Source organism: Arvicanthis niloticus, chromosome 17 (assembly GCF_011762505.2).
Source record: "Arvicanthis niloticus isolate mArvNil1 chromosome 17, mArvNil1.pat.X, whole genome shotgun sequence".
Classification (NCBI taxonomy): Eukaryota; Metazoa; Chordata; class Mammalia; order Rodentia; family Muridae; genus Arvicanthis; species Arvicanthis niloticus.
Genome location: NC_047674.1, coordinates 24932967 through 25077145, shown reverse-complemented (window position 1 = coordinate 25077145; position 144179 = coordinate 24932967). Strand labels below are relative to the sequence as shown.

The window sequence follows — 144179 nt, the reverse complement described above, 5'->3', positions numbered from 1 at the left end:
TTCCATTTCCATTGTATGCATTGTATGCATTGTATACATTTCCATTGTATTCATCCTTCCAACAAGGCCAGGCACCCTGACAAAGACCCCTGAGAGCAACTCACAGAGGCTGACCCCAAAGTACTGAGGCAGTAGTCAGAATTATCTTTGATTTTGTTTTTGCTTCTTCTGCCCCCAAACTCCTACTCTCGGAGACCCATTCCCTCTCCTTCTGGCCAGCATTGTTTTATTTTTTAAAAGGATTCATCATGAGATGTTTGCCATGTGTTTTTCTCCTGGGTGAGGGACTTAGTAAGGCTAAGGTTAACCCACTGATTGACCCCCTTGTCATTGAGAGAAGACAATGAAGTTCTGATTAAACCAAGGAAGAACTGTCTAGCAAGGAAATTAAGGTAAAAAATGTGAGGGTGGGAGATTTTATCTGGTTTTTATTTGGGGTACAAAAGAGCCTCCCTGAGTCCACTTGGATGTGTCAACTACAAAATGCTCTCCTTGTAGACCAAAGAAGTCAGAAGTCTGTTCTCTCTAAAGTCGGGGTTTGGCCTCAGGGACCCAAGAGAGTCTCTGCCAGTGAGCTCATCTGTTTGCTCAACACAGAACCTACAGAATCTACATATAGAACCCTCTGACCAGGGATGAGGATCCAGAGGTGGGAAGAAGGCACAGGCCTAATTCCCATTCTGTGAAACCAGCAGCAGGAAAGCAGATACAAGCTGGTAAATTGCAGGGTAATGAGATATAACTGGTGGACGGTGACCTGCCCCTCCATGTGGGTGGAGAAAGGCTGGGGTTTGATGGTACAAGACAAAGCAAAGGACTTCAAGGAAAGAACAAGAACAATGCATTTAAGGAACAAAGAAACAAAGAGCTGTGTGTTTGAGACATCCCATGTAGCTGGAGAATTCTGCAAATGGGGAGGTGTGAGCCTAGGCCCCGGGCAGATAGCAGTGTTGCTTAAAGTTGTCTTCACTGCATTCTGCAGTAACAAATTCATGTTACATTAAACACGGGGAGCACAGAGGTATGAAACCATAGTTACAAGCACTTCCCTGCAATGCACGGAGGACACTATATCCATTCTATTTTATTTGGGGGAGGGGGGGAAAGAACTGTAGTTTGTTTTTATTGCTTGGTGGAGGTTTTTTTTTTTTTTTTTTTTTTTTTTTCCAGTACTGGAGATGCACCCAGTGTCTCAAAAACATTAGCCAGATGTTCTGCTAACTACATTCCCAATACTGCTTGTTTTGTATCAGCATCTTGCTATGTAGAGCAGGTTGGCCTGGGACTAACATCGTCCACTTCAGCCACAGGAGTGCTGGAGTTACAGCATGCACTATCTTGCCCAGCTTTTATTCTGGTATTCAAATGTCGGTTATGACTGAAAAGCTGACTTCCTCATCTCCTAATGGGTCTCTAATCATCTCTATTTAGAGTCTGAACTTGATCCTGTGGTTGCTAGGGAGCCTCTCATGTAGAAATGACCTGGCCTCTTTTCTTTCACAGAATATTTGATGCTCCAGCTGATGTAGAATGAATGGCAGTGTTTTCCAACCTTCCTAATGCTGTGACCTTTTAATACATTTCCTCATGCCGTGGTGACCCCAACCATAAATTATTTTTGTTGTTACCTCATAACTGTAATTTTGCTACGGTTATACATTGTAATGTAAACGTATGGGATCTGACATGTGATCCTCAAAGGAGTGACAGGCTGAGAACACCTGGGGCTAGGGCTGGGTGGCTACGGTCCAATTGAGAAATGGGCACATGCCAAACAATTGGCAATTGATATGGAATCAAGCAAATTACTTTTTTTTTTAACTTCTTAAGAATAGAAGAGATGATTGGTTGGAAACACAGAGATGGAGTGAGGAGGAAGAGCAAGGTTGACTGTAGGATTCTGCTTTAAGTAATTCTGGTTTCAGCAAAAGCGGGGTGTTCACTGGGATGAATGTGTGGTTCTGCTCGTGAACTGATGGGGGCTGGGTGGGGCTGCCAGAACTGAGTTTGAGCAATGTTCTGGAACACTGGAATAGAAGTGATGGCCTGGGGGACTGTAAGAGAAACGCAGGCACAGCATGGAAGTCTCCCTCTTTCTCTGGAATGATCTTTGAATCCAAGCAAACGTCAGGTCATTATTGCCATATACCACCACACAATGCCTCTTAGAGGAGGTTAACACAGAGCAGGTGTGTATTTGACTTAATGGCCAAACATCATCTCCAGTGACCATGATAGCAAATGACCCTCTTCTGCCTGGATTCAGAGAAGCCCACATGGGAGTGGCTAACCTGGAGGCTGGTTTACCCTGTGGCTTGGCTGTGGACTTCAGATGTTTCCATCTTGGCTCTTTTTGAACTAAATATGTTCCTCATGCTAAGGAGGCACATGTCTGATGTTGTTAGAAGCCCGGACAATTAAAACATGTTGGGAATTATTAGGAATTGAAGCAGCTGGTATTGGAATATTCTAGCCCTAGGTTTAAATTAGTAAGTTGCCTTTCTTGATAAGAAGTGGTATTAGATTCCAGGCCCTGATTTTGCAATGAATTTGGCTGCTGTCCAGAACAGTCTAACACAGCAGGTCACTCTGCCTCCCTCCATTTTTTTTTTTTTTTTTTTTTTTTTTTAGCTACCACTGTTTTCCATTCTTATCCATCACATTCAAGAAACACAAACTCCAAACAGACAGACAAAGTGTTACTTGTTTTGCTTTACTTGGTTGCTTTTATTCCTTATATTTTATTGGGAGAAAAGTGAAATAATTTATCCACTGGGTAAATTTTTACTGAATGGCTACTAAGTTCCAGAAACTGTTAGATGTGCCTGAAATGCAACATGCATGGTAAGTGCCAAGAATCCGTGGGAACGGTGGTGGCTGGGCTGCTCACATCGGCTGCAAATTCTGTCTGAGACCTTGCCGTGGTCCAGCAGGAGCACATGAAGTAGCTATGGTGTAAGTTCATCCTATCCATATTCTGTAGTACTCCACCCAACACCAGTGTAGTCCCGGGACTCTCGTGGTGCCCATTGCTAGATGAGAAAAAACAAAACCGAAAACCCCAAACCAAAAAACAACAAAACAGAGAAAGACTTGCCAATGCCCAAGTCAATAGTCAAGGCTCCCTGCTCCTCTGTTGATCAGAGGTTCGCTGTCACTGGGTTTAGATGGGCTTACAGCTTCCCTCTGTGGAAGCACAAATATCCCTGTGGCTCTGTATGTCAGACCTTGTTTCTCGATAGTAGATTCCTAGAGTGGAATTACTAAGTCATTCTTTTACTTTAGCAATAAAATTATATATATATATATATATCAAATTAAAAAATGAACAAACTTCCAGATGCTTAAAAGAGTACCCCGTAGTGACATCAATCTATTCAAAAGTTCAAAAGCAGTAATTGCCACTAATCTGGCGGGATATATTTGAAGTGAAACGCACCTCCTCATACAGTGTTTTCTGAAGACACATTTGACAACATTAGTACACATTTCTCGGCTCCGTGTACCCAGGAGAAGATTGGTGGCAGCTCTCTACAGTACTACTACACCATGCTGGCCTGTCAGAGACTCTGGTAGGTTCTCCAGTACCTGTGCTATAGCATCAGCTAGTTTGGAAAGAACAAGGGCTGTTTTCTCCTGGAGGCCGAAGGATAAAAGAGATTAGAGCTGGCCTCAGATCCTTCCCAAGCTGCTGTACTGTGGCTATGCAAGCTACACATTCTCTAAATAGAAATAACCCCTCACTCTGGATGAATGAGAAAAGTTAAATCATATGGAAAATTTTAAGCATATTTGGCCCAGGTGTGGCTGTTAGGAACGACCGCCATCACCAGCTTCTTTTAGAGTTACAACCTTGAACCACCCACCCTTCCCTCCTCTTAGGCCTTTGATCCCAGAACGCAGTCAAGCATTACTCTGAGAAATGCGGCATTGGGTGATGCTGGTGCTATGTCAACATTATAGAGTGTGTTCACACAAACTTAGGTGTTGCTGAACACTGCCCATTGGCTAACTGGTGCATCTCATTCCTCCAAAGCACAGGCCTGAACATTGCAGGTAATTGTGAATATGTATGGATTTAAACACGCATAAGCATAGAAAGCACAGAATAAAAACAAGGTATGGAAGGTTAGCAATAGTGACTGGCACAAGGGACTGGATGGAGTTGGAAGGACTGAGCACTGCTCTAGGTGAATCACTGAGGGAGGGATGAGTGAACATGAAGGCTGAGACTGTGAAGACTTTCAGTAAGCCAATGTATTGTTTATAAAACAAACATACTCTATAAACCCGTTGTAAATTAAGTCCATGGTGTTCACAGACCAAAGGAGCATGTTTGTACTGAAACACAGCCTCCATCTTTACTCAAGCATTGAAGCCTCCATGCCCACCTCATCTTTGGTCAGTTACATCATCTGTGGGAGGGCATGCAGTATGTGGCCACAAGGCTCTAGTGCAGTGGTTTTCAACCTTCTTAATGCTTTGACCCTTTAATATAGGTCCTCATGTCGTGGTGGCCACCCAATCACAAAATTATTTTTTTTTTTACTACTTCCTAACTCTAAGTTTGCTGCTGTTATGAAACGTAGTGTAAACACCTAGTATGTGGAATACATGATATACAACCTTGTGAAAGGGTCAAGACCTTGACCAAAGGGGTCAAGACCATAAGTTGAGCACCACAGCTCTTGGGACGTCCCTGTGAATCACTTCTTCATCAAAAGAATCTGTTCTTTCCCGGGGAACAGACTCTTTCCAGAGCCCCCCTTCTCTTGCTTTGCCTCGATCCCCATCACTGTGCTGTGCTGCTCTTTCTGGGAACTGGAGTATCTGGTCCCCAGCAGCAGAGGCTACAGGTTCTCCAGACAGAAGGAATGTGGCAATAACGTAGGCTGGGAGTTCTCTGTCATCCGAACACTTGGAAACAGTATCAGCCAGCCTTCTACGTGACAATAGGTAGTTGGGACAACTTTCCTATAGAGAGGAGCGTTTGATAGCAGCCCGGGTCTTGGAAGTGTCAGACCACAGGTGACTGTTTCTGTTGCTTTTAGGCCTGTGGCTAGACAACACGCAGTGGTAGGAGTGTGTGTAGGATCAGAACCACTCACCTCATGCATGGTAAGCAAAATAAGGAAGAGACAGAGACAAGCACCCAATGATCTCCTTCCAAAGCATGCACCAAATAACTCAAGACTTTCTCCGCTATCTCCTGCCTCTTAAGGGTTCTTCAACCTCTCAATTATACCACTCTGGGGGCCATGTAACACAGGGGCCTTCAGGAGATGCTTAAAACTACACAAGAACCACTTGGGTTGGGCCTACAAGTACAGCCCCTTCGTACTTACCCTCAAGTTTGGAGTGACAGGAAGCTACTGCTATAAAAGGCACCCAGTTTACACAGGCTCCATCCTTTACCATGCTCTGTGATTTCTTCCTGAGAATCAAACTGCCGCAGAAGATTAAAGGTTTCCTAAAAACATAGTAAAACAAAACAAAAAACAACAAAACAAAAAAGCAAAGAAAAAAACCCCAACAACAACAAAAAACATAGCAGTAGAATACATGAAAGCTACACATTCAAGGTACATCCTTAAGACCGATTCGGTTTTTATTTTTATTTTTCAGTGCTAGGGTTCAAACTCGGGGTCTCTACATTCTAGGCAAGTGCCTTACCACTGAGTTACAGTCCCATCACCGAGATGAATCCATTTCTAAATATGTGTTCTTCTTTTCTCTCTTTTATAAAATGCCTTTCAATATTTCTTTGAACTACTGTATTCCTTGATCTTTTCATAGCTATCACAAAATGCCTGGTAGAAGTGACTCCGTGCAGGGAAGATTTATTTTGGCTCATGGTTCTGGCTTCAGGGCATTTCAGTTGGGAAAGTTGGGAAAGAAAGCTTGACAAGGTGGCAGAGCTTGGAGTAGGGGATTGTGTGGTAGGATTCCTCACATCTCAACAGATCCGGGGACACAGTCAGCTCCCCTCTAACTGGAAGGTACCTACCTGCATGGCTGATGAGGACAGAAATCTCAGCGCTAATTCTGTCATTGGCAAGCACACAACTAACTATTATGTCCTCCTTCCCTCCTTTGGACTAATAGGAACACTTACCACTCAGGATGTGAAAGGGGAGTTTGGGAGAGCCTGGGCTATCGCTTTTAATATCTGTTTTATGAACCTGGAAATGCTTTAAGAATTTAGGTCTTAAGAAAAAATGACGGGAACACAGATGAACTGGGCACGAAGGTAGGTCTCAGCACGTGTGAGCCTTGGGACACTAACCCACCCCCACTGCCTCGAATCCCCACCTCCTCCCACCCCCCTCCACCTTGCACCTCACCATCTCGCACCTCCACTGCCTCCTACCCTACCCACCCTCACTGCCTCCCACCCCCTTACCCATGGGCAATCGCAGATGTGACAGCTTTAGCCTAAGTCACATTTTGTCAGGGCTTTGGCACAAATTTTCACCAGAGATAAATCCTCCTTGCACTATGAGGCAGTTTTTTTACTGTTTAGTAGAACCTGGCCTGCCTTTCAATTCTGTAATGATCTCTCACCACCCACTGCTGGCCTCAAGGGTGGAGACACCAAGAATCCCGTGAGCAAACTCTTCCCCCAACCCCCATGAGAGTCTTCATGGGTTCCAGTATTGGCTACTTTTCTGTTGCTGTAATAAAACACCATAACCCAGGCAACCTGTGTTAGAAAGAGCTGGTTCCAGGAGGCTAGAGCCCTTAACAGTGGGGAGCACGTGGCTGCAGGTGGCAGGAGCAGAACTCACATCCTCTCCCACAAGCACAAAGCAGAGAGAGCAAACTGGAAGTGACCTGGCAGCTTTTTGGTCGCAAAGCCCACCCCAGTGACATACTCCTAACACCTAAACCTTCCCAACAGCAACACCAGCAGAGAACCAAGTATTCAGATGTCTGAGATTATGAGGAACATTTTCATTTAAACCACCATAGACCCCACCAATTATTTTTCTTCTTAAGACAAAGTCTCACAACTGTACCCAACCTAGAACTCATTATGCAAACCAGGCTGGCCTCAAACTCACAAAGACCCATTTGTCCCTACCTCTGAGTGCGAGGATTAAAGGCTTATGCTACCTTGTCCTGTTTCAATATTGGTTAAACATTAAGTTAATAAACTAATTTCTCACTTAGAATCTAAGAAACTTAGAACTTAAGTCTAAGTTACTTTCTTCCTTTCTAAAAGTAGTGAAATGCCGGACACAGGAGGGTCTCATCCTCTATAAGAGGAGAGGTACAAAAGTCAACCCTGAAGACCCTTAGGGAGGACCCAGGTGAGGAGGTTCAGTTGCAGTGTGCAAGGTTATTTGTCCACCCAGGGCTTAGGTGCCAAAGGTGAGAGCAAGGAGATAATGAATTTCTATACTATACTGTAGTAAGAAGCACAATGCCACCCCACATTGCAGTAATGTTTTAAAACTGTGGCACCTAATCTGGCTTGTTCTTAATGAGTTGCCATTTTCCCGACTAGACAAGGCCTGTGGCCAGGAGCACGGTGTCGTATTCTCGCTGATGCTTGGCTCAGACTGCCAGCTCAGATTGCCGGCTCAGACCTCAGGCTCAGGCGGCCAGAGACACCAGTCCTGCCACCTACGAGACGCCAGCATGGGAAATGGCTCTGCCACATACATATATATATCCATGGTAGGTACTCCAATCCAACTCTACAAAAGGAGAAAGAAACTGAACAGTTAGGAGTTCCTTTGAGATTACAGGTTGAGATTACAGGTTGAGAAGCAGAGCTAGAACTTGGTAGTTACCTCATTCCCAGGTCCTCATTGCCTCCTGTATTTCATCTCTTCATTGGTGGTTGGTATTTTGGTGACTTTAAGTGAGGAAATAATTTAACCTTGCCTTCCCGCCTGTGCCACAAAACTTACTAGCTCTTGATCATGAATACCGGCACAGGACACAGGCCTCATATGGCCTCAGTGAAAACGGCCCTTTGTCAATTCACTTTCTTGTATCCCAAGTGTGATGGTTTGTATATGCTCGGCCCAGTGAGTGGCACTATTAAAAGGTGTGGCCTTGTTGGAGTAGGTGTGTCACTGTGGGCATGGGCTTTAAGACCCTCATCCTAGCTACCTGGAAGTGAGTCTTCCACTAGCAGCCTTCACATGAAGATGTAGAACTCTCAGCTCCTCCTGCACCATACGTGCCTAGTTGCTGCCATGTTCCCACCTTGATGATAATGGACTGAGCCTTTGAACCTGTAAGCCAGCCCCAATTAAATGTTGTCCTTATAAGAGTTGTCTTGGTCGTGGTGTCTGTTCACGGCAGTAAAACCCTAACTAAGACACCAAGCACAGAAATAACTGTTCAGGGTGGATAGAGAGTGGCTGGGATGACCAGGTCCACCTTCAGAATTGCTAAGTTCCTAGGTTGCAGCAATACCTCTGTTTTGAAAATCAGTTGAAAGCACCATTAAGAACTAAATTTGTGATTGCAAAGAGGAAAAAAGGATCATTCCCGGGGTAGGAGGATTGTTCTCAAAGTTGATCACAGTGACTGACACGTTTCAAATGGTTACAAAGCATCAATTTATAAACAAACAACAGGAAAACCGCTTCATATGCATCATGTGTACAAAGAGCTGATTATGTCTCCGTCCTCATATTACAAGTGGAAAAAAACATTTTTTTTTTCTAAATTAGACTTAGGTGGATAGTTCAGTCTAGTTTTCTTTTCTCCAGAATTATGGGATAAAATGTTAGGAGACTCACATAGGCAGAAATAGAATTTAAAATTAGTTTCTGAGAAAACCAGGTAAAAGAAGAAGGGTGTTGCAGGTGTGATTTTGGAGGAAAAAAAATTTTTTTTCACAAAGCAGCTCTGAGAAGTTTGAGGTGTCAGTATCTGGTTTGTCTCCAGCGTCAGCCTCAGCTGTCCTCTGAGCCCCTGGGCCAGGCTGCTTGGGATGTCATGTGATCTAGCTGGAGAAACTCAACATTGGCAGACCGTAATTTTTTAAAGCATCTTGAAAATGTGCTAATTGTCTCAGATTTTGTTAAAATATCAAGCTACATCCATTTTTAAACTGGTACCATATGCTTTGTGCCTGCAGCAGGATCTTCATACCTGGTTTGTGGACTTAAAAACCCCTTCTTAGCTATAAGACCTCTAAATGAGTTGAGACAGGAGTGAAATCCTTGGCTTTTAATTATGAAATTCACAGAAAGTTTTCTCAGGGTTCCACTTGAAAGCTGATAACCCTTAGGGAATCATGCACTGTCTTCCCCCAAAGAAAGGTGGTAACCGGAAGATGCAGAAAATAGATATTGTGTGAATATCCTCCAGGTTAGTTTGGACTTTTTAGAATCCTTAAAAAACTAGTGGTTCTTTCTCAGATCTAGAGCAAATATGGCCCCCAGTTGATTGACTGCTCACCAGCTGAAACTGTAGGGACACATTTGTCCACATAAAGAAACACATTTTACACTAAGTGGGTGTCGTGACTGGGGCTTTCCCAATAGAATGGTTATGTGAAGTTGGACATGTGGCATATGACTTTAATCCCAGTACTCTGAAGGCTAAGGCAGGAGGGTCAAGAGTTCAAGGCCAGCCTGGGCTACAAAGTAAGACCTCATCTCAACAAAGATGTAACGTGATTTCTCTGCCCTCCACAAGTATCACTTTTTTAAAAGGCTATTGTATGGATCAGGTTCCCTGGGTTTAAATGAGGATACCACACAGTGGGTCACCTGTATCTGCAGATTCTGCCTCGTGGAGGCAACCATGTGTGGACTGGAAATATCCCACAGGGATTGGCAGTGTATCAGTGATAGAAGCCATTCTCAGTGCATGCAAGACTTAGTCTCCAGCACTGGCAAAGAGATACCATTAAAACAATTATCCATACTGACTGACAATGCACATGTTTCTTGAAACTGTTCCTTAAACAATAATGCATAACATTGTTTACACAAACCGACCTTGCATTCAATATCTTAAGTAGTTTGAGTGTATGGGGGATACATGCAGGCTCTTTGCAAAGATGATGGTGCCATTTTAAGGAGACACTTAAACATTCACAGATTCGGTGTCAATGGACACCAAGGGATGGACATCAGGGCAATGGGAAAGAGATAAGAATGTATTTTGGAACATTCTGTGTATTTGAAAGTCTTATACCAATGTGAGATGTTACTGCTGCTTCTGTGGTCACTAAATGTGTATAAGTGGAGACTTGACAAATGATTTCAGCTGGTTATTGAAATGGGTCAGTGTTGCTGAGAAGAGACACCATGACCAAGGTAACTTGTATAAAGGACAACAGTTAATTGGGGCTGGCTTACACGTTCAGAGGTTCAGCCCATTATCTTTATGGCAGGAAGCATAATAATGTGCAGGAAGACACAGTGCTGGAGAAGCTGAGAGTTCTATATCTTGATCCAACTGAACCAGGTCTGGCATCCTCAGGCAGCTAGGAGGAAGCACTCGCAAAGCACAACCCCCACAGTGACACACTGTCTCCAACAAAGCCACACTCACTCCAACAAGGCTCTGCCTCCTAATACTGCCACTCCCTGGACCAAGCATATGGAAAGCATCACAGTTACATCATCTATGGTGTTGGAGCCACACATGCATTATTGATGTGCCTGAGGCATCAGTCCTATCAGCCATGGCAATGTTGTGACAGCCCCTGTGGTCAGTGACTCTGTGATGTAAGACAATATCATCTTCCATATGATCCTTACCCGGAGAAAGTGAAGAATCACCAAGAACTGAACAGAGACACGGTATGGCAGTGAATCCAAGCTCCATCCTGTGTCTCCCATGGTTGCAGCTCAAATCATAAGGGCTTTGTTCTTCTTGTTGTTGCTTTTCTATAGCTAGCAGATTTTACTTTTGAGAGACAATAGGTCTTGCTGTAGTTCAGCTATTAAATGTCTCCCCAGGGCCCATTTAGTGATGTTTTAGTCACAAATTCATGATGCTTTGGGGGAGTTGGAGGAAATTTTCAGAGTTGAAGCCGGATGGGAGATAGTTAGGTTTCTGGGAGTGTATCCTTGAAGCGAACATTGTGACCTGAGTTCTTTCCTCTGAGTTGCTTTACAATAAAATACCACATGCAAAAACATTTTAAGGAAGAGTTTATTTTGGCTTATGGTTCCAGAGGGGTGAAGATTTGTCACGGCAGGGAGGTGGCAGGCACGATGGCAGAAGCAAGAAGCATAGAAAAAACTGGAAGAGGTATGAGGCTTTAAATAGTCAAAGTAAGTTCCTGGTGATTTGTGTCCCTCAGAAAAGATCCACTTTCCAAAGGTTCCACAATCTCCCCAGAGAGTGCCATCAACTGGGAACCAAGTGTTCAAGCATCTGTCCCTACTGGGGATGCTCTCTTTCAAGCCACAACATTACACTCCCTGGCTCCCATAGGCTCACGTACATATCATAATGCAAAATGCATTTAGTCCAACTTCAAAAGTCTCCACGGTCTTTTTCACAGTATCAACACTGTTTGACAGTTCAAAGTCCAAAAATCTCTTTGGAGGCTCAAGGCAATCTCTTAATTGTAATCCCTTGCAAAGTAAAAAAAAAAAAAAAAAAATCAAATTACATACTTCTAACATACAATGGCTGTGTGTGTGTGTGTGTGTGTGTGTGTGTGTGTGTGTGTGTGTGTTAACATTCCAAGAAGAATGGGAGCATGGGGAGGAAATACTGGACTAAAGCAAGACCAAAAACCAACAGGGCAAACTTTAAATCCTGTAGCTTCATGTGTAATGTCTCCACACTTCCAGCCTTTCAGATTTTCTTTCTTCCTTTCTTCCTTCCTTTCTTTCTTTCTTTCTTTCTTTCTTTCTTTCTTTCTTTCTCTCTCTCTTTTCTCTCTCTTGCTCTCTCTCATTCTCTCATTCACTGTGTCTCTGTCTCTGTCTCCCTCTCTTCTCTCTCTCTGTTTCTACTCCTGACATAAAAATCATCTCAGCAGATACTCCATGATTCTGGCATCCCCATCATCTTGGGGAGCTTAGGTTTTACAAAATGGCTTCTCAAGGCCTTCACACCAGGCCCCCTGCCTGCCCTCAGCAGCTCTCTGAAACTATGGGGGGAGAAGCACTTGCTTATTCTTATATTTGAATATTCCTATATGAAAGATATGGCTGCTGATCCAAGTTGGTGATTCACTTCTGGTGTAAAAATCTGGTGTGATTTTCCAATGTGTGATTATTTACATGGCCTCTATGGAGTTCAGGCCTTAAGACTCTGGGTCTTGGAGTCAGGACCATTTGGTTCTGGTGCTGAAGTCCACAGCACCCCTCCACCAGACACTCCTCCCCTTGTGCAGAAGCTCAGTCTCTTATGTAGAATGGCAAACTGATTGCATGATCTGATGCACTGCACATCATCTCTAGGTGACTTGTGGTACTACTGTAAGCACTGTTACCGTGTATCATTCAAGTCTGACCATGTTTAGTACAGATACAGTTTTACCTCAAATATCTTCAACCCACAGTTGATTGAATCAATGAATTTAGAAGCTCTTGATACAGAGGGTCTCCTGTAATAAATGTAACCAGTAAAAATGAGTGAATATAAAAAGGAGTTAGTGTGAGAGTTAAACAAGAGAATTTGTATCAGGCATTTCCTTAGAGTTCTCACTGATAACACCCAACCTCCTGGAAGGCTCTCTGAAGGCCAACTGGTGCCTCACACAGAGTTTCTTATCTAGTAGGGGGGCCCTAAAGATATAGCAAGTGCCTAGGTGGTATGGATGCCTTTGCTACCCATCAAGGGCCAATCTACAGAACTTCTCAACTATGTAAAGACCTTCACCTAGCATGGGAAATGCACAAGAGGAAGTTTAACCATTGCTGAGAATAAGTAATAAAATGTGCTTCATTAAGAACATTGCCAATTCTGTCCTAGTTGAAAATCTTGCTACCCTGCCCAAGAGCCTTGCTTTAGTTGAGGACAAAAAGCAAAAACAAAAACAAAACAACATGCTCCTTTCACCTCACCTTTCTTGGAAGTTGAGACACATGGCCTGTTTCTAAACACAGCTACTTGATGTATTACTTTTGGCAGCCCCGGTGTATTTTTTTTTTAATTGCCGATAAAGTTATTGAGATTGAAACATACCATCTGTTTGAGTTTATATGGAAGAGGCAGGTGACAAGGTTGCAGGTAATGATAGAGTCAAGCTGTTTCCACAGCAAAGGGCTGTTCCTTGCTTTTCCATCTGCCAAAATTGACTTCATTTCCAGATTTGGCATTTGGAAGACAATATGTTCTTCTGGAGAAGGCATTGAAAAGCCCAGTATTCCAAACATCAATGGGTTATATGAAGCAATATTAAATGCTGTGGAGAGAGAGTAGAGCTTATTAATTTTCCCGCCACTAAGCTGAAACAAGATTAGAAAGAAGAAAACAAATTCTTGTGTGTGTGTGTGTGTGTGTGTTTGTGTGTGTGTGTGTGTGTGTACACTTATATGTCCAGTGTATGTGACTTTTCTCCAGGTTTTTGAAATACAGTTTCAAAAGGTTACAAACACTGGGCTAGTGAGATGGCTCAGTGTGTAAAGGTATTTGCCAAGAATGATGACTTTAATTTGATCCTGGAATCCACATAGCAAAGAAAGAAGGCCAACTCTGGCAGATTGTCCTCTGGTCTTCACAAGTAGGCTGTGCACAAGCATGTGTGTGCACATCTGTGCACGTTCATGCACACACACACACACACACACACACACACACACACACACAACACATTTTAAAGCAAATACACCAAGATGCTGGACATGCAAATGGTTTGCTCTCTTATCTGTGGGTGATGGCTCTGCCCTATTGGTTTTTGTCAAGAGTGCTAAGATTCAGAGTATACTTCCTGAAGTTTACAGCTGGGAGAAGAGGCTAATAGAACATTGGACTCAAACTGGAAACCTGACTCTAGCAACAGACACCATTGGCCAGAGTAGGGCCCTGGGCCTGACCCAAGCAGGGCAGTATAGGGAAGTCCAGCAAAGACTGTCAGGGCTGGAGAAATTCACAATGACCCTAGAGAAGCAGCATTGCTCAAATGTGAGAAGTCCAAATGGCTCATGGGAAGTGATTATGACTTATGGAGGAGTCAATGGGGTGATATCTCGTATCCATGCCTTGGTACCCAACAGTGCTCTTTTGATGAAACAACTGTTGTGAGTGATGAGATTATTTTATTAGATTGACTTATATGGATATGAGATCCGTTATCTCATTTTTGGACTCTGTCAATTCTTCTTTTTTAGTGTCTCCTTAGCCATCTGTGGTGGTCTGAATGGCCCCCATAGACTCATAAGAAGTGGTACTATTAGGAATTGTGGCCTTATTGGAGTAGGTGTGACCTCATGGAGAAAGTGTGTCACTGGGGGTGAGCTTTGAGGTTTCAGAAGTTCAAACCAGGCCTAATGACTCACTTTCTCTTCCTGATGCCTGTGGACCCGCTCAGCCTTTCTCCAGCACCATATCTGCCTGAATGTTGCCATGTTCCCCACCATGATGACAATGGACTAAACTTCTGAAACATAAGCCAGCCCCAATTAAATGTTTTCCTTTATAAGAGTTGCTGTAGTCATGGTGTCTCATTCCAGCAATAAAACCCTAACTGAGATACCACCCAAGACCAGTTGGTACTGGCTTAAAGCAGACATCAGTAAGCCCTCAGGAATCCTGCCCACTCTTTGTAAAAGGCCTTATTTATATAGTGCTATCCATCGAGAGCCACCTAGATTAAACTGGGAGGACAGTAAAGACCATCCTAAAGGAATATAAAGGGGTACTCCCAAGAGTGCCAAGATTGTTGGGCAAAAATCTTAGTGCCACACATGTGATTCCCACTATGAGTTGTTGGTTAGGGAGGCCACCGAAACCCCATAAACCCTAAGGTTATTATTGCCACTGTGGGTGGCTGTATGCCAGAACTAGATATTAAGACTCTATTTCTAAAGACAGTGCATGCTTTAGCTTCCAGACATGAAGAAATCAAACCAGGACTCAGCTAGAATTTTCTTCCCTGAAAGGCTACCTTTCACAGTGCTAGAAAGTATCATGAAGGCACTGGGAAAGAAGTGGCACCAATAGTCTGCCTTGGTTACGGACCCTGCATTCTACCATATTAGTATGCCAAGGAAGATGTATTCATTGACAAAACAGCAGTATGACTATTGGGATACAACCAACTGACTTATTATTTTGTCTAAGGCTATTCCACAGAAAAGAACTCCCATCTGGTAAGCCAGGGCAAATTCCTGAGGCTGGGAAGTTCATAGGTCCCAGTGGCAAGGCAACTACTATTAATTTTTTTTATGTATGTGATATGCTTGAGTGAAATCCCCTTCTAAACATTAGTGTTTTCACTGGCACTGTCAGGTAGATTAGCCATGTGTGAAAACTTCTTCATTACAATAGGTGATACACTGCAGAGACTCATACCCAGTCATGTTCCTGAGACTGGGTGAGTTTGTGTGATGTAGTTGTTCATTCTCAGCCACAGATGGAACAAAATTAGATATTTTTATCACTCTCTCTAAGATTCGGCGGTCATCAGGGAAGAAGGACCTGAAAGAATCTAAGAGGAAAGGGTGGGATGCTGTATAGCTGGTTCTTCTGAATTGAAACGTTGTCTTTGGAGGAAGAAGGGATGCTCAGTAAAAAGCAGACAAAACTGAGAAATCTCGGGAAATATATACACTTTAAAGGCTCAGAAAGCTGCTGAAGTCTCTAGGATTCACAAGGTCCTTCCTTAAGATCTTCATTGTTTCTACTCCTGTGAAAAAACACCATGGCCAAATAATAATAATAAATAATAATATTTAATAATATAAAATAATATTAAATAATATAAAATAATATTAAATAATATAAAAAATAATAGAAGAAAGTGTTCAATATTATGATTTCAGACAGAGGTTAATTGACTCTGTTGGTCTTCCTGTGGAGTTCCTATCACATCTGGGGACTGAAATCCTTCATCCTTTTCTTCCATAAGAGTCCCCAAGCTTCATCCACTGTTTAGCTGTAAGTGTATGCCTCTGTCTGAGTCAGTTGATGGGTAGAGCCTCTCAGAGGACAGCCATGCTAGACTTCTATCTGCAAGCATAAAAGAGTATCATTAATGGTGTCAGGGATTGGTGCTTGATCATGGGATGGGTCTCAAGTTGGGCTGGTTATTGGTTGGCTGTTCCCTCAGTCTCTGCTCCATCCCCAGTCCCTGCATTTCTTTAGACAGGATAAATTTGGGGATGAAAGTTTTGTGGATGGGTTGGTGTCCCTATCAGGTCTCAGTTTCTTCCTGGAGATGCCTTCTACCTACTCTTCATCCCCATTGGTTGCAGATTTCTATTCATTCTCATGGCCATCCGGCCATTCTTCCCACCCTTCTCCCCACCTGACCCAGAAGCTCCCCTACTCCTCTCCTGATCCCCTGTCCTACCCAGTTTTCTCCCTCCTTCCACAACCATTCCATTTCCCCTTTCAAGTGAGACTCAAATGTCCTTGCTTTTGCTCTCCTTCTTGTGGAGTATAGCATGGGTATCCTGTATTTTATGGCTAATATGCACTTATAAGTGATACATACCATGCATGTCCTTTAGGGACTGGGTTACCTCACTCAGGATGATATTCTCAAGTTCCATCCATTTGCCTGCAAAATTCATGATGTTTTTGTCTTTGTTTTTATAGCTGAGTAATATTCCACTGTGTTTAGATGTACCACATTTTAAAAATTCCATTCTTCAGTTGAGGGACATCTAGGTTGTTTTCAGTTTCTGGCTATTACAAATAAAGCTGCTATAAACATAGTCAAGCAAGTGTAGTTGTGGGATGTTGGAGCATCTTTTGGGTATAGGCCCAGGAGTAGTATAGCTAGGTCTTGAGATAGAACTATTCCAAGTTTTCCAAGAAAGTTCCAGAGTGGTTTTTACAAGTTTTTACTCCTACTTGCAATGGAGAAGTGTTGGGGAAAGACTTTTTAATGGATAAAAAAATTAAGGCCTGAAAATTGGACCTAGCATTCAAACCAGTGTGTGTTCTACCACAGGATTTGTGGGAAGGCAATACCCAACCTACAAAGGAGGTGACTGTGTGTACCTTTGGATTTAAATGACTCAGTGTGTGTCCCACCTAGTAAAAAATGACCCAGATGCACACCTTTCACCAACATTTTCATTAAAAAATATTAATAAAACTTTGAGAGAAAAAATCTGTCATCAGTGAAGAAAAATAATGGAATCTTCTTTAAACCTAACATCAGCAATGCCGGCTGCTGAAGGGGCTAAGCCTCTTTTTCTGGTAGTAAGTTCTCGGTGCCTCAATAGTCAGCAAGGGTATCCATCTGTGAGAATGTAGAAGAAAAATACTTTTTTTTTTCAGAGATGCAAAGGCTTGGGATGTTTTCTTATTTTGCTGCTTTCTCTGGAACCTTTTCTTATCAGGTAAACTACAGACATTTTCCAGAAAAGAGACAGCTATGGATTTAGGAACAAACGAGTTATAAGCTGCCATGGTACTGACCCAGTGGACAGTGCCCAGATCTGGAACAGAGGCAAACACTCAGCAGGGACAGAAAGCAAGACTGAAAATACTAGACCAAAGCATGACATGCCAGGATTAAAACAGAGGTGACAAGAAACTCAAGGGAAGCACAAACATCTGAACACACCAGCCATGGGCCATATATGAAATAAATATGTGATTCTTTTAGTGTCAAAGTTTTGATTAGTTATTAAAATGTTAAATATCAAAATATTTACACCCGACTTGACCTTTATATTAGGAATGCATTTCTGGTATGTCTGGTCTCTGTAGATCATAGTGTTGAGCCAGTCAGAAATATGTGATACTAGCAGATAAAATGCCCAACTCTGAACAATATTACACCACCATAAGAATGTAAATAGCTCTACTGGGAGTTAAATTTTTTTAAGATTTATTTTATATATGTGAGTACAGTGTCAGTGTCTCCAGACACACTAGAAGAGGGCATCAGATCCCATTACAGATGGTTGTGAGCCACCATGAGGTTGCTGGGAATTGAACTCAGGACCCCTGGAAAAGCAGTCAGTGCTCTTAACCACTGAGCCATCTCTCCAGCTCTGGAAGTTAAATACTTAAATTAACTAGGCAAAAATAGATGTAAAAGACTGAAAGAATGTGGGTAAAGTTAAGTACCTCACTTAACATCATATATGGTAGAGTCAAAATGGACTCTCTTCTAGGTGGAGCATCATGAAGAGATTTGATTATCTTCTAATAGTTACAGTGTTACTCAGATGACTTCAAAACACTAATTCATCAACCATTAGGAGGTTAATAATGTGTCAGTTAGGGTTTTATTGCTGTAAAGAGATACCGTGACCATCTCAACTCTTATAAAGAAGGGCATTTAATTGGGGCTGGCTTACGATTTCAGAGGTTAGTCCATTTTCCATGATGGAAAGCATGGCAGCACATAGGAAGACATGGTGCTGGAGAAGGAGCTGAGAGTTGTACACCCAGTCTTCAGGCAGCAGGGAGAGAGAGAGCCACTGGGCCAAGTTTGAGCTTCTAAAACATCAAAGTCTATCCCTAGAGACACCCTTCTTCTGACAAAGCCACACATACTCCAAAAAAGCCACACCTCCTAGTAGTGCCACCTCCTATGAGCCTATGGGGACCATTTTCCTCCAAACCACCACAGTGAGGAGATGGAACAAGCTCAACCTTGGCACACTGTGGTGAGAACAATAGCATTTAAAGTGAGTAAGCTAAGAACTAAGATGCAAGTTTATTGTCTATCATTGTGAAGGCATCAGCTGCATGACTCAAGCTAGAAACCGCTAGAAGCAGCTGTCTGGGGAGGAGATGGCAAGTGTGCAGATAAGAAAACACACACACACAGACACACACACACACACACAGCCTCTGCCCATTCTCACTACTCACTCTTGACTTTGTTTCCTTATAGATTTTGTTTGGATGACCTTTGGCATGCTGCTGAAAAAGAAATATATGAAGAGTTCTCAGTAGAGAGTAGGTGAAGAAACTCAACGGAGTTTCTCATTGAAGATGAGCTAAGATAAGGGAAGTTATGGAAAAATGCAAGGAGCTAGGAGACACAAGGGGAGCCTGAGAAGAGGGCCAGGCTGTAGGGCACAGCTGTCCCCAGCAGCTGGGGCTTTGCAGGAGGATCAAGCACAACCAGCCAGAAGGATTCTGGGGTAGAATAGACCTAATTCCTCACACCTCTTCACTGACCAGGGTCCATCCTTCTAGGTAAGAACTGGATTGAGAGGGCAGGGAGTCTGGAGGGGACAAGACAGCCTCCAGCACATCTTACGGCCTTGTCCACATACTGCTTTGTCATCTCTCTCAGCAGCTGTAGCTGCTGCAAACTCGATGGTTTCTATTTCCAACTAAGCACCTGGAGTCTGCTTCACCATGCTCGGGCTCTAGAGTAGACTTCCTGGGGGCTACCATCTTGGAACAGTCACCAGCGGGGATCATGGTGGGACTTCAAAACATGCTGACATTTTAGGTCTGTTTCACATGCAAATGTGTGATCCTGAAAGAGTCATTGTAACAATGTGATTGGCTTGCCTGGGGACTTAAATGGTAACAGTACCACTCCAGAAAGCCTTCCACCACATGACTCTGTGATATACACTGCTAATCTGTACCTGGGCCTGATGTGTTGTAGATGAGTGAGGACATTCAGGAAACTGATACACAGGGAAGGATCCGGTTTACCTAGCAGAGACAACAGACTCCAGACCTTGGCGCCTGGATGCCATTCCTGGACACAACATCCTGGAGAAAATCAATACAAATTAACACTGTTTTTAAGAACTGGTCCTCTCTCCTCCTTCTCTGTGTTTCTAAGAAGAGTCTTATTGCATCTACGAACTTGTCAGAGGTGTTGCTGCCAGAGAAACCAGGCAGAGGATAGCCACAAGGTCACTGTTTTCTCATGACATTCTCCATGTGAATGTGAGTTTGACTTCTCTCAAAATTAAACACACATTCTTAAAATTTTTAGTACAAACATATTAAATTTTTAGATCTCAGTACAGAGGGTAGAAGGCTGACTTCCAAGTTGATAGGTATGTTTATGTCCCCGACGGTAGTGTCAATTTCCAGGTATACACTTGTCCCAGGCACAATTGAGATGTAAATGTATACACCTGTTCACATGCCATTCAGGCTTCAAGAAGGTTATAGACTTTGAGTCTGGCTAATTTTGCCATGTGATTTTTTTAAATAATAAAGTTTGTTTTTTTTTAATCTCCACTTTTAATTCTGCAGATAAAAATATCTAAATGTATATAGTCCACAATCTTCTCTTTATAAAGAAGACATATCCGTATTAAGGTGACAGTATACAAAAACTACTCATCTCTTCATCAAGAAGCTAGGTGCTCTCCTAGGTTCTGGGGATAAACAGAATAAAACAGTAGAGATCCCTGTCCTCTTGAAGCTGGCATTCCAAAGCAGGTGGTTTGCTCAAGACCTCGTTGATTTTCATAAAACCCAAGCCAAACTATATAAATAGTAGTTCCAAAGTACCCACAAGGCAGCGCTTCCAGATGCCCAGAGGAGAGCTGGCTGCTTGAGTTTGCTAGGCTGCTTGACAAAACTCAACAATGTAAATACCAACCTTTAACCCGAGTCAGAAATAAATGAGTCGTTTTTCTGGATGCTCTCCAGTCCATGGGAATTCATAAAGAACTGGTTTCAATGTCCCCTTACAGACTAACACCTCTGGGTTCTCACGTCTCTTGCAGAAGATTGTGAGGGGTTTGAATATAATATAATATAATATAATATAATATAATATAATATAATATAATATAACTCATCCCCCAAATTATGGATAACACACTATGATGCAAATGGTGTGCAAATAGTTGTATAGTTTAGAAAACAGTGAGGAGGGGTTGCAGACTCTGCTGGAGTTTCCCGAGTATTTCCTGGGCTGGCTGGTTGAATGCACAGGCACGAAACCCTCACACAAGTTAGACCACTGGTACCTGTAAAAGTTAGATCATTCTCCATCCCACCAGGCTTCCAATGTCTGATTCTTCTCTCTCTGCTCGCTTTAGGCTGTAGTGTTGGATGGAGCTGTGCAAGCACATGGCTGCCACAAAGACAGAACAAGGATATGCCTGATGAAACACGAAACCCAGCTAGCACCGCCAAAGAAAGATTGCTCCCAACGATTCAAGGGCCCTAGAGATCCTACAACATCAAATGAAAAGATGAAGCCAGCCGACAGAAGATGAAAGACACCCGAGCGCTGGAGGGTTCCCTTGTAGCCACTTCTATCCAGGTCCCAAGTTTCTCTTCACCATGGCCTGTAACAGCACACCCATGGGGACTTACGAACATCTGCTGCTGAATGTGAGCAACACTTTGGACCCCGGGGCCACCCCATTGTCTGCACCGCTCAGGATCTCGCTGGCAATAATGATGCTGCTGATGATCGTGGTAGGATTCCTCGGCAACACGGTGGTCTGCATCATTGTGTACCAGAGGCCAGCCATGCGTTCAGCCATCAACCTGCTGCTGGCCACCTTGGCCTTCTCCGACATCATGCTGTCCTTATGCTGCATGCCGTTCACGGCCATCACCCTCATCACTGTTCGTTGGCACTTCGGGGACCACTTTTGTCGGCTTTCAGCTACTCTCTATTGGTTTTTTGTCCTAGAGGGCGTGGCCATCCTGCTCATCATTAGCGTGGACCGATTCCTCATCATCGTGCAGCGTCAGGACAAGCTGAACCCACGAAGGGCTAAGATGATCATCGCGGCCTCCTGGGTGCTGTCTTTCTGCATCTCTGTGCCCTCCTTCACTGGTTGGACGTTCATGGAGGTGCCTGCTCGGGCCCCACAATGTGTGCTGGGCTACACTGAGTTCCCAGCTGAACGCGCCTATGTGGTGACATTGGTGGTGGCAGTGTTCTTTGCGCCCTTCGGCGTCATGCTGTGCTCCTATCTGTGCATCCTCAATACGGTGCGGAAGAACGCTGTCCGGGTGCACAACCAGTCGGACAGTCTGGACCTCAGACACCTGACTGGGGCCGGCCTGAGACGTCTCCGGCGGCAGCAGCAGCAGGCCAGCCTGGACCTGAGCTTCAAAACCAAGGCCTTCACCACCATCCTCATCCTCTTCGTGGGCTTTTCGCTCTGCTGGCTGCCGCATTCAGTCTACAGCCTGCTGTCTGCGTTCAGCCGGCGGTTCTATTACAGCGCCTCCTTCTACACCACCAGCACGTGCGTCCTGTGGCTCAGTTACCTCAAGTCTGTCTTCAACCCCATCGTCTACTGCTGGAGGATCAAGAAATTCCGCGAGGCCTGCATAGAGTTGCTTCCCCAAACTTTCCAAATCCTCCCTAAAGTGCCTGAGCGGATCCAGAGGAAAATCCAGCCAAGCACCATATATGTGTGCAACGAAAACCAATCCGCTGTCTAGGGAGCAGATCAGAGCAGGCCAACAGACCACTCAAATGGTCGCGGCCCAGACTCTGCTCCCTAGCCTTTAGCTGTCTGCGTTTTGTGGTAACTACACAAGCACAAAGGTACTCATTTGTTACCAGGTGATCTGTGGCTTTCAATTTTCCAGTTTCCATAAGATGAATTATTATTTTCTCTTTCTCAGAAAAACCATAGATAGCTCTCATGGGAATAGGGGCTTGCAGAAGTCGGCTAGAAAGTGAGAAGGGATGGGGGGAAGCAAACTGCGAAGCTGGGTGAGGATTTACACTAGAGCACACCATTTTCGTGCAAGCCACGACTCCACATGCTCAGGAGAAGCCCCTGGTGGCAGATTGTGGTATCTGCAGGGCCTGGGTACACCACAGAGGTCTGGATAATGTTCAACTGTGTGTTTCTGATCACATAAAAATTATCTGTTCTAGAAAGAAATCACGTTGGGATTGGGATGTTCTTGAGGTCCCTAGTATGGCAGGTGGTGGTGGTGTCAGTGGCCCAAAGCTCAAAACGTGCTTTGTGACAGCTCAACTGAAATGAGAAGTCCACCTAGACACTCAGGCATGTGCCCACCCCTCACACGTCTGGCTAGCCTGACAGTCTCTGTTCATCTGTTCCTGTCCCCTCTTTGGCCCCTTTCTTTGCATCCTTTCCAGTGTGCTAAGAACATACCTAGTGTCCCTTGTCCACTGGACAAATGTTTGTAGTAACTTGCTCTCAGAAACAGGAGCAGCCAGTGGCCCTGGCTTTGTTTACACATCTCTGGACAACCCAGAGCCTTGTGAGGCACCAAATCCACATTAGCACCAGAATTGCTATAGGGACAGAACAGACCCCTCCCCAAAGTGGGGATTACGCTCATCCACCTCTGTTCCTCCTACCTCACTCATGTCCACTGCTGCCGCCAAATCCTCTTACCCAGAACCTGTTCTCGGGAGTGAAATTACTTAGAGGAAATGTCTTGCTTGTACTCTGCTCTTGGTCACTATGCTTGTGGCCACCCATTATGACAGCTTCCAGTGTAGGAAGGCGAGTCCTGCAAATCTGGGGCACAGCAGTGGGTCCATTGAGCTTTCTTTACAAAGTCAGATCTGAAGAGAGGGAGAAATTCAGGAAATCTGATTCCAGGTCTGACTCTTATCAGGGACCAGTCAGTAATCTTGTTCATTTCATCTCCTTCCGTCAGCCTCAGTTTACCCGTTTGTTAAAGGAGGAAACAGATCTATGTGGCCCCAGCCCCCTTCATTCTACACATATCTTAGCTGGAAGGCTAAGAAGTGGTATATCCCGTGGCTTCTCCACTGGATGTTTCCTGCCTGGGAACATCAGGTCCCATGAATTCATGTATTCATCCTTAGATGGGCATTTATTAAGTACCTATTGGATGAAATGCACTGTGCAAGTGATGATAGTGGGAAAAGCTGGACAGCACCCAAACCTAATTGATTTAGCTCAGGAGTGTGAGAACTTAGCCCACTTTGCTCACTTCTTATTTCTCTCTAAGTCATACTCAGACGCCTGCTCCCTACTCTCCCACTCTCTGTGGTGACAAAGATGGTGAAGGAAGCTGGGGTGTGAAGAGAACATAACTTACCTTAAATTCAGCCCAGGGAAGTGTGTCTGTCAAGAAAACAATTGACCCGTTTCCATCAGAAAAGAGGGAAAGAGAGAGAAGATCGGGCTGGTGTGTGGTTTATCAAAGCTGGTGCCACCAATCCTATGCCTCTCTCAGAGCCTCAGCAAGGATAAAGTTAGCCTCAGCTTCCATGGGTTGGGTTCACAGGGCCCAATGGTGCCCGAGAGAGTTGTCAGACCACTGTAGGGGGCAAGCCTGTAGGCACATCTCCTCCAGTGGTATTTTAAAGAAGTTTTTCAGGAACCTTGAACAAAGAGAAATCACAAAAATGAATGAAGGTACCAAAATTTACATCAATGTATGTTATATGATGTATGTTGGATAGTAATATATATGTTTCAAAGTAATAATTTTGTATATATTTTAAATAAAGTATTATGGCTCTTTCAGTGTATAAAATCATGTTTTGCTTGCTTTTCTTTGTGTGTGTGTATTTAAAGAGAATGTTTAATTGAGAAATAATCACTTGTCTACAAAAGGCAAAGATAGATAGATAGATAGATAGATAGACAGACAGATAAACAGACATAAATGAACCTATGAAGGCCATTCTTTTCAAACCATTTCAAGTTCACAACCCAATTATTGATGGGTTGTTTATGTTTGTAGTTTTTAACTATCTTAGTGCTTTGCATATTCTAGACACCAGCACTTTGATAGATATTAAGGTGGAAATTTTTTCCATTTTGTAGGCTGTAAAAGTCATACTGACTGTAAAACTATGGCCTTATATGTGGATCTTCAATTCTATTCCATTGATTAATTAGGTATATTGGTGTATATGCCAGCACCACACCATTCTTATTACAATAGCTCTATAGTGCTACAGAAATCTGTGGCAGTGAAAGCTCCAGCACAGCTTGTACCTCTCTTTTCTTTTTCTGTTTTTTTTTCCAATCTGCTTTTATACCATTTTAATTACAAGCAAGTATTAAGGTCAGTTCTAGGTTGAGGAACTAGCAATACAATAGATGCAAATAGTTGAGGAACAAGCAAGACGATAAACACAAATAGTCAAAGAACAAGCAAGGCAATAAACAAAATTCTGTTGAACATTCCCTTGATCACTGTTTCTAACAGCTTATCAGGATGACCAAAATATCTGAGCCTACTTCCCTGTCCTAGCCCAAAGTCATTTTCATGCCTGAAGCCTACTTCTTTGTTCTAGCCTAATATTTAGATTCCTGCCTGAAATTACTTCTTTTTTCTAGCCTAATGTCAGATTCCTGACTGAAGCCCATTTCTTTGTGCTTGGCCAATGTCATATTCCTGCCAAGAAGCCCCAAAAGCTCTCCACATCTCCCCATTTTTTATTGCATAAACAAGATTAAGCCTGTCTTAGGTTGTTCTGACAAGAGTACTTTCCTTACTCATCATGGAATATGCATTATCAAAAGCAATGCACTTCTGTCTTAGGTTGGTAAGGCTCTGTGCAGAATCTTACCCATCCTTGGCTTGCCAGCCTGTTAATTTAATATCTCTGTCTAAGGGTCCATTTTCAGTTTCAAGCCATGTATTTTGGCTGCCAACATGTTGATGCTGTTAAAGACAAGCTTTAACATGATGGGCAGGAATAAAAGTATTCCCAGGACAAAAAGGGCTAGCATGATCAAGCTATATATGCCATTCTTGAAGTCTGACCAAAATAGAAATACTGACCTCAGGCCATGGATAATTTTAGCAACAGTATCTGCAGCATCAAAGCTCAGCAGAGCAGCATTCTTTAAATTCATAATCTCACTATGTAAAGTTAAAGTATCCAGAGAGGTGTTAGAATTATGCCAAATACCCTACAAGTGTCTTTAAACTTTTTCTAATTATAATGACTATTATGGTAAAATTTTAGAAGTAACACAAATCCACTGGTGTTTGGCATGACACTGGAGATGGCTCCTTACTCTTAAACTCTGAACCTCCTTCCAATAATTTGAATAGGGTAAAGAGCATCAATCTGTTGTTCCAAATGCCTTTCTAAATCCCCTTGTATACTCAACCCATTAGTAATATTTTTTTGCTAAATAAATTAACAAAAGTAGCTGTCTTAACTTCTTATGTCAAAGCAATTGCAGAAGCAGTGGTGCTAGCAATTAATGTAATTAAAGCTGTTATACCAGCAATAATCAAGCCCACTACCCTCTTGCTTCTGCTTAAAGCCTGACTTACTTCTAGTACTTGCAATCTTTTTTCAGAATACCAAAGTCCTGTAATGCTCAGGACAATAAAACAAAAGCTGGTTGATAGACCCCCATAACAGACATGCCAGGTTTCAACACACTAACACAATTAGAAAGTGTACAATCAATACAGCTTACATTAAATATTGTAGAAGAAACAAAAGTAATTTTAACATGAAGATTAAAAGATCCATAACACATGCACAAACACTTGTCTGGAGATCCAGATCCTGTCCCAACATTATCTCTTGCTAATAACATAACATCATAGAAAACTGCAGCTAACCTGCAAATAGGTCTCTGAAAATGTCTAGATCCAGCCTTCCAAATGAAGACTGTTATTTCCAATATTGAGTTGATTTCTAGACCAGTCCCTGATTGAGTCTGAATAAGTGGTCACCTTTAAGAAAAATATAAGAGTCATTATAACTTCTCTTTTTGATTCTCTGTCCCACAAGGTCTAAAAACTTGAGTCAAGGCAGCTTGTCCCATCTGGGATATAGGCAAGCAAAGGTGGGTCAGGAACATATATCCAATACAACTTCACAGTCACCATTGTCAGGGCACTCAGCAAGCTCACAGGTCAGCATCATTCTTTGTCTCAGCATCAGCATGTCTCACCCATCGCTCTGGCAGCTGCCATGCTCCTTTAGCATCCTGCAGAAAAAACACAAACATGCCCTCTTCCCCATGTTAGATACCTGGTCAGGATCATGCCAAATGCCAGTAAGTGGATCCTTCCTTTTCACCTATGCATAAGTATGCCTGGTTGTAGGGTGCCATAAACACTCAGCAGAAAGTTCCTTGGCATCCAAATTTTTAAAAATTTAAAATAAAAAGAACATGATTTAAATAAATTTGTGGTATATGGGGATATACCTCCCTCTTTTTTATTTTATGAAGATATTGTTTTAAAGTTCCATGGACCCGTTCCACAATACAATATAAGGAATTCCAACAATATGGATAATATTAAATTGTTGACAAAAAGTCTCAAATGCTCAACTGCAATAGCCAGCTGCATTTTCTGTTTTAATCTGATTTGGAGCAGCCAGCATAGAAAAACAATGTAGGCAACAACTAATTACATTTTTAGTTGCTTCTTCTGTTAAAGCAGTTGCAGCTAGAAAGCCTGCGAGGGTGTCAATGGTCAATGTACATATTTTAATTGTCCAAAATCAGAAATATGAGTAACATCCATTCAATATAGTTGATTAGGCATGAGTCCTCGAGGATTAACACCATTATGTGATACAGGTAGAAACTGAGGACATTCAGAACAAGTCTTTACAATTCGATGTGCACATTCTAGTAATACCAAATTGCTGTCTCAAGCTATTACTATTTTGATGATGTAAAGAATGAGATTGTTTGGCTAACTGTTCCCATGTAAGGCCTATAATCTGCCTGGTATACAAATCTGCTGTGGCATTGCCCTAAGGGGTCCAAACAACCCATTATGAGCTCTTTAATGTTTTATAAAGTTAAGGAACAGTATGTTCTCTTAAATTGAGTTGTAGTTGCATAAGTAATTGCAAAATTTGAGAATTAGAAGTATCTAAAAAAAGGAACAGTTTTAAATAATTGTAAACCATGAGCTATATATTGGTTATCAGTATACAAATTAAAAGCTTGGTTTTTCAGCATTTCTTTTTTTAAAAATTGGATATTTTATTCATTTATATTTCAGATGTTATCCCTTTTCCCCATCCCCTCCTGAAACTCCCTATCCCATCTCCCTGCCTCCTGCTTCTATGAGAGTGTGCCCCCACCTGCCCACCCACTCCTGCCTCCCCACCCTCCTATTACCCCACACTGGGGCATCCAGCCTTCAGGGGACCAAGGGCCTCCTGTCCCACTGATGCCCGACAAAGCCATCCTCCCCTACATATATGGCTAGAGCCATATATGATGTGATGAGTTTAATGGTTGGCTGTCAGCATCTGCCTCTGTATAAGTCAGACTTTGGCAGAGCTTCTCAGGAGACAGCTGTATCAGGCTCCTGTCAGCATGCACTTCCTGATATCCACAACAGTGTCTGCATTTGGTGACTGCACATGGATTGAATCCCCATGTGGGGCAGTCTCTGGACAGCCCCTCCTTCAGTCTCTGTATTTCCTCCTGTGAGTATTTTGTTACTCCTTCTAAGAAAAACTGAAGCACCCCCACTTTGCTCCTTCTTCTTCTTGAGTTTCATGTAGTCTGTGAGTTGTATGTTTGGTATTGCGAGTTTTGGGGTTGATATCCACTTATAAGTGAATGCATACCATGTGTGTTCTTTTGTGATTGGGTTACCTCACTCAGGATGATATTTTCTAGTTCCTTCAATTTGCCTAAGCATTTCATGAATTCATTGTTTTTAGTAGCTGAGTAGAACTCCATTGTGTAGATGTACCCCATTTTCTATATACATTCCTCTGTTGAAGGACATCTGGGTTCTTTCCAGCTTCTGGCTATTATAAATGAGGCTGCTATGAACATAGTGGAACATGTGTCCTTGTTATATGTTGGAGCAACTTTTGGGTATATGCCCAGGAGTGGTATAGCTGGGTCCTCAGGTAATAATATGGCCAATTTTCTGAGGAACCACCAGACTGCTTTCCAGAGTGGTTGTCCAGCTTACAATCACACCAGCAATGAAGGAGTGTTCCCCTTTCTCTACATCCTCCCCAGCATCTGCTGTCACCTGAGGTTTTTTTTATCTTAGCCATTCTGACTGGTGTGAGTGAAATCTAAGGGCTCTTTTGATTTGCATTTCCCTGATGACTAAGGATGTTGAATATTAGGTGCTTTTCAACCATTCGAGTTTCCTCAGTTGAGAATTCTTAGTTTTGCTCTGTACCCAATTTTTTAATAGGGTTATTTGGTTGTCTAGAGTCTAATTTCTTGAGTTCTTTGTATACATTGGATATTAGCCCTCTATCAGATGTAGGATTGGTAAAAAATCTTTCCCCAATCTGTTGGTTGCCATTTTATTCTATTGACAATGTCCTTTGCCTTACAGAAGCTTTGCAATTTTGTGAAGTCCCATTTGTCAATTCTTGATCTTAGAGGATAAGCCATTGGTGTTCTGTTCAGAAACATTTCCCCTGTGCCCAAGTATTCGAGGGTCTCCCCACTTTCTCTTCTATTAATTTCAATGTATCTGGTTTTATGTGGAGGTCCTTTATCCACTTGGACTTGAACTTTGTACAAGGAGATAAGAATGGATCAATTTGCATTCTTCTACAAGCTGACTTCCAGTTGAACCAGCACCATTTGTTGAAAATTTGTTGAAAATGTTGTTTTTCCACTGGATGGTTTTAGCTCCTTTGTCAAAGGTCAAATGACCATAAGTATGTGGGTTCATTTCTGGGTATCCAATTATAATCCATTGATCTTCTTGCCTGTCTCTGTACCAATGCCATGCAATTTTTATCACTATTGCTCTGTAGTACAGCTTGAGGTCCAGGATGGTGATTCCCCTAGAAGTTCTTTTATTGTTGAGAATAGCTTTTGCTATCCTGGGTTTTTTTGTTATTACAAATGAATTTGCAAATTGCTCTTTCTAACTCTATGACGAACTGAGTTGGAATTTTGATGGAGATTGCATTAAATCTGTAGATTGCTTTCAGCAAGATGGCCATTTTTACTATATTAATCCTGCCAATCCATGAGCATGGGAGATCTTTCCATCTTCTGAGATCTTCTTCAAATTCTTTCTTCGGGTACTTGAAGTTCTTGTCATACAAATCTTCAGTTGCTTGGTTAGATTCACACCAAGGTGTTTTATATTATTTCTGACTATTGTGGAGGGTATCATTTCCTTAATTTTTTTATCAGCCTGTTTATGAGCTGAGTTTTGAGGTCACTTATGTATAGTATCATATCATTTTCAAATAGTGATATTTGACTTCTTCTTTTCCAATTTGTATGCCTTTGACCCCCTTTTGTTGTCTTATTGTTCTGGCTAGGTCTTCAACTACTATATTGAATATGTAGGAAGAGAGTGAGCAGCCTTGTCTAGTTCCTGATTTTAGTGGGATTGCTTCAAGTTTCTCTCCATTTAGTTTGATGTTAGCTACTGGTCTGCTGTATATTGCTTTTACTATGTTTAGGTATGGGTATGATTAGATTGAATTCCTGATCTTTCCAGGACTTTTACCATGAAGGGATGTTGAATTTTGTCAAATGCTTTCTCAGCATCTAGTGAGATGATCATGTGGTTTTTTTTTTTTCTTTGAGATTGTTTATATAGTGAATTACATTGATGGATTTCTGTATATTGAACCATTGCTTCATTCCTGGGATAAAGCCTACTTGATCATGATGGATGATTTTTTTGATGTGTTCTTAGATTCCGTTTGCAAGAATTTTATTGAGTATTTTTACATCGATATTCATAAGGGAGATTGGTCTGAAGTTCTCTTTCTTTGTTGGGTCTTTGTGTGGTTTAGATATGAGCAAAACTGTGGCTTCTTAGAACAAATCGGGTAGTGTTTAATAGTTTAAAGAGAATTGGTATTAGGTCTTCCTTGAATCTCTGATAGAATTCTGCACTAAAACCATCTGGTCCTGGGCTTTTTTTTTTTTTTTTTTTTTTTTTTTTTTTTTTTTTTTTTTTGTTAGGAGACTTTTAATGACTGCTTCTATGTCTGTAGGGGTTATGGGACTGTTCAGATGGTTTATCTGATCCTGATTTAACTTTGGTACAAGGTATCTGTCTAGAAAATTGTTCATTTCATCCAGATTTTCCAGTTTTGTTGAGTATAGGCTTTTGTAGTATGATTGATGATTTTTTGAATTTCCTTGGTTTCTGTTATTATGTTTCCCTTTTCATTTCTGATTTTATTAATTTGGATATTGTCTCTGTGACCTCTGGTTAGTCTAGCTAAGGGTTTATCTATCTTGTTGATTTTCTCAAGGAACCAGCTCCTGGTTTTGTTGATTCCTTGTATAGTTCTTTTTGTTTCTAGTTGGTTGGTTTCAGCCCTGCATTTGATTATTTCCTGCCGTCTGCTCCTCTTGGGTCTATTTGCTTCTCTTTGTTCTAGAGCTTTCAGGTGTGTCGTCAAGCTGCTAGTGTATGTTCTCTCCAGTTTCTTTTTTTAGGCACTTAGAAATATAAGTTTTTCCTCTTAGCACTGCTTTCATTGTATCTCACAAGGTTTGGTATGATGTATCCTCGTTTTCATTAAATTCTAAAAAGTCTTTAATTTCTTTCTTTATTTCTTCTCTGACCAAGTTATCATTGAGTAGAGTATTGTTCAGTTTCCACATGTATGTGGGTCTTCCATTGTTTTTTTGTTACTGAAGACCAACCTTAGTACATGTGATCTGATAGGATGCATGAGATTATTTCAATTGTCTTGTATCAGTATAGGCCTGCTTTGTGACCAATTATATGGCCAATTTTGGAGAAGGTACCATGAGGTGCTGAGAAGGTACCATGAGGTGCTGAGAAGGTATACTGTGTTGTTTTAGGATGAAATATTCTATAGATGTCTATTAGGTCCATTTGATTTATAACTTCTCTTAGTTTCATTGTGTCTCTGTTTAGTTTCTGTTTCCATGATCTGTCCATTGCTGAGAATGGGAGGTTGACGTCTCCCACTATTATTGTGTGAGGTGCAATGTGTGTTTTGAGCTTTAGTAAAGTTTCTTTTATGAATGTGGGTGCCCTTGCATTTATTTTGGAGCATAGATGTTCAGAATTGAGAGTTCATCTTGGTAGGTTTTTCCTTTGACAAGTATGAAGAGTCTTTTCTTAATTTTTTTTTTTTTGATAACTTTTGGTTGAAAGTCGATTTTATTCTATATTAGAATGGCTACTTCAGCTTGTTTCTTTGGACCATTTGCTTGGAAAATTGTTTTCCAGGCTTTCAGTCTGAGGTAGTATCTGTCTTTGTCACTGAGGTGTGTTTCCTGTATGCAGCAAAATGCTGGGTCCTATTTACATACCCAGTTCGTTAGCCTATGTCTTTTTATTGGGAAATTGAGTCCATTGATGTGAAAAGATGTTAACAAAAAGTGATTGTTACTTCCTGTTATTTTTGCTATTAGAGGTGGAATTATCTTTGTGTGGCTATCTTCTTTTGGATTTGTTGGAAGAAGATTACTTTCTTGCTTTTCCTAAGGTATAATTTCCCTCCTTGTGTTGGAGTTTTCCCTCTGTTATCCTTTGTAGGGCTGGATTTGTGGAAAGATATTGTGTAAATTTGGTTTTGCATTGGAATATCTTGGTTTCTTCATCTATGGTAATTCAGAGTTTTACTGGGTACAGTAGCCTGGGCTGGCATTTTTGTTCTTTTAGGGTTTGCATGACATCTGTCCAGGATCTTCTGGCTTTTGTAGTCTCTGGTGAGAAGTCTGGTGTAATTCTGATAGGTCTGCCTTTATAAGTTACTTGACCTTTTTCCCTTTCTGCTTTTAATATTCTTTCTTTGTTTTGTGTATTTGGTGTTTTGATTATTATGTAACAAGAGGAATTTCTTTTCCTGTCTAGTCTATTTGAAGTTCTGTAGGCTTCTTGTATGTTCATGGACATCTCTTTCTTTAGGTTAGGAAAGTTCTCTTCTATAATTTTTGTTAAAGATATTTATTGGCCCTTTAATTTGCGAATCTTCACTTTCTTTTATACCTATTTTCATTAGGTTTGGTCTTCTCATTGTGTTTTAGATTTCCTGGATGTTTTGGGTTAGGAGCTTTTTGCATTTTGCATTTTATTTGACAGTTGTGTAAATGTTTTCTATGGTATCTTCTGCATCTGAGATTCTCTCTTCTATCTCTTGTATTCTGTTGGTGATGCTTGCATCTATGACTCCTGATCTTTTTCCTAGGTTTTCTATCTCTGGGGTAGTCTCCCTTTGAGATTTCTTTATTGTTTCTACTTCCATTTTTAGATCCTGGATGGTTTTGTTTAATTCCTTCACCTATTTGGTTGTGTTTTCATGTAATTCATTAAGGGATTTTTGTGTTTCCTCTTTAAAAGATTTTACCTGTTTACCTGTCTTTTCCTGTGTTTCTTTAAGGGAGTTATCTATGTCCTTCTTAAAGTCCTCTATCATCATCATGAAAAATAATTTTAAATCAGAATCTTTCTTTTCTGGTGTGATGGATATTCAAGATTTTCTATAGTGGGAGGACTGGGTTCTGATGATGCCAAGTAATCTTGGTATCTGTTGCCTATGTTCGTGTGCTTGCCTTTCGACATCTAGTTATTTCTAGTGCTACCTGCATTCACTGTCTCTGACTGGAGCCTGTCTCTCCTGTTATCTTGGTTGTGTCAGAACTCCTTGGAGTCTAGCTGTCTCTGTGATCCTGTGTTTCTGAGATCCTGGGTGTCAGAGCTCCTGGGAGTCAGGCTGCCTCTGGGATCCTGAAATCCTGTTGTGACCAAGCTCCTCAGATCCTGTGATCTTATGATCCTATGTTCCTGGGTGTGTTAGAGCTGCTGGGAGTTTAGCTTCCTCTAGGTATTATGCAGAGCTATTATCCTGGGAGTCCAGCTTCCTCTGGGTGTGGTGGGATTGGGTGCAGACTTGGCCCCCAAGGTTTGCTCTGGGCACTGGCACCGACTGGAACAAATCCTTCTGCCAATTTTTCTTGTATGATAAGCCTGGAATCTTGTGCTCAAATACCTATTTATCAATCTGTTCAGGCTACATCTTTGACTATGTAATCACAAGCTATACAAATACAGGGTTTGGTTCTAGAATCTGGGAAGTCTAAGATCAAGACACCAGTTGATTTAGTGTCTGGAAAGGAACATTCTCTTGACTCACAGGAGGTGACTTGCTGCTGTGTCTTCACATGACAGAAGCAGAAAGGAGCTTCATTGTGTGTGTGTGTGTGTGTGTGTCCATGATCATGTGTGTTCACTTGTGTATGCACACATGTGCACACACATGTGTGCATGTCAAGGCCAGAGGTTGCCATTGGGTGCCTTTCTGTATTGTCTTCCAAATTAAAATAAATAAAGATGCGAATCCTATTCAGGAGAGTGGAGCCTTCTTCATGACCCCATCTCTTAACACTATCACACTAGTGTAAAGTTGCAACGTCAGAAATTTGGGAAAATCACTTTCTAACTATAGCAATTCCAAAGATGCAATGACCATCCTCCCACCCCTGAGGGTCTGTACAACCTGTAGGTAACTAGCAAGACTGAAGCAGGCTGTGCCACTGAGAACACAGAGACTGTTGGAGCTGGAGGTGTCTCAGTGTCTAGGTTGCTGTTGACAGATATCATGATGGTTCTGCTGAGCCAGCAAGCAGCTTGTCTTGACTCTGAAGCTGCCCACCTCCAGTTTGCTCAGAATTACCCACATTTTAGGAACTTCCATTTCCTGAGATTTGTAGTAAGTGCTGTCACTAAGTGCCTGTCACTGAGGCTTAAAGGGCAAGTGCTGCTTTGGCTTCAGTCATTCATCTGTTTCTCATTCTCTTTGGCCTGGGACTTAACCAGGTCCTAAAATTTCTGGGATCTATGACATCAGAGTAGCTACATACATGATATTTTTTTCTATAACTGCCCAAGGAAGAGAAAGAAACCTTTAAGCTATAGGAGTAACTATAACTAGTCCCCATTCCATGTAGATACGTGGGGCACATGAAAGAGCCACAGCATTTGAGACACAAAGTCATATCCTAAAAGGATCCTGGGACCAATTACCTACAGATGCCCACATTTAGAGCTGTTCTGTCTCTTTCATAAGGGTTGCAGTATTCACAGAACACATGCACACTCTTGTATACTTCAAGGCATTTGTAGGTGACTTAAAACCAAATGATGCACATACTGTTCAAATGCACAGCACACTGTAATACTGTTCAAATCCACAGCACACTGCAATACTGTTCAAATCCATAGCACACTGTAATACTGTTCAAATGCACAGCACACTACACATACTGAACAAATACACAGCACACTGCACATACTGAACAAATACACAGCACACTGCACATACTGTGGATGTAGAACCCAAGGATGTCTTAATTATAATGAATCAAAAAAAAATTGCTGGGCAGTGGTGGCGCACACCTTTAATCCTAGCGCCTGGGAGGCAGAGGCAGGCAGATTTCTGAGTTCGAAGCCAGCCTGGTCTACAGAGTGAGTTCTAGGACAGCCAGGGCTACACAGAGAAACCCTGTCTCGAAAAAACAACAACAACAAAAAGGAAAGACTCAAGGACTGTAGAGATGGTTCAGCTAGCAAGAGTACTTACTCTTCTGGCTGGGGACCCAGCTTTGGATTCCAGTATCCACATGGTGACTTGCATGTGTCCTTAACTCCAGTTCCAGGTGCTCCTATGCCCTCATCTGGTCTCCCCAGGCATCAGGTACACACACAGTGTACATACATACGTGCAGACAAGAAACTCACACACATATAAACATAAAAAAACCAAACCTTTAGTAACGTGGAGGAAGTGCTCTAGACAGAGACAGTCTGTGTCCTGGGGCTTCTCACTTCCTGAATCATTCTGAATAAATCAGAGAGCATCCTGACCTCATGAGAGCCTTTGTCTAGAAATAAAGGGAATCGTCCTGGGCAGAAAGCCTTGGTGAAAAGCAAGCAAAAGTGTCGTACATCTGGTGGAATCATCATTGTCTAGCATTTCAATCCCCGGCAACATAAAGAAGCAAATAGAAATTACATATGTACAGGATAGAGACCAAGGAAGGCCTGGTCCATGGAAGGCACTGGGATTTAGAAGCCATAATTGTTTCAGATGAACCTGGGCAACTGTTCCTTATCAGTTTGTCTTTTTTATGGGCCAGGGTAGAAGGTGGTTAGAGAAACAGGCCGTTGGATTTTCTCTGAACTAAAATAAAAACAGAAACAGATCTCCAATTAGAGTAGCATCTGGTTTGATTCAGTTTGGTACTGTCTACCAGGAGGCGACATCAGATTCCACAGGTTGGGGGCTCAGTTTCTAAGACTAGACAACCCCCTCCACACACTTCAAGTGACGGCACAAATAGTAGGCTGTCAGCTGAAGTGTATAAGGAACTATATGCCAGAGTTCCCATCATGCCCTGCTAGGTGTGATTAATTTGGTACAGCTGCTCACAGAACCCAGGAAGCCATTTTGTTGCCTCCACTTATCCTGCTATTATAGAGGAAACTGCAAAGAGAACAGGTAGGCAGGTAGGTGGAAAAAGTGAATAGGCTTGAGGCCTGAGGGAAGACTGCTGTGCTTCCCACCCTCTCCAAGGTATAACCCTCCACCAAAACTTCACCAGGCTGCTCCTGAAGCCTGTATGCACCATTCTCTGGTTTCTATGAAGGCTTCATTATAGCCATGATCAATGACATCACTGGCCCTCTGTGATCAATTCTCTTCTCATCGAGGCTCGGAGTAGGACTGAAACAGTCCTTTTCTCTAGACTGCATCGACTTCCCTGGTGATCTTTGCCACTCAGAAGCAAGCTGGAGGCCCTAGCCACACAAAGGAGCATACAAAGGAAGCGACTGACCTGAGATTCCCCAAGTTTGTATGTCATAACCAGGGGCAGACCCCACAATGTCTGTTTGTTATGTTACATTGTAGTTCTTGCCCTCACTTAGCCTAAGATTTCAAAGCATTAGTGGATGTCAAGGGGAAAAAGTCTGCCCTATGGCCTCAGTTGCACCCCTTCAGTCCATGTACATCTCTACTTGGGCTGATGGGAAGATTGCACGTCATTCCTTCACCTGGAGAAAGCAGCCACATGTGACACCAGCTCTTCTGAGGGCTGCTCTAAGGTCCACAGAACACACGGGAAAATGTAGAAGCAGTAATAAGATGAGAAGCATCATCTAGGTGAAAGGTAGGGCTGATATAGCAAAGACAGCCACCATTTCAATGTCTTTAGGAAGTAGACATTAATTCTTACTCAAGGGTTAGGTACACTGGTAGTCATTCAGGCTGCTCCTTGCACCTCATTTCCCATTATCCTCTTCACATTTATGGTCTGTGGTGGTTTGACTATGCTTGGCTCAGGGAGTGGTAATATTAGGAGGTGTGGCCTTTTGGGGATGGGCGTGGCCTTGTTGGAGGAAGTGTGTCACTTGTGGGGTGGGCTTTGAGACCCTCCTCCTAGCTGCCTCAGGATGCTCAGTCCACTTCTGGCTTCCTAGCTGCCTGGAAGCCAATCTTCTCCTAGCAGCCTTCAGATGAAGATGTAGAACTCTCAGCTCCTCCAGTACCATGCCTGCCTGGATGCTGCCATGCATCCCACTGCCATGATAACAATGGACTGAATCTCAGAACCTATATGCCAGCCTCGATTAAATGTTGTCCTTTATAAGAGTTGCCTTAGTCATGGTGTCTCTTTACGGCAATGGAAACCCTAAGACAGTCTTCATGGTGTGAGCTGGTCAGGGCTGCAAATACATTGTGCTCCAGCATATGATGGTGGGAAAGGTATGGAGAAGCATGTGTGATAAATCACTTCTCCACATAACCTGTCCTCCACGGTCAGTCACACAATCATGGGCAACTATCAAAAGGCTAAGAACTAGAGTGCTTTGCTGTGGGGCCACATGCTTAGGGATAGTTTGCTATTCCTGGAATAAAAGTCGAGATTTAGTGGACACTTCACAGTATCTGTCAATGAACTCCACAGTGTAAATATAAATAAGAGATCCTAGAACACATAGGGACTTTAAAGTCCTAAGCAAAATTTTATACATGAGCCTTGGCTCTTGAAAAATAAACGTATCTCTGTTACATCAACTGAAGAAAGTGGGCTCTCTTTACTCTAAGCTCCAAAAGACATAATCCTATGTGTAATGGCCTAAACTGCATGCATTTATGCCTACAGTGAGGAGAAAGGGGGACATATTAAAGTTCTCAGACAAACAATAGGATAAATAAAAGTTAAAGTGAAAATTTGATGCTACCTAAGGATGGACTTCACTATCCTAAGAAAAATCACCATCAAATACAAAACCAATTGACAGAACTCTAAGAATCTGACCATGTTGGAAGAAAGGGTTCATTCAATGCTCCAGCTGCTGTGCGGTAGAGACTGGATGTCACTGACAGAGTGCTTGGCCAACTGACCAGATCACCATGGTAGTGTGAACATTTAAGAAAGGGAAAGGTTTGAGAATTCTTGCTTGTGTCTCAGTGACTAGATTTTATGCTAAAAAGAAATGCAGTGTGCATGCAAATGCATGAGGGGTGTGTGTCATTCTGAGCAAGTGGTCCAGGTTCCCTGGTGTTCCCTGCTTTTCATCCTGGGAGAGCTAAGGGCAAGACAATTTGGAAAAAGGAGAGGTGCCAGAGAAAGCCATCATCAAAGAGGGGGCACATGAGGATCACTGCACAGTTCCGTTAACCCTTGCTAGTCTCATGGGAACAGAAAGGGGGTGTGATGGTTTATATACGCTTGGCCCTGGGAGTGGCACTATTGGAAGATGTGGCCTTGTTGGAGTAGGTGTGTCACTGTGAGTGTGAGGTTTAAGACCCTCATCCTAGCTGCCTGGAAGTCAGTATTTGGCTAGCAGCCTTTAGATGAAGGTGTAGAACTCTCAGCTCCTCCTGAACCATGCCTGCCTGGATATTGCCATGTACCCACCTTGGTGATAATAGGTGGAACCACTGAACCTGTAAGCCAGCCCCAATTAAACGTTGTCCTTTATAAGAGTTACCTTGGTCATACAGTCTCTTCATAGAGGTAAAACCCTAAGATAGAGGGCTTTGCTTTTTATGAGGAGATCTCAAATATGATGTCAGCTATAATATTTAATCTTCATTGTCAACTGGACGAGATTCAGAGTCACCTGGGAGTCGCACTTTTTGGTGTGTCTGTGAAACTGATAAACTGAGGCAGGAGAACTCTCCCTGACTGTGGATGGCCCATCCTGCAGGCTGGGCTCAGGATGCATTAAAAAAGGAGAGTCAGCCTAGGGAACACATCTGTCCTGATCCACCCAGATGAGGGCACTCCCATTACCATGCTTCCCCCACCGAGATGGACTACACCCTTAATCCAGAAGCGAAAATAAAACATTTGTCTCTTCTTGTTAGGTTTTTGGTCAAAGCAATGAGAGATGTAGCTAACACAACCTCGATACTCTAGTCCAGCCTTCCCTGGTGTGTAAACAAACACCTGCAGAGCCTCATGGCAGGTTAGGAAGAACAAATTATTTCCCCTATGGCTTCATGTTCCATCTCCATCCTCCTTGCCGCTGCCTCCAGCATCCACTATCCATTTGCCAAACACTCCCTTGGGGGGGGGGGGGGAACCAACCCAGCCCATTTAGCATTTTTATCGGAAAGGCTTGCTGTTCCTTATGCACGGCCCTTGGGGGGATATATTTCCCGTTTCCTCCCTCATTGAAATGCTGCTGCCATGGCTCTCCGTTTCAGGACTTTGCCGTGGTATCAACGAGCCTTTGAATGGTTTATTACACCATGAAGAGAGGTCACTGCTCACCATGAAAGACAGGCAAACCGAATATTTTAGAAAATGCACAAGGAAAAGTGGAAAGCTTGGGAAAAGAAAGAAAGAAAGAAAAACCGCTTTCAACAGTGAACAGAATAAGAGAGAAACATTATCTGAAACTCAAAGCTTTTCTCCCTCAAAGCTTTCAAATTGCCTCTGGGATTTGATGGTTCTCTATAAAAGCAGCCAGCTACTGAGAAAGCACTTTCCCCCATACACGGACCTCGGGGTATCCTCTTGAGACTTGTTCAGGGGATTTTGGTCACTACTGTGTTTCTTCCCACCAGGTAAACAGAAGTGCTCCTGGATGTCTTGCACATTTTCCATATGAGGGTGCACCTCATAGTTTCTAAATCAGTCACACCTCTTTCGAGATTTCTGTTTGTGGGTCCTTTTCTCAATGTCTCGTTATCTGTTGCTACAACCCTCACTCAGCCTGTACAATTCATAAGGAAAGAGATGTATTAAGGCTTGTGGTTCTGAAGACTGGGAAGGCAAAAGGCATTGTTGTACGCATGGATCTGTGTCCCAGAGGGCACCTGCTGGAGTTTCTTGCGGGGTGGGTTGCCTCCCAAGATAAATAATTGCACCAGAGACACACATTTAGAAACAGAAATTGAGACAGAATATGAAAAACACTTTTTAGAATGGGTTTGTGAAATGGGAAAGACATATATACACTCAGAATCACTGAGCCATGAGGCTCATGACCCTTTCTAGGTCATTCCCATGGTATCCACGTCTCTTGTATATTGTGGGAATTCTAATGTCAACCAATATTTAACCACATCTCCCTCTCCACATGCATATAGTAGCTTTATTGGTGCTGTCTTCCCGAGTGATATAATAAGCACCCTGGCAAGACCACAGAGGGCTGGGGACAGCTGACCTCTTCTGCCCATTGTTTATGAAGCAGCTCATTTTCCAGTATTTATGTAAACAGAAAATATCTGAGAATGACAACAGCGGGAGCAAATTAAGCTCACACAGGACAGGCAGTGCCCTGCCTGCTTCTTGTGTTCACTTGCGTGAAATTACAGTGACGGGGCAGAGATAATGATGAGCTTACAGGATGCCCTCACATTCGGCGTGCCCAGCCTCTATAATTAGATAACCTTTGCTTCTGTCTATTCCACGGAGATTACCCAGGACTCGGGCCTGCAAAGCAGGTGTGCAAACATTCCAGGGAATCTGCAGCTTCAGGCTCCCCATGGTGGTAGAAAAAGGAAACAGGCTGACTTTAACTTCCTTGGATACTGTTCCTCAGCTCATACCCATGGGGAAATGGTACATTAGTCCTTCCCATCCCATCCCATCCCATCCCAGACCCCAACCCCTCTATTTGTACTCTTCAAGATGTCAACTTTCTCTCCCAATAAAATGAGGCAGAGAAATTCCCCCACCCCTGTCTGCACCCCTAGATGTCAGTGCCATTTAGTGGTGGTGATCCATTCAAAGATAAAAATGGGGACTCATGGTAGCGTTAGGTATTCTTCAAGGAGGGACATGACTAAGGATCTGAGAATGATGCATGTTTCCCTACCCACAAGACTGAATGGTTGTATACAGAGAGAGGGTGAGGAAATTATGGGAAACGAAACATTCCTTAGAAGACCTTCTTTGAAACACCCCTGCCTGTTTGATCATATACTAGGCCTGCAGACACCGCCCTTACCCCTCTTCCCTACAAGTAAGTCTGGCTCTTGTTTCTGAATAGGCTTTGTAAATAAGCAAGTGTCACATCATAGATGGCTAGTAGGGACTCCTTGTTATCAAACATCTTATGCCGAGTTTGAACCCATTCTGAAGGGTCTATACTAGACCACACAGCAACTTTGCTTTTTGGTGTATTTTAATTACTTTACTCAGACAATAGACAATAGGTGGATGATATTTAGATGGACTGATAGAAAGATATTTTACATGCTTTTCTGGATATAGAAAATAGAAATTCTAATTCTAATATAATCTAATTATTTCTAATATAATAAATTCTAATTAAAATATATACATGTAAATCTGTCTCTCCTCTCTCTCTCTCTCTTCTTCTTGGTAACATGCTGTCTTAGTTAGATTTTTTTTCTATTGTTGCAATGAAACACCAAGACTGAAAAAGCAAGTTTGGGAGAAAAGAGTTTATTTAGCTTATATTTCCACATTGCTGTTCAACACCAAAGGAAGTCAGGACAAGAACTCAGACAGGGCTGGAACCTGGAGGCAGGAGCTGATGCAGAGGCCATGAAAGGGTGCTGCTTACTGGCTTGCTTTCAATGGTTTGCTTACCCTGCTTTTTTATAGCACCTAGGACCACCAGCCCAGGGATGGCACCACTCATAATAAGCTGGGACTTCACCTATTGATGACTAATTAAGAAAATGCCTTACAGCTGGATCTCATGGAGACATTTCCTCACCTGAGGCTCCTTTCTCTCTGATGACTTTAATTTGTATCTAGTTGTTATACAACACCAGCCAAGACACTATTTAAAAACCATAAAATGGACTGTCAATTTGCTTTTAAAAAGGAAATTGTTATGCATTCATGCTACAACAGGCCAAGTGAATTCAGTCATGGAAGAGAACTACACACTTTGACTGAGTTGGGGTACCTGTGCTGTTGGAATCACAGAAACAGGAAGACGAGTGTGGTTGCAGGATTCAGGGGAAGTGAAATGAGAAGTTATTGTACTCCACTGAACACAGAATCTCAGGAATCATAAAAAAGCAGAAATGGATGTTGGTAATGGTTGTGTGACAGACAACTTGCCCCTGAAAGGTACACCTTACAAATGGCTGTAGGGGCTGGAGAGACGGGTCAGCTGTGAAGAGCACCGACTGCTCTTCCAGAGGACCCAGGTTCAATTTACAGTACCACATTGCAGCTCGCAAGCATCTATCACTCCAGTCCCAGGGGCACTAACACTGTCTTCTGGCCTCTGTGGGCACTGCATGGATATGGTGCTCAGACATATGGGCAGGCAAAATATTCATACACATAAATTAAAAATAAAATGGAAGAAGAAAGTGGTTGTAAGGTTGGTCCAGTAGCTCAGGGGTTGAAAGTGACTGCTGCCAAGCACGATGGTCTGATCGTCCAGGACCCACATGATGGAAGGAGAACTGACTCCCTTAAGTTGTCTTCTGATTTCCAGATGTGTGTGGCTGCAAACCTTGTCCTGTTCCATAAATGAAAAAAGTAGTATTTGCAAAATGATCTGATTTACGGGTGTATGCTTACAGTTTGAAAGAGGAGCCCTTTTTAAACATAGTGACATCGATAGTAACAGTCACTGCTTTTCTTTAGGGCAGAATACTGATTTCTTGACGTGATTTATTGATATAAAGTAAATATACTCTGGTAAATGATTTGAAGTCAAAAGAAACTGTTTTCAGGGGTGTGCATTATTATGCAAACAACCAAGAAATGCTTTCTTATCCTCTAATTCCCAAGAAAGCAAAAGTTTAGCAGTTGGTTATACATATGTATAAGCTTCAGTCAATGGTGGTCTGGAACTCAGCAATGTACTGAAATGATTTAGAATGGATTTGGGGGCTTTCCTGTAACATCCTGACTATGGAGGTGGGAGGGAAGGACACTGTGCAGCCTGCCCAATCCCCAATTCTATCATGTGCATCAGCTGATTCAGGTAAATAAAAAATGTTTGTGTGGACCACTGAGGGCAAGTCAGCTTAATTGTAGACAATGAAGACTAGGTCATTCTAGCTCCCACTCCTGAGATCAGGCTGAGATTTGTCTGCTGAGCTTAGGAGAACACACATAGATTCTGAAGGGGAAAAGTTACTATCTCAAGGAAGAAACAGAAAACATTCCGTGGAGAAAGATGACTATGGTAGTGCAGGGCTTGTTGAAGCCAGAGACAAAGCAAAATGCTTCTTAGCACAGACTGGAGGACAGGAGCAACTGAACACCAGACAGCAGAGCTAGAACCCATGTGGGTGGCTATGGGGGTCACTTTCCTGGGCAGTGTGCATGCAATGAGGTGTGGGAGTCCTGACATCCCATAGGGACAGCCACACAGCAGCCACACTGCTGAACCTGATTTGTGTGCTGAGTGCTATTGGGGCCCAGCAAGCCCTGGAGGGCAACACTGAGTGTTGAAGGTTGAGTCATGGCCATTACCTTACCATGATTCCTTTGCTCAGAAAGGAACGCTACCCCGCCCTACCCCATGATCATGGATGAGACCCCAAAGTCCAGGTGGAGTGTCAGAGTGAGCATCTTATTGATAAAGTCCCACTAATCCCGCTGGCTGTGTGTTGCTTTCTAATTCGTTCTTGCCACGTGATCTCATTTAGCTAATTTACAACTCTAGGCTGCAGACTGAATTATAGCTATTTGTTTCCCTTCCCTGGTTGCAAGCTAAAGAAAAGCAGGCGTCATTAATTCAGCGCTTTCCTCCAAACGGCATGTTAACAAGCTTTTAGATGGTGATCTAGCCACTGAGCTTTTCTGAGAAGGTGAAAAGGTCCCTGATCCATATGGTCTAGATTCTTGTAGGTTTTCATTTCAAATGCTAAGGTTGACAGATCCGCTAGAAGCAAATGGGGTGTTAGTTAATATCTAATTACTCCTAACACAAGTCACAGCCCATTTAACTGAGGCAGACGCCAGTCTTTGCCTCCACAAGACTCATTTAGAACAATTTACTTTTTCTCTGCCTTATCTCGTCTTTGTAGTAGTTCCACAACTCGGTGTGAATGCTGCCTCTTTTTCTCAGGCCAGCCTCCATCCAGTTTGGCTTCCACTATATCTTGCTTTTTGTTTTTTACTATCTAATATGCTAATACACATTAGGATACCAGTGTATAAATCATATAAATAATAATAATAATAATAATAATAATAATAATAATAACAACAACAACAACAATAATAAAACAGCTGTGGCCTCACTTCTCTGAACACAGCACCCATGGTAGTTCAAGTAACAGTGACCTCAGGTTAGTTTTTTGGAGGTCTCTTTGCTCGGCAAAGTGCCAGACAGGGGAATTTGCAGGCTGGGATTACCCTGCTGACCTGGTGCCAAACTAAAATCACCAGAACACTATCCCAGTTTTCCTGTTTGAAATCTGAGCCATGGCAACTTGCCTCACTTGATGTGAGATTTACCCAGCTACTTAATAGAGTAGGGTTAGAAGAGTCAGAAAGAACCTTATAGTAACAAATGTCTCCTTTACTCAGGAGTGGAGCAGTACCTGGGATGGAAGCCATGAGAGTAGTAGCATTCAAAAGCTTTGCTCAAAGTCCTGTGGTGACCATTCCAGGGAGGGGGTTTGATTTGAAAAAAAAAAAAAATGGTGCACTCATGTGTGCATGGGGCAAGAGGATGATCTCAGGTGTCCAGCTCTATGACTTTCCCTCTTTCTACCCTTGAAGACAGGGTCTCTCTCAGAACCTGGAGCAATGTTGTCTCTACCCTCCACATTTCTGGGCTCGTAGGTCAACTTCTGGTTTTCAACACGGGTTCTGGGATTGCAAATCAGGTTATCATGCTTTGTAGCAAGCACTCTTACCCAATGAAGCATCTCTTCACCCCAAAAAGTAGAAATGTCTGTTTATATTTCTGGAATGTGCTCAGGATTTGGAATGCAGGAGCTTAGGGTTTGGAACATTTGGCTCTAAGGAGAATGAGTCGTCACCCAAAATCTTGGCTCACAAGGCCCCCAGTGCCTTGTTCATCTGAAGGCACTGCATATACACAAGTGCCCTAAGAATGAGCAGGAGAGAAATGCTGAGGCAGAGAGGTTTAAAATCCAGCCAGTTCGTAGCAGAGCCCGAGGGGCAGCTGCAGCTGCCACGGGTACTTCCAAGGGCACAGGGAAAAGTCTGAGTACAGCTGGGTTCTAGAGCTCCTATGGTGGGGCAGGATCTGTGGAGAACAGCACTTCAGCAAGGTGGTTTTTATTTTTTAAAAAATGACCCAAGAAAAGGACAAAGAATTAGAAGAATTTTAATAAAATCAACAAGTTTACATTTGTACATCTTGTGGATTTGGGACCCGTTAAGAGGCAAAGGAAGCTCGGAGGACAGATTCCTGTGGGAGAGCAAGCGGGAAGCAAGGGCTGCCCCGGTTGTGAGACAGGTGACAGTGTGACCCATTTCTCTGTGCTCCACAAGTGTCAAGCATGGCTCACAGAGGCTCTCAGTTCTGTGCTCAGGCCCAGTGCCCACAGCCTAGGTGACAGGCCTACATTAACACCTTGTAGGCAACAGCAGATAAAGTTCCCCCAAATTGAACAGCCCTGGTCCTCTTCAGATACCAATGTGACCCAAGCTCGGCCCGTGCTGCTCCAGCCAGGATGGTTGCACTGAGCCAAAGCGGGAAAGGGCCGAGTGCCAGCTGTTGTGCTACCCAGGGGACAGTCACAAAGGAGCAGGGCTGTGACAAAAGTATGCTATGTATTCATCTTAAAAACCGGATTTGTGAAATGGCCCCTGGGAGGGTGTGAGGAAGGAAATAATAGTTTGTAACATGTGAGGTGATTTGCTACCTTGTAGAAGTGTATGCTTTAAAGGATTGGGGGGAGGGGCAGCTCTTTATCGATTAATACTCAAGAGACTAGAGTCCCCCACGTTAGGAACGAACAGTCACAAGCCCTTTCTGAGACTGCACCTGTTTTGTGCATGAAAAACAGTGCTTTCAGGTTTGACCGTGCTAAGATTAAACACCAATTCATAGGCTGTAATGTCATGCAGTGAGAGAAGAGTGTTCTCAGTCATCCTTGGGACACAGTGGAGCTGCAAGGAGACTTCATCATTTATTCTCAGACATCAACACATGTAGGGAAAAGGGTGTCAGTTCCCTGAACACTCATGGGTGCGTTTACTTCCTGGCTTACTCAGAATCCCAAAGGGACAAGAAATACACCGATTATTGTAAGTGCAGAGATCATTTTGTCAAGAATGGACGGGGTGGGGGGAGGGTCTGGCAGATGGCGTGGGGCGTGTTCTGGGGCCATCCCATCAGCCCAGGAGATGATGCTTCTTTTCCAAGCATTTTAGTAGAAGAGTGTGCTGTCTGCTCTGATGTTCTCACAGAGTTACCATCCCGGGGATTGGCTCCGAGACTTCAAACAGAGCAGGGATATGGCAAGAGCTGCAGTTTGTCTGTGACAATGACAGACACCAAGTCCAGTTGGTCACAGATAAGACCTTTCCTCTAAGCGTTCAGGAAAGCTCAGGGCAGGCATGGAAAGTGTTGGCAGATAAGGTGGCCTGGCTTCCTAAGATCCTGCAGAAACACCTGTGGGCAGAACAGGGGCAGCAGCTCTGCCAGCTGCCTGCTACAGGGCAGAGGCCAGCATGAGCTTTTCCTGGTAGGCTCAGTGGTGTACTGATCACACTTCCCTTTGAATTTCCCAAGTATTCAGTAGGAGGTACACTTTAATGAGGAAAGAGATATCTGTAACGAGTAAGACTGACAAAATTTCAAATGAGAGAAAACTACAAAGATGATATGAAATAGTCAAATAAAAACATTCGAATTATTTATGTCCACCAAGGTGTTTCCAGTCAGCAAGTGGATGAAAAGGAACCTGTTTCTGGGACCTCAAACACCTGGGTCTTCTTTCTGTTGCAGTCTTCTGGACAGGCAAAGCAGCTTCCCACTTAGACCTCTTCTCTTAGAGGTCTTCTCTTAGACCCCAGCCACCCCCACCCCCGTGTGTGTGTGTGTGGGGGGGGTGCGTGCGGTTGTGCTGCGTGCATTCACACATGTGTGTAAGATGACAGCCTGTATGTGGGAGTTGGTTTTCTCCTTCCTCATGTAGGTTCTGGGGACTGAATTCAGGTTGTCATGCTTGGTGGCAAGTGCCTTTGTCCACTGAATCTTTAGCTCTTTCTAAATAGATTTCCATGTGCTAGGCAGCCAGAAGCATAGGACTTTACACCCAGTGAGTGCTTAAGTAACCGAAGCAGAGGGTTTCAGAGGTTGACAGCTGGATGGGAAGACCAGATGCTCCGTCCACTTTAGGGGCAGATGTGGAGCCTATGTGAGGAGCATTCCTCCTCAAAGGCAAGGTGCCCAGCTCAGGCTTCTGCACCCTGGACATTTGCCTGGGCCAGGCAGACCTCATTTTCAGGCCCCACCTGTGTCTGGATCACCCAGGCTACATTGCCTGCTTTTCAGAGCTGGCTTGTGCTTTGGATGACTGTAACCTCCTGGACAGGTAGACTCTGGCCTGTCACTATCCTGGGGGGAGGGGGGGTGTTCAGGCCTTTTCCATTTACATTCACAGAACAATCAGCAGTGAAGTGCCCTTGTTTCCCAGGGATAGCATTTCTCTCAAGTCTAGACACCTTCCTTTTGTTCTGGCGCTCTCTCTCTCTCTCTCTCTCTCACACACACACACACACACACACACACACACACACACACAAAAAAACAGGTTTGGAAAAGAATCTCCTTTGTAGCCTGGAATCACGCTTTTCAAGTCCGAGTGCCAGGGCTGGGCGAGCTGGGGGTTGAGTGTCTGCTGGCGGCACAGTGGGTATGCACAAGCCCTCCATTTGGGTATCTGACAAACACAGGTTCACCAAAAGGGTTCTGGCAGAGCTGGCAGAGCTTTTTCTCTGAGAGATGAACTACGCTTCCCTTCAGCTTCATCTGCAAACAGAAAGCAACAGTGAGGAGGCAGCAGAGTCAGGGTGGGTGCACACTGCCTGCAGACATGACTGCTGAAAGCCCTGCTCCACATCCACTTCTGGACACAGGGCATGAGAAATGGAAATAAATAGGACCGTTCTTAATGAGCAGACAGAGGAACAGGCAGAACTGCTTTCCTTTTATTTTTAAAGATTTATTTATCAGTTTTATGTATGTGTGTGCCTGCATGAGTTTATGTGCATCACATGCCTGCAGAGGCAAGAAAATGTCATAAGACTCCTGAAAGTAGAGTTGTGAGTCACCATGTGGGTGCTGGGAACTGAACCCAGGTCTCACAAAGGCAGTAAGGAGTCTTACCCTCTGAGCCATCAAGAGTCATTCTTCTTAAAGCAACCATTTTGTCTGGAAATTTCTATATAAACTCCTTCTTTCGGCACTCTCAAAGCATTGATTGTTTTAACCCCAGACAGTCACAAAGTCATGCTATCAGAGCTGAGTGGGATCAAGTAAGACCTTCATTTGCAAGTAAAACGCAGGACCCAGATCAGGGACGTGGTCATAGTCATTCAGTTAATTAGCGGCACATTCCCAGCATCACAATTTCGTTTTGTTGGAGGTCATAAGAAACAGCACTCTTGGCCCTAGTCTGAAAATTAGAACTTGAATTACAAAAGTTGAGGCTTCTCTATATGCTCTCTCTGTCAGTCTGGACAAGTCAGTCCACTAACAGGAGCAGGCGGCAGCAACCCACCGAATTCTCCCATGTGAACTAGTATCCTCAACACGCAGCCCTGTAGCAGGCAGGGTTAATACTAGGGAAATGTAAATAAAGCTCCAAAAGTAAGAGAGGAAGTTGCCAATGTATACACATGGGATGTAGGGAAGCAAAAGACCTTAAGACTTTAGGCTCTGAGGTGGGAAACAAAATGAAAACAAAACAGGCAGGCCAAATGCTAGAGAAAAAGGTAGAACACTCCTGGGGGGGGGGGGGGGTGGAACAGTACGTGCCTAGGACTGAGGTAAGGCATGCTGCGTGGCCAGGCAGGCAAGGCCACATGTATGCTGGAAGCAGCAGGAGGTGGGGACATGAGAGCGAGGGAGATTACATGTCCAGGCTGCAGGGCTTAAGGGAGGCTTATGTGTAGAACAGGACTCTTTTCTCTTTTAAACAGCCATCTGGGGCAGAAATGAAATTCTGTGGGTGTCTGAACTGGCTTGGGAGGCACTTCTGGGCTCTTCATTGTGACTGTCACAAGCCTCAGTTTTCTCCTCTGTGCAAAAGACATGGCTCCAGAAGACCACAAATAATGCTATTAAGTACTCAGAGTGAAGAATGCATCAGGGGTGTGCCACTCCAACACTGCTCTCCTTTCCTTGGCTTTCCCTACACAGCCTCCTCTGGTTTCCTCCCCTGTCTGAGACAGGTCTTGCACTGAAGCCCAGGCTGGTAGAAACTTACTATGCCCCTGGGGTCGACCTTCAGTTCCTGACCATTTTCCTCCCCCAGTGTCCTAAGCACTGGGATTAGTGGGGACGACATCCAGCTTCTACACACTGTCATGATTATCAGTGTCCAAAGAGGAAAACACCTCACTAATGCTATCCACACAGATCTCTGCATCTTGGTGAAAACACTCAGTAAAAACTGACCAAGACCAGTATTTCATAGTTTAAGAAAACTTACCTCCCATGCAACATGGGCTGTGAGGATCAAGCTGGCACAAAGGCTTGGCACTCACCTTATCATACATGTAAATCAGGTTTTCTGATTTGGCCAGGCCAAGAGCCACTTGTGTGGTCCTCCTGGCATGGATGCTGTCCCTCATAGCCCCTGTGAGGAATGGGCAGAGAAGCTGCACCGACCAGGTGTCAGGCAGCAGCTGTAGGACCTGGGTGGCATCAAATTCCCTGGCGTGATGGTTCAGTAAGTCCACAGCAGCCACAGTCAGCTCTTGGGCAGAGGGGCCTGCACTGAGGTACATGGAGAGCAGTGTGTGGAAGAGGCGCTGACGGCAGGCTGCATCCTGACCCTCGGAGCTCCACAGGCAGTAGTCCTCAGCTGCAGAGAAGTCCCCCAGCTCGTGCACCAGGATGTGCAGGGCCTTTTCATGCTCACCCAGCTTCCCATGGAGGATGGCACTTTCCATGGGCAGGCCAGCACCCTGGATTTTCTCTGTGAGACAAAATTGGCACTTAGTTATAGACTGGGCTGGCTGGCTGGCTGAGCTCACCTGCTTGTTCCTGCAGCCTCAGCAAAAGGAGGCTCTCTAGCTACCTAGACATTGCTAAATACTGCCACCTAGATGGTTGAGGGAGGCGGCTCAGAGTCAGGAAAACCGAAGAGAGCCTTCACTGCTAATGTTTAGGAAACAGGTGAGTCTGGTCTCAAAAGAGCCCCAATAAGCATCACCAGAGCCTTGGCTCCTGGTCTGGAGTTACAACACCATTACTCCGCCTTCCCAGTACAGAATCGTATGACTAACACACAGGGGAATAACTGTCCCTCCGCGTCTTCTGGAGGACTAGAATCAAGACCCTCCTGGAAAGACCCCCAAATCCCTTGTAGTGTTTTCAAGTAACACTATGTACTTGAGAGCACCTCTGAAGACTTGGGATACAATGAAATTGGCTAACAGTAATGCTGTGGTATTTATGTCGGATATTTTCAAGTCACAGTTGGTTGAATATACAGATGCAGAATCTATGGATAAAATTCAAACATCCACTTTACCGTAAAAACTATGTTCAACCCCTTTATACCAATTTAAAACACGCTTTGCTGAAAGAAACATGGGTTCAAGGTATTTAAACAAAATCCTATCTGTATTATCTAATGAGTTTCTGGAACAGAAAAAAAACAAAAAACAACAACAACAACAAAAAAAAACAAAACCTTTTGTTCTCCCTGTAGTTAGGCTTCCAGAAAATGGACAGCCCAGGGGCAGTGTCAGTCCTAACCAAGGGCTGCCCTTAGTGGGCTGATGGGCTGAGTCAACTGCCCAGGTCACTTTGCTCTCCTGTGGGCTGTGAAATAGAGGACAACATGAGATCTTCCATCCGTGCAATGGGATATTCCCAGGCAACACTCAGTTCAGTGCCAAGGGTAATACAAAATGATAGGCACTGGTATCCGAGGCTCGGCCACCATGGGCTGCTCCTCAGGCCTGATGCCTGAGGCAGGTATCACCAGTCACAGGGATAAAGGGCTGGCTGTATTGCCTGTGTCAAGTACAGCAGCAGGCACAGATGCCATAGCACACAAGCACCACCTTCTCCTACAGTAAATGTCAGCAAATAATTACTAAGAGGCTGTCATATTAATGCACAGACAGAGGTAAAAAGGAGCCGGGAACTACACAGATTCTATGCTCAGACTACGACCTTTCTCTTAAGGGGCTGAAGCATAGCAGATCTAGGGACCTTGGGGGTCCAGGTGCTACCCCCAGGGACACTGAGTAAGGAAGGTACCAAAGTCATTAGAAGGTAAATCATGAATGTTGGTGTTTTATAGCTCAATCCAAAACCCATCAGGATAGCTCTGAGGAAAAGCGCTCAAGGAATCAACCTATGGACTCAAATGCTGCACCCTGGGACACAGTCTCCTTGCCTCAACCCCACAGAAGTCTCTCACTGGGATGCTAAGTTTATCCTCACCTTTCAAAAAGTGGACGCGGTACAAATCAGACTTCTGGAGCAGCCTCCGGAGTTTGGACTGTGTCTCAGTGGCTTCTATGTCCTTGCCTCCAGTGGGTACCCTCTGCCGAAGCACCTCCTCCAGGTAGAGGACGGCAAGGTGGGTGTGATACTCTTCTTTCTGCAGGAATCAGGGACGTACCAGACACTTGAGGGAGCCTATGGCAGATTCTCAAACACAGTGGACAGGATACTTCCAGGGAACTGGAAGTTTCCCAGGAACCCCAACACAGAGTCATGTTGCTGTAGTTTATATACTAAATGTGTTCTCAAAGTCCCATGGGACAGCTACTGAGGTTGGGGGTGGAGCCTGGAAGGGATCTGGTCAATGGAAAGGAGTGGGACCATAGCAGAGGCAGTGGAACCTCAACCCCCTGCCCTGCCCTCTTGACTTTCTGGACACAACACTGCCTTTTTCTGCTAAGAAACCTAATAAAAAAGAATGGGACAACCTGTCATAGATTGAAAGACTATGGGGCAAAAGAACCCTCTGCTCTTCACAAGTTAATTGCCTTGGGTACTTTATCACAATGACGAAAAGATGATTAATGCATGTCGGGGACACCTGAGAGACTAAGGCTTTAGGTATTCTATGAATGACATCGCTTCTCCCATTTCCTGTGAGGATAACAAAGAAAAAAGAAAAGTGGAGTGGAGATGAGATACAAGATAAGCGTCTACTTCTGCTCCCTCTGGGTCTCTTTCACTAAGGCTCATATCCCTCAGATAACCAATAAGCACAGACTGAGTGACCAGGGTACAAGACCTGCCCAAAAAGCGACAGCCAGGTTCCCTCTCCTAAGCTGTTAGTCTAGGCTGAGTGCTCACCTGCAATCTCCTGTCGATAACGAGATGTTCCAGATACTTAACCAGGGCTTTAGGGTACTTCTTAAGGCAACTAATAATGTCGTCTGGATTAAAACTAGTCTGATGCTGCTCGTCCAAAGGTCTCTTGGTGAAAACTTGGACTCCAATCTGCAGAAAGAGCAGCAATTCAGTTTTCTTCATCATCCTGTTGGTTGCTCAACAGTCATGGTTTGGCTAAAACCATCATACAGGATACGCTGATGATAAGCAGGTACAACTTCTCATTTGCCACACTTATCTCAAAAATATGGAGAAAAAACAGTCCAGCAAGAAAGACCAAATAGTGTATGCCACAGACAGAAAAGAGGCGCTAAGTAACCCTTCCCACACACTGCTGGATTTCTTCTAAGATGGCTGGAAACTAACAAATGGAGTGGTCACTGGTAACAGGCTTTGACAGCCATGCAACAAACACTAGCACTATTAAGATTATCCCAAATAGAGACTGTTTCTTGCAAAGATTAAGTGAGAAAAATCCAGAAAGTATGAAAATTCATAGTGTACTCTTGGTTCTCTGAACACATTGTCTGGATAGTAGATTATTTACTGTGCTTGGCTAATTTGCCATCTGAACCTGTACAGCTTCCACACTGCCTTCCGATGCCTGCCATAAGGAGAACCCTGGATCAATTCTCCTTCTGAGGAAATACCAAGGCCATTGCACCTTGTTGGGTTCTCCTGGGCACTGACATATGTACTATTGCTTGCTCACATGTGTATATGCACACATACCCTCATACCCTGTGACCCCAAACATGAATGAGAAACATGGCACAGCTACAGGTCTAGATTGTGTCTCAGCTCTGCTTGCCTACATGACCTTAAAAGATGAACCAGAGGTCACATGGAGGGCTACCATGTGACACACAGAATAATTTCTGTGTGTTTAGCTGTGATCACTCTGTAAATGGAAAGGCCCTAAACGTTTCAATGACACTGTCCCTACACCATAGGAACACATTCAGGTGCATTCTGTAGGCATATGCACAGACATCAAGGATGAATGGAGAGGCCAGTGAGCAGGCTTAGCAGGTAAAGCTCCTTCCTGCTAAGCTTGAATATCTGAGTTCAATCCTTGAGATACATGCAGTGGAAAGTGAGAACTTCAGCTGTCCTCTGACCACCATATATACATACATACATACATACATACATACAGTATGGCACATGTAAATACATGTACATGCATAAATACACACAAATAAATACATACAAGTCATTTTAAAATGTTTCAATATGGAAGGAATAGGGGCTCTGACCCAGCTCAGGAAGTGAGATGAACAGGAGTCTGCCCTGCCCTGAATCAGGGTCTGATCTTATCTCTGCAAGGGAAGCAATGGAAATGGATCTGCTATGCTTGCTACTTGTGTCTTGGTAACTTGTGGAGCCTCTTTAAGATCTCTGTCCCTGTCTGAGCATGCAGCCTGGCTCTAGAGCAAGGGTTCTCAACCTGTGGATTGTGACTCCTTTGGGAATTATAAATCAGATATCCTGGATATCAGATATTTACATTATGATTCATAACATAGCAAAATTATAGTTGTGAAGTAGAATGAAATAATCTTATGGTTGGAGTCACTACAACATGAAGACCTGCATTAAAGGATCACAGCATTAGGAAGGTTGAGAACCACTGCTGTAGAGCCAAGGGCCAACAGCTGCTTTTCACTATTGCTCTGTCTCAACCTCCAAGATGAGCCAGTCCATGTTCATGACACTTGATACCTCCATGTCCACAGCCTCTCAGTAGAAGTGATGGAAGCAGAAGAGGACAATGGTCTTCCTGATGTGGCCCAGATCTGAGTCACCTCTTGAAAAAGACCAGTCTGTGTAGAGTAAGAACCTGCACTCATCCCAGAGAACAAAATGCAGACCTCTGTTCCCTGGCAAGTGAAGGGGGAACTGTAAGAGTGTTTTCAGAACACAAGGGGTGAAAGAAGGCTAGGCTCCTCTTATTTCTACAAGAGGCTCTGCAGGGAGAGGCTTCTGCAGAAACCGCAGCAGCAGCAGCAGCAGCAGCTTGTGCCACTTGCTTATTAAAAGGGGGATGGAATAAACAGGAGAAGGACATATGCAGCTTTTATCCTGCCACCTAAGGCTGAGGGGTGCTTTGGTGTCTTTCTCCCAGCCATCCCTAAGAGAACGCATTTATGAAACACAAACCTCCTCACTTTTCTGCAGCAGCCAGTCAGCATGGGTCCACACCAGTTCTTGGTCTAGGCAGTAGGTAAGAAAATCAACAATGTACTCATACAGGTCTGAGCGTGTAGAATCCTGGATGTCCCCGTTCACAATGTTCACCCACAACTGAAAAGAAATAAAAACAAAACAAAACAAAACAAAAATGTAGAGCTAGAACGTTATGTATCTTGTAGAATTCACTTAGAAAATGCTTGTTTTCTTACTTGGTCTCTCGTGATTTTCCAAACACACAGGATAAAACCTCTCACATGAAAATCTACAATCTGAACATTCACAAGCATGTTGACGGTAGAACCTGGATTTCAGGCTTACAGATTAGGTAGCTGATTGGGGTGGCTCTAGCTGTCCATGCGTTACTTCAAAATCTGAAAAACTCAAAAATCTAAAACTATTCAGGTCCTGAACATTTTGAATAAAGAATGATATATAGTACAGAAAGCTATAAATTCTAAAATCAGTTATAATTTTTTGAGAAATAAATCTGAAAACCTAAATGTGCCAAATCTAATTTTTCAAAATTTGAGATGATGCTAAATGTGGAAAATTCCATACTGTCAAACTTGGTTTTGAGAGCAGACTTATAAAAATTATTTTCATACTATTTGTGCAAGACCCAAGTAAAATTTAGTACACTTGGGTCTTATGTCCAAGACATCTCCCTTTGTGCATGCAAATACTTCAAAATCTAAAATAATCTGCAATACAGTGGTGATCCCCCAACTAAAGCTGATTACAGTGCTCAGTGCATTCTTGTTTTCTTCAGAACTGAATTCATCAGTTAAATAATTGAGTCAAAGGTCCACTGAAAAGTGCTGATTGTTTTAATAAAATCTCATCACTTATGAAGATGTGCTCCATATTATTCAAGTATGCAAATCTTTCTCCATAGCTGTGCTAATAGTATTATAACACACATACAGTAATTCTAAAGATGCCACTACTATATCTTAAAAAATAAATGTTTTGTCTGCAATATCCAAGTCTGCTCTTGGCCTTGAGGCATGTGTTGATGGGAACTCATTTTCCTGTTTTCTTCACTCTGAAATTATGCTCTTGTGATGCGTTAGCAAAGAGGCTGCAGACTAAACTCATAAAGGCATGGTCAAAGCCAGGGAGCTCTGAAGCCAGAAAAGGCTCACAAAGAAGGGAGCACCCAATGCAGTCTGAGAGGTTGCAGGGCAGGGAGAAGCCCATCCCCCCAGGGTGTGAGAAGGCACAGCAAAGATCAATGGAAAGCTGTAAGGTGCAGGCCAAGAGACAAGGCTAACAAATCAATGCCATTCAATTCAGACACAGCATCCCTGCTGGCCTTCACATCAGCTCCTCCATCAGGCAGGAGCATGAACTTGGTCAGCATCAGCTCTGTCCTGTTGCTGTGAGGGAAGCAATTGCCCAGCAAACTGTCAACAGCTGCTGTTATTAACAGTAGAAATTATAACACAATCGTTCCCTGCTGAGTTTCTAAAGTGACGTCATATGCCTAATGCCTACTGGCTCAGCAAACATATCACATTCAAGCTAATTCAAGCTAATTTCATAAAAGTAGAGAAAAGCAGTGGATATTAGCAATTAAGAAAGGTGGTAGGGAGTTGGGGCACAGAGGGAAGCTAGATACAGGTTACTAAAATACAGTTAAAGAAATAATCCCTAGTGTCCTGTGGCTCACTGGGGTGAATAAAAGCACAGTGAACATCTAAGAAGCTGGGATCCCAATAACTGTGAGTACATCACTTTCCACTGTAAGCACATGTCAAATGGTACGCTGTGTCCAATTACTATGCGACAGCTAATTTTCTAAATACATGCTTATGTGCATGTATGCGGCTGTGTGTGCATATGCTTTAGGTATATAGTGCCCATGGAGGCCAGAAGAGGGGCCAATCCCTAGACTCATAACCTGGAGTTCTGAGGTTGTGAGCCACCCAGCACCGGTGTAGCAATGACTGGAGTAGAGCAGCAACCGCTCTTAGCTCCAGGCCCCCCTTTCAACTTTAAAAGGAAGTCAACCTTGTTTTCATTTCTTCAATTTTCACAAACTCCATCTTGATAATGTTCTTTAAAGAGAATTAAAGACATCATTTCTTGGCCTTTGTGTCAAGAACAAGTATGGGGTCTTAAAGTCAACACTTTCCAAATAATTCACTTTTGAAAACAGTATTACTGGCCTGGAGAGATGACTCAGTGGTTAAGAGCACTGACTGCACATCCAGAGGTCCTGAGTTCAATTCCCAGCAACCACATGGTGGCTCACAACCATCTGTAATGGAATCGAATCCCCTCCTCTGGTGTGTACTCACCTACATATAATGGAAGGAAAGAAGGAAGGGAGGGAGGGAAGGAGGGAGGGAAGGAAGAAGAAGGAAGAAAGGAAGAAAGAAAGAAGGAAAGAAAGAAACAAAACAGTATTATTTTTGTTCTCTGCAGAAAAGACCAGATTAGGCAAAAGTGGGTTCTATGGATTAATGGGTTTCTAAAAAGTAACAGAAAATTATAGGTTATTGGCCCCAAATATGTGTAAATGTGGGAGCCCATACGCCTCAGTATACATGTGGAGTTTGAGAATAACTTTCAAAAGCTGGTTCTCCTGACACCATGGGTTATGAGGGTCAGAGGCAGGGGTCAAGCTTTGCACAGCTGGTGCTTTTCTGTACCAAGTCCCTAGCATCCTTTTGAACTCACCTGAACTGCAGAAGCGTCTTGTTTGTTGTAATGATAGAGCAGCCCCAGTGCAAAGTACCTGGAAGAGAAAGGGGTGGAAACAATGAACAAAGACACGCAGAGCTCATGCTCCACCCATGGTCTTCTGCCCACTCAGGAGGTGGCCCTTGGAGAGGTCTGGCTTCCTCAGAGAGACACATCTCAAGATATTGAAGTGTTAGTTGGAACCTTCTCCTTTAAATCTCTGGGAGCATTTCATAACTTTTTATAGATACAGCATCCTGAGTCACTACAACCAGGTGTTGGTGTGCACTGGATTTGAAACCAAACAGGTTGAGCAACTCTAATCTGAAACCTGGACTCTGAAATCTACCCAAACGCAGTGACCTAAGGGAGTTTGATCGACAAGATCAAGAAGGCTCAGCTATGTACTTAGATGTCAATCTTCTTGGCTGTGAGTGATTCAATTGCACTGTTACTACCAAGTATTGTCTTCTAAGATGAGTCCTGGTCTGACAACAGGACAAAGCTCACAGTAATTCACATTGTGCTTTCCAGCACGAGGAACAAGGACGAGAGTGAGTTTCTCCGAGGTCCTTTAGATCAGGAGGACATCATCATCTAAGGACTGTTTGGTGCCTATTATCACAAGGACTTCTTGGTGATCTTGATTTCTCATCAAGGCTGGCTGAGTCAGTCTCATAGCATCTCCTCAAGGGGCCTCATGGAGTGCAAGAGGGCTGTAGTGAAAGACACACCACGCAGGGTTGAGAACACTCACTTTTTGTGCTTCTCCAGCCAGGCAGCACTGTCTGTCAGCAAGCAGAAGTTCTCAGTGACCAAGAGGTCCAGTAGGCTGTCATGGTCAGCCTCTGCATACAGCTTGAGCAAGGCCGTGTCGATGTCTTCCTTGTAACCATTCGCTACCTCTGTGCTGCGGATTTCGTTCAGGTAGCTCATGAGGAAGCGCTTGCACTTGGCCATCTTCTCCTGGTCACCTTGGGTCAGCTGGTTCAGGTCTGCGTACTCATGAAGAGGAGGGTGAGACCGGGTGAAGGAGGAGGAGGTGGGCAACAGGAAGGGGTAGAGAGAGATCAGCTCCCGGACATCCAGCTGGCTGCTTCTGCAATTACAGTGTCAAACTAAATGAAGCAAAAAGAGAGAGAGAGTACACATAGGCACACTAACAATACTGGAGGGCAGTGCCTGTAGGCACATGTTAATGGGTGTGAATGTGTCCAAGCAATCACCCTCATTTGTTAGTATCAATGAAACACTACCAAACATGGTTCCAAAAGAAGCAGAGGAGACAAAGGTGAGGAACATACACAGATGACTGGCGAGTTCAATATCAAGACACCTGCACTGTGAGGAAAACCCACTGAGCTCTGGGATTCCTCAGGCAAGACAGAACTATGCCAAGAACAATGTGGCATCAATCTGAGTCAGGATAACCAGCATCTTCCTGATGCTAAATTCCAAATAGATTGTTCAGTGGTGCTTGAATAAGGGACTTTATCCTACCTAGGGCCATGCTATTACTAACATCTAGTAGGTAGAATCTAGGGATAAATGTCTTATAATGTGCCAGACAGGCCTGCCCCAACACCCTTACAAGAAAGAACCATCAGGCCTAAGAGCATTGAGGTCAAGACTCCGAGGGCTACAGGAGGGTTCCTGATACAGCAAACGTCTGCTCAGTGCTTAAGATCCAGGATGAACCTGTGGGAGAAGATCCCTCTTCTGGCAAGCATGAGTCCATGCAGTGCTTACTAGCAGGACAGTGCCCACACTAGATGAGAGAGGTCCCTTCCAAGCTTGTGTGGCTCTTTAGTAGCACAGGCCCTCTGGTGCCCTTGGGATCCTCATTCTAATACTTAGGCAGAGTTTGCTAAACAGTATGAAGACAGACTGAGGACCTCCAGAAGACACACAGCTTGGGTCCCATACATGAACAACACATGGGTTTTCTCACAGGTGTCAACCATGATGAGCTAGGAGTATGGCCTCTGGCACAGCTATGGGGTAGAGTCTATGGTCAGGGCCCAGAACAGAAACAAGAAGGTCAAAGTCAATCACTGCTGTCTGAGAAGCTTCTTACCCAGATGTCAGTTCTCAGTGACACAGTGACAAGGTGAGCAGCCACCAGCGTAATTCTGTGCTGTTGAGAGACTAACATGAATGCATGAGAACCTCGTCCTAATGACAGATAGGCCCCAGCTTCAACCTCTCACCAAAGTGGGGGACTTTTCCAGGCATGTACTCATGGACATCCTCCTGGTATCTTAGACTGACCACAGTATGTATTAGCAGCACCTATGACGTGAAAGTCAAGGGCAATGACACTGTCAGGACAAAACAAGATTTTCTGAGGTGCGAATGTACAAGGGGTCTACTTAAACTGAAGAACGCCAGTCTTTATATGACCAGATGGTGGCAGCACCTGGACTAGCATAGTAAAAAGTACTACTGGGGAGCCACTCCTCAAGAGATGGAGGAGTGACTTCCCTCAGAGACTTGTTCCCTATACCCCATTTTTGTGACAGAGGAAGACATCAAATCTGCTGTGTATTTCAGCAAATCCTTAAGACACAAGCAATCATCCTCAAGGAAGGGGAGAGGAAGCCTACCAGAGAGCATCCTGCTATGTCCCCTGGAATGTACAGGGTCTATACAGAGCTTTCTATGTATGTTGTTTGCTAGAAAGCTCTAGACCACAGAATGTTCTGGTGAAGCACTGCTCTTTAAAGTACTTAAAGACAATGATCCTAGCAGGTGCAAGCTCATTTCCCCAGAGGATGCTGAGCAAGTCTGTGAGTAACCATGGTCCCAGGAACACACTGGTGAGAACAAAGGACAGACACAGGGGCAAGTATGATGTCGAAGGTGTGCTTCCTACATAGATGGGTAAGGAAAACCAAGAGCAAGAGAGAATGCAAATGAGCAAGAGAAAAGGAGAAGAGAGAGGGAGGGAGGGAGGGAGGGAGGGAGGGAGGGAGGGAGGGGGAGAGGGGGAGGGGGAGGGGGAGGGGGAGGGGGAGAGGGAGAGAGAGAGAGAGAGAGAGAGAGAGAGAGAGAGAGAGAGAGAGAGAGAGAGAGAGAGAGAGCGCGCGCGCAGGGCCCACAGGAGAATCAGTCAGAATGGCGGGTGGCTGTCTTCCTTAAGATAGACTCACTTCCTGAGTGTGCCAACCAGGCATATACCATCTTGAAAGTCTATATATGATTCAAAGTTTTTATAGGTTTTCCCCAAAGCCCTTGCTTTCTCTAAACTCAGCTTCCAGTGAAATCTGTAGAAATGAGGTAGCAAGAATAAATATTCCTTAGAATCCACACATAACCATCCCACTTCAGAACACCACTGTCCTGACAATCCCACTCAGGAACACTACTATCCTGGTATGGCAGCCCTGCTACCTTCAAGGACTCTCCTCAGGAGCTGGGACAGTGGGCATACTAAGACTGGTGGTGGAGAGCAGGAACTATCTTGAAAGGTGTGAACTACCACAACAGCCCTTATCACTCCTACCCAGATCTCCATCTAGACATGCCATAATTCTCCCTTGAAACTGCAAGGATGATGGAGGTTCCCAGAGGGGGGACATTGAGTGACAGTCCTGCTACCAACACTTCAAATTACCTGAAGAGCTCTTTGGCTTCCAGGAACTGGAGTTGTGCAAACTGTATAAAGCCTGCCTGCTGCAGAATCCTTCTGTACATTACCTACAAGGAAATAAGAATCAATCATCTCCTAAAGACACCTTAAACTATCAGATGTCATCCACATCCTGGTTTATCACATTCCACAGAGATAAGAAGTTACTAGTTAAAAAAAACCTTAAATCTATGTATGTAGTTTCCCTCAGTAGTGGAAAGGCATGAGTTTCAGGGCCCTACAGATATCAACATATGCTCAAGTCCTTTATATAAAACAGCGTTGTATCCCTTAGGATCTGTGCAGATCCTCCTACTAGGTTACATGTAATACCTAGTAATATGTAAAACTATTATAAACAGTTCTTATACTATGTAGTTTATGGAATAATGTCCAAGAAAACAGACTCTATACCTTCAGTACAGATGCAATCTTTCTTCTTGTGGTGTTTGAGGTGGAGCCCAGAACCTCATGCACGTAGGGAAGTGCTCTACTGAGCAGAGGAGCTGAACACAGACATACACACACTCTGATTCCATGAACCCATAATGTATAGCTTCACCCCGGGCTCAATCCACCAGGTTTCTGTGACTGCTTCATCCTCTGTTGCTCAGGTGGAGATCAAAGACCTCAGGGGCTCTGGCTTGTTCTTATACCCCTCTGAAAGTGACTTTGCAGGAGCATGTCTCACATCACCCTTCACACAAGGCTAGTCAAACTTAAGTATTACATAGATACATGGGTCTCTTAGCCAAAGCTGAGGTAGTGTTGTGTGCCCTATCTCCTGGAGACGCTTGGCTCACATTAATAACGGACTGTCTAAAGTTCTTGCAGTAAATTGCCACCTTGCCTGTACATGGACCACTGCAATCCAACTTAACTTGTCTACAGGATTCTTCCATTCTTGTAACATCCAACAATAATAACATACACACAGAGCACTGGCTGCTCTTCCAGAGGTTCTGGTTTCAATCCCCAGGACCAACATGGCAGCTTATGACTGTCTGTAACTCTAGTTCCAGGGGATCTGACACTCTCACACAGACATACCTGCAGGCAGAAAACCAATATACATAAAATAAAAGTAAATAAATAAATCTTTGTGGGGAAAAAAGGCTAGGTGTTGGTGGTAGCACATGCCTTTAATCTCAGAGAGGCGGCCAAATCTCCTGGGTCAAGATCACACTGGTCTACAGAGTGAGTTCCAGGACAGCTAGGGCTACACAGAGAAAACCTGTCTCAAAAAACGGACATCACACACTTCAGGAGAGCCCGGCCTTTTCTTGTTTTGGTCACTGCCCATTTCTGAGCTCTGTTAAGGTTTGTCTGAAATGGTTTCTAGATACATTTTGTTGCATGTTTTCACACATGCCAACATCATCATCCTGGCACTCTGTCTCCCATTTGAAGATGGTTTTCACTGCTTTTCAGTGGTGTGTGTGTGTGCGTGTGTGCATGTATGCATGTGTGTGTGAATTCATTTGGATTGCTGGGCATCAAAGAGAACTCCTTGTGCATGCTGGGCAAGTGCTCTGCTACTGAGCTGTGCCTCAGTTCACCATGGTTTTAAGGAGCGCTGCAAGCATAGCAGCAGTTCCTTTAGGGGAGTCGATTTCAGCACACTGCTTAAACTGCCTACCTACCTTCTTTTTATCTGCCTTTATCTTTCTTCTCTGAAAACTTGACATCTGACCCAATGGCTGGACTCACTACACCACCTTGTAATAATAAGGAAAAAGCGAGTCCTTCTGCCCACTATGCAGTTCTATTTCTGGAAGTAGAGATAATATGAGCCATGCTTGTAGCAGAAGGATTAGAAGGACCCATCAAGCATGATAGAATTCTTAGGCATATCCAGGCTTGCTACAGAGAAGTCAGTGACAGCAGCATCTTCATGAGTCCACCAGACTTGAATGCCACCCTTGTGTCACTGTGTCTCCCCACACTCCTCTACCCCACCCCAGAGGGAAACAGAACCACCACCAACTTCACAAGTCTCTATTATAGTCTACAAAGTTACTCCCAAATTCCTGTTAACAGAACTTGGAGGTGTAGTGCATGGGATGCAATTAGGGTTGGATGAGGTCATGAAGGCAGGACCCCTAGGATGGTACTGGTGGCCCTCTTGACAGAAGATGAGAGCAGAGCCAGCACATTAACTCTCACTATATGTGCTGACTTGGGGTCAACAGGTATGAACTGAACACAGGCTTCAAAGGGGCAACATGAGCTGTCGAAGATGTGTCTAGAAAAAAGGGTGAGACCAGTCAGTGAAGCACTTCACCTGGGCAATGACGCATCTTTTGAAATCTTGGCATGTGCATGGGACGGCACACACACACACACACACACACACACACACACACACACACACACACGGCTGTTTGCATAGCTCAAGGAAAATAATCCTCACATAACAAGAGAGTTGAGTCTGCAGCATTACAGGGTGAAGGCAGGGGTCAGATGCAAATGAACAGAAACCCCTCACAGGAGGGGCTGGAGGCTGGACAGCAAGAGAATGCCTGTGATTTCATCAGGGACTGGCTATACCCTCTGCTCTTGTCAAAAAGAGCAGAGGTGGGAAAAAGCAAATTAAGAAAATGCTGAATAACTTGAGTACAGTGCATGTGGTGCTTGTACGACAGGGTAGCCCTTCAGCAGCAACAGACACAATGCCATGGCTGCCCACGGCCCAGGCACACTTCACCACCACAGCCCTCTCTTTCTGCACTGGCTGGACAAGGGAGGTAAGCACTAGCAGTCAGGAGCATTGTGCCTTTGAGTTTGCTGCCCCCTGCTGAATGCTGATGGGTCAGTGCCACTTCGGCAAGCCAGGAGCAGGGATAAGAACTGTTTACAGACATCTCTCCTTCCAAATCCCCAAACCATGGAGGACACATGCGCCTTTCATTCACTGGCAGAAGCGACTAACTACTCTTTGCTCTATGAGGCAACTTGCATCCAAACACATTTTTTTTTCTGCCATAGCAACCAATTATGGGTAAAATCTAAGTGATTGATTCAGATGATAATAGAAATGGCTACACACCACCAGTTTTAGTTGTTAGTTGCTGTTCTTTTCGCAGCACTAGGGTCTGGACCTAAAACCTCACTCAAGCTAGGCAAGAGTATGTCACTTTGTACTTTGAGACAGGGTTAACCCAAATCCCCAGGTTGGCATTGAACTCACTCTGTACCTCAAGCAGGCCTTGAACTTGAGGTCCCCTTACCTCAGGCTTCCAAGTAACTGGCTTTACAGGTCTAGGCCTCCAGGTTCAGCTAACATGTTTTAGCACTCTCAAATATGTAGAGTGCCCTTAATGAAACAGCTGATCAAGTAGGAATTTTAGAAATGTAATTGATATTGACTGTGTTTATCATATAAATAATATTTAAAAGTAACATCTGTCCAGCGTGCTTCATGTTTTCTCCTGGCCAGGTACAGTGACCTGTGCCTGTGGTTCCTGTACTTGGAAGACTAAAGTGCTGTGAGGGAATGAGTGGCTGGGCTCCTGAAATCACAGGTACTTTATCTGCATTTCAGGCAGAGCATTGGCTACAGATGATAAAAAAAAAAAAGGACTTTTTTGAGGGGAGGATGCAGCCCTTTGACACTGTAACATAGTAACATGTGGTCTACAAATGTACTGGATTTATACAAATTGGATTTATAAATGTTCATTTATATTTATACAAATGTATAAATGTTCATTTATAGCTATCCTGGATGCGAGTGGCCCATGCTCCCTGCTGTGTACAGAAAGGACATGCATGCAAATTAATTCAACCCCACCTCAACAAATACAAGGTCTAAAATCAGAGACCAGTTTGGCCTGACTTGACTTTGATGGCTTATAAGAACCATGTTCATAGCTCTTCTGAGCTGATGACTGAAGAAAGGAGTGGATTTCAAATACAGCCTAGTGTACCAAGGGAAGAACTAACAGTCTGGCCTTCCACAGTCAGCCGTGCAGTCTTAGTTGAGCCATTTGGTCGCTCTGTAATTTGCTTCCTTACCTACAGAACACGAGCTGTGTTGAGAAACATTACAGGACGGGCACAAAAGACCTGCACAGGGTCTTCTGTCAAGTGAGCCCGGTGCGTGTGGTTAAATCCTAATGCTTGTGCTTACAGGCATGCTTTCTTGTGACCAGTAATTAACAACCTGAAATTTCTCTTTTGGAATGTTCCTCCGGGCTCCTTTTGCCAAGACCAAAGCCTCCTCCACTCTCCGGTTTGCTAACAGATCCTGTATTTGTTTTTCCAGAGGTAATGGAACCAAGATGTAAACTCCTTTACTTGTGGCAACAATCACTCTTCCTGAGGGGAGGAAAAGAAAAACATGAACAACGTTGGAAGAGAAAAAGCATTGCCTCCCTCGGTACATGACTGCTTCCCTCACACTGGGCCCTTATCTGATCTGCTAATCACTCCCACCAGCTTTTTCAATACCATTCCAAACATTATGGTACGATGCTTCCCTTTTCTTCCGCCCACACTGACAACTGCTGGGAAGGGTAAACTTTAATGTCACATTGCGAAAGGATAAAGTGTGCTCTTTACCCCTTTTCTATGTGAAACTGCCCACTGATTTAGAAACCCATGAGGAGACACATGATGCAGAGTCCAACGAAGCTACAGAGCTCCATCATGGAACATCATCAAAACCTCACTGAAAACTTTTTCCTTCTAAAGTTGGTTTGCATACACTAAGATTTTAATGCAATGTTTTCAACTCTGAGATAGTATTTCATGGCTTCCCTACCATCCTGCCAGCTGTCCTTGTCCACCATTGTAGACCTTGTACCCAAAACTTTACAGCAGCAGTTCTCAACCTGTGGGTCAACTCCTTTGGAGGTTGAACAACCCTTTCATGGGGTCACCTAAGACCATCAGAAGATAGATACTTACATCACAATTTATAACAGTAGCAAAATTACAGTTATGAAGTAGCAACAAACATAATGTTATGGTTGGGTGGTGTCACCACAACATGAGGAACTATATTATAGGATCACTGAATTAGGGAAGTTGAGAATCACTGCTCTACAGAAGTCTGTCTGTGAAAGAGTCAGGAGTGCAGTCTACACTAGCTCCTTCCACTGAGCTTCCGAATTACACTCTGATCTTCTCTTAACTCAGCAGTCCCTCTTCACGGGAAGTAGTAACTTACTTCTTCTGTCTCCTGCATCCCAATTAAAGTGCTTTCCCTTGTTTTCCAGTGTCTGGCCTCTGCTTGAAGCTACTCTTCCAAGGAGCCTCTGCTCCCATGTAAGGAAGGCTACACTGTTCTCCTCCATGACTGTAATCCCTGTGCTAGTGTGAACCACTCAGTATTCAAAGTCTTGAAAGTTGAGCATGCAGTTGGCCCCCTATGTCTACAGATTACATGTCTGAAGCTTCTGAATCTGCAGGTTCAATCCACCAGGAATCAAAAATATCTGGGAAAGAGATGATTGCATTTGTAGTTGCACATGAGATTTTTTCTTTGTCATAGTTCTCCAAACAATAAATGAAGTATAACAACTACTTAAATAGTTTGTGCATGGCTTTAAGTAATCTAGAGATGATTTAAAACCAGCAAGTAGGTTCTAGGCTAATACTAAGCCAAGTCATAAAAGGGACCGAAATGTTCATGTATTTCACTATGTGTACCAAGGGATGACTGTAATTCATGTGCCCGTGTTTAACTGGATCTGACCCCCATCATTGTGGGTGTTGCATTTCTTACTAAGGTTATATCAATCCCTAGCATCTCATACACCAGGAAGGCACTGTTCAGAGAACAAAGGGATCATTAAATGGCAAGTACAGGTATTATTTAGACTTATAAAATACTCAAAGCCACTCTTTGGACAAGTTGGGGACATGAGTATGGATGGGCCAGTATGGTGGAAAGAAAATGGCCCCCATAGGCTCATAGGGAGTGGCACTATTAGGAGGTGTGGCCTTGTCTGAGGAAGTGTGTCACTGAGGGATGGGCTGAGGTTTCAGAAGCTCAAGCCAATGTCTCAGTATCTTTCTGCTGCCTTCTGATTCAGATGTAGAACCCTCAGCTCCTCTTCCAGCACCATGTCTGCCTGCAGACTGCCATGCTTTCTGCCATGATGATAATCAACTGAACCTATGAAACTATAACCCAGTCTCAATTAAATGTTCTTCTTTATAAAAGTTGCCATGGTCATGGTGTCTCTTTACAGCAATCGAAAGCCTAACTAAGGCAGTGGGCTAGTAGATGGTGCTAAAGAACAAATATTAACATTCTCAGCTATGAATGTTCTTAGGAGATTTGTGCAGGTCAGTATTCAATGATACAATACCCACCATTTACTTACAAACAATGCTGTAAACACACCCAAGCTTCTAATCTGGGTGAAGAGAATGAAAATGTTCAGAATGGAACAGAGAGGAAGTGAAAATTGTGCACATTATACTTAGGCCACTTGCCAACTGTGCCTAACCATACTGCAGCCTCGATGCATTCACCTTCCACACACACCAACGACCTGCCTGTGGGGTCTCTTGTTCAGACACACCCTTTTCTCTGCTAGAAGGCTCTGCATACACCTGCTTGGCTGATTCCCATTCATCCTTAAACGGCATCCCCAGGAAGCCCTCCCTGATGTGTCCAGCCAAGTTCTGAACCACTGCGGTTCTTTGCTGAAATGCCTCACCCTGCTGTCCTTGAAGCACAGAAACTGCACTACAGTGATTCCCTTTTCCTTTTCAAAGATTTCTTTCTTTTATTTTTGTGTGTGTTTGTGTGTGCTCCCACATGCATTTGTGCGTGTGTGGGATGCATATACACAGGTGCCCATATTCAGCTGAGAGCAGCCTAGTACTGGGAATTAAACCTGGGTCCTCTGCAAGAGCAGCAAGAGCACTTAACCACTAAGCCATTTCTCCAGTTCTGTTTAATATTATCATCTCTAAGCATAAGGCCCGGCTCCTAATGTGTCCCCAATAACATTGACTGTAGAAAGATCACAGAAGGTTTAGAATGGAAACGTTAAGATTTCTATTTCAACAGGTACCTTCAAAGTCCTGCAGGATGTGACCCTCTTTAAATGGTAGGGTCTGTTTCTGCTGCTGATCCAGCATGCTGTGAACTGTGATGAATTCGTCATCGAGCGCTATAACATAGGGAAAGCAAACAGCTGCCCCAATCACATTTTCTGACCAGTGCACAGGGGCACGCTGGGAAATCCCCGCCACGGTGGCAAACATGCCTAAAAAATAAAAAGGAGGTGTCTTCAAATAACTATGAGGTAGGTATTCTTTGCCATAGAAATGACTGAGTGAAAAGTAACTCTCCTTCAATTCTCCTACAGGCTTGCATTTTTAAAACAATAACAGAATATATTCTCATGCAAACAATCATGTATCACTTATCACTGTGAAGAGAACTACCTTATTCAGAGTGCATATCATATCTGCTTCTAATTACAAATGCTATTTTAAAATGTTTCCGTTGAACTTACATGCCCATTTATAAATGACTTGGGAAGCCTGGCATGCTTTCTTCCATATCCACTCCTCCACCTAGCTTGCCTCTGGGCTTCAGCTCTTTTTCACACATTTGGTCAACATATTTACTGAGCACCTGCCATGTGTCAGATGCTCTACAATGAGAAGCTGGCTATGTTTAGAGTTGAGGTCTGAGCACTGATTATTGGTTTTACCCCTTTATCATTGAGAATGTGTATGAGCTATAAGAATACATATGCTGTAACACAGAAAACTTGGTTTCTTGATTCAAGACAGACTGCTGTGGAGTGTTTGTCCATAATAAGCTTGTGACAGTTATGTCCACTGTACATAGGCACTGATATTAGGGAATACTGAGATAAATATTTTGACCCAGAGGTGTCAATCGATTTTAACTTTAACTTCTGAAAGCATCACAATGTTGTTTCCAAATGATTAGACATCACTGAAGCAATCAATGGCTTCTGTTATAACATGAGGTGGGAGGGGAGACAAGTATAAGATGAGGGGCCAAGAGCTCCATTGCTTTGGGCCTCTGCTGGGGTAGCACACTCTATCAGGAGCATGAAGCAGGACGATGTCATTTGCCTCATAAATCAGGATGCCAACTGAAATGGGGAGGGAGGAACCTAACCTTTGTCAAGACCCACCCTAAGGACTTCTCTCCAGATTCCACCTGCCTAGAAAAGCAGTTCTCAACTTGTGGGTTGTAACCCCTTTATAGGGTGCTGAATGACCATTAGGGTGTGCCAAAGATGACTGGAAAACAGATATTTACATTAAGATTCATAACAGTAACAAAATTACAGTTATAAAGTAGCAACAAAATAACTTTATGGTTGGGAGTCACCAGAAAATGAACTATATTAAGGGTCACAGCAATAGGAAGGTTGAGAATCACTGTGCTAGGCTGAGATCCACCATTCTCCAGTGGCCACCCTAGAGACTAAGACTCTATCACAGGGACCTTTTTGGGGACAGACATCCTGATCATAGCAAACAGTAACACCAAGTGTACAAAACAGCATCAAAAAAAAAAAAAAAAAAAAAAAAAGAAACAAAAAAACCACTGAGAAAGTGAAGCACAGCTATGAATGAAGACCAAGTGGGGAGGTTAGTACTATCATTGGAAGTCAGCCAAAGAGGCCAAAAGGAAGAAGAAGACAGGGATGGCAACGCTGGTAATGTGATGCTACCTCCACCAAGTCATGAGATAAATACAAACAGGCAAGGGATGAGCATGGAGCCACCCCAAGGATTCTGCTGAATTCTGGGTCAAACAGCTATGCTTTGAGCAACAAGAGCCCGTGATATACCGCTCAACACTGTGAGTCAGAATCACTGCACTTACCTTCTCAAGAGAATCACACAATGCAGAGGCTCTGGCTAATGGCTCTGACATAGAGAGGGCAGAAACCAGGTATCATGAACCACAGCTTCTGCAGTCTCACTGGAATGAAGGAGCAGAGCCCTAACTCCCAAATGAGGTCAAGTCAAGCTAGGAAAGAACCCTAAGAAGAGAGATCCATGCTAGACTGTTGCTAAAGTGTCCCAGCTAGCTCTCTTCTTCCAGGCAGGTGATGAAGTCTGTTGATTTTATACTACTGAAGGGGCCTAGATGTTGTCAGCATGCAATCTAAGAGATTAGGAAAGGCCACACCAACTTTTAAGACCATTCATTTTTGGCTATGTCCCTTCTAGGTTCAAGCCTACTTGTGAGCTAAGTCCACATAACATGCAGAGCAACTGCATTATTTTTCTTGTCTGAGAAGCACCATTAAGGGGGAATAGTCAAAGTTTTATAAAAAATGTCTGGTAAATTTGCCTTAAGAAAGGTCATGAATGATCTCTTATGACAAGCTACACTCAGGGAGAAAGACAGAATCGAAACTAGAAATAGGAGTCATGCTGAAATGTGCACTTACAATCTTGATAGTAATTTGTTTGAACTCTTAATTTCTGGAGCCATGTAATGATGCTACTGATAGAACCTATATCTACATATGGTGTACATAAAAGAACTTACACATGTTCTGTCTATTTGCTTATAACTGTATTCACTACAAGCAAAACAACAATTAAGTAGGTTGGTTCATTTACTTATGATGCTCATACAGTTGAGATATAGTAAACTCGGGGGGGAAATGCACCCAGACTATGACTGTGCTTTCCCTTTAAACTGACACTATGACCAAGAGAGGAACATAGAACTTGTGTTCCTGTGAAGCCTTCATAACCAGAGCAGCTAGGGCTACACTAGAGGACAAGTGAATGGAATGGGAACCCCAGACACAGATCCAGTGTATCATAAAGTTAGTGTCTATCCAAGGCAGCCACCAGAACCAGCAACAAGAAGGGCTCTGCCAACAGTTTGTGGGCATAGTGGACAGTCATATAAAAAAAAAAAAAAGATAGCAATTGAATCAGTTCTTTACATGGTAATTCAGGAGACCACATAGGTAACAAGAAAACACAAGTATTTGTCTATAACCTGGAAGACAGGGAAGCCTCCTAATTACAACTCAAAACATAAAGAAAAAGTTCAAAAAACTGATACACTGGATTATGTGGAACTTTGTAAGAGGAGATTTTACAAGGCAAAAATTAGAAAGAAATACCTGAAAGGCAGACACATTGGTGTCTCAAATATATAAAGGACACCAGACAAGGCTAGTAATGACAGAGGCTTGGGTGGGGGTAGGGGGTTCAGTGAGTGATAGCATATGTGCTTGGCACAAATGAGGCCGAGTTCAGTCACTAGCACAATAAATAAACAAACAAATAAAAAATCAACCAACCAGACTAAAAATATATAGAATAGGTGATTCCTTCTAACCTAAAGAAGCACAATAGACTCCTAAACATAAGGAATTCTCAACCTGATCACATAGAAATGTGCTACACTGACAAGAACACACAAATTGGCAGTATACTCTGTTGGCCAAGCCTGGGGGGAAAGCACTGGCCATTTGTCTTGAAGGAGAGTATACATAACCCTTACCAAGGGAGACATGGTAATACCTGGTGCAAGGATATTGGGATCAAGCATTTTCTTTTTCTATCAAGCCATGGACAGACATGAAAGAGTCTTGAATACATAGTCAAGTAAAAGCAGCCACTCTGAAAGGCAACATGTCATATAATTCTAGAATACATCCTGTCAAATGTTCATCACCAAGAATGAGCCCTAATGAGTCTGAACTCTCTTTATTAATGAGGTGTTAATCAGGTTCACTGACTATATCTGAAAAACCACTCTGGTAGGAAATGGTGACCCCAGTCACAATGGAATTTCAGTACACTTTGGTCATGCAGACCTACTATGACCTGGCCACTCATTTCCAATGTTGCCAGGCACTCATGAGGATAACCATGTGTCACATGTCATCTGGTCCCCAGCAAAGGCATGTGAATATCATGTCCCCTAGTGACACTGTCATATTAACTGACCAACAGATACGCTGATGATTGTACAATGACAGAAGTACGTAATGATGTATTTCTTAGGACCATGTCATTAAGTGACATATTATGTCACTGTGGAACCCATACCCTCCCACTGCAAGGTGTGTCCAAAAGACCTAATACAGCAGGCAGGATGCAGGTGCCATGAGCAGTAAACCCCCAGCCCTCCTCACCCAAGCCTCCTGGGCCAGCCAGCAGGAACTCCTGTCTGCCTATCCTCTTGACGATGGGTGGCTTCTCCTCACTGCAGTAGGGAAACAGGTCCTGGGAAAGGCCTGTGCTGTAGTTCAGTATGATGTATTGTGTGGTCAAGGCCAGGCACAAGAAGTAGCCATCCACAGCCACAGCAAGAGGCTGCTCTGGAGTGGACACTTCCTTGACAATCTGTACTCGGTCCTCGTATACCAGAAACATTTGGACGGTCCTGCGCTTCACGGAAATGATGCACACCTCCACGCAGAAAGGGTCCCCATTCACAGGGTTCTCATTTACTGCAAATGTTGTAGCCCCTTTGATGCGGGCTCCTGAGGGGACTGGCTCCAGGTTCAGCATGTTAACCAGGGTTATAGAGTTGTCACAGAGCACCAGCAGCCTATTGAGAGCTGAGGCTGCACACAGCTCGTTCACAGGTTTCTTGAAGCCCAGGTGTCTGTGTAGCTGTTTGGTGGCAATGAATGTAGCTGTCCCTGTAGGTGTGGCCTTCTCCTCCAGCAGGAAGTGGTAAATGAAGCAGTCACTGGTGCCGACATAGAGATTCCTGCCACAGCACTCCACACACTCAATGCTGATGTGGTCTCTGTCACCCATCAGCAGCTCCCGTTCCACTGCAGAGACCAAGGTGAAGGCTTTGATGTTCATCATGTCTACTGGGTGATCTGTGGGAAGACAGGTAGAGTTTCAATTTTACAGGAAGAGGGAAGAAATAGAAACAAGAAGCTGTGAGGAAGATGCACTGATTCCCCACCCATTATCTCAACTGAAGAATCTGACACTGTTAGAAAACAGAAAGAAAAGAATTCTCATGGCCAGCTTCACTGGGCAGCTGGGGACCCTGGGAAGAGTACACATGTGTGCTTAGGATGACTTGACCTTCCACTCATTCCCAAAAGAGTTGAAACTTCCACAGACTTTTCTCCATTGTTCCTGATAGATATGCTGATATGCTGCAGATAGAACACACACACACACACACGCACAGACACACATACTCATCCACAGACAATGTGAAGAGTACACTTCTGAAAGAGGCAGTAGGAGACTCATCAACTTCTTCAGTGTCTACAGCTGCTTGTCTGTCTGTTCGAGAGAGTATCCCTGTGTGCTCCTGTCCGTGAGGCATGCTCCAGTGCCACACTTGTCTCTAGGAGTAAACACATTCACATTGATAGCAAAGATCTGCTTCAATCCTGGTCTTCCAGGTGGTGAGAATTGCTCAGTAAGTTTATGAGTGAGTCACTGGGATGGCAGTCACTGGATAGCCCTACTGGAAGAAAAGCACCCTGGGCTTCCTAAGGTCTCCTCTGACAAGGACTCTGGCTTTACATTCCAAAGATGAAGAAGCTGCAGAACCACTAAACAGCCTCTCTTGGCTTCTCAGTGTAGAAAAGCAGCTTCCAAGTATAACTTCTAACTCCTGTGAGGGGCAGGGCACCAGCAGATTTAGAGGGAACATAAAGGCTGATAGCAGTGATAGAGACCATACTCAGGCAACACAAGAAAGCTACCCAGGGATGGAATAGGATCACTTTATGAGAAACTAATCCCAGTTCTTTGATACATTCCTATGAAGGTTGGAAGACCTCAGAAATTAGTTACTTCAGGGAAAGTAAGGAGTCCCAAAATGTCTCTGATGCCTTTCCACTCAAAGATTCTATGTGACAGTTTTATGCACCCCTCCTCTATAGAGTCAATGGCAGGTATTTCACATCAGACTATGACTCCCTTCCCTGAGTCTAAAAGCCCAAGAGGGAGGACTGTCTGTGCAAACACCTACCATTTCATGTCTATCAAACTGAAACTGGAATGTCTCTCCCCGGGTCATGAGTTCATATGTCATCTTTCTTGTGGTGGTAATGGAAGGTAAGATGGCTTTGAGATTAAGGCTTGAGTGTGAGGATATGGGCTTAGTGCCCTTCACAAAGAAGGCCAAGAGCTGTGTGTCCCTTGTGATGATGTAGCACAAGGAGCCTCTAGGAGGACAAACCCTAACCAGAAACTCTGATCAATACGGCTCTATTGCTTACATATCACCCAGGCCATAGCACTATGTTGTAGAAAGAAAAAAACTTAGTTTTTCCAGTCTTGGTCTGCATATCTGCAAAACGAATGTAGAAACAGCAGCCCTTACTTCACAAGACCGAGGCAAAGTAAATCTGCTCAGGTATGGTGTTTACTCCCTGGCACACAGCACCCTGAAGCTCTTCATTTCACCATGAAGACTAACTCCTTTTCTTTGTGAGGGGCTCTGCTGCTCTCAGCCCCTCAAACAGCTTTATTTCCTAACCTGGGCTCCAAGAAAGAAAATGCTACCATGCTCTGTTCTCAGATATGGCTATCTCACTGACCTGCATTGAAGGACAGAGGGAAACAAGAATTGCTGGTGTGCACCTGAAATAACACACTCAGAAGGGAAGAGGTGGACTACCACAAGTTCAATGGCAGCCAGGGCTACAAAGTAGGACCCTATCTCATAAAAGAAAACACAAGAGCAAGGGAAGGGAGAGGAGGGAAAAAAAGAGGTGGGGCTACTTACTTCTGCCTTCCACCCCCCACCCCTTCCCCCATGCAAGCTAGCAATCCCAGCAGCTGGGGAAGCTAAGGAGGGAAGATCACTCACCAAAGCTACCTATCTGTCTCTAAGCCACAGGACTTCTCAGAGCCCCAGGGACAGCTAGAACCCATACTGACCTCTACAAGTAATTTCTGGGACACACAACTTTCTCTCTTCTTTAAAACAACACCATCTATTTGTCAAGACCAAATAGAATCACTAGAACCCACCTAGACAACTTTCCCATTTAAATGATAATGAGTAAACCACAGATATTGAAATGTAGGCTTGGAGACATCTAAGCCTGTAAAAAATACAAAATATGCTTCCTTCATTGGTTGATCAGTCAGGGCTGTCTTTTAAAATGGCAGGACAAAGTGATTCTGCCAATTAAAATATGAATTGTATCTCATACTTTTTGGAAAGAACAGAAAAACAAACTTTGGGCACCTACAATCACAATTCTCTTATTTAACATCATAAGGCAGGTTGTATATAATTCTAGTCTCTATCTTCCCTCAGCATAGAGATGAATTATACACATCTGCCTTGAAGAATATCATACAGAGTCAAAAACCTCCTGCTTAGGAAGGGGGCAGGGAAGAGAGGAGGGAGAGGAAACTGTACAGCAAGCACATGCCTTATTTAAAAAAAAAAAACAAAACATACTTCTATGGCACTTAAAACCAAATGCAGTACTGTCCAAATGCCAGCTCAAGTCTTACTGATGACAAGTTTTCTAGTAGATATCTCTAAATTAAAAAAAAAAAAAAAATTCAGAGGGCTGGAGAGGTGCCTCAGTGGTTAAGAGCACTGGCTGCTCTTCCAGAAGGGCCAGATTCAGTTCTCAGCATCCACATGGCAGCTCACAACCATCTACAGCTCCAGATTCAGGGAATCTGATGCCTTCTGATTTTTCTGAGCAACAGGCACATGGTAACAGACACACAGCAGCCAATACACTCATATACAAACTAATACTAATAAGGTTTGGTTTTTTTTTTTTTTTAAATTAAAAGCCTGCTCTTTTCTCTCCATGTTGCTATTTGAGACAGGGTCTCTCATAGCACAGGTTAGTCTTGAACCCCAAGCCTCCTCCTTCACTCCCAAGTGCTGCTACTACTAGGCATCTGTCACGACAGCTGCTAAGAGCCTTCTCTTTTAATTAAGCAATAGTTTATAAAAAGAAAAGTTGGATAGTGGCAAGTGAAAGATGACCGACTGCACAACTCAAAAATGGTTTATTCTTATAAGCAGCAGCAGTATTCTTCCCGTGATCTAGTTCAAAGGATGTATTTGTGTAGCTGAAATAAGAATTACAAAAAGATAAACATTAGGCCACACATCTGTGTTATCATTAAGTCCAACTTGCAACAAGTTCCTCTTGGTGTGTAAACAAAAAGTTCTAAGGCTGGTGACTTGCTTCCCAAGGGCCTCACAACTTCATGAAAGAAATAAGACTAAAAAAATACATGGGAACTAAAGAAATATTGCCTAAAGGCCAAAATAAAGGTCTTTGTATTTTGCTTTTTATATCACCTTTTTAAAACTAGGTTTTTTTTGAGAATTTCATACAATGTGTCCTCTACCCACTGAATTAACTTTGGGTCCTTATTTATTTATTTTACTCATCAAGTCCAATTTGTGTTGTCCATATATTCTTGGATGTGTGTGGCCTGTGGCCTACTTACCACTGTAAAATCTTTTCTACACAGACACACACAGACACAGACACACACACACACACACACACACACACTGGCCCTACCTTATAAGGATTCCCTCCTCATGCTGCTACCAGATACCAACAGGCTAACACACACATTTTTATATAAATATACCAAATATATACATATATAAATATATATATTTGAGTCACAAAACATGAAGATATCTAGCTGGTATTGAACTGGAAGCTTCATTCCTATTGGCTGGCTTTCATAGCACTGGAAGGGACTAATGCAATGTAACAATCTTTTTTTTTTTTTTTTTTTTTTTTTTTTTTAAGATTTATTTATTTTATGTATGTGAGTACACTGTCACTGTCTTCAGACACACCAGAAGAGGGCATCAGATCTCATTACAGATGGTTGTGAGCCACCATGTGGTTTCTGGGAATTGAACTCAGGACTTCTGGAAGAACAGTGGTGCATTTAACCTCTGAGTCATCTCTCCAGCCCCCGCAATGTAACAATCTTAACCATTATTCTCTACCAACTTGAGATTATACACCTTGTCTTTGAAAAATACTGCCACTAATGATTAAATGTGTCTTTACTATAGGACCAGAGGGATGACTCACCAGGTCAGGTTGCTTGTTGGCAAGCAGGTGGACCTGAGTTGGATCCCCAGACCTGACATGGTGGAAGAAGAAAATCAGCTCCCACAAGCTTGTCCTCTGATCTCTACATGCACACTGCGGCAGCATGGCCTCCTCTGCAAAAATAAAACTTAAAAAAGAAATTCTAATGTACAAATATTCTTTCTACTAATGAATACAAAAACATTACTGTTTAGCTAGCCTCTTAGGTGCTGCTGTAAGAACTGGTTGCTTTGGGTAGTGAACTTATTCTTTATGGTTCCCTATGGGTTCGGTACCAGAGAATTTGGTATTGTCCATTTTTGTAAAGATGCCTACTCTCTTGCCTTGGAGACAACAGTTTTGTGGGCGTCTCAGGCCTTGCTCCTCTCTCCTCATGGCATACAGCCAAGGTCAGCAGCTCAAATATGAGGTAGGTATGAGCTATGCAGAGAGCCAGCTATGCTTTGTTTCATGGACACTGTTTCCCAAAGCAAGCACAGGGGTCTCTATGTTAAACATCTGAGAATCACATAATACAAATTCTGTATAAAAAGTCATTCTGAGAATTTAAAAAATGGAGGGTTCATATCCCCCTTTATGAAGCTGATATAAAACACATCTCTGATACTAAAGCCCAATAGTCCTTCCCCCAAAAGGGAAATTAGGCCATTCTTTCAAATAAGCATGGCCCTTAGCACCTGAGTCAACCAATCAACATACATCAAAATTAAAAGTATGGCTATGTTAGAATACTTTATTGGCAACATGTTTACAGGAAGGTCCATAAAGATAATAATATCTGTTGACTTAATTTTCCACACTTACAAACTAAAAGAGAAAACTGTCTTTATTTTAATAAATGGGTAAAATGTCAATTAAAATTCAATATTTATGCTTATGAAAAGCTTGCAAATTATTCTACTACCTAAAACAAAGAAAACTCCAATAGCAAAAGTTTTAAAAGATATATTTGTTAATTACACATGCGTGTGTGTATGTGTACATGTAAGTGCAGGTACTCACAGAGACCAGGGGGTACAGGAGCCACCTGGAGCTGAAGTTATAGATATAGGTGCTAAGAACCAAACTCAGACCCTCTGTAGGAATAGTATACTCTCAACCACTGAACCATCTCTCCAGGACTAAATAGCAAAACTTTACAACTATTTTCTTTAAAAGAAGACAAAGATGTCTATTATTAGCCTCTGTGGTAGGATAAATGGAGTCCTACCCAAAATGCTAACGTTCTAAGCTACAGCACCTGTGAATGACACCTTCTGCAACATAAAATCATCTAGATGCCTGTCTGCTAAGCACTGGGATTAAAGGTGTGGTCCACCAAGCCTGGACTTAAATTTTTCTTCACCTAGAACTTGCTCTGTTCTAGGCTGGCCTTGAATTCAGAGATCTGCTTGTCTTGCCTCCTAGCACAAAGGCTTGTCCTACCATGCCTAGATCTAAATTTAGTTGGGTGGGATCTTGCCCCAAGGTCACTACTCCCTTAATTCGATTTAATATTCTTGAACACAGAATTCAGTTCCATTTCACTTCTTGGTGCCCCTTTGTAGTGGATAGCCCCAGCCTCATGTTCTGATGGTAGTTCCATTTTCATGGGAGGGGCTGCAGAAGAGGAGCAATCAGTACTCTTGGGAACCTTCTGTCCACCTTAATTTGTAGAATAAAGGCTGGAGCCAGTGATTGGGCAGTAGAGGGGGAGGTGGAGCAAAAGGCTTAGGGGAGGAGTCAGAAGAGGAAGTCGACAGGAGAGGGAGGAGACAGAAGAGAGGAGGTGGAAGGACAAAGGAGGAGAAGAACGTGGCCTGGAAAAACCGCAGGTTGTAAGGGATCTCATAACTGGGGAATAGAGGAGTGCAATGGTAAATCTGCCCAATCTAGGCTTGCAGTTTATATCCATAAATAATTGAGTTGTGTTTTCTTTGACCGGACTTATTTGGGTTGGAGATTTACTGCAACACCCCTTTAAAATTTGAACCATATATTTTGTATTTTTCCTTTCTCAAGTTTGGTACGTTTGTTTAAAATGTTCTTCATGAGATTTAACCAGAGGACACACTCTATGATGGGCATTTCTGAGACTAATACTCAAATGTCTACATGGCATGTCTACAGGGAGATTTACAAAGATTCTATTAAAATTTGTAAGAATTTAAAGGTATTTAATTTAAAAATTATATCAGAGTAATCTGCATTTCTACACATAACAATCATAAACTTTAATCTTAAAATGTATTCAGTATAATGTATGAAAAAATCACCTAACTAGAATGTACAAGATCTCTAAATAAAACCCTAAAATCTTATTCATATACATTAAATACGTAAATTATAAACTCAGCAGTTTTTTTCTGCAGAATCTGACAGACTAGTTTTAAATTTTAAATGGAAATCCAAGGACTCTGAATTGCTCAATCTTGAAACTAAAAGATGAAATAGGACCTAGACTAATAGAAACTGCTATCAAACTACAGTATGTAATTAAGACATAAGACTAGCCAGGTACTATGGTGCCTGACTATATAGTCCCACCTATGTGGCAAGGTCAAGCAGGGAGATCATATGTGTCTAGAAGCTAGAGGCTAAGGGGACAACATATTCATCTCAAAGAGGTAAAGGATACAAAGGAAGGGAGGGACAGAAAAAGGGTATAAATAAGCAGGTCAAGTTCATACTGGGAGGAAAAACTGCAATTCATACACCTGACAATTCACATAAAAAGTTACTAAACTCCCATAAGCCAACAGAAAAAAAAAAAAACAAGAAATGCTTATTTTCCACATGAGTAAAAAAAATTCAGGAAGACACTTCACAAAACAAGGTACATCAATAACCAAAAAGAACACAAAAACACAGCCACCCTTAGATATTAGATACCAGAAAACCTTCCATTACACTGCATGAGCTGACTACACACCTACTAGAATAGCTACCATAAAAAAGACTGACACCAAGCTGAACATGGTGACACATGCCTCCAATTCCAGCACTCCAGGAGACAGGGGCAGGCAGATCTCTGAGTTTAAGGCCAGCCTGGTCTACATAGCAAGTTCCAGGTCAGCCAGGGCTGCATAGTGAAACTCTGTCTCAAAAAAAAGGAAGGAGAGGGGAGGGGAGGAGGAAAGGGGGGAGGGGAGGGGGAGAAGAAGGGAAGAGGGGAGGGAGGAAGGGAGAGAGAGGAGGAGAGAAAGGAAGGGAAGGGGAGGGGAGGGGAAGAGAGGAGAGGAGAGGAGAGATTGACTAGAGGGTTAAGAATACAGCTCAGTGATAGAACATTTGTTTATGAGGCTCTGGGCTAAGAATCTAATACTGTTTAAACAAAAGAAAAACAAAACAAGAAAGCAGAGGTGGACTCCAAGTGTCAATGGGGACACAGAACAAAGGGAAACCTCAGGCTTTGCTGGGAAGAGTTTAAGGTGGTATAATCCCCTTGAAGATTCTATTCTGTAATTTTTCTTTTTTTTATAAAGATAAACATGAAGTATTTGACTACCTCATACATTTTCTTTTCTTTAGTTTTTATTAGTTTGTTTGTTTTGTTTAAAGGTCCTCATATTTAATATGTAACTGAAGAGGCCCCTGAAAGTCTGATAATGCTACCTCCACCTCCAAGTGCCAGGATTACAGGCATGGGCCATTCTTAATGTTTTTATATGAGTATCAAGATACAGATCATGGTCTTGTTCTTAACAGTCTGAAAACAAATGAGGTTTTTGGGTTTTTTTTTTTGTTTTTGTTTTTTGTTTTTGTTTTTTGTTTTTGGGTTTTTTTTTTTTTTTGGTTTTTCGAGACAGGGTTTCTCTGTATAGCCTTGGCTGTCCTGGAACTCACTCTGTAGACCAGGCTGGCCTCGAACTCAGAAATCCACCTGCCTCTGCCTCCCAAAGGCGTGCGCCACCACCGCCTGGCACAGATGAGTTTTAGAACCATCAAGTAACACATTCGAGCTGAGCACTTGCTGTCAGAGCTATCTTCCCAGCCTAGCCATTTGTGACACATTTGTAGACTAGGTTAGGAACCATGGATAAAAACAATACATGGATGGATGTCAAAAACACTGTGGGAGACAGCTCAGTAGGTAGAAACACTTACCACCAGGCCTCGAGTCCTTGGGCCCTACGTGGTGAATAAACAACTCTGCAAGTTTTCTTCGGACCTCCACACACATGGTGCCCTGGCATGTATGTGCCCTCTCACATATAAACACAAAAATGAAGTAATAAAAAGCTTTGTATTCTATAAACTTCCACTTACATAGATTTCAAAAGAAGACAGCACCAATCCATGTTGCTTTCACTCAAGAAAACTTACTTTAGGAACATGCTGACTAAATGGTGAATGACAGAAGCAACTCTGGGGAACAGGGAGAGTCTGTATCTTGTTTAAGGCGTCTGGTGTGAAAGTGTGGAGATCTGCTGTCTTAGATTCTTTTCTATTGCTGTGACCAAACACCATGACCAAGGCAACTTATAGAAGAGGTATTTAAAACTTACAGTTTATTTAAAGCTTACAGTTTCAGAGCATTAGAGTCCATGACTATCGTGCTGAGGGGCAAAGCATGAGGTAGAAAGGAAAGGAAAGGAGAAGGGGGAAGGGGAAGTTAGTTGCTAACTGGGAATCACATGGGTTTCTAGAATCCCAAAGCCCACTTCCAGGAATAGACCCCCTAATCCTTCCAAATAGTTCCTCCAATTAGAGACCAAACATTCAAATATTTGAATCTATGAAAGTCGTTCTCATTCCAACTACCACACTTGTCAAAATTCATTAACCTGTATGGCAAGTGCCCGTCATCAGGCAGGCATACCCGTCCATCCGTATATCTAACATATACGGTGGAGAGGCAGAACTGGGAGTTCAAGGTCAGCCTAACTTACATGAGGAGACTGCCTCTTGAAACAATAAGGGGCTCACATTTGTGACCAAAGGTATCTGGATGTAATGGGAAACTGGTAAAATGCCAGGATAGGCAAAGCACATACATAGGGTTTTCCACAAAAAGATGAGATGCAGTAATAATCATGAAACTGCAGATTATCTCCGAAAGAAAGAGATTTTATTTTATGCCCCTAAGTTAACAGAACACATGGTAACTGCATGTGAGCATAAGAACAAAGCATAGTGAAAACTATAATGTTGGTGGAAGATTCCAAACTGCTAAACCTGTTCTAGCATTTTCTGTAAAGCCCTTGACATGTCTGGGTAAGCTGATGGTTCTCCCCACAGAATTCCTTTTATGTTCACAAAGAGATGAGAAAGAAAGGAACATTGATCTTGTTTGAGGTGAGAGAAAACTGGAAACACCCCAGCTTTCCTCCACAAGACACAGAACAACAAGAAAATAATCTATAGGTACAAACAAGGTTGAAGCCATTCATGGAGAGTCTCATGGGAAGAAATAAATCCAAGGGTGATGAGGCTGGGAACAGGGAGATGACCTTTAGTTTCCTAAACTGAATGTTGCTTTCATTATTCACTACATCTTCACAGATTACAAGTATTTTTCTATATGTTATTAATCATTAATTTTAAAGCTTTTTATTAGGATATATTGATTATATATAATTGGTTTCATTAACACATTTTCTTTTTTAAAATCTTTTTTTATGTATGTATGGGTATGTGTATCACACATATATACATGTTCATGTGTGAGTGCAAGTGTGTTTATGCCAAGACACACATGTGGAGATGAGAGGACAACCTCAGATGTTGGTCTTTGCCTTCCACCTTGAAGGTACCTCTTAAGCTAGCTAACCTATGAATACCCATGTACTAGTCAGGGTTCTCTAGAGTCACAGAACGTATGGAATATCTTTCTATATTGAGAGGATTATTATGACGACTTACAATCTGTAATACAACTCCCCAACAATGGCCAGCTGTGAATTGGAAGTCCAAGAATCTAGCAGTTTCCCAGTCCCACAAGGCTAGTTGTTTTAGCTGGTCTTCTGTAGAAGTAGATTCCAACAGATGTGCTGGCAAGTAAATGCAAGCAGGCGAATAAGAGTGAATATTCCTTCTTCTAATGTCCTTATATAAGTCTCCAGCAGAGGGTGTGGCCCAGATTAAAGGTGTGTACCACCACGCTGGGATCTGGGGCTTGTTCTGTCTCAGGCTGATCTTGAACACAGATCTCCTTGCCTCAGTCTCCTGGGATTAAAGGCGTGTACTACCTCGCCTGGGCCTAAGCTTTTCATAGCCACTATGCCTAGATCTCCATGCCAAGATCCAGATCAGAAATGTATCTTCCAGTCTCAAGATCTGGATCACAGGTAAGCCCTCCAATTCTGGATCATAGTTCATTCCAGATATAGCCAAGTTGACAACCAGAATAGCCATTAGACCATACACTCTCCTGTCTCGAACTCCCATCTTGTCATGGGTGTACTGGGATTATAGACGTACACTACCATGCCTGCTGGCTTTATATGGATTCTTCAGATTTCAACTCAGATCCTAGTGTTTGTGTGGCAAGTGCTCTGGCCCACTGAACCATTTCCCCAGTCTTCATTGTGACAGTCATACAAGAATATAATGTATTTTGATTGGTCAATAGAGATATGACTGTTGTGGGGGTAACCATTCACTTTCTTATTAGATTTAAACATTAATTTTTATGATACATATTTATAAAATATTTACTTTCCCAAACAAATCTTACAAATAATAAAAAAAGAATCCATTGAGTAAACTTACTAAAACTCACAGCTCACATGGTTTTCATTTAAAATTTCATTTCATGGAAGCATCTAATTATCACATATATAATTGACTGACTCACAATTTCTGTTCATCCAAATCTAGTACTTAGTTTGCATTAAATTCCCTTTTAAGGGCCATTTCTCAGATACTGAAAAGTAACTTTGGTATTTTCTCATTCCATGGTGAGTTTTGTTTGTTTTGTTTGTCATTGGCTTATGGAGTTATACTAGAAGAGAACAGAAATCAAATGGTCATTCTGACATTTGGACCAGAGTTCAGTCTGATGGGAAGGTGGGCAGCAATGTAGACCCTGGACTCAGAATGGTAGGCCATTCTGGTCTTTAAGGTACTTTATAAAGAAAGGGACAGACCAAACAATGCTTCTTCTGCAGGGAAGCCTTTTAAAAGAGATAAAGGCAAGGGTGCCCTTGGAGAGATGGAGATAAAGAGGATGGTAGAGGAAGGGAGGAGAGGTGGGGGAGAGAAGGGGGAAAGAGACAGAGACAGGGGTGATTTCTCTTCTAGAAGTAAAGGAACTGGTCAGATGTACATGTCCATAGTCACAAAGTAGAAAACAAAACTGTCCATGACAAGGCTCCCTTTAATGTTCCTGGGGCTTCCATGATGGGTTTAAGATTGTTACTGAATTACTTTAGGAGGTGATTTCTCTACCCTTGAGGGTATTAACTTAGCATCTATCTAGATAATACCTTAAAGTTAAAAGCTTTTCAAAGAGAGGGGTTTAAAGCTTGGCCAGTAGGATACCCCTCAGTCTAAGCTACTTAGAGATTGGAGCAGGATAACTACTTGAGATCACAAGTTCAAGACAAGCCTAGGCCACACACAGACACACACACACACTCCTGTGAAGAAAACTGGGACGTTTGCGCATTTAAAATATTTTATCTGGATTGGAACAAAAAAAGTTAACTTTTTTAATTAAAAAAAATGTGTATAAATGTATGTCTATTTGTTTATGCTATATGTGTGAGGTACATGCAGAGGCCAGGAGGGAGCATCTGATCCTCCGGTGCTGGAGTTACAGGCTCTTATGTGCCATTGTTGCTGAGTCCTCTGGAAGAACAGCAAGTGCTCTTAACCACTGATGCATTTCTGCAGCCTGGAAGCTGATTCCTGATAGGGTCAGAACTAGAGTCTGAGCTCTGAGAGCAGCAGCTAGGGGGGGATGTTTGGAGTGTGAACACTGGGGCTGGCAAAGGGCAAAGCACTGTGGAAAGACGGAGTCCCCAGAGCTCAAGTGTCCTACATGAATGATGGCAGTGGGAATAGTATGTGGCAGACACTCCCAGTGTCAACTGACAGTTTGAGTTCTGGCTGTGTCTTAGCCACCTCCTTGTGATCGTTAGGTGAGTTGGTGTATCTACCTCTGTATAGAGTTTGCATTCCACTGTAGGCTTCCCCAGCACTGTCATCTAGCTGCCTGAGAACAGTGTAGTTCAGATGGCTTGATCAACCACCATTTGGAAATTTGGTATTTGGATTTGGAAAGCTGAGGCTCCTTAACTCCAAAGCATAGGCCCCTTCAAGAATGGGTGGTATGTGTACATAACGTGTAGTGCAAATGCTGCTCCAAGCCTGAATGGGTACCAGGCAATGTATTCCTGAGAAGATCCTGGCTAAACCCCCTGAGAGCCCCAAGCACTAGGTTGGTCATAATTATTTCTAATTCGCTTCATTCCTTTTTTTCTTGCTCCATGTCCCTCTCTGTGTAGAGTATGTGTGTGCGCGTGCGCCTGTGTGTAGGGTGCTACTTGTTTGTTTAAGACTACTGTAGCCTCTAATTCAAGCTGATCCTCCTCTCTTGACTTCTTGGGATTACAAGTGTATAGTTGCATGCCTGGGTTCTCTGTTTTCTGAGACAAGATCTTGTCATATAGCACAGGTTAGTCTCAAACACAGAATTCTTTTTATTTAGTCACCTGAGTGTTGGGATTCCCTGACTCCACCGGCAAGCCCAGCTACCTTCCTTACAACAACTCTGGGAAGAGAAGGGATGACAGAGAACTGTCCTATGACCTGTTTAATGGTACTCAGCTTCACAGGGGTTGGCCTGAGTTTGTTTCTAACTCCATATTTCCCCAGTCCTACTGACTGAGGGGATAAGCTGACTTCACTTCCTCTGACCTAGTCTTTCTGACTACAGCAACAACTCTAAAGTGGAGGTCTGAATACTTCACGGTAACTGGCCCAGTTGGAATGGGTCCTGAAGTGATTCATGAAATCAGCAGGCTCTTAGTTCCCTGCTGTGAGTCCCAAAGATGAACTCTATGACTCCACCTGTCTTGTTGAGACTCAGACACATTCCCATCAAATCAAGATATATATTTACCTGGCATAAATTGTTCTTGCTGAAAAGCACCCCAGTTTAGAGACAAAATCCTGAGATTTGTTGGAAGCCAACCACAAATATGTTAGCTTGTAACCAGGCAACACTTGATCAACACAAGTATGGAAGAGACAATAAAAAGCTGAGCACAAAAAATAAATAAATAAAATAAAATAGATAGTCATAGAATAATGGCTTGTTCCAGTAACCTGACAGAGATAGATGGAGGGAGAAGATGGGGGGGGGGAGCGGGGAGACAGTAATATGCCTTGATATTACCCTGGCACAAATCTGTGTCTAACTACTCCTAGCTTTGCGGATACAAATGATAAAAATATAAAAATATAAGTTGTCCTCTAATCCATGGGTTCCACATCTGAATCCATGGGGATTTCTATATGGGGTTCTATTGAACCCCATATAGAAAGCATTTGGCACACATGATATAATGTGTATCACGCTAACCTGTTATATGTGTCTGTACCAAACATGTTCATCTAGATGATATAAAGCATCTGGCACCATGGGTAGATGTTACATACAACTACTGCAGCAGCCCATAGTCTATAAAACTTAAGCCCCACAGAGTAGGAACCCAAATCCATAGATACTAAGAATGACTGTGTACATATACTTGTGCGTCACATATACATACTAAATATTCACCTACAGTGTATGCAAATGGTGTGTACACATGTAGAACTAGTGTGCATGTATGATATCATATACGTCCTAAATGACTTACATCAATGATTATAACTGAAGGAGCAAGGGTGAGGAGTACTGGAAAGGAGGGGTACAGGGGTCTCTCCGCATTCACCACTGGACACTGTCCACAATATAGAACCTTCAAACACTAACACAGGGTGTTATCTTATTAATGTTACTTTTGTTGAATTTTTAATTTATTCTACAGCAGCTACCTGACTATGAAGAAAATAATCGCCGGGCGGTGGTGGCGCACGCCTTTAATCCCAGCACTAGGGAGGCAGAGGCAGGTGGATTTCTGAGTTCAAGGCCAGCCTGGTCTACAAAGTGAGTCCAGGACAGCCAGGGCTACACAGAGAAACCCTGTCTCGAAAAACCAAAAAAAAAAATAAATAAAATAAAATAAAATAAATAAATAAATAAATAAAAAGAAAAAAGAAAAAAAAAGAAAAAAGAAAAAAAATAATCTTGATCTCAAATCTTCATGAAGATTTCTAAGGGAATTTTAAGGCAAGAAGCACTCAGCCTTATGTGGGGTAGCCCCAACTGAGTTGTTAGTTTTGCATCCATTTTGTAGTCATATATTTTTCAAAATAGTAAAACAGGTTGGGTTTGCCACAGAGGAGATGAGTTGTAAGATCTGAGCCAAATTATTCTGCAAAACCCAAACACCTGGCTGCCACAAATGATGACTTTAATGTCTTTCTAACAAGGACTGGATCCTGACCAAGACAAGATGCTTAACTTATTTGGTAAGATTGCCCTGGTTTTCATAAAGAATCAAAATTTAGCATTAACAATAACGGCTGTTAATAACTATTAAAAAACAGAAATGTTAGTTGCAAGTCAGGTCTAGAAAATACATGTATTGTTTTCAAAACCTTTCATGTGCACTTATGCTGGGCCCCTACTCACTTGGACAAGATTAAGAAAAACAAAACAAACAAACAAAAAAACCAGAGTCTCATGTAGCCCAGGTTCCCCTCTAACTTGCTATGTAGCTAAAGGAGACTTGAATTTCAGACCCCTCTGCTTCTCTCCCCAAGTGGAGGAATTATAGCCACTACACCCGGCTTTATGCAGTACTGGAGATAGACCTGAGAGGCTGGCAGTCTACCCACTGAGTTGCATCCCCAGGCCCCACTATTGCTTTGTAAACAGCAAGCTCCAGGCTTTCTACAGCTCTACAACTAGAAGAAGCAGCTTGTGAAGCACAGCACCAACCTTTGTCTCTAGAGAGGATAGGCCAAAGCTGAACTGGCTGTGCAAGCCTGCAAAAGCTCTGTCCCCAACTCTAGGCCCAGAAGACTTCAACTCAGATGAAGGCTATGACAGGAGGAAGGAGAGCAGAGAAAATAAAGCCAATAGCTGTACCAAGTCTTACCAGTGAGCTGAACATGCACACCTTGTCATGTACAGTGAACGGAAATCCAAATTCAATAGCCTAACTCCACAGTAAAACCTCCATGAGGTCAACGATTGCTCAGACCACTGAAATATGAATTTTCAGAGTAGAAGCGTGGCCTTAACACTCTCATTTTTATTAATGAACAATCACTTACTGTATTTCTGTTAAGTGTCAGGTCTTGAGATAGTGGCTTCCCGTGAATATTTTCTTATGAGAATCCATATACCTTTTGTAAAATTAGCCCTATTTGGTGAATAGGGCAGATAAGGTAGGGCCTCAAGTAACCTAGGCTGGTCTCAAATACATATAGTCATGGATGGCTGTGATGGTTCTGAATCCCCTGTCCTTCTACCTCTGTCTCCCAAAGGCAGGTACCACCACACCTAGCTATTAGCCTTGTTTTGATCAAGAAAATGGCATCTAAAGGTCACTATTAGGAAGTGACCGGGGTGGGATTTAAATTCACAGCCTCACACTCATCGTGGCCATGGAGTGTGGTGAACCAGGATCTGAGAATTTGTGCTGTGGGCCGGGTCTTGGGGATTCTGGTCAAGCACTGCCTTTTACTACACACCAAAGTGACAATTGCTTGGTTAGCAGAAATAAGAGGAAAAAGAAAAGGAAGCAGCTGTCCAAATGTCTCTTCCTGGACCCTGGAGCTCTGAGTCCTCAGCTTTGCTGACCAAGAAAGAATCGTGACAGCCAACAGCACGAGCGTGCAGCAGGCACAACACCAGCCAGTCTCTGCCCAGCAATCTCCTGTTAGTAGCAGGCAGGACCCCTCGCAGGGCAGCCTTGCCCTCCTCCCACACTCCTTCGTGTCTTCCCTTGCCACCACTTTAATACCAATGTTGCCTACCTGCCCTCCCGACCCAGCACGCCCTACCCGAAGTACTTTCGTGCTCAATCATATCTGCTCAGACTACAGCCCTCAACTAAGAAGCACAGTGTGAACTCTGCTTCCAGTTGTAGCCCCAGAGCAGCGGCCTCTCAGACTCAACCAACAACCCTTTTGATAGAAGCACCACCAGGAGGCAACTCAGGCAGCCTCTTGAAGCCGGAGAAATCAGGCAGAAGGCAAGGGAAAGGAAAAGTTCCCTGGGGTGCAGCTCCCAGGCCCCGACCAGGGCGGTAAAGACTGGGGCCAGGGACGAACACAGGCCTCCGTGTCCCTGACCAACACTCCCCTATCTAATCTCCTAGTCCCTCAGTTCAGACCCACGCCTGACCCCAATTTCAACTCCTAATTCACAGATCTCAGAGAACTTCAATTACATCACGCACCCCAACCCTTGCACCTGAAGGGTGGAGGCACACCGGTACGATCCTTCCCATCCCGATCTTACTCCCCACAAACGCAAGTTCAAGGACGAGCTCTCTCGGATTCTCCTCTTCCTTATACTGACACACCCCCAGACCACAGCCTAGCCGGTGACCCCGCACGGGTGCCTGCCCCCGGCTCCCCAAGCCTGCACGCCGGCCCCAGCGGTACACCTGGCCCAGTCATGCAGTCACCCTCTCGCTCCCGCCCCGCTGCACCTGCGCCCGTCAGAGCGGGTCGCGCACTCGCCGCTCCCGCAGGCCGCCCCTCGCTCCTCACCGGCGCAGCGCAGCCGTCCCGCGCCGCCCGCGGCCTGGGGCCCCGCCGCCCGCTCCGGCCGCGGCTCCTGGGCTGCGGGCCCCGCCGCGGCCGCTTCCCGTCACGTGGGCCGCCGCCCGGCGCCGGCGGAGGGCGGGCGCTCGCCGGTGCCCAGGCCGCCGCGCGCCGCTGGGGGGCTCAGCGTCAGGGCCCGGCGGTCGGGAAGGCGGGCGAGCGCGCGGGCGGCGCAGACCCCGACCGCAGCCCTCGGGAGGGGAGCGTCTCCGCCGCCCGCCCGGGAAGCGCGGAGGAAGCGCCGCCTTGTCTTCTCGACTATCCACTCCATGGCTGGCTACTGCACAGCTGCGCTGGTCAGGTGGAAGCTCGGAGAAACGCCTCCTGGACAGACGGGTAGACACGGACTAACAGCCCGGCCCCGACTTGCGGGCGGGGGGATGCTTGCTGGACTTCAGGGTGCCAGTGGGGGTGGGGGCACGGCCCTTCGGTTCCTAGGCCGACTTCTGTTCCAGGCAGAAGGGATGCTAGTCCCGGAGGGGAGGAGCATATTTGCAGGCTATACCTTCCTAGCTGGGAGTTCGGGGCAATTCTGCTCAACTTCTTTTAGGGCAGTCCATCAGTGCACACTCCTTTGTGTCAAGCAGTAAAGAAGAATCCTAGAATTCTTCTTCCGTATAGAATCAAAAACCAGTTTCCCGATGAAGAGTTAGGAAGCTCTTCCAGAGTCATCAATGCTGCCAGTGTACTAAAAAGCCAGGTTTCGCTGCCAGTGTACTAAAAAGCCAGGTTTCTCCAGTTGTTTCCCTTGGCTTGAGAAACAGCTAAAGAGGTGGCTTTAGGGTAACCCCCCCCACACACACACACCCACCGACGACCCTGTCCCCAGAAATTATAGGAAAGATACCATCCAGGCCCCAGAGTAAGACATACTATTATATAAGGCATACTAGTCTGTAGCTTTGTTTCAAAGGAGGAAGGCGTGTAGGGGTGGGGACCTAGAAAGACTAGCTATGGGAGGGGACTTGTACTGACTGATTATAGACCCCAAATTTAGTGCTATTTAATTTCTACCGTGCTGTACCCTTACCAAGTATGCACCTCAGTTCTCAAATTTTACTGAGGCAAAAAAGATGTAAATGACTTATCCTGAATCTTAAACTAGTAAGGGTCAAAGCAAGAACTCAAAATGTGTTTAACATAAAATTAAGTCCTACTGATTAAATAGTTTATGGGACAACCTTTACATTCCACTCTAGATTATACAGGAGTGAAGATAAATACTATAAAAGATGAGGTAAATCAGAAACAATTATTTTCTTTACGAGGGGGCTTGACACAAGATTTTTAAAATAGCCAACTCTATCGTTGAAACATCTGTTCTTGAGACATATTGATTCATCTACATCGCAAATAACAGCCCTCTTTAGGTAATGCCTGGACTATGAAACATGCTTATGTATCTTCATATGCTAACTAAATTCTTCACGTTGTTTCTGTTGGGTCCATTTAAAAACAAATATAGTGTTATGATTTTCAAATGAATTTTTGAAAAGTTTTACTTTTATTGCATATATATGAGTGTTTTTTCCTACGTGTGTGTGTGCATGAGCACACAGAGGATAGAAGAAGGCATCTGATCGATCTGGAAGTGGAGTTACAGGTGGCTTTGAGCCAGGTGGGTGTTAGGAACCAAACTCAAGCCCTCTGCTGAGACATCTCTGTCCCCTTAAATGAATTTTAATTTGTTTACTAATATTTGTTAAATAACCCCTGGGCCTGCATCAGACACAATAAGGATATCTTATGGGATGTGAAAAGATGTGTTCTGATAGAAAACTAAAGAAAATGAAGTATTTCATAAATACAACTGTGTACTTTAACACTTTAACTGTGTACTTTAACTGTCTTGTGTTAGGTACTCCATTTCTAGGTACCCCATTTCTAGGAAGTTCACTGTTCTGTCTTCCTGCATGCAGAAAGCATTCAGCCAGTTAAACAAAAGTTGGATGATTTAATGCACTAAAGTATCTTTAAGTGACACTTAATAGTGATGCTGGGGTGAAAGCCGAGGACCTCTCATGCTGAAGATGCCCATTACCACACTAATATTCCCTTATTCTAACATGTATACATTCTTAAGAATATATTTAACATATTTGGTTCATTAGCTAATACTTAACATGTTAGGACATCAGTTTTAAAGACCAGGTTAAGCAAAGTAACATGTATGATTTTAAAAGTAAACATAGTTTACGATATTTTTTGAGAGATTGTATTTGTATAATATTAGCTCATTTAATGCTACACACACAGACACACACACACACACACACACACACACATTCATATACTGGTACTTTAGCTCTAGCACAACAAAATTTTCAGTTATTACTTAAATTGACAATTTCCTGAGCAACTCCTTGATGCAAGTGACTATGAGGCTATGTCAGACTCTGTCTCAGGGAGTTTACTGTTTTGAAAACCACTAAATTAGAGAAATAGATGCAAGGAAAAAAAACCTAACCAAATGACAAGGTTAAAAAAATAACATAATGTGCTTTAGAGGTTTGGTGATAATGGAGCCCAGGCAGGAAGTGCCTAAGAATCATTCAGTACAAACTTAATAGTTCTTGCTGTGTGGCAGGGGCTGTTCTGAAGGCTGATGATCCAGAGATTAAAAGAGGTAACCTGGGAGAAAAGGGCCTTGATCTGAATGTATGCATGTCTCCAGATCCTGCAGAAACATGTACCTCGGTATAAAGGATTAACAGGCAAATCCTTTAGGATAAAGCCCATAGGCTGGATTGTCAAAGAAGTGCAGCCCTTTACCTCTCTGCCATGTGCCATATAAGGACACAGTGAAGAGTCCCCTTCCCTATGCAATATATGGTCACTAAAGCCGAAAGTGCTGTGGCTCTCCCAGATGCTAGGACTGTGAGGACTGTCTCTGGGCCCTGAAGCCACCTAGTCAGTACTCATCAATGTGTCTGCACACACAAAGGGTTACAGGAAAACTAGTCATTTTCATAAGTAAATGCATCCTCACCATGCACTGAGGAATAAGAAACTGTACCATTACAGTTAATAGTGTTATAAATAGTAATAGCTAAGAACACAAATCCAGAATGCAAAGTGCTTCATTTTGAAGCTCCTTGCCTTAAGCTCAGATACATTGTGGACAAACAACACATAATTATAGGGGAAATGACAGCTGTTCTTACAAAGGGTCCAGGTTCCATTTCCAGCATCTACATGGCCACTTACAACTGCCAATAACTCCAGTTTCAAGAAATCCAATGCCCTGTTCTGGCCTCCATGGAAACCAGGTACATACAAAGTTCACAGACAAAAATGCAGACAAAACACCCATAGATACCATAAATAAACAGATAAATAGACAGGTAGATAGATTTATAGATAGATAGATAGATAGATAGATTTATAGCATACCTTAAATATTACTTTACAAAGAGAATCAATACCCAAAGTCCTTAGTGAATATTTTTCTCCTGAGTTATTCATCCTACAAACATTTTTATATTTATTATTTTTGTTTTGAGTCAGGGTTTCACTATGTAACCCAGACTTGCCTTAAACTATGCTAGGATTAAAGGCATATGCCATCATCCTGGCCCCAAAAACCCATTGAGCACAAACAAAATACAGCATGATGCATACTAGTGAACCTGGTGAGGAAGTGAATTGAAATATAGGGAACTTGATTCGTTCACCATCTCGGGAGATAACATGTGGCTAAGTGCTAGTGGGTTCCCCTGTGTCTCTATTCACTAGAGCTACCAAATCAGAATATTAATAAACCTGATTTATGCTTGAAGCTCCTATTCTGTTATACTGACAATGATCTCACCAAGATACAGAGGTGTCAGGTCCTCACTACCTGAGGTAGGCATTTACCACTCTGGTAACTAGTTTTCAGTCTTTCGGTTCCTGGCTCCCAGGTTGGGGGTTTTGGTGTTGTTTATTGTTGTGGTTGAATCCTCTCAAAGCAGCCCTTCTGCCTGGACATGTTTGAAGTATGATCCTAAAATTTCCCCAGAGCTACTCAATAGAGGCTCTGTCCAGGAAGAAGTAGGCAGGCGTTGTCAACAAAGTCCTCTTTCCCTTGGTGGCAGGAAAGGATGGATATTCATATATCCAATATAGTTTATATCCATCTATATATCCATAGATCTCATTAGAGTTCTTTCACTCTTAGTCTTGATATTTGTTTGTCCCAAACTACAATTTCTTTCACTCCATAATCCCTCTTTAGAGTCACCTAGAATAGCTCTAATGTGTTTAGTTTAGTTCAGGGTGTGCTTTGGGTACTACAGAGGTGGAGGTAAAAACACAGATCTTACCTGTCACAATTTTCTACAGATGAAGAATCTGAAGTTTCAGCTTGAGTGGTGGGTCCAGAAAGCCACAAGGGCAAGTAGTAGAGTAAGGACTTGGGACCACATTTCCAGACATTAAACTTGCTGCTTCATACACCACCTTCTTGAAACTTCTCTCCCTTGATGTCAATCAACAGGGTACAAATGTCCATGTGGAAGTAACTGGAGAGGCATTTGACATATTTTAGGTGCAATCCTTACAACATGGTGAGACAAATATAATTTCATCTCAGAGATAAAAAGCTCTAAGGGAGAGGAAGTATGTCCTCAGTGAACGTGGGAATAATCCATGGCTGGGCCACTTTAAAACTGCCCCCCGTCCCTTCTTTGAATTCTATGATCAATAACTTTCTAATATCTCTCAGAGCTTCACAAGTACACATGCCTCATGTATAATCCTTATTCTGATTATTCTTCAGTAGTTTCCTGAAGGAACCTGTGTGAGACCAGTTCAACTCACCCAGTGAAAACTATTTGGTTGCAAATTCAAGTTCCCTGCAAAACAGCTGCTTTAGCAACTAATATAACCTTCTAGTGAAGGAAAGAATCAATGATGCCATCCACGCCAGACTCATTATTACATGACAATATAAAGGTTAATTTGAATAGATAATAGCACAATAATGTTACAAAGTAAAGGCACTCAATCCCATTTGAGAACAATTGGCCCAGCTTTAAGACCTCCAGGGAAGGTCACTTAGATCAGCTTCCCAGACACAAAAATAAAAGCACTGGATTGAATATTTTTTAAGCACTAACTTTAAAATTTCCTCCCAGTTCTGAAATTGCTTCTACCCCCAAAGTATCACATAAACAACTGGAAATTTTTACAAGATGTCTCTTATTCCTAATTTAACATCTCATTTATTTTTCAGTACTCTTTCAAGCATATTTTTGGTAGCCTCCTAACAGTATATTTTCATAGACAATGCAACAGTTTCCAAAAAAAAGACACATTATAAAGCATACGAACTACACTCTCAAAACAGGTAAGAAGTACAACTTTTTAATGTGCAAACCTTGAGGACTCTGTCTCCTATGAATGATGAAAAAGAACAGATTTCTCACACAAATATTAGAACATAGTTGAGGCCTACAATATTTTGTTAAAGTTAAAGACCCGTTACTTCATTGTAATTATTAGTAAGAGCAGAGGCAGTTTACTTGGTTCTTCGCCACTGTCAGTCTGTGATCTCCAATTATCCTATGGCTCATTTTCCCTATGGAAGAAACAAGCATTCTAGTTGCACATCAGGCTGATCTGAGGAATAACTGTGTAACAGTCGCTGGACTGTCGCTACTACTTTCTCTGCTGGTTATTATTTCCCACACGTGAGCTGGCCGGTTTAAAGTATCTTTCCAGGGAACAATATTTTATTATGTCTGAGGAGAGGGGATTAGAGAGTGTTATTTGGGCTTACTTTATGTAGAAGTGAGATCAGACAATAAACGATTGAGACATTGTAAAAAGCGAAAAGAAGGATGACTTCAGACATGACAATGCCAATTGGGGTCACAGTTGTCTGCCCTCTTGGTTGATTCTGTCTTTCCAAGCAGTCGGGAGAATCCCTGAGGCCTCTGCCAAGGGACGTCACTGGAGGCAGACCAATGGCGGCCAGCTCGCGTTGCTTAGCCTTCCGTGCTTCCGGCGCGGCCGGGGCAGGACACCCCTCCGCTCTCCATCTCGGTTCGTCCTCTTGGCTGAGGTGCGTCACCCAAATCTGCCAGCCACGAACTCTACCCTCTGTGAAAGGCATCGCGACTCCGGCGCGCTGAGTGACACCAGAGTCACGCCCCCGTACGTCACTTCCGCAACGCTTCTGCCGCAGAGTCTTGTGGGTAGCCGGCCGGGGTCTCCTGGAGACAACCATGGCGGGGGATGTGGGCGGTCGCAGCTGCACGGACGCGGAGCTGCTGCTGCATCCTGAGCTGCTGTCCCAGGAGTTCCTCCTCCTTACCCTGGAGCAGGTGGGGCGCTCGGGCCCGACCGAGGAAGCCGGGAAGCCGGGAGGACAGGCAGGCCTGCGGGAGGCTTGTGGCTGCTCCCCGCCCACACTGATCCGATGGGGCTTGCCTCTCTTGATCCCCAATGGAAACCTCCTGAGAGTGACTGTAATCCCCGGGAAATCCTCAATAACTCGGAAAGGGTGTCTCAGACAACCTCCGCTGCCTGTGTGCAAGCAACGGCCTGCGGAAGAGATAGACTAGGAACAGACCGGGAGGGCAGTCAGGGCTGGATCCAAAACATCAGAGAAATAGTCTGTTAGGTAGCTTCTCGCCTCTCTTAGAGACATTCAAATAAGTCCTAGAGAGATGGACCTACTTCCTAAGATCATTAACAGGACACAGTCACCGTTTGGAGAACTTAGCTTTCCAGGTGGTGCTTGTGTCCGCCCCGGCGGTATGACTTAAGATAATAGCAATTCATAAAAGAAAAGCGTGGTGTTTTCTTTAAAATGACAAAATTGCTGAAAGTGTCTCTAGAGTTTTTTATGTGGCACGTTTTGTTTTCTATGTGGTTTTTCTACCCCCTCAGTACCACATCTTTCTCTAATTTCTTGAAGTTCGCTATCACTATTTTAATAATGACTTTTAACCGGTGGTTCTCAAGCTTTTAATTACACCAGGATTATCAGAGGCTTACTAAAACATACTATTGAGCCCCATCAGCAGCTTCTCATTAAGTAGGTTCCATATGTGCCCTGATACTGCATTTTAACCAGTTCTTGCTGATGGCCCAAGGACGACACTTTTAAGCTATCCAAGCAAGTGATACCCTCTGAAAATGTTGTCCAAGAGTATTCAGATATTCCCAGCTCGGAGTAAATGCAAGTTGAATGCCAGCAATATACAGTATGAAAGAGGAATAAGACGATTCAACAACTTAAAAATGAAGTCAAGCTAAACAGCTGGCATTGTTTTGTTGGGTATGGGGGGGGGGGGGTCCATTTTTACAAAGCATGTGCATCCCCAGTTTTTCCTGTGTGTTTTGCATTATTGCGCTCCAAGATGTTGAGAGGGAACTGCAATATGAGAGAGAATAAGTTATTTAGGCATATGTGGTTGGCCTGTGAATCCAACCACATGGTCAAAATGGGGTGGAACAGACTACTAATGGTATACTGATACTGTCATCAGAATGGAGAGTTAAGTTTCCTTCTGCAGTAATGCTGTGTGTGTGTGTATGTTTGTGTGTTTTTGGGTAAATGGGGTCTCCATAGTAAAGCCAGTGCTTGGCATACCTAAGGCACTTGGTTCAGACACCAGCACCAAAACAAAATGCAAGTACCCACCACATTAAAAGAAACATGAGAAATAAGATACAAAATGAGACTGAGAGCCTACCCCACCAATCTGACCATAGGTATCCTCCAACTCAGTAGCTTACAGAATTTGCTGCTTTTCTTTTTCAATATGTTTTTATTAGGCAATGTCCCATTTTTATTTAGATTAAGAAGGTAGTGAGGGCACGGTGGTAACGGTTCTCTACTTCTGGACCTAGCCAGCAGTTACAGGCCGTAGTCCTCTCAGCGAGGGCACGTAGCCACTCTAAAATGAAGCTGAACTTTATAGAGTTTAATGGGTCTTTAATACCCTATCTAATAATACAGTTTGACTCTTATGTGATTATGAAAATAGCTTTATAATTTACTTAAGCATAATGCTTTCACCACATTACGTGGATAGGTAGCTTTTAAATGAAAGTCGTTGTTTTGAAGTTATTTTTGTTTTCTTTCACACAGAAGAACATAGCTGTTGAAAATGATGTAAGAGTAAACAAAGACAACCTCACTGACCTTTACGTCCAGCACGCCATACCGTTGCCTCAGAGGGATTTGCCAAAGAATAGATGGGGGAAGATGATGGAGAAGAAAAGAGAGCACCATGAAGTGAAAAATGAGACCAAAAGGTAATTTTCTTTGTGGTTGATAATCTAATCCTTTGTGACTAAAAGGGTTTTTGGTTTTTGGTTTTTTTCCCACCAGGTAAAATTTATTTGTTCACTGTTGATGAGCACCAAGTACTATGATTGTGGGTGATGCTGACACCCCCTTTTCCATGCTTTAGTTGAGAGAAACTTAATCAAATCGAGTGCATGCTCTAATGAGCAGAGGTAAATGCTAAGGAGACAGGTGAATCATGGAGGGATAATGATAAAACAGCCAGCAGCTACTTGACTGCAGAATGGCATTTTAGTAGAAAGAACTGTAAGAAGTAGAGGTGTGTCCTATATTCCACCCTGAGATAGTCTGGGTCAGCAATGTGTCTGTCACGTGTCAGTCCAGGGTTGGAGACAGAGAGGTAAAACACCTACTGTGAATGAACTTGGGATTGTGGGAACAAGTGAAGCATGTGAATTTTGAGGGTTTGCCTTTACTCTGAGTTGAGAAACTATGAGGAGGTTTTGAGACATCGATGGCCCCACACGATGGCGGATTTTTTTGTTGTTGTTGTTTGTTTGTTTGTTTTTAACAGGATCACTCTCCTTGCTGAACCAAGAAGTAACTTAAGGTAGGACTTTCAGAGATGGTGTGCTGTAGTAGATAGAGCTGGCCCTGGTGGCAGGGGCTTGGGTAAGCCAGTCCCAAAGGCATGAGAGAGGGAGAGCTGGCCCTGCCCCTTGGCACTATATCATTGGGTAAGCCAGTCAGAGCAGTGCTGTCGAGTTTGCCCTGTTGGTGAGGGTGCTGGAGAACTGGCAGGCTGACCAGCTTAGATACCTCCCAGTTCCAGATCCAGAGCTTTGATTTGGCCCAGCTCAGCATCTGCCCCATCTATGAACTGCCGGAGCGTGTGAATGGACTGGTTCTGTAGCTCCAAAGCTACAGGATCTCCATGACACAGGGCAACAACTGGATATCTGAGAGGAGTCCCAGTGAGGATTTAGTATTGACAGAGTAGCAGAAGCCAGGGGCCTTGAACCAGACCAGTGACTCGTTGCAGTGAACATTTGCACTAAAGATGTTTTGACAGAAGGGTATACTACAGCTTCCATAATGAGATTTTGTTGTTATGTTCTGTTTTTATTTTATTCATTTTTCTTTTGTTAAGGAGGTTGCAAGGGCAAATCCAGAGGGACAGGGAGATTAGTAGAATTGAGGTGCATGATGGGGAACTCACAAAGAATCAATACAGAGTTAAAAGAAGAATGAGAAGAAGAAAAGAAGGGAGGACGAGGGGAGGGGAAGGCTGTGCTATAGTCCAGGCAGTAAATGATATTTCTGACTAAGGGGTTTGATGGGCTTAGGTCTAGATGTATTTGTAGGTAGAACCAATAGAATTTGTTGACTTTTGAGGAAAAAAGATGAGTCAGGTAAGATCTTAAGCTCTTTGACTAATGTGAAAATGAAGAGTGTTACTTAGATAATTACTTAGATAATTAGCACAGTCATCTAATTCTTAAAAGATTCCTAAATTTCAGAAAACTAATCAAATTATTTTAAAAAGAAAATCACATTTGATTAGTGAATGTTGTTGACTATGTTGTGAGGATGACATTCTAAGATCCCTGAATGTTGGTTGTACTAGTGGTGGTATTGGTCAGTTACTTGGGTCTTCTGTTCACAGGCACTGTTGTAGACAGTGCGCTAGAGGCCATAGGAGAAGGTTGACCAGTGGCTTTCATCTCTTGTGAGTCTCTTAACTGAGGTGATTGGAAACGTGAATAGGTGAATATAGTCGAGTATATGTGTGCTCTTAGTCTTTTGGAAAGGAAGTACAAATGTCTTGCCTTTGATCAGGAATGATTATGTATTAATATGGGCTGGACATTAGTGCTAACTTTCACAAGCCTCTGAGTTATGTTACATACACCTTTCATTTTATTTATTTGTTGAGGTCCTTAAGTTCAGGCAGTATCATTAGCACATTCCAGCACTTTTCCTAGTAATAAGCCAAGCGTTCGGTGCTGATCATAGTCCCTGTGGATTGTGTAGAAAAGATCTTTGGCTTTATTTTAAGAACCTGCAGCCGGGCGGTGGTGGCACACACCTTTAATCCCAGCACTTGGGAGGCAGAGGCAGACGGATTTCTGAGTTCCAGGACAGCCTGGTCTACAGAGTGAGTTCCAGGACAGCCAGGACTACACAGAGAAACCCTGTCTCGGGGAAAAAAAAAAAAAAAAAATCTGCAATTTGGAGATTGAGGTTTGAAGCTCAGTTATAGATCACTTACCTAGATGGTGTGCACGGTCTGGGTTTGATGCCAGCACTACAGGACTCCCAACCCCCAGTGCTGCTTGTGAACACACACACACACACACACACACACACACACACACACAGAGTTTTATAATTTGAATCTTGAACCAGAGCATTATAGTTGAAATTATCTAAAAGTATCCTGTTTTGGTGAACTCCTTATTTTTTTCTATGGAGAAACATTGATCCAGAGGAATGTTATAACTAGCCCAAGGTGAGACACAGTATATTAGTTACATTTTCTACTGCTGTGATGAAGCATCATGGCCAAGGCAGCTTATGGAAGGAAGAGTTTATTTGGCTTATGGGTCCAGGGGGATAAAAGCCCATCACAATCACAGTGGGGAAGCATTGTAGCAAGCCCTAGGCAGAGTGTCAGGAACAGCTGAGAGATCATATCTCAAACCCCAAACAGGAAGCAGAGAGAGCAACCTCCAAATGGCACAAGTCTTTAAGCTGGTGGTTCCCATCCTGTGAGTCCTGACCCCTTGGGGGGTCAAATGACCCTTTCACAGGGGTTGCCCAAGACCATCAGAAAACACAGATATTTACATTACAATTCACAAGAGTAGCAAAATTAGTTAAGTAGCAAAAGACAAAATTTTGTGATTGGGGATCACCACGACATGAGGAACTATTTAAAGGGTCAGAGCATTAAGAAGGTTGAGAACCACTGCACTAGAGCCTTGTGGCCACATACTGCATGCCCTCCCTCAGATGATGTAACTGACCAAAGATGAGGTGGGCATGGAGGCCTCAACGCTTGAGTGAAGATGGAGGCTGTGTTTCACAGTACAAACATGCTCCTTTGGTCTGTGAGCACCATGGACTTAATTTACAGCGGGTTTATAGCGTATGTTTGTTTTATAAACAATACATTGGCTTACTGAAAGTCTTCACAGTCTCAGCCTTCACGTTCACTCATCCCTCCCTCAGTGATTCACCTAGAGCAGTGCTCAGTCCTTCCAACTCCATCCAGTCCCTTATGCCAGTCACTATTGCTAATCTTCTATCCCTTGTTTTTATTCTATGCTTTCTGTGCTTATGCATGTTTAAATCTATACATATTCACAATTACCTGCAATGTTCAGGCCATGCTTTGGAGCAGTGAGATGTACCAGTTAACCAATGGGTATGAAGATGTAAGACCCCCCCCCCCAAGGGAGGACCTCCCTCAGAAATTCGCAGCCACCCAATAACTCACAAGACACCATTCTTGATGCAACAGCATGAGGCATGTTTCGGGATCAGTTGACTGATGGTCAATTTGTATCCCACGCAGGGGCAGAGGAATTGACAAAGAATGAATGGCTGGGCTTGTATAGGAGAAAACCTCAAACCAGGGGGGCGAGGGGGTAACTAAGGAAACATAACATAAAAATAGTGAAAAGTCTTAAAAGGTCCCAACCCAAATTTAGTCAGGGTCATGCGGAAAACATCTTATACACTTATCTTTTGTAAGGTTGTAACCTTGCCCAACCGCTTATCTTGTGGTCAGCCAGTTCCTGGGACCACCCAGATGACTTGCATCTTTCTTTGTGGTCAGGAATGTGTCTTCCTGCTTTGGGCCTTCCCCACCCACAGGTGGGTTCTCTTCCCTGAGGTCTGAGGAATGTTAATCCAGCAAGTGTCCTCTGACTCAGGGATAATGTACTCCTCCTGGAATGTATCCTGGGGCAGTGAAGGCCTGAAATCTTAATCTGGGACTAGTGAAAATCTTAATTCCTTGGGACTAGTGAACCTGCATTCTTTGCTCAGGTCTAGGGGTCATAAAAACTTTCTATATTTTTCATAAGTTTTCTATATCTTTCAAAGACTCATCAAATCCCATGATTACAATTATGTAGATATTTTAATCACTGATGAGAAAGTGTCCAGACCCTGGAGACACTTGATGACTACAATAGGGTTTTGCTTTGTTGTTTGTGGACTACTGCTGTGGGAGTCTTGGAACTGTCTTGTAGTTTCTCTTGTAAAATAAGAATTGGCTGTGATCACATGGTCAGGATAGCAGTACTAATGAGCTGCTCTTTTTTATTATGAGCTAATTAGTATTTATATTAGTTATTTCTTATTTCTTTGATAAAATACTAAGATCAAGGCAGTTTATAGACAGAAGGGTTTATTTGGGTTTATGATGGGATTTTTCCCTTAATCCAGAGCAATGAGTCCATTTGACACGCAATCATGGCAGCCAGCAGTAGATAGTTGTGAGCTTCCATCTTGAACTGCAAGCAAGAAATAGAGAACAAACTAGGAATGGCAGGGACCTTTGAACTCTCATAGCCCTCCCCCATTGAAGTACTCCTCTAGAAAGGCCACCACTACTAACTGCCCAAACAGCACCGCCTACTGGGGACCAAGCATTTACACTCCCAAGACTATGACGGAGGTCTCATTATAAATAAAAAATGAAATTTCTTATAAGTAAATATTTTGTACTTTAAGGCACTAGAAAATTGTTTCTTTGGGCCTGGGAGTCTTATTTCCAATTATTTTCTTTACCGTAGTCCGTTTACTAAACCTTGCTGCTTATTGATCTGCCAGCCTGTGTGGTGCATTACAAGAGTCTCTCTGCTTTCAGGAGTAGTGCTGTAGATGGATTAAGGAAGAGACCCCTCATCGTGTTCGACGGGAGCTCAACAAGCACAAGCATCAAAGTGAAAAGGACGGAGAACGGAGCAGATGCCCGGCTCAAGCCTCCTGCCCAGACAGGCTCCAGCAGGGAGACCTCTCAGAAATCACTGAATTCCTCTTCCAGGATTTCACCTCTAGTTCTGTTTTCCAATTTGCCTGTGAACAATAAAATGGAGCACAATAATAATGACAGTAAACAGAACCATGACTTAACGCATAGGAAAAGTCCTTCGGGTCCAGTGAAGTCACCACCTCTGTCCCCTGTTGGAACTACTCCTGTGAAATTAAAGCGGGCTGCTCCTAAGGAAGAGGCAGAGGCCACAGTAAGTGTGGGGGTGACTTCCATATTGAGCATAGCGCTGAGCATTCGCCCTGTAGCCCCAGGTCAGCTGGCTGTGCTTTGGGGGTGGATAGGGTGCTAGAGACAGGCCTGATTCCTTTAGTGGGTTATGATCTGAAAACAGTATAGAGTTTAAAATTTGGCTCCATGTCAAACTATAATGGAATTTTGATAGTTAAGCTGGCACCCTTTCCATACTATACTGGTATAAAGGATCACCCTGAGTCCAGTCATGCAGCAGGGAAGGCTTAGTGGATACTCTGAACGGGATGCTACCTCACCTAACCAGCTCTGCAGCCTTCCCAGTCTACTCCAGTAGGGATTCCAAAGCAGTACAGTGTGAAACCCTGGCTGAGCCAGGCTGTGGAGCAGAGGGTGAGGTTTCCATAGTTCAGTAAGTGCTGTTCCAGGGTGGGTGGACACTGCTGGGAAGAGAACGCATGCCCCTACCTGACTCTACAACCCACAATGCCTGCCTGCTGCCCTGGAACTGCAGTGGGTTTTTATGTCCCATAGCTTGTATATTTGAATCCTGGAATTTAAAAATTTACAATGATTATTGTTTTTGAAAGTTCACTAAATTTCTTTCTATGTTAAATGAAAGCAGAAAGGCAGATTTCCTAAAATTTTCTCTTTCCATCTTGGAATCAAAAACCTAAATATTCCTTTGTAGGTGAGGCCCAGAATGCTATTGTCTGGTGCAACACATTTTATAAATATTTTATAAGTAGCATTTGGGCCTAGGCCTTAAGTCTGTTTGTACTTGGCCTAAACCTACCTTAGAATCTACTCTTCCCTTAACACTAAATTACTTAACTTTGGAAGAATAGGGGAATTCTAAGAGGAATCGCTTACATATGTGTGTTCTGCTGTTTTAAGCATATTGATGCTTGAATTTCATATGTCACAATTGCATGTCTTTTCCAGCTAAGTAGCCAGACTGTACTTTTATTACAGAGCATATGCTGGACACTAATCTGCTTACATACTTATTTTAACCACTTTTGTGAGAGAGAGGAGAATGTGGGATGAAAAGAGAATAATCCAGGGCTGGATAGGTGGCTCAGCAGTTAAGAGCACTGGCTGCTCTTCCAGAGGTCCTAAGTTCAATTCCCAGCAACCACATAGTGGATCACAACCATCTGTACTGGGATCCGATGTCCTCTCCTGGTGTGTCTGAAGACAGTGACAGTGTACTCACATTAAATAAATAAATAAATAAGCAAAATGTTTTAAACTAATTTAAAAAAAAAAGAAAAAATAATAGTCTATATCTGAAATACTACTACAATGAGGCATGAGCCTTTGAGGCATATGTATTTATACAACCATGAACTTTGTATATACATGTAGATACATATAGATAGTTATTACCTTAGAAATGTAAATATTTAGTGAACATGTCTCATGAAGTTTAGAGATGATATCAGGGAGGGAGGTGGACTAGGTGCTTCTAGAAAGCCAAGAGATGGACATTCCCTCTACCTTCTGTAGTTTCTGCTTCGGTTCAGGGGTGTGTGTGTGTGTGTGTGTGTGTGTGTGTATGTGTGTGTATGTGTGTGTATGTGTGTGTTGTGTAAATGATTTTGGTGTAGAACATTTGAGAACCACAGACCAGACAGATGGGAGCTAGGAGACTTACTTTATAATCTGAGCACCATTCCCACCAGAGGGCAGCAGTGCTCTTCCTCTGGGGGACCTGTAGCTGGCCTTGGCTGGGTGTTCATTTGAGCTGTTCTGAGGCATCTGCTGTTAGAAATTGTTTCTGTTCCTGTCTTCTAGAATCACCTGAAGCCTCCAGAAGCAAAGAGGAAGATACAGCATGTTACATGGCCATGAAGGGAAGCCTCCAAAATGTAAATAGAGCTGCAGCCGCAGTTTGCAAATGAGTCCACAGTACTTACAGAGGGCCTGAATACTGTGGGGTTTTCTTGAGGTTTAAAATAGGTTTGGAAAAACGAATCTTTCCCTTCTCTCCCTCCCTCTATTTCTTCTTCCCTTTCTTACAGTGTCTTGACTCTCATGTCCCAGTTAGGGAAGAATTTCTTTTTAAAACACAGCTTTGTATACATCCTCTGTAAATTTTTTTCCCAAGCAGAAGCATATAGCAGTTCACAGTATTGTGGTAAATATGACCACCTGCATTTTGAAGGGTTTGCCAAGAAAAGTGTGTTGATCGTGTTGATGGAAAAGCTTTCTGCTCTTCCATTATGTGTGCCACTTTGTCCCACAGAAGGCAGAAGGGAAGTCAGGGCTTGCCATCCCTCTCTCTCAGTGGCAAAAGCTGCTATGTCTTTAGAATGGTCCTGTCTTACAGGGGCCCTGCCTGCTCTTTTCTTATGCGGCTTGAGTTCTCACTGTGAGTTGAGCTATTTCTTGTATGAGCTTTATCTTTTTAAACTGATTTCAAAGTCTTCAGGCTGGGTGATCATGTTAGAGTCGGTACTCCATGTCAGAAAGTTTGGGAATGATGGGTCCTAGAATTCTAGACCTAAGAAAATCCAGAACATGTGGTGGTGGTGGTGGTGGTGGTGGTGGTGGTGGTGGTGGTGGTGTTTATCAGTAAGCTGTGGAGTAGGCAGTCGTCGTTGTCAGGACGCTGGAGTTGGGATTCACTGTAGTGTGCAGCAGAAAGTGGACTCCTTGCTGAAGTGGTTCATGTGCTGTAATACAGCTTCCTGCAGGGCTGTCCCATGCAGGGTTAAGTGATAGTCTTTTTATTTTTGTACAGGTAGCGTTATCCACTTGTATAATGCAGGCAAATGAGAAAATACTGTTTGCTTTACGTTTGTGACTTCTAGTGTCTGCTCCTTCCTTTATATTTCTAACTACGAGAAAAAGATACTTCATACTTTTTTCCATGTATAATCTTCAAATTGTTGGTTTGCCTTGTTGGTATGCCTTAGGGGCATCGCCTTTCTTTGATTTGTTAAAACAACCATTTAAGTTTATCAGAATAGCCTTACAAAAAAAAATAACTCAGCCTTGCAGGTAAGTACTGTTCTTAGCCATCAACCCTGTAGTTTTTAAGCGTTCTGCTTTTTTTTTTCCAGACTAAATTTGTACACATAAGACAAAATTTATGATATTAAGTGTTGCATGAATTGTTGATGCTACATTAACAGTTTAAATACATTGTATCTGCAGGGTTGGTAAGCTGATACTATTGACAGGAACTGTGCTCCTGTATGTAATCGTTGAGGTGGATTTTAGAAGCACAGCCTTTAGAGTAGAACGACACAGTGTACTTTATATTCAGTTGACCGCTCTGCTTCCACCGGCCTTTCTCTCTTTAAGGAGAGAGTTAGCCGTTTGACAGTTTTAAGTCAGTGGGAACTTATTTTTAGTTATTCAGTGAAATTAATTTTTAATTTGTATATTTAACTTACAGAGTAGGTTGGTAATAACAGCTGAACTGTGTAACATTGTTGCTTCAAATTGAAGTTTATACTATGAACATTCAGCATCTACACTCACATAGCAGCATAATATTGAGCTGTCTTGATTTTGAGAAGTGGAGAAGCATTGACCCATGCACTGTGTATTACGTAGTGCCTCCATCACGGATCGCCATGCCTCCTGAAGGGATCATGGAACTGGCTTCCTCCGTGTGATGAAGCATACCAAGTACTGGGAATCTGGAGCAGCAGCACTGGGAGTGTTGTTCTGAAGTAGTGTTTCAGTTTGGGTTAGAAGGACTCGATGAGAGTAGTGAAGGGTTCTGGAGTAAGTTTACTCAGTCATATATGCGGTTGGTAGTGTTGCTTTTGATTCTGTATCCCAGTGAGGCAAGCTATTCTTAATCTTGGGTTGGGCAAATGAATGGCATTAGAGGCAGTAGGAAGCTCTTGAGGTACAAAAGGCACCACATCGACCAATGGCAGGTCAGCCTCATTCCTTTTTTTCCTACTTTGTATATTCTGGTCTCTTTCCCACTCTCCTTCCTCTCTTCTCTAGGTCTAAGCTTCAGACTTAGATCTGCAGATTGTATTGTGTCTGTGACCTTACTCTCTTCACTAAGGAGTAAAGATAGTCTGACCCCAATCCTCTTACATCTGAAGGGGGCATAGACTACTGTGTGGATTCTACAGTCTGGAATCCTGTAGCACCAGGACACTAAATTGCTTCCCAAAGGCTGTCACAGCAGCATAGTTTCCCAGAGTAGCCTTATTAGGTTAGGCATCTGCCAGACACTTGGAAGAGGGTTTCACTACTGCCTTAAGGCTGTATTTGCTGGTATTGAAATTCTTCAGAATTGAAATTTTCATTTGAAATTCTGTTTTGGTTGACTTAAGTTTGAGAGACAGTTCTAAAACTGACATAGAGACTCATTCAACAGCAATGACCTTTTAAAAACTTACATTAAGTAAAACTGCCAGTAGATTAAATCATCCCCATATGTAAGAGCGTTCTGTACTTACTACTGTGGAATTTGAGCATTGTTGAGAGGCTACTAATTGGACAACATGTTTTTAAGTGTGCTTTTATTAAATGCTTGTGTAAGTTTTATAATTCAGTATAGAAAAGGTTGACCTTGTAATGTACATTTTTTGTATGTATAGTCTTTTAAGTAGCCTTGTCCTTATTTAAATAAACTGAATAAAACTATCTTGAGGAGGCCTATCATTTGCAATACAAATAAAATGAAAATATATTCTTATAACTTATGTGACTGAAGAAACTGGTTCAAAAAGTGCCATGGGTGGCATAATCTTATCCACATTCAAGCAGCCCAATTGGGTTTCCTTTTGTGATCTAGAGAGCAGTTAGTGATGTCATGTTTAAGATATCTTGATTGATATGAGGATGTGCATCCCCAAGTGTTTCTAAGTAATACATGGGACAAAGCACTGACATCCTTCTTCCAGCAAGGCAATATGGTCCTAATGGCCCTGTCTGTTTCTTCTGTTGTGTGATGAGATACATTGGCCAAGGCTATTTTAGAAGAAGGCTTATTGTTGCAGAGGGTTAGAGTTCATGCCAGCCACAGTGAGACACAATGATAGGCAGGCAGGCATGTGTTGGAGCTAACATCCTGAGACACAACCATAAGGCAGACAGACAGTTTTTAGAAACCTCAGTGTGACATACCTCCTCTGACAAGGCCATGCTACCTAATCCCACCCCAAACAGTTCTACCAGCTGAGGCCCAAGTGTTCAAATATGTGAACCGGTGGCCTCCACTCTCATTCAAATTAGCACATTCAACTCCCTGGCCCTCATGAGCCTGTAGCCTTTTATATCATAGTCCAGAAATGCAGTTTGTCCAACTTCAGAAATACTCTGAACAGTCTTGGCACAGTTAAAGAGTCCAACTCTCTTCTTAGACCAAGGCAATCTCTGCATTGTAACCCATATAAAATTGAAAAAAAAAAAAAAAAGCAAATTGCATCCTTCCAACATACAGTGCCACAGGATATACATTACCATTCCCAAAGGAAGGAGTGGGGCATAGTGAGAAAACACTGATCCACAGCAAGACCAGAATCCAGCAGGGTAAATTCCAAAGACTGAAGCTGCTCATGTGATATCAAAGGCTTTAGATGGCTCCACCCTGTTAGCTTTGCTGCCTGAAACATTCTCTCTCCCCGGCTGGTTCCACTCCCTGTGCAACTCTTCTGGGCAGATGTCTCATGGCTCTGGCATCTTCAACCCCTTGGCGTCTCCAGCTCAACCCAGGCTTCACTTTCACAGCTTCACAAAATGGCCCTTCAAGGCCTCCATGCAGGCTCTCTCCGACACAGCCCTGCCCTTAGAGGTTCTCCTTAACCATGGAGGAAGATGACACAGCCTCTCTGCTTGCGCATCCTTCCTGACTTTGTTGCCAGCACCACATGGACAACACCGACAGGTTCAGCGTCCTGCTTGCAGTGGAGTCGAACCACACAGAATCACATTTGCTGCAGCTTCCTTTTGCTGGTGCCTTTTAGGAACAAAAAATTCCTTAGACCTTTTTTTTTTTGCCCCCAATTTAGACACGTGCCTTGGAGTGGGCTTTCCCTGTGGGCTCTCATTCCTTTACTCCATTTTGATCGAGGCCTTTATCTCTTTCCTCTCAAGCCTTAGCTCCAACATTAAATTTCTCGATGCTCTCTTTCTCCACAAGTTATATATCATTTTGCCTCAGTTGTTCTGAGTAGAGTGAATTCTAATAACCATGTGATGGAGCTCAGAGCAGTCCATGTCTTGAAATCTCCTTCATCAAGGAAGTTAACCTAGGACTTAACAGTTTAGCCTCAGGCAGATTCTTAGGACAAAGGCAGAAAGCAGCCATGGTTTTTGCCAGAATACCTCAGGACTGGTCTCGGATCCAGCTACTCACTGTTTATCTCTGAAGCCCCTCAAGTCCGGCCTCTGAAGTCCACATTGCTTTCAGCACTACCACCTTCCAAGCTGCTACTAGAATGCTCCATTAAGCCCTGCTTACAGCATTAAGCTGTAAGCTGTCCAAAGTCCCAAGTCATCCACATTCTCCCAAAAAGTGGCATGGTCAGGCCTGTCATTCATAGCCCACTCCCTGGTACCAGATTTGTATTAGTCAGGATTCTCTAAAGGAACAGAACTAGTAGAATGAATGAATCCTTATCTGCTGCTGAAGTCCTAGGGAAGTCTTAGAGAGTCTTTGGTCAATATTGGAATTCTGAAAATGTATGTTCTAATACCAGTGAAGGACTGTCTTAGGAATCAAGTAAACAATGGATATATATAGAATCTTCCATCAAAAGATATAAAGTATACATTCTCCTCAGCAGCCCATGGAACCTTCTCTAAAATAGACCGCATCCTAGACCATAAACCAGGTGTTACCAAAATACAAAATAATTGAAATAATTTCCTGCATTTTTATCAGAACATGAAAGAATAAAAGGAAAAATCAGTAGTAAGAAAAATTATAGAAACCATAAAAAATGGGCAAGTTGCTGTTTTACCAATTTTTAAAATTATCTTTAAATTTTAATATAAAACATTTTAATACACAGTTTTTAATTAAATTTATTCTTTGACGATTCAATGCATGTATATAGTGAATTCTGATTATGCTTATCACACCCATCTCATCCCAATAACTAGGGACTGCTCTCACCATTGATCGAGAAGGTTCTTTTTACAGCAAAACATGGTAAACCCAAATACTCTCAGGATCCTGCTACCGATGTTGATACCATGTAACTGTTGAGGGCTCTGCCCTAAATGAAGCATCTACATCAACCCTTCTAAGACTTAGCAAATGTTGTGGAAGAGAATATAGAAAAAGTATATGGGCCGGACACTGAGAGGAAGGACATGAGACATCTGCGTAAGACATGGGTGTTGTAAGCATGGACAATATACTCTTCATTAAACACATGGATTTACTGCCAACTCTTACCAAGCTTTTAAAGACCAGCTTGCACCAGTGCTCACTAAATAGTTCCATAACATAAAAGGAATGGAACATTCAGATAAGGTTGAACATACACACACACAAACACACACAGGGAGAGACAGAGAGTGAAAGAAGAGGGGATGAATTATAGATCAGTTTCCCCATGAACTGTTTGGGAAGGATATATGGTCTTGGAGGAGGTGAATCACTGGGGTGGGCTTTGAGATTTCAAAAGACTCCCGTAATTCCCTGTGTTCACACTCATCTTGTTTGTGGATCGAGATGTAAGCTCTCAGCTGTTACTTCAACTCCACTATCATGAACTCTAACCCCCTGAACCCATAAGCCAAATTAAATGCTTTCCTTTTGTGTGTGTGTTTATTTTTTGAGATTGTATTTTAATGTCCCCTTTTCCTGTCTTTAAACCATCCCATACATCCCTTCTTGTTCTCCTTCAGATGCATGGCCTCGTTTTTCATCAGTTTAAATGTTTTCTTTTACAAGTTGTCTTGGTCATGGTGTTTTATCATAGCAATAGAGAAGTCACTAAGACAGTGGCAGAACCTCAAGTCAGCTCTACGTCCAGAACACCCAAAGTGGTTATAGTTACTTTTCTGTTGCTGTGATAAGATACTATGACCAAAAGAAACATGGAGAAAGTTTATATTTGTTTACAGTTTCAAGTAAGAGTCCTTCATAGCGGGGTGCATGGCAGCTGAAGCAAGAAACTGAAGCCAGTATCCACACACAGGAAGCAGAGAATGAACCAGAAGTGGGCTGAGACTGAATCCTCAAATCCCACCCCTAATGACACACTTCCTCCACCAAGGCCCCATCTTCCCAAAGTTGCATAACATCCCCAAACATTGCCACCAACTGGGGAACAAGTGTTCAAATACTTGGGACTTTGGGGGAGATCTCTCTTTCAGATCACTGTATGCACTTCACACGCTATTAAACATCACTCAGTTTAAGAAACTCGACTTGAAAAGCCAGCGGGGACATCATAAACGCTAGTGGGGAACCTGTTAGCATTTTGCTAAAAGCATACAGTAGCAAACTGCTTTCTGGATGTTTGTTTATACCCATAGATTGGTGCTCCCCTCTGGTTTGGTCAGAAATGCTTCTATCTGCAGTAGCTGATGACTAATAAGTGACTGTTGATTGTTCCTGCCATAAATGGTTTATTTGTATCACTCCACCTAAGGGAACACTGCAGAGAAGAGGGCAGAGTGTAAGCCAGGGGACGGGAAGGACTGAGGAGAAAGTCTGTCTTCTGGTCATTTTACTCATGAAGTCAGCGACTCTGGTTATCAGCATGTACTGGCTGGTTTTGTGTGTCAAGACATAAGCTGGAGTGATTACAGAGAAAGGAGTCTCTCTTGAGGAAATGCCTCCATGAGATCCAGCTTTAAGGCATTTTCTCAAATAGTGATCAAGGGGGAAGGGCCCAGCCCATTGTGGGTGGTATCATCCCTGGGCTGGTGGTCCTGGGTTCTATAAGAAGGCAAGCTGAGCAAGCCAGGGGAAGCAATCTAGTAAGCAGCATCCCTCCATGGCCTCTGCATCAGCTCCTGCCTCTAGGTTCCTACCCTGTGTCAGTTTCTGTCCTAACTTCCTTTGGTGATGAATAATGTGGAAATGTAAGCTGAATAAACCCTTCCCTCCGCAACTTCTTGGTCATGATGTTTTGTGCAGGAATACAAACCCTGATGAAGACACAGCACAAGGTGGGGGCCCTCAGAATTCCATCATGTATGAATGAGGGATTTATAAGGCCCTACCCTTCACTTAGGAGCTATTGTGATTAGTGATTGCTTGGAAAGGGTAGCAGTTTTCACCAGTGGTGTAGCCATTGGTAAATTGTCCGTGCTTGAGTAAATAGCCCCCACCCCTGCTCATGCAAGCAACCCTGATAAAAGTAGGTGGATTATCACACAACAGTTGGAGAGGGTTTGTTGGGGTTCAACGGGATTGGGAAGGGGACTAGAGAGGGAAATGGTGTGTGACAAATGACCTATGTACATTATATATGCATTTGATATCAAAAATAAATAAAAAGGACATCTTGTACCCATTAAAAAAAACTGACTTTACATTTGTTCATCGAACAGGTGTGTTTTCTTTGGCATGGCTTGCCTCTTTATCAAACTGTCTTTTCTTAGGAAATAAAAGGTAGAAACATTGCCATGCTACCATCCTAGAGAAAACTGAGTATGTTCCAGTCACACAAGTCGGACTCACTGTGTCCTAGCTTAGCCACAAGGCAAGATTCTTTTACAGACTGCTCCTGCAGTCTGAGTTGTCTGTGTGTTTGTGTATTGTTGTTTCTCTTTAGGGAGATCCTGAGGATGGCTGGATACAATAGACCACCCTGTAATTCCTGTACCTGTGAGGCTGAAACAGCAGGATTGCTACAGAGTGAGAGTCTGACACCTCCTATGCATGCATACACATACACAGTCACCCCCACACACACTCACATACACACATACATGCTTATACATACACATTCACACACATTTACACACACATGCTTATACACATTTATACACATTCACACACATTCATACACAGACACATTCATATTCTTGCTTATACATATACATTCACACACACATATACACACATTTACACACAAATACACACATACACATTCGTACACATACACACATTTTCACATACATGCTTATGCACATTTATGCATTCACACACACACACTAAAGAGCTCAGTGCTCAGTGTGCCTTCCCTTGCTAGAGTGCTAAGCTGAGGGTGTTAAAGGAACTGTCTCTGACTTCGTGTGGCTTGTGTCTTGATGGATATGAAGGTAGTGTTACTGAAAGTGACTCAAAATTTGGGCTGTCATTAGCCTCTTAGCCTTGCTGCCATTCATATTATTTAACATAGATTTACACATCAAATGTAGAATATTTGTGTTCTAGGAGGAGGGAAGCTTGTGAGAGAGCAGAGTTGGCTACCAGAAGGCTTTCTTGAAACAGTGTGGTGTAATTTTGATGAACACCACCCCAGTCCAGCCTATACTGACCATTAGACCATTAGAACCTACTGCAGCCAGTGGTCACTGACCCTCAAAACGGTTATGTGAAGTGAGACCCTAACATTATTAACCATTATTTCACACACTGTGATTAGCAAAATGTTTTATTTCGAATAATTTTATTGTAAGTCACATAAATCTTACTCTAGGTTTTACACAAAAAGGAAATTACAAAGCTGCAAATCCCAGCTCTCCCTTGAAAATACATTCATGTTCATAACAAATGTTAATTGCACTTAAAAATTAAATAGGATGTGAAGGAAGGATGCATTATACAGACACTCAGGACTTTTTCATTCAATTTGCCTTGCGTTTCTATAAAATTTCAAGCCATCTTCCCATCCGGGGTTTACAGATGGATCTTGTCCCCACTGAGACTGAAGTAAAGAGCTAAAGGGTTTCAACAAACATGAAGCCGGGGCAGCGAGAGGAAGCCTCATGGTGGCTGGTGGGAACCAGAACACAGCATTGCCTGGTTATGAAAGAAAACACACGAATCTCTGCGCCACGAGCTGTGGCTTCCGTGCCGCCTTCAGATGTCCTTTCCACAGTCAGGACAGAGGATGTCATCTCTCTCTGTAAGGAAGCCCCGTCCCACCAGGGACAGGGAGCACTTCTTACAGTTAAAGCAATCGTTGTGCCATTGGCGTTCCTCGAAAGAGATGTACTTTGTGCCACCCAGACCTGTGCACAAAAGAAAACACAATCGCACTGTTTTGGTCCGCTTCAACCTTTGTGCCCACTGTACGACACATGCGCAGTGAGCTTCAGACAAGCAACTGAGAGCAGAGAATGCACATATAGTCAACAACTCTTCACAGCCTCAAGGAGCTCAGGGTCATCAGAACAGAAACTGGTCTTAACAGGGGTACGATAACACTATGAAAAAGTGACGGTTTTGCCTGGCTGTGTAGCTCAGTGGTAGAGCCCTTGCCTGTAGGGCCTGGCTTCCATTGCTAGCACGGTGAGACGAAAAGTGTCTGTTTCCTTGATTATTCTGTTTTCTCCTGGAATGAAACCTGCTCCCCATAAGAAAAGGGAGCAAGTTCTTTGTGCTTTTTGCTGAGTGCTGTAACAGAGGGAGTGGATAAAGGGAGGCAGGGTAGGAAAGGACCTAGAAAAGTTCTGGGACAGGTTAGGGAAGTACCAGCTTGCAGAGGGATGGCCCTGGGTCCAGCTCCAGAAGCAGGAGCTGTGGATGAGAGAAAGCAGCTCAGTGAGTTGAAGTACAGTGTAGTGAAGGAACACAGGATCACTGGCCTGAGTGTCCCCTGAAAGCATAAAGGACTGAACAAAACCAGTTTGATCTTTTCACAGGGCTGGAGGCAGGGCCAGGATTGGGCACGGTAAGGAAGCAGCTGAGCACTGAGCTACACCCTGGGTTCCAGCACTGGTCAACAAGAAAACTTGACTCATGTCTGACTGGTCCCCATGTGATATTTAAAGTTCACAGAGTGGAACTGCACTATCAGTGACAGGTGGTCTGTATGGTCGCTGGACACCCTGAAACGATGAACAATGGAATACACGAATTTACGTCAGAGTTGCCATCTGTTCTGGTGAAATTTAGCTGGTGAATTTCAGTTACTAAAAAATTGTTGTGATTAAATCATACTGTAAGAAAGCAGCTACACCTGCACCACTGCACTACTTTAAGTTCTCAGACTTACAAAGACTCTAACTCATCAGGTAGATCCTATTGTAACAAGCCCTTCCTCGCCAGAAAAATGACGTATTTGACAAGCCATGTCAAGGCTGGGTCCTTGCACGTGACTCTCTACCTGTGTCCTTTCAAAGGCCACTTCTGCTGTCTGGTGGAGGACACACCAGCAAAGCTTATCAGCCCTCTTTTTCTAAATAACTTGTAAGAAAAATAAAAAGGCAAATTCCTGGAGCTGAGGATGCAACTCAATGACAGAGTGCTTGCCTAGTATGTGTGAACCCCTGGGTTCGATTCACAGAACCACAAAGGGGGCAGGCAACACCCAGTATCTACTTTCCATATAACTCACCTTCCCTATTCTAGAACCAGAACTTTGCCACTGGCCCTGGGCAGAATCCAATCTGTGCTTCGGGCCTACTGTTGTAACTTTTCTGCACCTCTGAGTCACCTAGGAGGCTCTGGAAAGTTCCCAGGGCTGCTAAAGGCTTGGAAAATGGTGATGTCTCTTCTTAGCATATAGATCTGAATGGGCTGCAAATCCAAGATGCTTTTTATTTTTATTTTCAGATTTGTATTTTAATTCTTATGTGTGTTTACCTGAATATATCTCTGCGCACCACATGTATGCAAATGGCCAGAAGAGGGTGTTGGGTTCCTGGTACTGGGATTACAGTGTGTAGTGCTATACGGGTACTGAGACTTGAAACTGGGTCCTCTGGAAGAGCATCCAATACTCTTAACCACTGAGTCATCCTCCAGCCTCCCTCTAAGACACTTTTAGGGCACCCTGGCATCCCATACTTCTCACACTGTTGGTAAGTTCTACAGCTGGGCAAAGAGGAGCCCTGGTGTTAGGGTGTGTGTGGAAAGGAAGATGTGAATGTCATGGGGGGCACTCCTACATGTGACAAGAATACTTGTACAACTATCCCCTGACACTGATTGGCTACATGGTGAGAAATCAAAGGGGCTTTAGTCTGAAGCCAGTTGTCTCCACCTTCAATATCTTCAGCATACTCGATAGCTCAGTCCAGATACTGATCTACCAGCCAGTCACGTTTTGGGCTCTCACTTTGTCAGACTCTCTGGGGACTGTGCTATGAATAAACTGCTCAGAATATGCCCCCATCTAGCTGTGGTTTGTGGTGAGAAGAGTCTCACTAAGATGACACAAATACTTCAAATAGCAGGTCTGCTGTCAGGGCTGAAATGTACCATTCATTTTGTGCATGTGACTATAATAGACTCAGACCCAAACAGAAACACTCAGTGACAGGCCAGTGGTTCTACATGACCAGGGTTAAGGGAAAGTCACCAGCTGTGTTCTGAGGATGCACAGCAGAGAGGCAGAAATGCTTGTTGGGCTCAGAGCTTCAAGATACTAACAACACCCATGCTAACACTCTAGACGTCCATGTTGTTCCAGGAAGCAGCCAGCCTATGCCCTGACAATAGCCTTCCCAGGCCATACATACCACTAATGGGGTTGGTGCACCCAGCACATTTCTTGGCGTACAAGTCACAGAAGCAGGTCAGGCAGTATGGAAACTCATCCCGTGCTGTGAAGCGTTGCCCAGATAGCTGCTTCTTGCAGGCTGTGCACACAAAGCACTCCTTGTGCCAGGGCTGCTCCCTGTAAGTAACACCTCCTGTGGTGATAGGCTGGGGGAGACAAGGGTAAGAGTCAGGACTGCCCCTGTTTCTGATAGACATCTGCCACTGCTGTTGCCTATGGATGATGTAAACCACCCCCAACCCCCAACAAATGTACAGTTGGTTGAAGTGATAAAGAAACCTCATACCTTGGGCACTCACATTATCGTACATACCACTGTGCTGTAGCTCCTGGCTTTCTCCCTAGTGATGCTGGGTCTTTAGTTTTCAGGGTGTGCAGGGGGAACAGAAGGGATGGGTGCTATGAGGCATTGTCACCATCCCAAATAGGAATGTGGCACAGTGGTGGAGTCATGATCAGAGATAACATTGAAGGCATCAACTGCTACTTCTGAGCAGCCCCGAGATCCTTATAGCTCGAGACCTTAGTGCCTCAGTTCTAGCTACAAAGTTGGAGTGACAAAGAGAAAGAAACGAATCTCTGTGGAAGCCTTCCTTCAAATCCCAGCAAGTGGTGGCCTCTCCAGCTCTGGTCTCATGCTCAGCCTATACAATAACTAGAGAGGCAGAAAGGCAGAGGCTTAAAGACACCTGAAATAGGCATCTGCTGGTGTGACCTGAAGGGACCAGCAGCCTGGGGGCCTTTATCCTCAAACTGTCTTACAGTCATAGAAGGTTTCTGACGAAGCCACAAGGTGATAAAAGGCTTGCCGTACCTCAACTGCATCCAGTGACCTCCAAATACTGCTTTTCATATGAATTTAAATCATGGTGAAGAGTAGAGTCAGAGGTCAGGGGAGTCTAAGTGGGTCTCAACATGCAGTGGCCACAGAAGACAATGAAAATACTCCAGGCCATATCCTGGTGCTCTTGACTTTTTGAACGGTATAGCAGCATTTGGCAGTTTCTGAAGTCCCTGTATGAGGCTTGTGCAGCAAGATGCTATTTCTATGCTGCAGATGAAGCTGCTGAGACCCAGGCGCTGACCAAGACTTAAGTCACAACAGGCTAATGACAAGGCAAGAAGGAGGATCAAGACTCCCTTCTGTCCTGTGCTCTTGTCATTAAACCACACATTAGAAATCAGTTGTCTGTCACTCCCCTGCCCTAGAAATAGAATTTATGGAAAATATTCTGGGTCTTCATGTTCTCGGAGATACAAGAAGCATGTATATGTGAGGTGATGTTTACTCTGCCTGGAGATCCCCCTGGCCCTCCCTCTGTGCTCTGGATCAGGTCCTTCTACTCTCCTCTGGACTATACGCTTCCTCACCAGCCCCCTCCCCCACTTTCTCTCCTCACTTCCTCCCTGTCCATTTCTTCCTTTTCCTCCCCCTTTTCCCCTCCCCATTCCTCTCCTTCCACTTCCTCTCCTCACCTTTCCTTCCTCCCCTCCCTCCTTCCTCCCTTCCCCTTACTTCCCCTCCCCATTTCCTCCCCTTCCCTTCCCCATTTCTTTCTCTCCCCTTCCTTTTCCTTTCTCACCTCTTCCTTTCCCCCACTTTCTCCCCCTCCCCTTCCTCTTCCTCCCCCTTCTACCTTACCTCTTTCACTGGGCCCCATTCCACTGCTCCTCCTCTCTTCATACCTTCCACTTCCTCCCACTCACTCCACATCTCCTCACACCCTCCCCCACACCCTTTCACACCACATCAGCATGCTCAGCTTCACTTCAGCTTACACATGGCTTTCTTGGAGATTTCTTTCCTCAACACCCCCAACCTCCACCCCCCCCCCCCACGCCTCCATCTTAGCTGGTTCCTCTTGTCGTCTACTCTGTGACCAATCTGTCCTGTCTCACAGCACATGTATCAAGACACCCTTCTGGCTGCAGAATCATTTCCACCTGTTAAAATCCAGCCTTGGAATGTCCTGCCCACCCTCAGATCCCTGCTGCTGCAGGTCTTCTTTCCTTGTCTGAGGAGGGATGTGTCTATCTTGAAAGCCCTGAGTGATTTTAGGGAGCACATATACAAAGGCTTGCACCCACAAAACTGTGTCTTCTGCATTTTTGCAACTAAGAGGACTGATGGGCAGATGACAGGACAAGTGACTCAAAGGAGCCACCAGGACTACTATCACGGTATTGCCACGTGGAGTCTGTAGGGTGCCTACAGGTTTGTAGCCCTGGCAGTGGAGCTGATCTCAAAGTCAACAGCCTCTAAACAGTGCCTGAGTCTCTGTTGGGCAAATGCACAAATAAATAGATTCTTTGGCTGTCAGAGATACATGAATGAACACGACAATCATGGTGTGCTACCTGCCTCGCTTACAGAGTTCATTACGGGTGAACCAAATGAGAGCTTCCCCTACCACGTCAAGATAAAGCTTGTTGGAAGGGACCAAACTGTCTCCAAGCCCGAAGAGGTGGCTGCACAGCAGAGAGAGATCCCAGAAGAAACAAGAACAGGACTATGCTGAGCAAAGAATGTGATGGATGCCAATGGAGCTGGAAAGTGAGGAGAGGAGAGGGTGTAGATGGGCAGAGAAGTGAGGTGCCACCTTCCATGGAGCTGTATGTGGGAGAGAGAGTGGCAGACCTTGCCTGCGGGTCTGACAGGTTAAAGATAGGGCATTTCCCTTCCCTCCAATATCAGGCAATAATGTTTGGAAATGTTCTTGAAGGCATGATTTTTTTTTTTTTTTTGCTTAAAAATCATCTCTTAAAAAAAGACCAGTTCATAAACCCAATAGATCAATATACAGCACCCAGGAGAACAAACGTGCAAGGCAGGAATGGGCAAGCTCTCATAGCATAGAGATACGACAGGAGATCCTTTGTCACAGCTGGGCAGAGGACGGAAGCTGAGAAGGACAAGAGGCCCCACGGGATCCCAAGTACCTTTTTGCACTGCACGCACTGCAGGGCGTACTGCTTCTCATAGCAGGGCACACAGAAGTTCTGATTCTCCTTAGGTATGAAGCTCTTGGTTCCAATGGGCTGCTGGCAGCGCTGACAGGTGAAGCAGGTCTCGTGCCAGCTGCTGCCCTTGTATTCCATCTTGCGGGTACCTGTGGTCAGGGGCAAGAGAAATCAGAAGCTGCCATTAGCCTGGCTGGAGTCCCAGTAACATGCATCCAGAGCCGGTTACCTACTAGTCTTATGATATATATATGGCAAGTCTCTCCTGCTCTCAAACACTCATCTCTAACTGGAGATGACTTCTATTTTTCCTTTTGTTTCAACACTATCTACAAGGATGGGTATTATCCTGTTGCCCAGGGCATCCACACTGTATTTACTACCAATCTACCTCATTACAAGACCAACTATCATGGTACCACACTCCTTGGGTTCATAATTACCTTATTAACTTAATTTTACTGTGTGCAATACACACTGAATTTTGTCATAAAGCAGAGTAAATGCACGCTAAGTACTATCAATGGTGGGTCTCAGAATATACTTGCTAAGGATGGACTGAATGCTGGACATCCCCTGTTGTAGCTTCATTAATGAACATCCATCTGGTTCACAGTGAAGCAGAAGTGACTAGAGGCCACAAGGATGGCTCAGCAGGTAATATTTCTTGCTGTGAGAGAGCCTGACATAAGTTCAATCCCCAGAATTCACCACAGAAGAAGCAAGCCAAGAGGTATCCTACCTCCACAAGTGCACTGTGGCATGTACATGCCCCTACACACACACACATGCACACGCACACGCACACACGCACGCACGCATGCACACACTTACACGCGCATACACAATGCACACAAACACTAATCACTAATAATAATAAATGTGCAATCGATGACCTGGAGCCTCCAGCCCAGTGCAGTGAGGCAGTTCAGCAACACCTGCTGTGTGAACTGCACGGTGACGGATCTCTCTGGTTTTCCACACTGTGCTGTGAACTAGAACGAGAGCTACTCTAGTCACTACTGGCATTGCACATTTCTATTGCTCTTCAGTCTGCATGTCCTAGAAATTTGTTCACTCCACCCTCAGCAGCCTTGACCAACAGCAAACATTCTGCGTTTATTAGCTGATTTTCTTTCACATCCCCTAACATGTGTGTATATTTATAAAATGAGCACATTCAAAACTGAAGCTGTGTGTGATACCCTTTGTATGATGCAGTAGACTAGGAAAAGAGGTTATGGGTAAAAAAAAAAAAAAAAAAGTGGGGTCTCGTGTGTGTGATACCTCAGAGATAACCCACCGCAGCCTGTGGGCCAGACCCACACTGCTGTCTGTTTCTTAAATGGAGTTTATTTTGTCAACTTTATGGTAGAGCTAAGAGGGCCTCTTGCATGCTAGGAAGGATTCTATCACTATACCTACAGCCCACAAACCATTTATTATCACAGCCTCCGTTCTTTTTCCAATGGCAGAGGACCTGCAGAATAGTTGAGTTTGTGACAGACACTGTATCATTTGCAACTGAAAAAAAAAAAAAACCATGTTTTTAGCTTTAAAAAAAAATTAGAACGTGTACAAATCTCCTGTGTCAGCTTCTAGAGCAGTGTGCACATTTTCCATGCAGCATCACATCTGGCTTTTATGGCTTTGACGGGAAATATTTTTAGCTCTGTGGATCATATAAAGGATGCAGACTGGGGGCAATTTCAACCTAGGCCTCCAAAATGGGGGTAAGTACCTGGAAGGGGCCCACTGCTCCATACTCAGCAGAAGTACACTGAATAACGCAAGCATCTGTGAATCAGTCCTTAGCTCTCAGTCAAAACAGCAAGGTTTGGCCTTTACTTTAGCTGGATGGAAGGCTAGTCAGGAGACATCTGTGCTGTGGGTGGCCAGGGATGCACTGAGAATTCGTACATGGTTATGAGACTGCATTCTTGGGTCACTTTTTCAGCGTTTAATTCTTCCAAGAGGTTCTGTCTTACGTAGATAGTGTAAAATGTGCAGGGTCCATGGGTGGGTAACACACTGTGCCTTCTAAAGCGGAGGCACATAGGCTGTCCTGGTGGATGATGGATCTTGAGGTGAACATGACATTGAACAACCAGCGTGAGGGTGAGAATGGGTAGTTGTCAAATGCATTTCCTTGGCACCCAGGGGCTGGCACCTTTACCACCACGTGCATCTTGGTCCTCTGCTCCTGTCTCTCTGAGCTGATGCTGTTAAGCAGGTCATCAAGCAAGTGATTTGTCACCGAATACAGTTGGCTACAACTCTCCAGTGTGTGTTGAGGTAAATATGCTTTGGTTTTTGAAATAGGGTCTGGCTTTGTAGCTCTGGTTGCACTAGAATTCATTATTTAGAGCAGGCTAGTCTAGAACTTGCATCTATCCTTCTGCCTGTACCTCATGAGTGCTGGCATTACAAGTATATGCCACCATGCTGGGCTCTGAAGTAAATCTTATAGCAACGCAGGGCTGGGGAATTGTACCCGCAGGGAAAATGCCGGGAAGGTCACCCATTGCCATGGCCACAGGCGGCAGAGTTACCTGCAATGTGGCTGGTATAGTCCTGTTCCCACCCAAACAGACAAGTGAGGAAAAAGAAACACGCAGGTGTAAGATTAGAGCTGGCCAGTCTCACTGAGCCCTTCTCCCTCTGATACCAGCAAGAAACCAGCTGACAGGGGCCTAGCAGTTAGGTTCTGAGGACTGACAAGTCCCAGGACAGGATTATGATGAAATTCTAGTTTCCTGTCTTGTCAGTGTGGTGTGTGGGGCTGGGTAGGGAGACGGACTTAGACTAAGTCCTGTGAACCTGAATCCACTACCAAAGCTCCAGAGAAGCTCTGCCTTCCCTTCCCTTTTGTTTTTATGGTATAATTGGTATATGGTATTTACATGTATCTAATAGAGTCTAATATTTTAAGCAAAATTGTAAACAGGGAGATCAAATCAGGGCCATTTCTAAGTACAGGCATGTCTGTAGTGCCAGCCACTCAGAAGGCTTTGGCAGGAGGATCATTTGAGCCCAGAGTCTGAAGCAAGCCTGGCAATGCAGAGAGGTCTTGTTTCCTAAAATCTGAACAATATCAAATCTCCTGGTCTTCATGCTACTGTGAATATGGTTTTTTTTAGATGAAATTACTGTTGTCAGCTGGCAAACTTAGAAGGAAGCAGGTTCTTCATGGACCATGCATACCCCTTGCAACAGCTAAAGATCCTGTGAGCAAAGAACAAAGTTTTTCCTCAAGGGTGGGACCAACTCAGAGAAAGCGTGTCACTTTCAGCCCCGTGGGCTCTGAATGCTCCGGTGGAGGCTGCAGCCTGGAGGATCTCCTCAGATGTCAGGCTTTCCGTCACCACGTGAGCCTGTCCCTTGTTCGACTTGTGCCTCTCCACTCACTAACAGATTGCCATGAGTCTGACACAAAGACAGGGGAAGTTTTCAAAGAGCCATCCCATGGCTGGTGCTAAGGGTTCCCATCTTTCAACAGCCCCTGAGCTAAGGCTTTAAAACAATTTCAATGATTCAGTGGCAGGAAATTTTCCAAGACTTGTTGGAAAAGGAGGCAATGTCCCTATGAAAGTCTGTGACTTCAGAACAGTCATTTCTACCCAAAAGAGCCAGCCAGGGTAGAGCCTGGACTGACAGGGCAGAGGGAGAAACAAAACAAAGTAGTCTCCCATGGCCCGCTTGCTGTTCAGCCAAGATACTGACAGCATCAGAGAGGCTTGAGGAGTGGAGGACAGTGTACAAAGGGACATGAGTGTGTTAAGGTCCCAACAGCTATATTGCTTCTGTATTCAAAGTAACTCTAGTTGGCAGGGTTCACTCAAGTATGCACTGACAGAGGAGAGTCATGCAGACCATGTGAGGTGAGCAGACCAAGGTCCACATAGCTCTTGGCTCCACCTAGGGCATAAAGACCACTTAGGTGCTCCGTCCAGCATCATGGACTGTATGGGATGGACCCAGGACTCCTCTTGTATACAATTAGAGAGGCTATATGTGCTCACTACAACAAAAGGCCTCTGTGACTCCTCTGTCCTCCATCTTGACAGCGATGTCCCAGAACCCACATGAGGAAAATGAGCCGCCCTGCATAGTGAGCTTCCTCATCCACTTGTCCTGCACCCGTGCTGGTATAGCATACTAAGATGCAAAAAACCGTCATCTGTGGAGCTAACCGAGCTGCTCTCTGCAGACCTAAGTCCTCCCTCTGTACCTTTACCTCCCAGGGCCTGCCTGCCTGCCTGCTCACAGGCAGGAAAGATCCTAGCGCTGGTTGACTGGGCATAAAGGATAGGGAAAACTGGAGGAACTGGGGACATAGGAGTCACACAGAAGAGGGTGGAACACTTCAGAAGTGAATGAACAAAGCCAAAAAGGGGAGAACAGAAGCAGCAGTAAGTAGACCCTAAGGCTGGGCTCCTGCAGTATGGCTGGCTGCAACTATGTAGCTAACTAAGCTACTATGTAGCTCCGTGGCTGGCTGCAGCTGTGTGGCTGGCTGCAGCTGTGTGATCGGGCTGCAGCTGTGTGGCTGGCTGTAGCTGTGTGGCTGAGCTGCATCTGTGTGGCTGGCTGCAGCTGTGTGACCAGGCTGCATCTGTGTGGCTGGCTGCAGCTGTGTGACCAGGCTGCAGCTGTGTGGCTGGCTGCAGCTGTGTGGCTGGCTGCAGCTGTGTTACCAGGCTGCAGCTGTGTGGCTGGCTGCAGCTATGTGGCTGGCTGTAGCTGTGTGGCCGGGCTGCAGCTGTGTGACCAGGCTGCAGCTGTGTGACCAGGCTGTAGCTGTGTGGCTGGCTGCAGCTGTGTGACCAGGCTGCAGCTGTGTGACCAGGCTGCAGCTGTGTGGCTGGCTGTAGCTGTGTGGCTGGGCTGTAGCTGTGTGGCTGGGCTGTAGCTGTGTGACTGGCTGTAGCTGTGTGGCTGGGCTGTAGCTGTGTGACTGGCTGTAGCTGTGTGGCTGAGCTGCAGCTGTGTGACTGGCTGTAGCTGTGTGACTGGCTTCAGCTGTGTGACTGGCTATAGCTGTGTGACTGGCTTCAACTGTGTGGCTGGGCTGCAGCTGTGTGGCTGGGCTGCAGCTGTGTGGCTGGCTGTAGCTGTGTGACTGGCTTCAGCTGTGTGACCGGGCTGTAGCTGTGTGGCTGGGCTGTAGCTGTGTGACTGGCTGCAGCTGTGTGGCTGGGCTGCAGCTGTGTGGCTGGGCTGCAGGCCTGGGGAGGGCCTTTGAGAGACCCTGTTCACCAGAGGAACTGCAAATGTAACTTCCCTAGGCTGTTATTCAGAAGACTACCAAAGATTTAATCTGTTTTCCTTTTTGAGATAGAGTTTTGTGCTGCTTTTGTCCACTTGATATGAGGTAGAATCACTTGGGGAGGCAGAGCCTCCATTTCGAAAATGCCCCCATCAGATTGACCTGTGGGCAAGCCTCTTGGTTGATGATCGATGTGGGAGAACCAGCTCTTGGTGGGCAATGCTCCAATGCTCCACTTGGGCCCTAAGTTTCTAATTAACATGACTTAAAACTCCAGCCTCGCCAATTGCCATGCAGCTCCACCAATTGCCATGCAGCTCCGTCTTCCCTATTCCTCCCCAGCTGTGCTTTCAGACTGGGTGCTTCTGTTCCTGTCACAGTGTGTCACAGTCATTTAAAAGTCGTATTAACCAGAAGAAAAAAAAAATGCTGCAGCAATAAGAATCTCTCTTACCGAAGGTCTAATTATCTCCTTTGGAAAAGTATTACTTCTCGCCCCATATATCTTCCCCAAATACTTCCCATATGTCAGTCTGTCACCCAGAACTCTGCAGTACCTCCTCTTTGCCAAAAGCAAGGCAAGCCAGAAATAAAACAGAAAGTTAGTCACTCTCCCACAGAAGGATTGGAGCTTGAGTGTGTGCATATAGCTCAGCAGCAGGGTGTTCACTGACATGGAGGAGGCCAGGAACAGCCACAGCATCACAAGTTAGAATTTGACTCGAAATTATCTCCCAAGCATCATGCTCTTCACACATCAATGGGGTCCTGCTATAGAATGACACAGGAGTATTCTTTGCTGGCCCTGGATCTTAAAGTTGGTATTCAATCCATTGAAACTACAAACTCAAAACCCTTGACTTAAACTCTCTCTCTCTCTCTCTCTCTCTCTCTCTCTCTCTCTCTCTCTCTATCGTGTGTACATGTGTGTGTGTGTGTGTGTGTGCACGTGCGCTTGCGTGTGTGCATGTGCACATGTGTTTGTGTGAGAGTGTGTGTGTAGAGCCCAGAGACCAAGCGCAGGTTTCATCTCTCAGGAATTGTTCGTCTGTTTTCTCTCACTGGGACTTTAGACTCAATCGTCTGTCAAGGTTGGCTGGGATCTTCCAGATTCTGTATCATGCATCTTCATCTGCATATGAGGACACATTCACTGACAGATGTTGTAGTCAGCACTGAACAGCCTACGTTCCTCACACAGCAGTGAAGGCAAACAGAAACACCCAGGGAGAACGGGCGGCCCCTCCACCTCCAGCACATCTTTCTTTCAGGAGTTTACTGCCTCTGTGACTTGTATTTTCCTCCCTTGTTAAAAAAATGGTTATTGTATCTGAGGTGGGGCTGACAGAACAGAAAGGGTGATATCTTTCCAACAAAATCCCCATGAAGCGCTCACCGGGGCCCTGGCACACGGGGGTGCACCACACATCTGTGGAAGAGGATTATTGTGGCTGAGAACTGGCGCCTCGCCTGAACTGCAGCCTGAACTAATCCCAATGGCCAATGCTCCTCCTTTCCGTGAGCTGTGCCTGTGTGGGCGGTCATAGAACAATTGCAGGACTCCCTTCCTGGGTGAGGAAGACTGCTAGCCATAGGGCCACATGCGGCTAAAGCATGAATGAATGAGTTAGCAAGTAGAGAGAGGAGGGGCATCGGTCAACGGCCACTTTGTCAGATCAGTGCGAACTTTGCGGATGTACTTCCTGAAAGCCCTTTCCAACCTCCACAACTGTTCTCACATCCCCATAAGCTTATGCACTGCTGGGAGGTGCTGGGAAGCAGGCATTTTCTGTCTGAGCCCTCTTCCAGCCCCAACTTGTATTGCTTTAACATGTACGGAAATGAGTAAAATAATAATAATAATAATAATAATAATAATAATAATAATAATAATAATAAATAATGAGTGATACCTCTAGTTCCTACGACTTGGAAGACCGAGGTGGTAGGATCAATTGAGTTTTCTTTCGGCCCCTCCCCCATCGAGTGTGATCTCGGTATTTTCCAGATTGGTCTTAAGCTTTTGGTTTCAGGTGAGCCTGATTCTTTTGTTGCTGTTTTTAGATTGTAACTCATTGTGTAACTGGCTGGCCTAGAACTCAGAGATCTGCGTGTCTCCAGCTATAGAGGGCCGAAATTAAAGGTCTGTCACATCACACCTGGCAATGAATATGATTCTTAAAAAAAATAAGAATTCTTTTTAAATGGCTTCATGTTGCTCTCGTTTATCAGTGGAGCAAACTGAATTTCTTCTAGACTTCTCTTTTCAACTTAACATATTTGATAGCTTTACTTAAAAGTTCTCTGTTTAACAAACTTTAAATTCTTAAGTAGTTCCAGAACTGAGTTAAAATTATAAATATTATGAATAATTAAATATTATAAGTGCTAAGATAGCTAATACATTAAGAAATTTCAACTAAAACCACAAGCATGGACCACTTTCTCAGTATGTACTTTAAAACTCAGAATCTCAAGGTTAACTCATGTTTTAAAAATCTCATACACAATTTAGTAGTTACTTAATATTACTGTAGCCCCAAGGGTATGCAACTTATTGATATGACAATATGTTATTGTCATCTACAAATGTGTTAGCTGCCATTTATGGCTATCCTGGGTCATACAAATCCTGTGGGCCACAGAATGGATATACCTGGTGACTCTAAAGTTTCTTAATATGTCTGCTTCCCCTCGATTCTAAACCTCCCTATAATTAAATGATTTCAAAGAAGCTGTCTTGACACTTTAAATTATTTAGTTATCTTGCATAGAATCTGGCTGTGCCATCCAGGCTGGTCTGGGTTTAGGACTGCCTTGTAAGTAATTTGAGTTCACAGCCTATAGCCGGTTTGTCCACTAGAGGGCGCCTGATAACCTTGCTTGGACCACTGCACAGGCTCTGTCAGTATCCTCCACTTGAATGGTTCAGAGCCCACATGCCCAAAGGTACACTTCCTTACATTCCATCTGCTCACACTTGTCTCTATCCTTAATCAGCTTGCCGTCCCCCTCCATCCAAGTTATCTGCTTACTGCTGCTTCCTCCTACATGGTCTTTAGGGAGAGCCTACACTTCCTAATGATACTTCTATGGACGTATGCTCTCTGCTGGCTTTGTGTATTTATCCACAAAGCCAGCATGTCAAAGCAGTAGCTTCATGTGTGAGTATGACACATGCTGAAAGCTACATGGTTCTGAACCTCCCACCTACCAATGTGCTAGTACCACATTCTAAATCATGCGTAACCTTCCAAGCCGTTTGGCACCACAATCTTAGGTCAGGTTCTCTCAGCTGCTCAAATGTCCATTTGTACATCTTGTGAAGGATAAGGCTTGCTTCTTAAATATTATATTTGCATTGTGTACTTATGTGCATTTTTGCAGTGATGGCAATCAAACCCACATGCTAGGCAAGCACTCTACCACAGAGCTACAAGGTAGGCCCGGAGCTATAGCAGTACTTCGTATAATTTTATTAACTCACCTTGGCTGACATCTAACTCATAGAGATCTGCCTGCCTCTATGTCTGACATATTGATATTAAAGGTGTGCACCACTGTACTTGGTCTATCACTCACTTTTTGGAAATAAAAGATTCCTTTTTCCTATACAAAGCCAAGACGAGGGGCGGGGAGAACACTCATCTTCTCCAGGTAAAAAAGAGACACCCTATCATTACATATAGATCTTAACCCAGTTGTGGTTCTGTCCTTTTTTGATGTCTGTCTATCTAGGCCGTAACTTCATGAGGTCAGGCAGAGGGTGCAGCTAAGCACTGTGGAGCTCTTGGCCAGTCCCGGCACACCAGAGCACAAATCACAGTTGTTGAAATAACCAAGTGTGAATCCAGCAAGCAGGGCAGAACAAGAAAGCACATGTACTGGGAGAAGAGAGGCAGAGGAGGAGATGCATTTCCAAGGAATTGCTGGAATTCTTCCTCTGGCCGGTTCTCTCCAGCCACAGGCTGCTGCATATCCTCGGCCAACCAATATCGGATCAAGAGTCCCCAAAGAAAACAATTGTATCCGTTAGAGAACTTACATAGACAGACGTCTGTCATTACGTTCCATACCACACAGTATAACAGTGTTCACACACCACTTGCAGATGATTTTAAACCTATGTGGAAATGTTCTATACAAGAATTAGGCATTTTGCATAGGGTGCTTGAGAACCTGTGGGTCTTGGTAGCTGGACCTAATCCCTGAGATACATACCAAAGACTGACTGAACAAGAATTCATTCCACTTCTGATGAGACACCTCATTCCTTTCCCACCCCCATATTTTGGGGGGGGGGTGGATTGAGAGGATTTCTCTGTGTAGCCTTAGCTGTCCTGGAACTAGCTCTGTAGACTAGGCTAGCTTCAAACTCAGAAATCTGCCTGGTTCTGCCTACTGAGTGCTGGGATTAAAGGCTTGCTCCATCTCAAGCCTGCATCTGAGATCGATTAACATATCCTGTGTTCACAGAGGAGCGCTGAAGTGTCATCACCAGAGTCTTTGGCCAACTGAGAGTCCCACTCCACAGCCCATCACTAAATTGGCTCAGCGCTGCGTGCGCATGAAAAAGGCACGTGTTCTGACCTGGCATGATGGTCTTCTTGCATTCCTGGCACTTGGACGAGTATTCGTTGGAATAGCAGTCAGTGCACAGCAGCTGCTCCTCCTTGGCGGCAAAGGGCTTGTCCACCAGCGAGCTCCCGCACCGGGAGCAATGGAAGCAGCCTTCATGCCAGTGCCGATCCTTGTAGGACAAGTCCTGGAGGGGCAAACACACACATCGTCAGAGGCAGGACGGGAGAGGTGAAGCTACCGTCTAACTCATACATAGCACAGGGGCCCTTGCTGCACTGCACTGCTGGAGTGTGTAGGTAAGAGTGGGAAGGGGAGGAAGGAGGGCAGATTTGCCTGTGGACAAGCCCGTGCTGGTGCTGTATTTTCTTGACTGGTGATTGATGTGAGAGGCCAGCTTACTATGGGCTGGTGGTCCTGTGTGCTATTTAAAAAGCAGCTAAGCACGGGGAGGGGACAAACCAGCAACCAGCACTTCTCAGCCTCTGTATCTGCTCCTGCCTCCCTATTCCTGCTCTGACCTGCTTTAGTGAGTGCTTTAGTGAGTTCTGGGAGCTGTAATCTGAAACAGGCCCCTCCCCTAGATTTTTTTTTTTTTTTTTTTTTTTTTGGTTTATGTTTTCTCACAACACTAGAAACCTAACTCAGACACTGAACTAGGAGACCTTGTTTCTGTGAGGTTCACTCTCCTCTGAACCCAGCTCCCTGCATGCCAGTGGGTTGGTCCTTTGAAGAAATGGATCAGGGACATGGCTTGTACACATGCTGGACCCTTATAAGTCTATGTATGATGAGAGTAGGGGATGAGAGAGCAGAGGCCTAAACCTGTCTTTTGCAGGTTAAATACTGAAAGTAATTTTAAAAGAATACATTTTTGGTAGGGAGAGCATATGTACTTTGTTGTATATTTTGATAAGTGAAATACAGTATAATCTGCTTTAATTTGAGACCAGCTGTCTGTGTATTAAGTCATTACAAACTGCTAAGCTCATACAATGTATACATTATCATTATATGATCTATCATATACATATATTGGTATCATTTGGGATTAGGTATAACCTGGACTCTCTCCACACATATACCCCATCTTCAAAATTAAACCCCTTATGGAAAACAAACATAAAAAATACACTGCACTGTGAATGATGGTAATTAGGACCGTGTTGTAAGCTCACAATACAGCACAGCTCTCAAATATAGTTCGTACTGAAGCTCAGAGACATTCCTAAGCTTGCCCGCAGTCACACAGCTGGAGTGTAGCCAAGCCAGGCTGTGGTATGGTTTCCACTGAACCATACCAGATGAAAGTTGCTTTTTCAGAAGTTAGCTGGCCTTCTGTTGTAATATGTCATCCCACCAATGGGGGTTCTTGGTGGAAACGCGCTTTTCACAGTGGCTCACACCATTGGACAGAAGCAAAAGAGCCTTTTCTGTAAGGTGGCCTACTGTCATCTGGCAGGGAGTGGGCACTGTACACACATGAAGGGATCACTTTTTATTAGTGAGGAGAAAAAAGCTGCACAATTCTGTTGCTTTTCACTGTGACAGAATGCCACAATCAAGATAACAAAGTATTTAACTGGGCTTAAAGTTTTGGAGAATTAGAAGCCGTGACAGTGGAGCAAAGTCATGGTGATGGGAAGAGCTGAGCTCTCCGGTCTCAAACCAGCTCAAACCAGCTGTTTGGAGGCAAAGAGTGGGCAGGGCACTGGAGATGGAAGAGGCTTTTAAGTAAATGGGCCCATAGGGACCCATATCTTCCAGCAAGGCCATATCTCCTAATCCTTTCCAAACAAGCACCAGCTGGAAACCAGATATTCAAATGTTTGAGACTTACACCTCATTCAACCCACCTCAAGGGTCAAGGGGACTTGCATTTTGAGGTAACCTTTAGAAATGGAAAACAAAACAAAAGAAAAAAAGAGGGAGGAAAATTTAAGAACTGCATCTTAAAAGTGAAGCCACCAGATGTCACCAGTCCCACACAGGCTAGGAGTCCCTAAAAGCACAGAGTTCTTTGCATTGGTGTAATGAGAAGTTTGCAGAGAAGCTAGCTGAATGCTCTAACCGGTCTAAGGTTTTTACAGAAACTCCTTTTTCTTCCCACAGTGAACATTTCTGCAACAAAAACACAACAGTTAAAGGACCGTCTTGCGGACGGTCCTTTGACACTTGCAAATTTGACCTTAAATATGAGCACTGTCATGTCCTTTAGCTGCAACCATCACTGTAGGATTTCAGACATGCCCAAGGCACAGCCTCTGCTGACTTGACTACTTCTGATCAGGGAACCCCAACTTCTCAGCGGCAAATCAGAAGGCGCCTGCTCTCGGCTGTGATCATCACTCGACTCTACTTAACACTGCCTTTCCAGCTGCTAAAAAGTGGAGCTGAGAAGAAAAAGCCCCATCCTACTCAGAGAGTCAAGTCAGGCATGCAGAGATCACAGGGAGCCTCTGAAGAGTCAAGGCAGAGCGCTCCCAGCTGCCTTCCTGTGAGCAGAGCTCTCAGTGCGCAGTTTCTGAGGCCTTCGGAACTCACCTGTCTCTCCTGTGCGTGCACACACTCACCATAGAGAGCATAGCGCGTAGTGCACATTGGTCATTCTTACACCTTTCTGACAGAAATTGAGAAGGCTAGGCTGATTTCATGAAAGGCTTCCTATTAGCAGTAAAGGAGACTAGGCCTAAATCTCTGTTTCCAAGAACTGAGCAAGTCCAGGCAAGTCCAGGCCTCAGAAGCTGCCCCACCACCTGGTCTAAGGCAAGGAACAATGTGTCAGCAGCAGCTTCCAGACTTCCTCAACTACACCCTCAACAAGTTTCCTGCTCCCATGTCTCGGTAATGGAATGTCCCTAGAGATGGTATAAGATAAGGGTCACCTACTCCAGGAAGCCCTAATGTGCTTTAAATCAGGCCTTTGAGCACACTTGGTTGTCTGGACTTCTGCAGAATGAAACGTTCTTTGCGTTTACATGCTGTATGAGTCTGGGGTATCATGGACCTTTACAAATGTTTTCTCTGAAGGTAAATGTCAACCTCTGATTATATGCCTGAATTCAGTGGTGGACCAAAAAACAACAACAAAAAAAAAACCCACCACTAAACAGGATTGTACCACCACTGCTGGCAGGTCCTGGAGGTGGGAGTGTAAAGAGGGGATCAGACTGGCCCTTCCCCTGTTCTAGCTAGAGATGGTGATGGATTTCCTGGGTCAACATCAGAGTGTGTGTGATGTGCAGGCAGTCAGAAGGCCTCATGCGTGTCACATGCTTTACATGACTAATGCTGTTATGGGCTGGGTATCCCCGAGATCCAAGAAGCAGGAAACTCAACAATTAAGATCAGGGACTCAAGAGCCAGACCAATTATACCCTTGATCATCCACATACCAGCTCCATGGCTAAGGGCAAGAACCAAGCCTCTCAAACTCAGACTTCTCACTGAAAAAACCAGAAGGAAGGTGCCTGCTATTGGCTGTGACAGGAACAGTAAATACATGTAAAGCTCTTGTAGCAGCGTCTGCTACATAGAAACTGTCTAGTGAATGCCAGCTCACAGTCAATCATGAAAGTGCTGGCCTGAAAGTGTCACTCACTGACACTAAATTTCCACAGAAAGATAGTAATGAAAATCAGAATTTTTTCTTTCTTGTGTCTTCTTGGCTTTTTTGTTTTGTTTGATTTTTGTTGTTTGTTTGTTTGTTTGTTTGTTTGTTAGCTTACTGGAGAGACCAAGCCTCAGACTGAGCATTCTCTTTCTTAGCCTTCCGGGAGCTAAGGTTCCAAGAATGAGCTACCACGCCCTATTAAAAAATTTCAACATTGTAAAAGCTCCACAGTAAGAATTCCAGCACTGGATAATTTTGGATAGTGCTTTTAGACTTCCTTTGTTTTTAATCATCTAAAAATGTGTTTTTTAAATTCAACTTGCCTACTTTGAGCCATACAATAACCCTGTGAGAAAAGCGTTACGTTTATGCAAGAACAGATTTGACACAAGGATGCAAAATGTTATGTTTCCTCAGGCATCCACCAACCTCCATCCCCAAATTTCCACCTTTACTGATTCAACAAACCAAACTTGCTTCCATTTATTTTTTTTTAAAGGTGGCACGTCAGTTTCAACCTTTTCCAAATCAATCCCAGCATGCTCACACTGACTGGGCTGCTTCAGCACGTATACACCTCCATCTGCTCAGCTACACAGAGAGCGCACATCTCACCTGTCCTGTGAAAGTCTGTGTGGTCAACACAGAACGTCTGCATTTCTTTAAAAGCCACACCTCACTGATGAGGCCGTTGGGCAATTCCTGGGGCTCTCAGACTGTGCTCTTTGAATCTGGAATCGCTTGCAACTGTCTCAGCTTCCACCTAGTCTCCAAGCTTACTCCACTAAACAGGAAGTGGGCAAAGGGCTTGTGTGAGAAAATGGTGACAGGAGATTGCAGAGCACAGAGAGGCTTCCAGGCCTATTTGGTTTCAGTATCTTGAGTCTTAGTCCCAGGATTTCCCAGGGCTCAGAGACAGTTCAAAAAATACTACTCAAACATTGAGATGATAGCCCAGAGCTTACCAATGCTTGACACGACCTGCCAACTAGGAAGATCCAGTGCCAAGTGATCTTTCCATTCCTCAATTCACAGCTCCAAACAGAACTTTAGTTTTCACGGTTAGCACCATGCCAGCAGTATTGACTAGTTCATGTTTTTCTACATTGTTTTGTACACATGTCTCTGACATCCATAGATTCTGAATCCTTGGATTCAGTCAATCACAGACAAAAAGATTCAAAACTAAAATTTCATTTGTATTGAACATTCATACTTTTTTGGGTGGGGGGGCTAATATTCCCTAAATAATACAACCCAATTCTTTACATAGTATTTGTACTGCAGTGAGAACAAACACTGTATACTCACAATATTTCTAGAGACAGTTTACAGAATACTGGAGGCTGTGTGTGTGGTTATGTGCAAATGCCGTGCTATTATCTATAAGAGTCTTGATCCTTTTCAAAGACATCCTGCACCCACAGTCTCTTCCAAATACTGAGGAGGACCATAATACAGCATGGGTATTGACAACATTTAGATGCAAAGGGGCAGGGTGGCTTAAACTGCCTTAGCATGCAGAAAACTCTATGCTCATCCCAGCACTGGAGAAAGAAGACAGAGAGAGACAATGACAGAGACAGAGAGAGACAGATGGGGGAGGTGGGGAGGGGGGCAGGGACAGAGACAGAGACAGAGACACAGAGAAGTTTTCTAGAGAGATTGGAAAAAGAAGGTAAAGGCAGTTTATACTTCCCAGAAAAATGAAAACAAAACTACTAAGGCCACTGGAAGGTCATAAACTGCAGTAAAATGTGATCCACATGGGAGAACAGCACAAACACTTCTCTTCAGAAGATAGTTTTCACTTTGAGAACATCCCCCATCTGGGACATGCTTGTTGCTTCCCTCCAAATGTACCCTTGTTAGGACTTCAGCTGAGCCCTGGGACAGTCAGTGGCCTGAAGGACTGTAGCATTAGACAGCAGGGTCCCCACTGCAGCCAGCCACCTTTCCACCCATGCTAGGTGATGTTTGGCTGTCATTTCCCCAAACTAACTGCTTCTCAAGCAGTCTGATTTCACAGTGTGAGTGGATTTGCTCATCAGCCATGCTCAGCTTGCTTTGGGACTACAGGGTGATCCTGTTTCCACTCTGCTCTTTCAGATCCTCGCAAATGAAGTCTGGAGGAATAGATACCAGGAGAAGGAATGGCTGTCACACACTGTCCCAGAGAAGAACAGTTTCCTCACACAATCTGTTTCCCAGACAGTTCTGTGAGATAAGCAACCTTATTTGATAGACACGGAAATAGAGACTCAGAGGTGACAGAGCTGGTGCCTGTCACACTGCTTGTTGAAGATGGAACCAGGTGTAAGCCTGGGCAGATTTGCTTCAGGGTCCCGCCTTAAGCATACTATTGCAGGATGCTGTCTGGGGCTTCTTGAGCAAAGAGGTTTTTTTTTTCTTTCTAGAACCCAGTCATCCAGCTTTATTTTCTACTCCGAAGGCCCTGAATTATTGTTTTCTTTAAATATAGTGGTTTTTTTTTGAAAGGTTGTCCAAATAAATCCAATCCCTTTACTACAGTTTTAATTTCCAAACTCTCAGACACCTATAGCCAACCACAATATGAGATTATTAATGGAAAAAATCCAGAAATAAACAATTCTTAAGTTTTAAGTTACAACCTGTTCTGGGGAGTGTGACAAAATCTCAAGGAATTGCACTTTGTCCCAGATGGGGCACGGATCATTCTTTCGTCTGTAGATTTCACATTGTATGTACAGCTCTCAGCAGCTGACTTGTTATCATGCTGACTATAGGGTGTCCTGCCGCTCATAGAAATCACAACTTCGGGTGTCCACCAGGAACCTTGGTCCAGTAGAACCTTTGTACCCATGATATCTGTGCTCATTTCAAAGTCCGTGGACAGAGTCTACATGGAAAATCTTTGAAGGTAGTTCACTCATTAAGAACAGAGAAATTAGGCCAAGAATAGCCCCTCTGATAGAGGAACTTGCGTACAGGCCTGAGCCCTAGGTCCTGTAAGTCAGAACTCCCAGGGACTCCCAGGAGAATTCCAAAAAGGGTTATTCTCTAATATCTATACAAATACACAATAACTCACATCTGTCTATACTCATATACACACACACATACACACAAACTAAATAATAATAATAATAATAATAATAATAATAATAATAATAATAATTTGGAAAGCACTAACTTGATACATTTTAAAAATTTTATTGCTGTTATTATTTTGTAGACAGGGTCTCACTAGGTAACCCTGGCTGGCCTCGAACTTGCTATGTTAACTGGAATGGCTTTGATCTCACAGAAGTCCATCTGCCTTTGCCTCTGGAGTACTGTTATTAAAGGCATGAGCCACCACACCCAACACAAGATCTCGTATTTTTGAAAGAAAAAAAAAAAAAACTTGAAAGTCATCCCAAAGACTAAGCATCAAGTTTGCAAAAGGCCATGAGAGGAAGAACGGAACATTACTCTTACCAGAGAAGGGTCCAGAAGGGCTGCAGAAATGGCCTGCATCATGCCGGCAGGAATAATGGCCTTTTTCTAACAGCTCCCTACTCTGAGCGCTCAAGAACTTTCTAAAACAGAATAGGGATATCTAGATCTTCCTCGGATACATGAGAACCAGAGTCTGTCTTAAAGTTCACACATTTCCCCACACAAGAACCTCCTAGATTTTCTATTAGAAACCTTCCAACATTGAGTGAGAAAATATATTCTGGTGGGAAGGATTTGTATCAATTCTATCAGCACTTCACTATGTCCCACTTGAGTGACTAGTAAAGCCAATGTGTAGCCCACGTATGTGCTCCTGCTTCTGAATCAAGCATCCAGATCATACCGGCTGCCATTGCTTCACTTTTACTTGAGAAGAGGTAGCACCTCAATAAGGGACTTGATGGCTATAGGTTAGGAAGTTTGACACAAACGTCTACTCCATGTTTAAATATTCCAACCCTGCCCTGGGGAGAGGACCTGAGACCTCCTCTTGAGTTTCCATGGGCTTGTGGAATAAACTCTACTGAAAAGCTCTCTCTTTCAGGGATTGGCATACTGTGGTGGACAGGGACAGGGGACACAGTGAATCTGCCTCAGTAACGCCAGGAAGCTGGACAGGAACCATACAACAAATCCAGCATCATTTCTGCAGCATGTCATTGCCATCTAGGAGACAGGACAAGGCCTTTTCCATCAATGGCCAGTTGGCAGAGGTAAAGCAAACATCTCTTGCTCACAGGACTGACCACTGAGTGTCCTTGTTTGATCTGAAGATCATGGCCAAGGCTTTATGCAGGTGGGCAGGGAGCACAGGTTGTTGGTTAGGAACAGAGACAGACAGGAGACTATCTCTACTATTTTCTAGTTCCAGTTCTCAGTAAGACCTTCAACTCTTCTGAGCATCAGTGGCTTCCATATAAGGTAGGATGCAAAAGTCCTTATCCACAGGCAGGCCTAGAGGGACTTAGACTATGCAACGGAGTAGTTTTTAACTGCCAGAGCCCAGTAACTTGACTACAGATGCTAAGTTTTAAATTTAGTCTTGGCTGTTAGCTTTTTTTCTACAGACATCTTTTCTTTACTATGACTGCTCTCTTCACGGCCCCTCTCGGGGTCCACTGGTATATGACTGCTTGCCTAGAATTGGGACTTCTCTTGCAGAGACACGGAATAGTCAGTCTGTTCCGTCTGAGGCCCTTTTGTTCAAGTTATTAATTTTCAAATGCATATTTCTCTACGGGCAGTCTATTTTTCTTGATTTTCTGAGGTTCATTACTCAGGCTGATAAAAACAAAAATCTTATAGTCAGCGCGAAGTCTTTTTGCTAACATCTACTGGTAGCCAAGAAAAATTAAGAAGTAGTATTGAGGGATGATAAAGTTATGTTTGTTTCGTGTGTTCTCAGCTATTTCACCAGTGGTCAGAATCAATGATCTTCTCTTGGGTATCATGGAATTTTCGAGAAGCAGCTGAATGGAGAAGAGAAGAATCTCTAGGTGGCTCCCCAGGGACAATCAAATAAATGTGTGTATAGTAGCTACAGGTACAGTTGGCACAACCCATTTATCTCACTTAAAATTTAGTCAGTACTTCAAAATTAATCCAATTCCCACCGGCATGAGTATATCTTAAATTTTTACAGATAAGTGTGTCTTCCAGAGAGCTGAGCACAGTCCATGGTGGTTACACTGCTTTAAGAAAAGGACCGAGTGGCCATCAGCTCAGTTAAGCACCTCACCCTCCTGTTGCAATTTTTGGCTTTGCTGCCTGAAGTAACAGAAACTTTTGTGTCACGTCTTCCTCCTCAAAGTCAACTACACGACTGCATTCACCAGTCAAGAAAACCACGGCGAACAGTGTACATGCTCTACTGCGAAGGTCTCCCTTTAACCCAATATCTCTTTGTTCCCAAATGAGGAAAATCAGCAAGCAGGACCCACGCCCATCGATCTCAAGTTGCCGATGCGGGTTGAGAAGTTCAGTGCACCAGCTTCTGACCCCTTCAGCAGTCTTGTTGACTTTGGCCTCTGTAGAGACTCTTGTTTATTTGTGCATAAAATGCCTCTGGAAGCAAGACTGGCTTTTGGGGTCTTTCCATTAAATCATTCTAGAGAAATGATAAGTGACTTGGGTTTTGTTTTTACTTCAGCCATTAGTCAGGGATGACTAGTCTCAGATACGCACAGTTTTTTCCCTTTAAACTGGAGCTTTTCTTCAGAACACTATGTAGACCGCTATCCAACTGAACTATTTCTTACCTACATAAATTCTTTTTTTTTTTAAACAAAACACTTCTTGTCTGTCTAGGAGTTTGTCTTCCATATGGATGTTTTTACTTATATTTTCTCCATGAAAATGGATAGAAAGGTGAGGCTTCCGAGAAGCATGTGTTACAGAAAGCATTACATAACAAACGGGACAGGAATTGGAGAGAAAACAGAAGCACGGGGCTTACAACATCACAGCTGCTGTTCAGTATGAGGACTTTGTGTGAGAACACTTATCACAATAACCCCACTCGGCAGATACCCAATTTTCCATTTCACAGATGTGGACAGGAGCACAGAGGGGTCAAGTAACTGTTGGAGTTCACGTGGCTCATGGGACACCTAAACAGAAAGCATGGAGACTGTCTGGCAGCTGAGCTCTTATGCTTGGCCCATTAGATACATGAAGAGATTGCTATTGTTTGGCTCTTAGGTTTCTTCCACAGTCCCGTGTAGTTTAGATTCCAGCCGGGAGCCATTGAAAGGCAGTGGAACCTTTAGAAGGCAGAGAGGTCCTTAGCTGACTGAGGGTGTGCTTTAAAGAGGGTTGTGGTACCCTGGCTCCTGCCTCTCTCACACTTTGTCAGATCACCCAGTAGGTAGTTTTCCTTTGTGCACCAACCACTATAACCAACTTGGTACAGGCCTCAATAAAAGTGATGTGTGCATCCAATTATGGAAGGAACCCTCAAAAGCCGAGAGCCTAAATTACTCTTTTCTCTTTATAAGCTAATGGATCTACACCACCGTGATGAGAAGCTAACACGGAAACTAAGAACACTTACCACCTGGAACATGACATACACCAGCAAAAACTAGAGAAAGGAGGAAATTTGAGATGGGTCAGGTCATCTGTTTGCTCATGGTAGCCAAACCTCTGAACACTTTAAGTTTGCCTGACACAACAGCTAAGTTTCCTCTAACACTGCAAGTAGCGTTCCTGCTCTGAAGTTGAAGCTACCTGGCTGCAGGTTGGTTTTGAGTGACCCAGATCCACATTGTTCATTTCTGCCCAGGCAAGCTTCTCTCTGCAGACAGAAATTCTCCCTCGATACTTAGATACCTAGCAACTGAAATGTTTGCCACACCCACTTGACTACGCTCTTCTAGGAGACAGACAACAAAAGAACGAGTAAAGAGAATGCATTCGACAAGGTACAATGTTCCTACTGCACACGGAGCCTGAGACAGCCAGTCAGAAGTTATGTATTGATTTTTATAGTCATGGAAGAGAGTAGCCAATGTCCCAAAGGAATACAAAGTGCTGATAGAAACTACACAGTACAAGGTCAATGTCATGAGTTTTCTTTGAGTCTATATGCTGGAAATTCCCTAGGGAATCCAAAGAGGCTCCATTTTTTAATCAGTTCTGCAGCTGTGGGGTGATCTAGGAGTGCATTTGCAGGTAAAGATATCAAGACTCATGCATGGACCCCACTATAGTTGGGGTCTGAGATGTGTCCCCAAAAGTTATAGCCTTGATATCAAGCTTGGAGCTGCTAAGAGGTGGCACCTTCAGGAGAGGCATCCACTGGAATGTGTCCTTGAGAGGAATATTGGGGCCTTAGCCCTATATGATCTCAGTTGCTTTCTTCACTACCATAAAGGAGGGAGGCTTTCTGTGTTATATGCTCTGGCCATGGTGTGTTGCCCAAAGGTGACAATGCCAACCACCCAAGAATTGGAAAGTCTCATATTTTGAGCCAAAGTAAACTTTTCCTTCGAAGTTGTTTGTCTGTGGTCAGGTTGAAGGAAAGCAAACTAAGACAGACCCTCCCTTGTGTGACAGGTTAGGCTATGTGTGATATTTCATCACTGGTCAATTAGCAGGGATGATGAGGTTTCTGTCAACCATGCTGTGCCGTGTGTGGGAAGCTGCTGACCCCTTCACTGTGTGATTGAAATACAAACCCCATTCTTCTACCTAAAGGGAAAAGAGCCATTGTATCCCAAGGACTTTGCTGCTACTCTGGCTCCATTTATCTAGGGGGCTGACTAGATAATGCGTATATACATTGACTCATCAAATATTGACTAAGCAGCACCTGTTCCCTGCTAGTCACCAAGAGGCAAACAGAAGGGGCAGGAGAGCCCTGCCCTGAGAAGGTTTTACCATTGCCCGGAAGGGTGGGGTTAGATAAGGGCCCCAGTAACCAGAACAGGGAGAGTGAACTTAGGACACCAAGAACACAGTTGGCAAGGCAGTCGTCTAATGGGTAGAGACTAGATCATAGACAGAACAGCTCTGCCCTGCCTTGTAAGAGTTTAAGGCCACCAAAGGGGGCTTTCAAGACAGAGCGTACTGGTAGACAAGCACCCGGAAGCTAAGAGGTAGCTGGTTTTTCAGAAGGCCAAGGGAAGTTGTTAAGGGTCAGCTACCTTGCAGTCGCAGCCAATGGGTGTTCCACACTCCTCACACGTGTTGGCATAGAGCTCCTCAAAGCAGGCCACACAGTGTGGATTCTCCTCCTTTAGAATGTACTTCTTGCCATACAGAGACTCATTGCAGTGGTGGCAGTCAAAGCGTTCAGTCATGCTGACACCAGTCTTTCAGCAACCTGTGAAAAAAAGAAGAGAAAACCCACACATGGACTCAGGGACACTTCAGATGCCACATGTATGAAGACAGAGGCTTGGACAGACTTTCCATGCTCAAAACTTTCAGTGAAACCCTTTTCAGCTGGGGAGGTTTTGTGTTCGAATTAATGAACTAATTAATTAATTTCCCATCCATTAATCAAATCAGTCATTACTGACTGGATCAGAATGTCAGATTCCAGAAAAATCAGCGGAGCCTTTACTCTACCTTAGTTGTGTGTAGGCTTCCAACGTATGACCCTGCCTCATCTCTCTACCCTCAAGATAGAAAGGCAGGCACAGAAACAATATGTCTATCTCTATAAAAAGATTTTCCATGGACTCTGCTTTATGATTCATGAGTTTGAATAGGAAGAAAGCATAGTGGCACAGGGGAGAGATATCTGACAGGAAAATCTGTAGTCAGAGGCCAGGAGAGTATTGACCTTGGCCTGAATCTGCACTGGGAAGTACAATATGCACGGGAGACTGCCAACTTCCTTTAGGGAGTTGTTTCTCTTGCAAGGAAAGGTCTTCTCCGTCCTTCCGCTGTTCAGATATCCAGAGAGCGGGGATAAAGAGAAAGACTTGATTCCAAGAACAGGGATTAGCACGTGGTCGGGAATGCAGTGACTGTTCAAGGGCTTTCCGGAAGACACCTCGAGCTTTGCAAAAAGGGGGAGGGGGGAACAGGAATGTGTCTCCACGCCAGACATTTTACATTTTTCCAGGATGAGTATACAGTGTGGAGAGAAAAGGATGTTCTGTGGGGTAGAAGAAAGGAAATGACTGGTTTGCACTTTCCAACCTTAAACTATCATCCCTCAAAATCATTTTAGGACTATTTTGGATGCAAGAAGTCCACTTTTGCATCCTGGTGTGAAAAGAGGCACTTTAAATTTTAGACTTGATTTTTTTTCCCCAGGAGATTTTTTTTCTCAATTGGCAATAACTGATGTGTTAAAAGTGCAAAGTTTTATCAATCACTAACAGGCACACCAGCTAGCTGCGTGACTAAACGATATTTCAAACTCTAAGCAAACAACTCAATTTCCCATCATTTCAAGTCATTCAAGGGTGAACTCCCAGAATTTGGCTCTCTGATGCAAATAAAATGTTGCTGTCCGGTTTATGATTACATTAAATTTGATAGTAGCTGTTAATTTGATGTCTTGTATACACAAGGTTGCAATGACTATAAGCTCTTGTTATTGGTTCATGTCTGTGTTTACAGATAATTTGCTTCCAAGAGCACAAGACACACAGCTGGACACATGTGGCAAGACCCTTCCTTCTAAATTGCTCTTCCTGGAGTTAAAGAAAACACTGTCTGGACATTCCTGTGATATCATCCTAAGACGAGCACTTGAGCTATTATTCTGAAACGTGATGTATGAATAGCTGTTCAGCTTAGGCTATCTGGTGTAGCAGCTATGCTGGTAAATGATTGCATGCGTTCCTGTAAGTCACTGGCCTTGAATGTGGCTGCTCACTTATTTTATCCTGGGGGGGGGGGTCAGCCTTCAAACATATACATTTTTCCATTTATGGTTGTATGGTTGCCATTTAGCAATGGAGTGAGGTCACTTCCTATTCTGTCCTGCAAACAGAGGGACAATGGAGAGTGAACTAACTGGGAAATTGGAGATCTTGAAAACTGCGGGGGGTGGGGGGGGGACCCCAGATCATCTAGAACAGCCTCATTTTATGGATGGAAAAACTGTAATTCAAAAATGTCTATGAAGAAAAGGGAGTCTCGTGGGCTCTCCCGGGAGCCACCTAACTGAGTAACTCCCATCTTAATTGGAAAGGTGGTTCCTGGTTCGGATAAGCACCAGCCTTTCTGTGGAAAGAAGGTTGTCTTGCAAGCTCTGCAGCTATCTGCATACACACTCTGTCTGTATCTGACCAGAGGGAGGGGCGCCTGCTTCTTTTTCCGGTCATGATGCTTGCCTTTTCTATCTCCTCTGATTCTATAGGTCAAGTATGGAGAGGGAAAAAAAAAATCTAAGGTTGTAACTTCGAAGA

At 43.7% G+C, this 144179-nt stretch overlaps 4 protein-coding genes and 1 long non-coding RNA gene across 12 annotated transcripts in view; 3 read left to right on the top strand and 2 right to left on the bottom strand.

The window, feature by feature from the left end:
• Gpr45 (G protein-coupled receptor 45) overlaps nt 1–24496 on the top strand; it is a 72194-nt gene extending 47698 nt beyond the window's left edge. The window contains exon 2 of the mRNA XM_034521943.2: nt 21102–24496. Within this exon, the coding sequence (XP_034377834.1) occupies nt 21349–22470 (1122 nt within the window). The 5' untranslated portion in view covers nt 21102–21348 and the 3' untranslated portion in view covers nt 22471–24496. The remainder of the gene's footprint in view (nt 1–21101) is intronic.
• A 21178-nt stretch (nt 24497–45674) lies between these two features.
• On the bottom strand, nt 45675–94724 carry Tgfbrap1 (transforming growth factor beta receptor associated protein 1). Of its 4 annotated transcripts, XM_076914948.1 has the most exons (13): nt 90229–90328; nt 77446–77593; nt 72547–73248; nt 68455–68649; nt 65586–65740; nt 61406–61488; nt 58547–58888; nt 57787–57844; nt 55069–55212; nt 52867–53013; nt 52000–52159; nt 50085–50518; nt 45675–48345 (listed from the first exon to the last, which is right to left on the bottom strand). In XM_076914948.1, exons 3-13 carry the CDS (start codon nt 73232–73234, stop codon nt 48169–48171), a joined length of 2583 nt encoding a protein of 860 aa, XP_076771063.1. In that variant the 5' UTR covers nt 73235–73248; nt 77446–77593; nt 90229–90328; the 3' UTR covers nt 45675–48168. The 4 variants fall into 4 exon arrangements, with proteins under 4 accessions (XP_076771063.1, XP_034377952.1, XP_034377954.1 ...); XM_034522061.2 differs by lacking the exons at nt 77446–77593; nt 90229–90328 and adding an exon at nt 94587–94724; XM_034522063.2 differs by lacking the exon at nt 77446–77593 and having other exon boundaries at nt 90229–90343.
• A 53-nt stretch (nt 94725–94777) lies between these two features.
• Nucleotides 94778–108407, top strand: C17H2orf49 (chromosome 17 C2orf49 homolog). Of its 3 annotated transcripts, XM_076914950.1 has the most exons (6): nt 94778–95611; nt 96180–96328; nt 98366–98532; nt 99099–99134; nt 103407–103782; nt 105582–108407. In XM_076914950.1, the coding sequence occupies exons 1-6, from the start codon at nt 95551–95553 to the stop codon at nt 105636–105638; spliced, it is 846 nt and encodes a 281-aa protein (XP_076771065.1). In that variant the 5' UTR covers nt 94778–95550; the 3' UTR covers nt 105639–108407. The 3 variants fall into 3 exon arrangements, with proteins under 3 accessions (XP_076771065.1, XP_034377956.1, XP_034377957.1); XM_034522065.2 differs by lacking the exons at nt 94778–95611; nt 96180–96328 and adding an exon at nt 96431–96590; XM_034522066.2 differs by lacking the exons at nt 94778–95611; nt 96180–96328; nt 99099–99134 and adding an exon at nt 96432–96590.
• A 5905-nt stretch (nt 108408–114312) lies between these two features.
• Nucleotides 114313–144179, bottom strand: part of Fhl2 (four and a half LIM domains 2) — a 70967-nt gene continuing 41100 nt past the window's right edge. For both annotated transcript variants that reach the window (XM_076914947.1, XM_034521852.2), the window contains exons 2-6: nt 141954–142132; nt 130224–130398; nt 120344–120513; nt 117363–117549; nt 114313–114908 (exon numbers count right to left, since the gene is read on the bottom strand). In XM_076914947.1, the coding sequence (XP_076771062.1) occupies nt 114757–114908; nt 117363–117549; nt 120344–120513; nt 130224–130398; nt 141954–142109 (840 nt within the window). In that variant the 5' untranslated portion in view covers nt 142110–142132 and the 3' untranslated portion in view covers nt 114313–114756. The remainder of the gene's footprint in view (nt 114909–117362; nt 117550–120343; nt 120514–130223; nt 130399–141953; nt 142133–144179) is intronic.
• LOC117722608 (uncharacterized) lies at nt 130388–139409 on the top strand. Of its 2 annotated transcripts, none has more exons than XR_004608557.2 (4): nt 130388–130510; nt 137852–138020; nt 138713–138831; nt 138950–139409. It is a non-coding gene; the product is annotated as an uncharacterized LOC117722608 (long non-coding RNA). The 2 variants fall into 2 exon arrangements; XR_013104632.1 differs by having other exon boundaries at nt 138713–138850.

Coding starts and splice junctions, on each gene's coding strand:
- Tgfbrap1 (XM_034522061.2), bottom strand. CDS start 73,234: ATGATGAACATCAAAGCCTTCACCTTGGTCTCTGCAGTGGAACGGGAG. Junction 58,889..61,405: donor GAAGCCAAAGAGCTCTTCAG/GTAATTTGAAGT, acceptor CTGTAATTGCAG/AAGCAGCCAGCTGGATGTCC. Junction 48,346..50,084: donor TGATTTACATGTATGATAAG/GTGAGTGCCAAG, acceptor TTCTGTTTGCAG/ATGAAGCTGAAGGGAAGCGT.
- C17H2orf49 (XM_076914950.1), top strand. CDS start 95,551: ATGCAACAGTTTCCAAAAAAAAGACACATTATAAAGCATACGAACTAC. Junction 95,612..96,179: donor GAACTACACTCTCAAAACAG/GTAAGAAGTACA, acceptor CTTTCCAAGCAG/TCGGGAGAATCCCTGAGGCC. Junction 98,533..99,098: donor GTGAAAAATGAGACCAAAAG/GTAATTTTCTTT, acceptor TGTTTTTAACAG/GATCACTCTCCTTGCTGAAC.